The following is a 112,852-nucleotide window of genomic DNA, read 5'->3' on the forward strand; positions in this document are numbered from 1 at the left end:
GACAAGAAGAGTGAGGCTCAGGGCATTCAATCCTCTGCACCCAGTCCCTGACTCCTGCCACTTTGCAGCCCTGTTTCTGTGTGCATGCCAGCCAACTCACTCTGCCCCAGGTGCTGTCCCCAGGGTCAGCTGTGCCACGTGTGCAGTTGAATGCAAGGCATAGAGGGGACATCAACACTCATGGACATGCTTTTATCTCTTCTCTCCATGTCAGTTGTTAGATCCTGCGATCTACTTTTGAGAGAATTCATATATAACAACCAGTCTCTTGAATGTGGTTTTGCCAAACCTGTTTTGCATTTCACCGAGACAGCTTTGTAGAATCTTACTGTAATGCCGTTTTATTGGATAGCTGCTCCTGGGGTGCTGTCCATGGTATCACAACACCTTGCTGGACAACCTGCAAAAGTTCTGCTGTTCAGAATGGCTGTGTGAGGCATCCAGAGCAACTTGCACCTCTTAATTTGGAACTCACAAAAAAGAAAAGAAAAGAAAATGTCTACTATCCTGGCGGAAAGCTGTTCCTGTAACAAAACATCTGAGGCTGGATATTGTGTAATGAAAAAGAGCTTTATTCAGCTCACAGTTTTGGAGCCTAGGAGCCCAAGATTGGGCAACCCCACTGGTGTGGGCTCTGGTGAGGGCCTGCTGGCTGCATCACAGCCTGGCAGATACCAGCATAATGGGAGCACATACAAAGAGAAACCACGTGGTGATACAGGAATCCAGGGAAGGAAGCCAGGCTTGCTCCTTTATAACTCACTCTGTGAGAGTGGCATCAATTTCTCCCAAGAGCAGTGCCCCCAGTGAGCAAATCCCCTTGACTAAGCACCACCTGTTGCAGGTGCCACCACCTCCACACCACTACACTGGGGACCCCGCTTCCAGCACATGACGCTTTAGAGAACACACTTAGACCAGATCTAAACCTCAGCACCACATTTACCTTGACTTTTCTCTTCCAATGTCCAAGGCCTTGAGCAGGGTAGCCGGGGCCAGGGAAGCTCAGAAAGGAGAGTTTGAGTGATACTCTGGCCCTTTGTAGCAATAGTTTATGGTTGACATTGTGTTGCAGTGGATTAAGCTGCTGCTTGGGACACTGGAGTCCCATATTAGAGTGTGGGTTTGAGTCCCAGCAACTCCATTTCTGATCCAACTCCCTGCTGATGTGCCTGGGAAGGCACTGGATGATGGCCTAAGAAGTTGGGCTCCTGCCACCCATAGGAGAGACCCAGATGCAGTTATGAGCCCTGATCATTGCGGCCATTTGGGGAGTAAATCAGCAGGTGAAAGATTCTCTCTCCCCTCACCCTTTCTCTGTCACTCTGCCTTTCTAACACACACACCTTTTAAAAAGAAGAAGAGGGGCCGGCACTGTGGCGTAGCAGGTAAAGTCGCCGCCTATAGTGCCAGCATCCCATATGGGTGTTGGTTTGAGTCCCGGTTGCTTCTCTTCCTATCCAGCTCTCTGCTATGTCCTGGGAAAGCAGTAGGGCATGGCCCAAGTCCTTGGGTCCTTGCACCTGTGTGGGAGACCTGGAAGAAGCTACTGGTTCCTGGCTTCAGATTGGTGCAGCTCCAGCCATTGCAGCCACTTAGGGAGTGAACCAGTGGATGGAAGACCGCTCTCTCTCTCTCTCTCTCTCTCTCTCTCTCTTTCTGCCTCTCCTTCTCTCTCTGTGTAACTCTTTCAAGTAAATAAATAAATCTTAAAAAGAAGAAGCAGCAGAAGAAATACTTTAACATCTGTGTCCTGCTGAAGCCACCGTTGAGATCCACTCAGCCTCCCTTGCCTCCATAAGGTGCAGGCCCAGCCATGCCTATGACTGACAGCAAGAAATGGTCCCCATAGACTAGACAGTGGCGTAGGAGCGTGGGATCCAGGGGCTTGAGAGCACCTGTGAGCGGAGGGCAGTAATGAGAGGAGGAGGCATAGCTGCTAACACAGAGGCCAGGAAGGAATTCTCACCAAAGGGACCTGACCAAGAAAACAGCCCAGGGCTCCAACACTGCCAAACCTAACAGCAAATACCCACCAGGAAAGAAAGGGAGATTTCCGGGTTACAGCTGCTCCGGATCCTCCTGTATTCCCTCTGCCTCCGAATGCTCAGGAAATAAACTGAAATAGGCAGATGAAGGGGGGAAATCACACACTCTCTTGTTGTGCACAGCGGGGTGAGTCCCCAGTAGCTCGGGGAGACACAGAAGTTCTGCACCCCTTTAATCGGGGAGGAAAACTGGGGTGTAGGTAGGTGAGGGGTTAGCAAGCAAGGGGGAATGAATGGACCCAAGGAGCAGAGCAGGGTCTGTGGCAAGGCTCTTGTGGTCTGCAGGTGTAGTGTTTGGTTTTCAGTCTTCCTTTGTTAATGAGATGCCAGCAAGGTTGAAGACAAGCGTCTTTCTCTTCGGTGGCTTTTGTCTTTACTCACAAGAGGGGACCTCAGAGGCAAGCCTCCTCCAGCATCTGCTGACCCCCATATGCTTTTCATTAAAGTAATCAGCACCCAGGCACCGGTTTGGAGGGGACAGTCCTGGGCCCCTTCAGACTCCAGCCCCTTGGTGTGGCTCTGCAGGTCTGGGCCGGCTCCCTGGGCTGCCCACGGCTGCAGGGGGCCTGGCTCCCAGCCTGCAGCTCCCAGCAGTTTCCTTTCTGGCCCCCTCCCTCCTTCCTCACCTGTCCTGCTTTTCCATGCTGTCCCCTTCTCAGGAAGTCCTCCTCATGATCCCGCCTCGGAGTTGCGGGTGCACAGGAGTCGGATGGCCAGGTACACGATTGTTTCTGTGTGTTCTGGCCAGCACCTGCTTCCCAAGAGATCCCTGTGAACAGAGGCCACCCTGCTTATTCAGCAAACAATTCAGTTACTCGATCAATAACCACAGCTTGATAATGAGGCCGTTAATTCTCATAGGTCCTAAAAAGAAAAAAAATTCTCATCAGGAATGAGGGCCAAAACAGGAAAAAAAAAAATGCCTTGTTGGCTTAGTCAGCTTTCTGGCTCCTAACCACATCTGATTGGATTTTTCAAAGGACTTGGCTAATTGAGATGACTTCTGACCTGTCGCACACCCAGAAGGGGGATTGTTTTCCTTTTGGGGAAGTGAAGTGCCATTGTTGCTTTCTTGGGTTTCAGTTACTTTCTCTAACCTATCTGATACAAGTAGATTAATTTTTGCAAACAATAAAGGTTACCCAGCATGCTTATTGTATATTCAATGTGCTTAGTTGATCTAAAGAGATTTTTAGCACACCCCTGGAGATTATTTCTGATAACCCCAAGTCAGAAACATGGGAATGGGGAGAAGGGCAGGTAGTAGTTCTTGGTTTGGAAAGTCCTGTGACCTAACCTACAGAAAGGGTCAAGACCTAAGCTGCACTTCCCCCATGTCCTTTCCAGCTGTGACAAATAACCTCAGGACATTTGTGGTCTGAGCTTTGTCATGAAGTTGACACTGCCTAAGAGACTTCTCCGACATTACAGAGACACAGGAAAGTCTCTCCTCCATCCTCCCCTGCAACCTCGGAGATCCCACTGCACCCCCAGGTTAACCTGTCCCCCAAATCACTCCTGTGTCACGGTTATGGTTTGCCTGGCCATTACAACAGTTAGCTCTCCTCCTGTCTAGTCCCTGACATGGGTCACAAGGAGAAACCCTCGAAAGCCTGGGTGAGTCACCCTGGCCCCTGGGACCCTGCAGTGCAGCAGGTGCAGACTGTCCATCCAACACTGTCCCTTTGTGAGAGGCGTGCACCTGCGTCTCCTGGCCACGCCCAGTAGCCCTTCACTCAAAGTGTTCCTGGTGCCTCCGCTATAAACTCTTAGCATGAATTACTCTCAGTGACAATCTGGTGGATTTTTTTTTTTTGTAGACATTGTGATATTTTTAAGTTCTGCATTTTCTGAAAGAGCAGGACATTTACTCGTAAAGCTTTCTGTGAAGGTTCCCAGGCTGCAGTGTTCCATTGTGCCTTTTTTTTTTTTAAAAAAGCATGACTTTTTTAAAAAAAGATTTATTTATTTATTTATTTGAAAGGCAGAAGCAGAGAAAGTGAGAGAGAGAGAGAGAGAGAGAGAGAGAGAGAGAGATGAGAAAGAGAGAAAGTCTTCTATCTGCTGGTTCCCTCCCCAAATGGCTGCCATGACTGGAGCTATGCAGATCTGAAGCCAGGAGCTAGGAGCTTCTTCCAGGTCTCCCACATGGGTGCAGGGGCTCAAGCATTTAGGCCATCTTCTACTGCTTTCCCAGGCCACCACTAGGGGGCTGGATTGGACGTGGATCAGCCAAGACTCAAACCAGCATCTATATGGGAGATAGGCTCTGCAGAAGGGAAGCCTAATCTACCTGTGCCACAGCCCCAGCCCCATGGAATGCGTGGGACTCAAGGACTTGGGCCATCTTCTACTGCTTTCCCAGGACATAGCAGAGAGCTGGATCAGAAGTGCAGCAGCCAGGACTCAAACCAGTGCCCATATGGGATGCCGGCACTGCAGGCGGCGGCTTTACCCACTACGCCACAGTGCCGGCCCCCCATTGTGTCTTCAAACACTAGTCTCAGCATGGCTGCGGAGGGATTTCGTGACCCTCATGAACATTTCGAGTGGCTGATTTTAAGTAAAGGAGATGACCCTCGATAATGTGGTTGGCCTCATCCAAACAGGCGAAGGCCTTAAGAGCAAAAACTGAGGACTCCCAAGTTGCGACAATAGCCTGCTGGAGCCAGGGCCTCCTCTGCTCCAGGAGTTTCCCAGGTGGCAGGAGGAAGCCACAGTGCCTAGGGAGGCAAGCCCTACAGAGCTCGGCAGCTCCAGCCACCCTTGCTCTGCTTTGAGCCTGGGGAGCAGGCACCTGCCTTACAGACTGTGCTGCAGTTCTATATGCTGTCTAGACCCTGCTTCTGCCAGGCTTCCGCGTGGCCGGTTCCCTCACCTCCGGGCTGTTCCTGTCTCACCGTCTTGGCTGAGCCTATTGTAGGTACCACTGGACTCCATCCCGTCCTCCTCACACTCATGCCTCCAAGGCCTGTACTAGCAGGAGTTTCCACTGTCCCTACGATGTTTGCCACCTTCTGCTATGCTGTCAGTCTCACTTACTTATGGTACTATTGCCAGTTTTCTGTCTTCTCCCTTGAGGACATAAACTTTGGTCACTACTGTTTCTCGGTAGCTGGACAATTCCTGCCATGGGCACACAGTGGGTCCACATTAATATTTGCTGAGTAAATAAATGAAAGTTGATTAAAGTAAAGCCCTTGGGGTGGCCCCTGGGGCACTGGAGAATTTGCAAGACCAGTCATGCTACTCAGGGCCATTCCTGTAGCTGGGGCCTGATGGGTGACTTGGCTATGCAAGTCCAGGAGCAGGAAGGGAAAGAACAGGCCGGAGAGGGAGTCTAAGGAGGCGGAGCTAGTGTTGTTGGAGTGCAAAGGGCAGCCCCCTGGACAGGAAGGCTTTTCCGTCAAGAATACTTGCTTTTGAGGCCGGCGCTGTGGCATAGCAGGTAAAGCGGCTGTCTGCAGTGAAAGCATCCCCTATGGGTGCCGGTTCATGTCCTGGCTGCTCCACTTTCTATCCAGCTCCCTGCTAATGCACCTGGAAAGCAGAGGAGATGGCCCAAATGCGTGGTTTTCTGCGCCCACGTGGGAAACACGGAAGAAGCCTCTGGTTTCAGCCTGGCTCAGCCCTGGCCGTTGTGGCCATTTGGGGAGTGAACCGGTCAGCCGATGGAAGATCAATCTCTCTCTCTCTGCCTCTGCTTCTGCCTCTCTGTAACTCTGCTTTTCCAACAAATAAATAAGCCATTAAAAAAATACCTGCTCCTGATTTTGAGTTTGGCCAAGTAAACCTCTGACCCCGTGAGGCCTCCCAGGTACCACAAAGGTGCCTTGACCTCTGTAACCTTCTGGCCACAAGACAGACGAGTCCCTGACATGTCTTGATTGACACAGTGTCTCCGTGGGTATGGACCCTGCATGCTCACCCCACTCAGGAGCACCACAAGGCCTGCCTACCCGGGCTGTGGGCCACTGGCCCCAGGGTGCCAGGGGATGTGAACACATCGTCGCGGCAGCCACCTAGCCTCACCCTAACATCCTGTGACAGCCCACCCACTGGGTCCCTCCAGTGCTTCCCACGCACTCAGGGAAGCAACCACAAAGCCACCACCCGCCCCCATGCCTGTGTGGGAGCCTAGCCATGCCCCAGTCTCCCGAGTTCAGAGCGCCCTCTATCTTCAGGCCGTGCGTGCTGGTGGGCAGCTGCAAGCAGCTGTTGGTCACGTGTGCTGCACTGAGGCCTCCCTCACCCCTGAGCTGGGCAGCCCAAGCCAGACGCTATTGTGACCTTTGCCCTGTGTCCCAAAGGTAGCAAGGAAGAAAAGGAAGGTAGCATTCTAACTCCTGAAAACAAAGTAACCACCAACGGCCAATACCAGCTAGGAGATGTGTAGCTGTTCTGTGCCTGCTACAGAATAGCTAGTTACTGAGTAATTATGTGTCTGAGTTTTAGCTACAGAAGAAAATGTAGGCCTTAATCTTTGGCAGGTTTTATCTGCTGCAATACAGAGGCATAGCATTCAAGCAGAGCTGGATGCGGACTTATGCAGACAATGTGGGGCATACAGGGTAGGGCAGAAAACACTGAGCAAATATCAAGGGCAAAAATCGGAAACCTGCTCATTTCCAGTGACTTCTCAGTGGTGCTGGGATGATGGGCGATGCACTGTCCATTCCTCGTGTGAAAGGATCTCTGTTTTATTCCCATGGGACATATTTTTTTCCTTATGAACAGGGATTCACGTTGCATAAGCAATTGTGGTCTTTCTGAACTAGCCCTGCTTGGAGGGAGTCACTCTTCACTGCTTTATACAAATGTAAGTATAGGCCAGTGCCATAGCTCACTTGGCTAATCCTCCGCCTGCGGCACTGGCACCCCAGGTTCTAGTCCCAGTTGGGGCACCGGTTCTGTCCCGGTTGCTCCTCTTCCAGTCCAGCTCTCTATTGTGGCCCGGGGGTGTGGTGGAGGATGGCTCAGGTGCTTGGGCCCTGCACCTGAATGGGAGACCAGGAGGAAGCACCTGGCTCCTAGCAGCCATTTTGGGGGTGAACCAATGGAAGGAAGACTTTTCTCTCTGTCTCTCTCTCTCTCTCTCTCACTAACTTTGCCTGTCAAAAAAAAAAAATCTAAGTATAGATTCCTTCTCTTTAGAAAACTTAAACAAAACCCTGCATTCATTATCTGCTTCTGCAAAAATGTTCTCTCTCTCTTTCTCCTCAGTTGTGCTTTTTAAAATTAATATATTTTTGTTTTCATTTTAGGCTTATAGAAAACTGACCAGAAAGTAGAAATCCCATGTGTCTCCCTTTCCCAACATGGCTTCTCCTATTAGCGACAGTTTGCAATAGTGTTGTGCATTGTTGCAATGATCATGTTAATTAATAATGTAATAACAAAAATAAAGAGTAAACAGGATTTAAATATAACAGTTAGATTACAATTTAAATACTCAGGATGGACCCTGGGCCTAGTGGCTGACATGCTGGTAAACGCGTCCCATCCGTGTCCCACATAAGAAAACCTGGGTCCCAGTCCCAGCTCTGGCTCCTGACTCCAGCCTCCCCCCAGTGCACTCGCAGGGGACAGGCAGCAGGTGATGGTGCCAGTGGTTCTGTCCAGTCACCTAAGAGGGAGCCCTGGGTTGAGTTCCCTGATCCTGGCCTTGGGCTTGGTCCACTCTTGGCTGTGCAGGCATTTTAGGAGTGAGCTGTCAGATGGAAGCTCTGTATCTCTGCCTCCCCAGTTTAAAAAAATTAAAATGATAATGGAAAAGAAGTAAAAGCAATCATGTCACATAATGGATAACAACACATTGCTATTAACTGCAGTGCTTGGTTTACATTTGGGCTCAGGCTTGGTGGTGCACACCCTGTGTCCTGCATCCCAGTGCCACACAGGTGAGTTTCACGGCCCGACATTCTCTATGCTCCACCTGGGACCTGTGTACCCCTCTCCCCACCCAAGCCTCTGGCAGTCACTGATCTTTTTGTTGCGTTTGCATTTGTGTCTTTTCTACAACATCGCCCTCCTGTAGTTGGGATCAAAGAGTTGTGTAGCCTCTTCCTTGGCTTCTTTCACTTAGCAATATGCATTCTTGTCTTTTTGTGACTTGTTTTCTATTTTTTTTTTTTAAAAAAAAGCTCTCAATATTTAATTATATGTAGGTAGCACAGTTATTGATCCATTTACTGGTTGAAATGTATCATCATTGTTTCCTTTTTTTTTTTTTTAAAGATTTACTTATTTTACTTGAAATTCACAGTTACACAGAGAAAAAAGGAGAGGCAGAGAGAGAGAGAGAGAGAGGTCTTCCATCTGCCGGTTCACTCCCTAATTGGCTGCAATGGCCAGAGCTGCACTGACCCAGAGCCAGGAGCCAGGAGCTTCTTCTGGGTCTCCCACGCAAGTGCAGGGGCCCAAGGACTTGGACCATCTTCTGCTGCTTTCCCACGTCACTGTAGAGAGCTGAATTTTAAGTGGAGCAGCCAGGACTTGAACCGGCACCCATATGGGATGCCGGCACTGCAAGTGGCAGCTTTACCTGTTACGACACAGCGCCAGCCCCCACTTGGTTTTGGATCCCCTGCCACCACCGGTCTAATGGAGAAATTCTTTATTCAAAACAAAGGAAAATTCTTATGGGAGAAATACATGTCTGAACTGATGGAGCCACTGCTCTCTTAACACATCTTTCAGATGCGAAGGGAAATGATGCTAATGCCAGGCGTTCCCACAATCAGTGCTGAGAATGACAGAGGATAATTGATGCCCCCCAGAGGACCCGAGTAGGGAACAGGTTTTTCCCAGCCACGCGGAGCCTGAGTACTGATTCAACTGCCTTGAAGTGGGAGGAGGAACCAGCCCCGGCTGTGACATACTTTGCAAAAGCCAGACACTAATTAATTTGAGGTATTTCTCCAATCCTGCCTCCCACAAGTGTATTTCAGACAGATCAGCTGGATTTTAAGAAAGAAAGGAAATCATTATCTCATTGAGAAAGTCAGCTTGTGTTTAATTCCATCAAACCATGGACGTTAAATTTAGTATCTGTGCTTGCTTCAGCAAATTCTTCCTGAGCCAGTATTTCGGAGGATGCGAGAATTACACGTATCCTAAGGTACACCATGTCAGTTACAGCGAGAGGATAAGAGCGGTGGCTCCTCCTGCCCTCGAGGGGTTTACAGCCACCTGAGAAATGCAGGCCCAAATAGAGAAATGCAGGCTCAGTACACAGACCACAGCAGGGCTGGCCAACAGCTGCAAATCACCCTGCAACAGCATGTTGGCTGTCAGGGTGCTTCGCTGTCCGGCTTGACTGTGCCCCGAGCTTTCTCAATGTCTGGCTTGGCACTGACAATTAGAATCTTCTCTGCAATGTGCTTCGTCACAGGGGACTGCCCCCTAGTGGAGCGTGTGCCCCAGGGCCTGTGGCTGTCAGTCTGAGACCTGACCCGGAGCCTGCAACCATCAGTGAGTGGAATAGCAGGTCCCTATGTCCCTCCCACTCTCAGCTCCAGGGATTTTCTCTGGAAAGCAGCAGGAAACCACGACCTGCACACCTCTCAATTCTCATTTCAGCCTTCTCAGGAACCCAGGCCAGACACATCCCCAAATCATCCAAGCTCATGTCGCTCACCCATGACCTTTGTTTCTCTTCTTCCTGATTCAGGTCATGGTCCCATCAGCATCATTCTAAAAAGCAAGACAGGGAGCTGGTGCTGTGGCATAGCGGGTAAAGCCACCGCCTGCAGTGCTGGCATCCCATACAGATGCCAGTTTGAGTCCCGGCTGCTCCACTTCTGATCCAGCTCTCTGCTGTGGCCTGGGAAAGCAGTAGAAGATGGCCCAAGTCCTTGGGCCCCTGCACCCACGTGGGAGACCTGGAAGAAGCTCCTGGCTCCTGGCTTCAGATCGGTGCAGCTCTGGCCGTTGTGGCCAACTGGGGGGTGGACCAGTGGATAGTAAACCTCTCTCTCTCTCTCTCTCTCTCTCTCTCTCTGTGCCTTTCAGATAAATAATTAAATCTTTTTAAAAAGTATTCATTAAAAAAAAAAAAGTAAACCCAGGAAAGTTCTCTGCTTTCAGCGGTGTCTGAACTGATTCGCAGGTGATGGCGCTAACTAGATTCCTGCACTCTGTGGAGAATGTTCCAGAAGCCCTAGCTCACGTACTTTCCCCCAGAGGTCAGGTTTCCACCTGAAGCAGCCAGGCTCAGGCTCCAGCACATGCTCGCACCGGGGCTGGGGTGCGAGCAGAGAGGCGACAAGGCCGTCTCGTGAGGGACACGGTCTGCTTCTCAGCCAGGCTCGCCTGATGTCCCTATCCAAGGGCATTTGGCTGTTCTGAGATGTTGGCCTTCCCTGGTCAGTTGTGGCTTCCACACAGAGCAGCCCACCATGGGGCTGCCCGCACGAGCTGTGGGTGTCTCACAACACTCGGAGCTGTCACAGTCTCAGAGGTCAGCTACCTATGCATGACTTACCTGGTCCCCTGCCGACCGTCCTGCCAGGCTTCAACCAAGGGTTGGCTGGGCTGTGGTCTCCTCAGGGGTTAACTAGGGTTGGGGAGGGGCTGCTTCTCACTCATGTCATCACTGGCAGCATTCAGCTCCTGTGGTTGCAGCAGTGGAGGCTTCGGCTCCTTGCTGGGCACCTGTGGGAGCCCAGCCTCCGTTCCCTGCCCCGTGAGAAGGAAGCTGGCAGCACGGGGCATGGCCTTATAGGACGGGCGTTACAATTGGGCCTGCATCCTGCCGCTTGGAGGCGCTCACCCGAGACCGCAGCACCAGGAGGCAGGGGCTGCTCCAACAGCACATCTTACAAAGATGTCAGGCATTCACTGGCACATGAGGACCTCAAAAAGTCATGTCGTGGTGAATGGAATTAAAAGATATGTTTATCCTCGTGTACAACTTTTTTTAAAAAATCCACCTAGATTTTTCATAATATGAATTTTCATGAACTTTCTGAAGACCCCTCATATGTTGAAAAATGTCACTGTAAGGACACAAGATAAGGGGCTGGTGCTATGGTGTAGTAGGCTAAGCCTCCACCTGTGGGGCCCATTCGTGTCCCACCTGCTTCCCTTCCAACACAGCTCTCTGCTATGGGCTGGGAAAGCAGTGGAGGACTGCCCAAGTGTTCGGGCCTCTGCACCTGCATGGCAGATCCAGGAGAAGCCCCTGGCTTCAGGTTGGCCAGCTCTGGCTGTTGTGGCCATTTGGGGAGTGAACCAGCAGATGGAAGATCTTTTTTTCTGTCTCTCCCTCTCTCTGTGTGTAACTCTACCTCTAAAATAAATAAATAATTTACAATGACAATTTTAAAAAAAAGGGCAAAAGATAAGGAGGCAAAGTTGCTCATGGGTTTACAAAGGAATCAGCGAGCTAAGATCAGAGGACAGCTGAGTTCCTTTCTCATATGTGGGTGAATTACAAAATGCATGGTGCAGTCGAGTGCACTGGGCTGGTGCATCTGACAGCAGGAAGGAATGGACCAATAATGCATGAACTGTTGAAGTTATTTTTTGACATTTGCTACGTAAATGCAATGTGCTAGCATCTTACTCATTTACTGCTCATACTGCCCCAAGTGGTCATTAGTTTGCTTTGGTGGCGCAGGTATTGAAATGGTGCAGCCAGGGTCCAGGCCAGCATTTTTAACCTCTCTGCATATCCTGTCGCTCTAAGTTGGGGGCAATGGCTGAGGGTGGGAGAACCCTTCCCCCTAATTAATTAGTTCTGCCTCCTGAAACTCAGTGCAGCTGGGCGGTTGGGGCAGGAGGGGAGAATGGGCAGTGATCTGGTGGCAGGAGCAGGTGTGCCGGGCTGCAAGAGAGAAGCAGCGTGAAGAGGGGTGAGCAGCACCAGGGCTGGACAGGCAGCATGGCAGGTGCTGGCCCACATGGAGGAGACGGCGGGGTGGGAGGCGGTCTCCGCTCTCCAGGGGGCAGAGGCACGGGGCATCGGAGTGCTCGGCCACAGGCAGCAGAGGCCGCTGGAGTGAGAGCTCAAGCTGGATGGGGGAGGGGCCCGCAGTGCCGCTTCTGGTGATACCAAAGGCGCTGAGAGGTGTGGCTTCTGGGGCCTGGCTCCTGGGGTGGGCAGGGGGCTTCAAGACTGCTCCCTGCAGGCGCCGCGGCTCACTAGGCTAATCCTCCACCTTGCGGCGCCAGCACACTGGGTTCTAGTCCCGGTCGGGGCACCGGATTCTGTCCTGGTTGCCCCTCTTCCAGGCCAGCTCTCTGCTGTGGCCAGGGAGTGCAGTGGAGGATGGCCCAAGTGCTTGGGCCCTGCACCCCATGGGAGACCAGGAGAAGCACCTGGCTCCTGCCCCTGCCATCGCATCAGCGCGGTGCGCTGGCCGCGGCGGCCATTGGAGGGTGAACCAGAGGCAAAGGAAGACCTTTCTCTCTCTCTCACTGTCCACTCTGCCTGTCAAAAAAAAAAAAAAAAAAAAAAGACTGAAAGACTGCTCCCCAAACGTCTCTGGAAAAAGCAAGGTGTACACTCGTCTCTCCTGAATCCTATCTGATGTTTTCTTCCCCCAACCCCTGTAGCTGTTCTAAGATTTATTTATTTATTTATTTATTTATATTTCTAATCTATGAAATCTGACTGCTTTCAGAATCTAAACTTTGTAAAGCGTCGGTTCAAGTGAGGATTTTAGAGCTGGGTGTCCATTCTCTGTCTCTGACGGCGACCACGCAATCTCAGGGCACAGGTGACCAGTGCTCACCGGGGCTGGGCTTCATGCACCAAAGTGCCCCCCACCACCCGCAGGCCAGCCCAGTGGGGGTCTGCCTGCTGGAGACAGGTTCTCCAGGTGTGGAAAGCCAGTGGACCCCAGCTGCTGAGCTGCAATGAACAGGGAGACCTACCCCACAGCGCAGGGGTTCTAGAGACCGGATCGGGGCATCCTGGTCCAGCCTGCAGGACCTTGGAATCCAGGGCAGCATCCCAGCCTGGACCCAGGAGATGGAAGTTGCCGGAGGAGCTGGGGAGGGCAGGCAGCCTGATGGAGCCCATGCTTGCTGCAGTGGGCCAGAGGTCAGCAAGCAGACGCAGCACCTCACCCCTCCCTCCCCAGGGGCTTGGTTGGGAGAGAGGGACCGAATGCATGGGTTCCATATTTGAGGCAAGGGGGATGAGGCTCCGTCACATCAGGGGCCTGAGCAGGAGACTTCAGCTGTCTCAGTTCCCAGGGAGACGCAGGAGCCCCACATGCTTGCCTCGATTGTCACCCCCGGCAGGGACGTTCTCATCACTCCTGACGGTGCCAGCCCTGAGCACCGCTGGCTGAACACAGAGGGCCGGGACCCTGACCTCGCTGGATTTTAGCTTTGTCCTGGACAGTCACTAGCTGTGGCCTTCCTCTAGGTGGCAGGAGAGAGCTGACACTGCTCTTGGTCCTGCGTGTGCCTGTATCTCTGACCGACAGCCCTGGCTTGGGTGAGGAGTGGGTGAAAGGCAGATCCCCAAGTCCCTGCCCGGGAGGGCCAGCCACCCTCGCGTCAGGGTGCCAGAGGCTCTGGCACTGGCTCCCAGCAGGCCGATGAGTCTCAAACAGGCAAAGTAACTGGTAAAACACTCTCCACCTGCTAAGCCAGCCCCTCTCTCTCCTGCACCCAGCATCACAGGAACCCGGGCCAGTGGGGAGAAGGCAGATGCAAGGGTGGGGCACCAGAGGCTCCACCCCCTCCCTCTCAACTCGGGCTCTGAGTGGGGGAGGGGGAAGCAGGCTGAGGAGCCATGGGAGGGCTTTGCTTCTGTCCTGGCCTGGGCAAGCGGCCCCCGCAGAGAGACTGTCCAAGCATGGGGAGCCCCATGGTGATGGAGTTAGGTGGTGGGGCCTTGGGAGGTGGTGGGATCAAGAGGGTGAAGTCTCAGAGGGGGCTAGGGTCCTTATCAAAGAGACCTGGGACAGACCCCTCGCCTTCCACCAAGTGAGGACACAGCAAGAAGACCCTCCGTGGACACTGGATCTGGGGCCTCCATCTTGGCCTTCCCTGTCTCCAAATGGGGAGAAATCTGCTTCTGTTTTCTATAAGCGACTGAGTTTACGGTGCTTTGTCAGCAGCCTGAGCTGGGACAGGGTTCTTTCTCACCAGGGCACAGAAGGCTGGGGCACCAGGGTGACTGGTACAGGTAGGAGCTACAGGTTTAGAGTCCTGATTCCCCTGCACCCCTGGACTCCAGGTGGTACTGTGGTGCTCCTCTCAGAGCTGAGTCAGCACTTTGACACTGAGGTCAAAGAACAGGTGGAGAAGTGGATTGGGAACCCCTGAGGGGACGTCCCCACCTTGGGCCACCTGTGCACTAAGGGGCTGGGCTTGCCAGACTGTTATGGCGGAAGCCCCCAGGCCTGTGTCTGGGTGCTGTCCCCGTCATTCCAGCATCTTTTCAGGATCCAGACCCCCATTAGGGCTGTCACGCCTCACTTTTTACCTTGGGTTTCATTTGCAGAAGCAGCAACCTGTGTTTTTCATTGTTCTTTTGTCTTTAGCAAATTTAGTTTTTTTGAATTAATTTTTGTATTTGAGCACAGAGAGAGAGGAGAGACAGAGAAAAAGGTCTTCCATCCTCCACTGTCACTCCCCAAATGGCTGCAATGGCTGGAACTGAGCCAGTCCAAAGCCAGGAGCCTCCTCCAGGTCTCCCTTGTGAGTACAGGAGCCCAAGCGCTTGCGCCATCTTCCACTGCTTTCCCAGGCCATCAGCAGAGAGCCGGATTGGAAGAGGTGCAGCTGGGACAAGACCTGGCATGCATATGTGATGCCGGTGACGCAGGCTGAGGCTTAGCCTACTACCCCACAACGCCAGCGCCGCAAATGTGTTTTGAGCTTTGACCGTGTCCCAGGTTCCTGACAGGGTCTTAGTGAGGGCTGCCATGGATGGCTGGATGTGGTGCTGCCCTCTGGTAGCCATGGCCTAGGGCAGGGCTGGCCAGGAGGGAAGCGATGGGAGCCACGAGGCCCCCTTACCTTGCTGGAGAAGGCACCTGTTGTGGGAAAATGCCATTACAAGACAGGTTTATTTTGGTGCAAAAGCTTTTGAAATCCATGCATTTTTTTTACAAGACGCATTTCCATGAACTTCCCGAAGCCCCGCTGTGTGCACGTACAGCTCACTCCTCCGCACGCTGCCCAGCACTGCTCTGTGCGTGCCGTCCCGCAGTCTGTCACACACCAGTCGATGTCCAGTCTTCCTGAAGCCAGTTTCCTTTCTCAAGGTCCCCTTTGTTCCTGGAGTGAGGATTTCTCCAGGGCCATTGATTTTTCTTCCAGTGATTTTGGTTCGTGTTCTTAGAAAAGGGCCAGAAAAGCTGAGTGGGGGGGCTGTGAGGTGAGGGTGGGGCCATCTGGCCCTGCAGACTTCCCTGAACCATGAGGCAGAGGTAACGAGCCATGAAGGGCTCAATCGCTAAAGACCAAACATAGACGTTTTTTTCCCTGCGATGCCAACACTAGTGCTTGGCTCCTCTCCAGGTAATTACTGCTGGTTTTAGCAAAGACCCTAGCCTCAGGCAGGCTTGCTTTTCCCTAGCAAGGGGTCTAGAGCTACTCCCTGGGCTTCATGTGCTCTCATGGGGAGTGGGAAGGCAGGGGACATGGCCATTTGCAATGTGTGCCCACGTCCTCATTGGGTGCCTGCTTCACTTCTGCCCTTTGTCGGCCCTGGGGTCTGGATCTTCCGCGCCAGTAGGGTGCCATGCTCGCATCCCCTGGTGACCCCTCTCTTTCCCACCCTCGCTCACCCTCAGGTCTCTTACGGCGATTTTGACTTTTGAGCTTGGGGCGGGGAAGGGTGGAGGAAGAGTGAAGGTTCAGTTCTTCCAATCTGCCTGGGAGCTTGCACGGGCACTTCCAACATCTAGCAAAGTGACTCCAATGAGCTTGGTTTTGCAAATTAGTATAGAAAAATGCAAAAGAAGCAGCTCACAAACAATAAAAACAGAAAACATCCTAAGAGAAAGAACATTTCTGAGTAGTGATTAATAAAATAAAAATGCAAGCTAACTTATTAAACGGCAAAGTCCATTTATAATGCTGTTAAAGATAACATCTGATTATTGTTTATACTCTTGCCAATTATTCTGTTGGACTTTTTACTTATTTATTTAGTAGAGTTATTAAGCCTTGGCTATAATGTGTGTTAAAAATACATTGTTGCAGCAAGTTCGGCTGCTGCCTGGGACATTGGCATTCTATATGAGCACCTGTTCCAGTCTCAGAGGCTCCACTTCCGATCCAGCTCCCTGCTAATGTGCCTAGGAAAGCAGTGGGAGATGGCCCGAGTGCTTGGGCACCTGCTACCCATATGGGAGATGCAGATGGAGTTTCTGTCTCCAGTTCTGGCCACTGCAATGACGTACATGAGTGAACCAGTGGAAGGAAGATCTCTCTCTCTCTCTCCCTATAACTCTGCCTTTCAAGCACATTTTAAGAAAAAGTTGTATCTGTTCCCTTCTTCCACTCTGCCCAAATAACTAACACTAATGATGTTTACAAGCTTAAATAAGGAGATGGGCAAGGAAAAATCCAATGGCTTCATCAACCAAAAAATGCAGTGTGACAATATTCTTAATAAACTAGTTCAAGTAATTCAACAAGGAGATTCTTTTGCGTTGGTAACAGGTACAGGTAACAAGGAAAGTTGTGCAAAGGCACAGCATCTAAAGCATAAATCAAAACCTGTTAGAAATATCCAGGCAGGAAAATCAGACACGGGAGAAAAATGATTGCAGAGGACCACAACAATGTGTGAATTAAGAGAGAACAGACGGGATGGAGTTTCAAAAGTGCTTTTGTTGTTGTTAAAAATGTTAGCATTCTTTAGATTACAAAAGAAATCTCAGAATCTACAAAGGAGAAATTTCACAAAATAATCTCCAGTATATCCACAAATGGGAAAAGGAGTAATTACAATAGTAAACCCCCAAATGGATGAAAAGGAAAAACCATCATTCTAAACAAAAATTATTTACCTAAAAATCCCTGGATTGAAGGAAACCTTGGACGTACAACTCCAGGGGACTTGACTGTGAGGACGTACTTGTTATTCAAGTGAAGGGAACAGTGTTCTTTATAATACACTCATGACCTCTGACCCTGAAAATGACAGCACTCCTTCCCAGCCCAGAAGAGACAGAGACATCTGCCAAGGTTAGAGCAGGCACGCTAACCAAGACAGAGGTGGAAATCCAACTACCAGGAAGTATCTAAGAAATCACAACAGATGTCAGTGTGTGATGAAAAAGAAAAATAAACTTCGGGAACATCTTAATGGAGAAAATAACTCACGGTCCTGGAACGTGCAAGTCGACATGCTGTTACAGTTTCCTATCTCCTCTACACCTCTTTTACGTCCCCTTTTCCCATTTCTGACCTGTACAGAGTAAACCTGAAAATCTCAGAAGACATAAATGATAATTTTTAAAAAGCAAAGATTCCAATGGTTAAAGTAGGAAGCAGACCAAGAACCAGGTAAGGATATAAAAGGATGCTCAAAACAGCAATCTCAAACAAAGGCATTCCTGTTAATTACACGAGAATTCTGGTCTTCATGTCTATCATCCAATACTGCTCCCTAAGTTCTTGCACATTTAAGGAGGCAGCAACAAAAGTAACAGCTGCAAACGCGGCACAATACACACTTAAGATGTTTGGAAATGGGGCCAGCGCTGTGGTGTAGTAGGTAAAGCTGCCACTTGCAGTGCCAGAATCCCACATGGGCACGGGTTCAAGTCCCGGCTGCTCCACTGTCAATCCAGCTCTCTGCTATGACCTGGGAAAGTAGTGGAAGATGGCCCAAGTCCTTGGGCCCCTGCACCCACGTGGGAGACCTGGAAGAAGCTCCTAGCTCCTGGCTTCGGATTGGTGCAGCTCTGGTCATTGTGGCCATAGGGGGAGTGAACCAGTGGATGGAAGACCTCTCTCTCTCTGCCTCTCTTTCTCTCTCTGTGTAACTCTTTCAAATAAAATAAATAAATCTTTAAAAAAAAGATATTTGGAAATGATGATGGCAAGGCTAGACATTCTAAGAATAAGAACATAAAAATGCTGGAATTCGTTAACACTAGCTTTGCAGCATGGCCGGGTGTGACAAACACATGAGTATCACCAGCTTTGGTTTATCCTCATTAATTACTGTGTTAGCGGGACAAATCCGTGTCCTCAAGAAACGAGACATCAAACTTCTAACAACCACGGTCATGAAAATGCATGAGAATGGCGTGGAGGGCGTTGGGCAGCTGTGCCCAGAGCTGTGTGAGATCACCTGTCGCTACACCAGGAGGCAGGCGGGGCCGGGGCTGAAGCCATTGCAAGTACCTGCGCCTGAGAGGGAGACGGGCAAAAGGGCTGGTTCTTCTGCAACCTTTTGAGCCTCTTAGAAGCCACAGTGAACCCAACTTCATCTGCTGCAGCTTACAGGAGCGGCACTGGGACTGAGACGCAACAGGATTTCCCCCTGTGAATCGCACACTCGCTGTGATCCTGGCTCTTATTTTATGGTGATGACACATATGTGCTAGGAGCTGGAAGCTGGGCACCCAGCCTCGAGTCAATCCCGAGTTTTGCACCTGAGTCATTAGGACGGAGTTAGAAGTGCCAGAGCTGCTGTGGTCTCCCGTATCTTCTTCCAGCCAGGCTCACTCTCCACAGCAGGGCCCAGCCTTTTGAGCTGTCCTGGGGAGATCCAACAGGTTTGTGGTTTTGGGGTTGCCAGCAATTACTTGGTCAGCACAAGGGCCAGAGTTCACGTAATAAAATCCCTCTGCAAGAACGCCATGTTCGGTTAAAGCCAAGCAGCTGCCTCGGGGCGTTCCCTGGGGGGATTCGGCAGCCCTGAGACTCTGGAAGGCACTGGGCCAGGGCCTGCAGCTCCTGTGGGCAATTCAGGGGAGGGAGGCCGACAGGTACCGGCGCAGCAGCGGGCTGTGGCCCAGACGGCAGGTGCATAGCTGCGGGTGTGTCGTGGGCTTCCTCATCTGGCCACAGTGGTGGGTCACCGCGTGAACCCCAAGTCCCTGTCTCTCGTTCAGCTCCCGCCCTGCCGAGGGACAGGCCCTGGGGACACCATCAAGACCAGTTTAGTGGATTTTCACAGGATCCCAGACGCCTGGCAGACGCCTGGCCTCCCTCCAGCTCCCGCTGTGGCGTTCCTTATCTGAGTGGTAAATTTTATCTCTGCCCTTCATCTCTGCAGACTCTCCATTGCACTTGAAGGAAAAGACTGTTCCAAGATTCGATTTTGCAATCTCGAGGAAGACGTGAAAAACAAGTTTCTCAGAAAAATCCCAGTTCTAGCCAAGCTGAAGAAACAGAACCCATGATGGTTGAGGACGCCGATGGCTGGGGTGGGGACCTGAACCCCAGCTTCGCACGCACACCAGAGGCCCGAGTCCTCCACCAGGGACACAGAAGCTGGCTCCCTAGAGGCTGCCATGCCACCTGTCCCGTCCTGCCCATCGAGGCTGTCTGATGAGCTGGGCTGGTCCAAGTGCCAGATGCCTTGGCTGGGCCCCGGCAGGCCCTCCTCTACCTCCATGCCCCACTCTCTGCCCACACACAGCACCTGCAGCAAACACTGCCAGGAGGCACCTGGCTCTCCCAGGCCTCCTGTGAGGACCACAGGAAAGATCAGCAGGTCCGACGGCACCTCTGTGAGGGAGGGGCACCCCTGCAGTGGACCCTGAGTGGAAAGGGAGAGCGCCACCCAGAAGCCACAGAGAGCACATCCTGGCCCTGCACCTTCCCGGCTCAGCACAGCCCACACGGCTGAGTCCCAAATCAGGGGACCGTCAGCGGCGCTTACCCAGAGCGCCCCGTTCCTGACCTGGCGCGCACCGTGACCCTGGTACTGCCGCGTGGTTAGTGCATAACCAGTCAGCCTACAGGTCAACACAACAACACAAAACAATCTCCTTAGACTCTATCTTGAGGACAAGGAAGAAGCGGGGCAACGACAGAGCAGTCATTCAGCCTCAGTCTGCAGAGGAAGCGCTCAGAGGCTTCCAGCTGAGAGGCTTCCAGCGTCAGCAACGCACTTAGAACAAGAAGGGGATCAGAATTTTTCTGAACTTCGGGTAGTCTTCAAACTTCTCGAGGTACCACCTAAAAACAGAACAGCAAGTATTTAAAAAGGAACACATTAGACCACTCAGACGTTTACCCGATGCTAATACAATGGATATTAGTTTTTTTTTAAAAAGTTTATTATTTATTTATTTATTTGAGGCCGGCGCCGTGGCTCAATAGGCTAATCCTCCGCCTGCGGCGCCAGCACACCGGGTTCTAGTCCCGGTCCAGGCGCCGGATTCTGTCCCGGTTGTCCCTCTTCCAGGCCAGCTCTCTGCTGTGGCCAGGGAGTGCAGTGGAGGATGGCCCGAGTCCTTGGGCCCTGCACCCCATGGGAGACCAGGAGAAGCACCTGGCTCCTGGCTTCGGATCAGCGCGGTGCTGATTGGAGGGTGAACCAATGGCAAAAGGAAGACCTTTTGCTCTGTCTCTCTCTCTCTCTCACTGTCCACTCTGCTGTCAAAAATAAAAATAAAAAAATAAAAAAAATAAAAAGTATTTATTGATTTGAAAGGCAGTTAGAGAGCAAGAGAGACGGAAAGGGAGAGGGAGAGAGAAAGAGATCTTCTGTCCTCCGACTTACTCCCTGGAGGAAGCCATGAGCCTGCTATCCCTTCCTGCTCTCCCACATGGATGCAGGGCACAAGCACTTGGGCCATCCGCTGCTGCTTGCCCAGGCCTGTCAGCCGGGAGCCGGACTGGAAGTGGAGCAGCCAGGACTGGGACTGGTGCCCATATGGGAGGCTGGTGTCGTAGGCGGTGGCTTAACCCGCTGTGCCACAATGCTGACCCGCAGACTTCTTGTTATAAAAGAATAAAAGGGTGTTTACTAGCAGAGAAAAAAGCTGTGGCATTTTCAATACAGAGTTTCATTTGGTCTTCACCACGAATGATGACATAATCACAAAGTGCGATTCAGAAGAGGGGACTCCCGGGTAAGTCCCTCTGTTGGGAAGGAACAGTACTGACCCATGACGAAACCTCTGATGTCTCTACCTGGGAGTGCCGATCCCACCCGCCAAGGGGAAGGGTGCAGTGATGGGTGGGGTGGGGAGAGACTCCCAGATGCCATGCGTGACCCTGATGGCTGCCTGCTGTCCCCAGAACCACCAGGCGAACTTGGTGCTGGGGGCTCTGGGACAGCTCTAACGGAGGATCCAGTACCATCTGGGAAATGCGATCTGCCTTTGGCCACAGCTCAGCCCTGCACTTAGCAGATGGACTTTTCCATTGCTGGGTCTGAGCTGACATGCTGCTGCCTTCCATGGAACGGTGACTGGCCCCTCCCCACGTGACGGCCTGCGTCATGTCCAGAGTGTGCCGGGGCCAGGTTCACTGAGTCAAGCACTCCAACGGCATGACTCCAGCCTGGGGCCCCCAGGTCCTCCAACCAGTCTCCCTCAGGATACGGCTGACGCCACGAGTGACTGACCAGAGGCACTTCCTGAGTCACGCTGTGTGTGTCTGTGTCCGCCGCGCGGCCAGGGGGAGAGTGAGGCAGCGTCTCACAAGCACATCTCGAGTGTCCCTGGGGTCTGACCGTGACCCCTCACTCCCAGTGTCTTCAGGACACCAAATGGGTTCTTTAAAGTGACTCCTCCCACACCGTGTCCTGCCCCCTTGGCCCTGGGGCGGGCCGCTGGCTGCCCTTGGACTTGGCCCCTCTGGCCTCAGCTTCTTCATCTGTTGGATTAGACAGACGCCGTCTGAATTCATTTCAACTCTGATGTCCTTTGAGTACTTATGAGCTGGCTCACAGGTGCTTCCAGGGAGCTGAAGGAAGTGCAGGAGCCACTCTGGGAATGGTGTCATTTCAGGGGGTGCCCAGGGCCCCCAGCCCACCTGGGACCCCAAGTTCAGAGCCAGGGCCTGAGCCACCACCCAGCTGGAGGCACCCATGTGCATGAGACCTGTGAGTGGGGCCCGACTCCGGCTTTGGGGCTCCCTCTAACAGCTGGTGCCCGGTTACAGCCTCAGCTTTCATCCGTGTTGGGCAGTGCAGACCCCTGAGTCCACTACTTGGTATTCAACTTGACCATGGACTCAGCAGGATAAATTCAGAGGCCACAAACGCGGCAGAGAAAACCATGCTGACATGGGTCTGAGGACTGCCCAGGGCAGGGATTCGTCTGGTTTCCTCCTGGTTAGCTCAAGGTCAGCAGGACCGGGGATTCAGCAACTTCACAGGACATTTGAGAAAGCAAACCTGAAAGCTGTTAGGAAGAAGTTGCAGGACAGGGGACAAGTGCGCCAGGACTTACTGGTGATGCTGCTCCGCTCTGGTGAGCAGGACACAGAACGTGAACATGGCAAAGGCGCTGCCTTGCAGGGACCAGCTGGCCAGGGCGAAGCCGCACCACTCCGTGATTTCTCCAAAGTAGTTGGCGGCGGTCACGAACTCAAACAGGCCTCCTAGACAAGACACAGGCAAAGCAGTGACGGCTCCTGATGGATGCTAATCAATCCTTGCTCAGAGAAGTTCATGGGGAAGGGAAATTAAAGGGTAAGCTTTTTATTTTGGTGCAAAAGATTTTGAAATCTGTGTGCGGTTTTTTCACAGTTTGCATTTCCCATGAACTCTTTGCCAGCAAAAACTCAGCTATGGAAAGACATGACCTTGATAGAGAGCTGATCAATGAGATTCACCCGACAGCACGAGCTTTGCTGCTTTTCATCATAGCCCCTGGCCGTCAGCCATGTGAGCACAGCAGTCTCTGTTTACACAGATACCGTACGGATCTCTAGTTCCGCTGGAAGACGTTGGCTTCCACCTCACAGTCAATGGACTGTGCTGACAATAGCTATGCCAGCACAGAGAATAACACTCAACAAGGACAAGCTTAATGAAACAGACCCACGTGGACCCTGCCAACAAGTGAAGTCAACGTTTGTTTTCGAGCACAGCTTTACTGGTTCACTCACCGAATTTTCCCAAATACATGGAGGCTGCGTATGCACCAGGCTCTGCACAGCCTTCCCACCAGCTAGAACCATGGACTCCAGGAAGGCACACAGGGTGCTTGAGGGGCAGAGCAGGGCAAGGGTCTGTCCATGGCCAGCAGTCCCTGGGGGCAGGAGGGCTCCAGGAGGAGGAGGAGCCACAGCAAAGGCCCCAAGGCCAGAGGGCAATGGCCAGCACCCTGCAAGCCCCAGGGGAAGAGGGGGTCAGGAGACCCCTGAGGTCTATCTGCATCTGTGGCCTTGTGGGTAGTGACTGGGGCTGCTCAGGGTGTCAGGGGGCTCTGGGTTCTAACTCTGCTGTCTGCTGGGAGGAGAATCATCTGTGGGTTGCAAGGGTAGAACGTTTGGAGAAGAAAGGGTTGCGCCGTAAGACTTGAAGCCAGTTTCCATCAGAACCTGGCATGGCGTAGAGACCACAGGCACTGGAGGCACTGGGGCTGCACGGGAGACGGCACCCACCTCCCGTGCAGGTACTTGGGTCTCCCTAGCTGGTGTTCATCTGTAAGCCGCTCCCTTTGTCTTGGACCAGTTGCCGTGACTGTCAAGCGCTGGAAAGGAATCTGAAGGTCATCGCCCCGGGCTGCAGAGGGCACAGCTGTGTGTAGGCGACCGGTGGAGTGACAAGCCCTTTGGAGATCAGAGCACGTAGACAGAGGAAGAGCTGTCACTCAGCGCAGGAGTGGCAGCCACATGCCCTGAGCCATCGTTTACGGGCTGGGGCGGGACTCTTGGCTTCCACCTTCCTCATCTGTCCTTGTCCCCCTGCCGCCTCCTGGGCTCCGGCATAAAACGGCGCCGCCGCAGATCTGAGGAACCTCCCTGGCCAGCGCTCCTGCTGCCGGCCTTTTCAAAAGGTGGACCTGAGTCTTGGTTCACCTCACACAGGCTTCCTGGAATTGGCTGTTCAGACACGTGCTCTGTCCCAGTGCTCGGGGCTTCTTCCCGCGGTTTCACAACCGTTCGAGGGCACCGCTTCCCTGCCTTTTATGGCTCTCATGAAAAATGAAAATATCAACTTCATTTCTTAACTGTTCCGTTTCTGTCTGCTCTGTCCTGGCAGCGAGTTTCTGCGTGTGTGCGTTTTATTTTGCCAATCAGAAAGAATGCATTTTAGAGGGGAGTTTGCCCTATGTTTTAGGGGTTCCCTGTTCCTCTCCACTCAGTCTCCAGGGTCAGGTCCTGCTGTCTGTGTTTCTGCCCGGCCTGTCCTCAGAGCTGCCGTGGATGTCCATCAGCCGGACATGGCCTGGGAGGCCAGTGGAGCTGGGCCTGTCCTGGCTGCGCCGTGAGGCCCCTGCCCGCAACCTCTAAGAAACCAGGCTTGGAGACTGTGAGTTTGACCCTGTGATTGCTTTGTTTCTGTTTTAAAATTCACCCTGGAGTTTGGATTGCAATCCTCCGCTTTGTGGAACGCGTCCCTGCCGGCCCAGGTTTGCTTCTTCTGTGGCTTGCACAGGTGTGGTGGCTATGCCTTTTGTTACTGAGGTTTGAATGTGCTGCAGGAGAAGAGGGCATCACGGGACTGGAGCTGGGACTCAGCAGGTTAAGCTGCCGCTTGCAGCACTGGCGACCCATCTTAGTGCTTCTTCCAGTCCCAGCGGCTCCTCTTCCAATCCAGCTCCCTGCTATTGCACCTAGGAAAGCAGCAGAAGATGGCCCAATCCTTGGGCCCCTGCCATCCATGTGGGAGACCCAGGAGAAGCTCCTGGCTTTGGCCTGGACCAGCCCTGGCCATTGCAGTCATTTGGGGAGGGAACCAATGGATGGAAAAATCTCTCTGTCTCTCCCTCTCTCTGTGACTCTGCCTTTCAAATACATAAATGAATCTTATTAAGGGGGAGGGGGCAGTGCCAGCCACTGGCAGCAGATGGAGGCAAAGGCCAGCGACACTGAGGCTGCACCCCCATGGCTGTGCCCCAGGAGGCAGGTTCCTCCAGCCAGGGCAGGACCCCCCTCCCCCCCCCGTCCCGGGGACACCCTCTCTTTTGGAAGGGGAGTTTCTCAAATCTGCCACCTTATGGCTCCTGACATTTTCTGCATCTCTTTACTCCGCCTCCCAGGACTTGAGCACTGCCCAGTCTCAGGCTGGCTTATGGCAGCCCCTCCTCCAGGCAGGGTCTCTCCTGGAAAGAGTTCAGCTCCCTAGGGTGTGGAGTAGGGAATGGGGCAGCCTCCGGCCAGCCCCCTCTGGCCCCTCCCAAGGAAGGGGCTCCTTTTGAGACCACAAGAGGGTGCAGTCTGCTCACAAGCCCACCGCCAAAGTGGGCTCCTCCTGCAACCCACCCTGGCAGGGGCTGAGGGTGCTGGCAGCACCCACAGCAGCTCCTCTTCCCTGCCCGGGCTGTCACACCACTGCGACTTCCAGATGTTGGTTCGGCTGACGATCCAGCATCTCAGGGCCGCGGTTTCCGTCGCTAGAGATTGGCAGAGTTTTTTGGTCCATTTGTTTTTGTTGTTATTCTTGTCTGGTTTCCAGGAACATCAGTGGAAGCAGGCCAAATGAAGCGGTGCCAGGCAGTTTGTCCAGGAAGGTGTTAGTTTTCCCTCATGTGTTGGTTTTTCTTTTTCTGTTTTTAGAAGTGCGATTGGCTTCTATTTTAACACCTGCCTGGTCCTCTCGTATTGCACTTTCACAACCCCTTGAAAGACACTGCAAGTGCTCACTTCATATCGTGCTCCTGTTGGCGCTGAGCTCGGAGCTCTCTCCAGCTTGCTCGCGGTCCTGACTCCTCGCGGACCCTGCCCCTTTGGAGCACGCCCCTTTCTAACTCTGCGCGGCAGGCTTCCTTGGGTCCTCAGAGGCTCCCGTGGAAGGCAGGCCCCACTGCGGACTGGGTTTCCCCTGTGCCTCCACCCTCAGACCATCTGGAACCTCACTCATGGCTTGAGGCTTTGCACACCATCTGGGCATGAGAGTGGCTGCTGGCTCTCAATTCTCATAAGGTGCTCCTGGATTCCAGCAGTCACTTAGGTTTTCTCTCCTGAAAATTACTACTTCTCTCTACGGGACACTGATGCTCTTACAAAGATTCTTTGGAGGCTGGCACTGTGGTGCGGTAGGCTAAGCCACGGCTTCAACACCGATATCCTGTATGGGTGCTGGTTTGAGTCCTGCCTGCTCCACTTCTGATCCAGCTCCCTGCGTAACGTGCCTGGGAAATCAGCGGAAGATGGCCCAAGTTCCTGGGGCTCTGTACCCACGTGGGAGTCCGATGGAGTTCTGGGCTCCTGGCTTCGGGGAGTGAACCCGCAGATGGAAGGTCTCTCACTCTCTCTCTCTCTCTCTCTCTGTCTCTCCCTCTCTGTAACCCTGCCTTTTGCATAAAAATAAATAACTCTCTAAAAAGAGATTATTTAAAAATTTAAATAAGCATTTGTTTAAATGGAGGCAAAGGCCAGCGACACTGAGGCTGCACCCCCACGGCTGTGCCCCAGGAGGCAGGTTCCTCCAGCCAGGGCAGGCCCACCCTGCCCCGGGGACACCCTCTCTTTTGGAAGGGGAGTTTCTCAAATCTGCCACCTTATGGCTCCTGACATTTTCTGCATCTCTTTACTCTGCCTCCCAGGACTTGAGCACTGCCCAGTCTCAGGCTGGCTCATTCAATTAATAATTTAAATGAAATTATTTAAAAAATTAAATAAGCAGTGAGTGACATGCTGAATTGCTTTCAACAAGCTATCTGTCCTATTTTGTATTGCTACAGACAAAAACCACAAATTCTTCCTCATCCCCTCTTCAAATCTGGGTGTTGCCTTTTGCTTCACCACATGCCATTCCACAGGGCCAGTGTGGAAGGTTCTTTTGTTATTCTAATAAGGCAATGGTAGTGACGCTCAGCGTATAAACACCATGTTGCTACTTATCAGAACTGGAGACGAGAGGGGCACCGGCACCTCCCCTTTGGTACCTACCCCTGGGTATCTTGTATCCCATCTCCCCTGGTCGCCGGAGGATGAGAGGGGCACCACACCTCCCCTTTGGTACCTACCCCTGGGTATCTTGTATCCCATCTCCCCTGGTCACCGGAGGACGAGAGGGGCACCACACCTCCCCTTTGGTACCTACCCCTGGGTATCTTGTATCCCGTCTCCCCTGGTCGCCGGAGGACGAGAGGGGCACCACACCTCCCCTTTGGTACCTACCCCTGGGTATCTTGTATCCCATCTCCTCTGGTCGCCGGAGGACGAGAGGGGCACCACACCTCCCCTTTGGTACCTACCCCTGGGTATCTTGTATCCCATCTCCCCTGGTCGCCGGAGGATGAGAGGGGCACCGCACCTCCCTTTTGGTACCTACCCCTGGGTATCTTGTATCCCGTCTCCCCTGGTCGCCGGAGATTCCTCAGGATGTGGTCTGAATGGATGTTTATCAGCAGCCCCAGGAACCACAGGGCAAAGCCTGTCAACAAAGAGTGCAGGGTTACCACAGTGAATGAGCCATACGAGGTCAGCATACGAACCGGCTCTGCGGCACAGCGCAGTACCCGCCACTGTGGGGGAGGCGGCACAGGGCGCTTTTCCAAGAGTCCTACTTCATCATCTACTCATTCAAAATCCTAGGGCCCGAGGATGCAGGGGTGGCCCAGGCTCCCAGCTGAGGTGTCAGCAGCATCAGGGAGGGAGACGAACGGATCCTGCTCTTCCGTCATGGCAGCTCGGTGAGCAAGGCCACCGTCTCCACACTGCGGACGGCGGGAGACTGGCACCTGCCCCATCCGTAACAGCAGAGTGGCGTCCTTTGCTTGTAGGCAGGTCTGGTCCTCGGCTCTCCCCACAACCTGCTTTGAACAATGTCATGCACATTCATGGCTGCCCACTGGTCAGCACCTGCGGTCAGCGCTGCCTCCTCAGCTCCCGATGCCGGGGCACGGCTCTTCCCGGAGCCCTGGGGCTGCCCAGCGTCTCCTCTCCTGTTCTCACAAGCCGTCAGGGGCACCATCATTTAGGGGAGACTTCTCAGCCTCCCTTCAGCTAATTCTAGCAAGGACAGGTAAAATGCCTACCTGGCGTTTGATGACAGCACTAATGCTGATAAAAGAGGTTAACTTGATTGTTCTATCAAAACAAATGTGAAAGGCAGATTGGCGCTTCCATCCAGTACAAAAGAAATGGACACTTGGGGTGACACCGAGTAATTCTTCACAGATGTGTCCATGGACAGCTCCTGGTGCTGCCACTGGGGTGGCTTTCCCTCTTAAGCAGGTTGTACCATACTTTGAAATAGATTTTATAAGTCAGATCCACAAATGTATAATGGATTTGCTACCTTCTTTTGGATTTCAATATGTTGTCCCAAGGTGATTCAGCTCCTAATACAAGGTTCTAGAAAGAATTATGTGGTCTAAATTCTGTGTGTGCTTTGTTTCTCTTTCAGAAGGCAAGCTCCCTTTATCACGTGTAATGGAAGAAAAATAGCACTTGTGCTAAGCTGAACACTTAATTCCACGTGTAAAGTCCTTGCCTAAAATATGTGAAAGTTTTCAGAATCAAAATGGAATCAAGACCTACAAGACAGACAGAGAGAGGACAAAGGCTGGAGGTTGTGACGGACAGGCACCCATGATGGTTGCCTGGCAATAAGAACCATCACACAAGACCTCACTGTACCTCCAGCCTTGCACAGAAGCCACTGCAACCTCACACACATGGACACTTGGCCAAAGACGCTGTCCAACAACTGTATCCCGCATTGCCACCCTTGCTGTCAGTGTGGGGAGCTAAGCATGGTTGTTTCTGGAACACCCCACGCAGTCCTTCTCCTTCTACCTTTGAAAAGTCCTGGGTTGCACCCTCTTGGAACACGCCCACAGTTCCAGTCACTGCCAGGTCCCCAGCAAACTTCCTGCTCTTTGCAGAGTCTCTTTCTGCTGGTTATTTAGGTTGGCAAATCTCTTCGACTCTCTACTTTCACTGTGAGGGAAACTATTCTGTTGTAGTTTTCCTATTACTTAGCTTGACATGGAAACTATCATAGGTGATATCCAGAGTGCACACAATTTCCTGTTTCCTCACAAAAACAAACTCTGTGATGTGAACACAACACAAAACAGGCAAGCTAGTTTGTTTCCCAAGTGGCACGCTTTTCCCCTTTGAAGTCCTGCTCAGCGCAGTGCAGTCCAGAGGTCTGTACAGAACTTTCTGGCCCACCTCACAGGCAATCCAGGTGATACATCTGTCAGCCCAGCTGCTTCAGACGACGTTGAAAACGCAGAGATGAAAGACTCCCTTGTTGACGCTGTTCATCAAAAGCACCCAAACAACTCATCCCAGAGATGCGTCCTCTGGGAGTCTCAGCTGATTTAAAACCTGCATCTTGGGGCCAGCATTGTTGGCACAGGGGGTCAAGGGGCTGCTTGTGACATCAGCATCCCATGGCCAGCACCAGTTGAGGGCCAGCCAGCTCTGCTTCTGATCCAGCTCCCTGTTAATGCACCCGAGAAAGCAGTGGGTGATGGCCCACCTGCTTGGGCCCCTGCCACCCATGTGGGAGGCCAGGATGGAGTTCCAGGCCCCTGCCTTTGGCCTGGCCCAGCTCTGGCTGCTGCAGTAAGCTGGGAAATGAAACCAGTGCATGGAAGATCTCTCTTTGTCTCTCTGTTGTTCTGCCTTTCTTTTTTTTAATATTTATTTATTTATTTGAAAGTCAGATTTACACAGAGAGAGGAGAGGCAGAGAGAGAGAGAGAGAAGTTGTCCATCCACTGGTTCACTCCCCAACTGGCTGCAATGGCCAGAGCTGCGCTGATCCGAAGCCAGGAGCCAGGAGCTTCCTCCAGGTCTCCCACACAGAGGCAGTGGCCCAAGCACTTGGGCCATCTTCTACTGCTTCCCAGGCCATAGCAGAGATCTGGATCGGAAGTGGAGCAGCCGGGTCTCGAACCGGCACCCATATGGGATGCTGGCACTTCAGGCCATGGCTTTAACCTTCTGTGCCACAGAGCCAGCCCCCTTATACCTTTCAAATAAAATAAACACTTTTTTTCTTTTTAAAAGCCTGGATATCCTAATTTTTTTATTTGACAGGTAGAGTTATAGACAGTGAGAGAGAAAGGCAGAGAGAAAGGTCTTCCTTACGTTGGTTCACTCCCCAAATGACCATTATGGCCGGTGCTGTGCTGATCCGAAGCCAGGAGCAAGGTGCTTCTTTCTGGTCTCCCATGCGGGTGCAGGGCCCAAGCACTTGGGCCATCCTCCACTGCCCTCCTGGGCCACAGCAGAGAGCTGGACTGGAAGAGGAGCAACCGGGACTGGAATCCAGTACCCATATGGGATGCCGGTGCCACAGGCAGAGGATTAACCAAGTGAGCCACAGTGCCGGCTGTGGATATCCTAATTTAAAACAAAACCAAACCAGAAATCTCCCTACTTCTTCTTTGCTGCCCACTTTCGGGGGATCTGTTGGGGGGAAAGGTTGAAATCGCTGATCTGCCATTTACTAGACTTGCACGTGGGGCCAACGTCTGACCTCCTGCCCTGCCATGTGTCACCTGTGGGCAGCACTGGGAGGAACCCAAACACCTGGCACTTGTCTTCTTCTGACAGCCAGGAAGCAGGCAGGGCCCGAAGGTATCTGGGACAGCACGCAGTCAAAACCACGTGGTCCAGCGCTGTGCGGAACTTCCGCAGCGAGCAAGGGATCCTGGGATGCTCTGTCATCCAACCTTCCCTTCACGGAGCCGGACGCAGTTCTCATGGCTGCCATGCCCGGTGCTGCGGGGGCAGAGGCGCTGCTCTTGGAGCAGAATTGTAACTCAGAGGCAGCAGTGTTTAGAAAAGTGAGTTTCTTCATCAAAGAGGGTTAGTTTGCTTATTATTATATTATCATTTAGAATTATTTATACTAAAAATGTGTATTTATCATTATATTACTTCCAGTATGATAAATTCATATGCTGGGAGCAAAAGCAAAATGACACGGATGGTCACTTTATGTATCTTGAAGCCGGCACTGCAGGGCAGTGTGAGACCATGGGTGATCGACGCCAGGCCCCTGCCGACCACATCTGAATGGGATGCCCTTTCTAAAGGCCCAAAATGTATACAGGAGTCCTTCTTATATGAAAGATCCCTGGAGCGTGTATTTTTAATGCTCATGCAAACAGTGTCGATGTGAATGTTCTGTTTTCATTTTTGCTCTGGACTTGTAAGGTTGTCATTACAACTAGAACATGTGCATCAGTTCATATTAATTGCTACATATAAGAAAAAAAAAAATCAAAGGCTTCACAAACCCAAAAGTTTGTTCAAGTCAGGATAATCGCAGGGGTTGGCGCTGTGGTGTACCAGATTAAATCTCCCTCTGCGGTGCTGGCATCACATAAGAGCACCAGTTCAAGTCCAGGCTGCTCCACTTCCAGTCCAGCTCCCTGCTAATGGCCTGGGAAAGCAGTGGAAGATGGCTCAAGTCCTTGGACCCCTGCACCCACATGGAGACCTGGAAGCAGCTCCTGGCTCCTGGCTTCAGATCAGCCCAGCCCTAGCAGTTGTGGCCATTTGGGGAGTGAACCAGTGGATAGAAAACCTCTCTCTCTGTCTCTCTCTCTTGCTCCCTGTGACTCTGTTTCTCAAATAAATAAATCTTAAAGAAACAAAGTCCACTTGTATTATAGGAAAATAACCCAGAGTGACTCTCACCTAACAGAAGAGGCTCAGAAGTTACCTTGGAGCAGGTGTTCTGGCACAGCAGGTTAAGCCACCGCTTGCAACACTGGCATCCCACGTGGGCTCCAGTTTGAGTCCCGGCTGCTCCACTTCCAACCCAGCTCCCTGTTCATGAGCCTGAAAGACGGCAGAAGATGCCAGGGTCCCTGCCGCCCACGTGGGAGACCCTGATGGAATTCCAGGCTCCTGTTGGCTTGACCCAGTCCTGCATGTTGTGGCCATGTGTGGGGAATGAATCAGTGGATAGAAGAGTTCTTTCTCTGTGTCTCTGCCTTTCTCTCTGTAACTCTATAATTTTCCAGTGAATATATAAAGCTTTAAAAGAGACAAATTTTGCTAACTAGAAACTACTGGGCCATAAAAATGAAAGTGCTGGCTTGAATGAGGTGGACCTCCTGGCCGTGGACACTCACCTGAGAGGAACCGAGGGTCTGTCAGCCAGTCGTCGGGATAGACTGCATACTGGCTCAGGTACCTGCTCTGCAAGTAGCCGTTGTAGGCACAGAACAGGAACGCCATTGCACACGCATACACCGGTGTTGGCTTCCCTCCTCGGATCAGAAACGGGAAGATCAGGGTCCTTAGGAAACAAACAGAAGCAGACTTCAACGAAACAGAGAACAGGATTTCTGCAGGTCTGTTTTAAATGTCTTGGGTTGATTTTTTAAAATCTCTCTTCTTTGTTGCACATGTCACTCTTGCGCTGACTTACTGTATCTATGCCAACCACAGAATTTTTAGATAAAATATTAACTGTGTTTCAATAATGTAGGCCACAGTGAGCCAACTCTTGATTCTAATCACCCAGAATGTGAAACAGATACAGTGAGTCAAAGAGAGCCCATGGCTTCGCGAGGCTTCCCAAACTTCCACTATCCTGAACCATTAACCCATTCTAGTGGAGCAAGAGCAGGGGCTTGTGCATATCACCATCGCCATTGGCCTGTTCTGGTCCTGCCGCCCTCACTTCAAAACTCATAAAGAAAAGAAGGTGGAAAATGCCACTGCACTTGGGTTTTCTCTGTAACACCAGAGTATGCAGTGTGAAAAGAGAGGACATCACTATGCACGTACAAGTCTGCAGAGAACACAAGGAACTAGTGTGTTTGACACTAGCCGTGAGTTTGACAGCCTGAGGAAGTATACCCGGTCCTTGAAAGATGTGGATGACCAACGGTGACCCAAGAAGCAACAGACAGATGACTCACACTGTATCAATGACAGGATCTGAACTTGGACTTGGGAAATTCTAGAACAGGAACATCTAGCCTGGGGCTGAGGGGATTAAGCAGAGAGGATCGAAGGAGCTCCCAGGGGACATCAACATGTACGTCAACCGTGAGGCTGTGCTTGGCCTTACAGGACCTACAGAGGGCAAAGCCAGGGCCAGGGAGGGAGCTGCGTGAAGAGAGGCAGGGGAATTGTTTCAGAGGAACGTGGCTGGTCTATTTCTTGATTTTGGTGAGATTACATGACAGCGCGCCATCACCAAAACTCCTCAAACCACAGACTGAAAATACATGACCTTTGATATTTATAAATTATACCTTAACGCAGCAGCAAAATGTTAAAAGCTCGCTCTTTGTTACCATTCTGGACATCTACTCCAGGGTCCAATCATCATTAGTCATTGATTATTAACAGCAATCTATCAGCACAAAAACAGAAGAAATGTTGGCCATGCATCCTCCAGGCACTGTCTCCCTGCAGGGCTCACTCAGCACCCTGGGAGACGTTCCCAGGGGTCCACAGCAGGCCAGGATCCCAAAGAAGACTTCACTCAGGTGTAGGACAAGGTGCTTATGGGAAACAAAGCATCATCCGTTTAGACCCCTCAGTAGGGAGGCAGTTGTATTGGCCTGATTTTTGTTGCTACAACAGAACACCTGATGCAGGCCAACTGCATAAAGCAAAGGGATTGATGTCGCGCAGAGCCATGGAGGCTGGCTCCCAGGGGCAGCCTCTGCTGCGGGCCTCATGGCGGATGGCGTGTGCCCATGGGAGGAAAAGGTTGCATCTCGAACTAGGAAGCTGGAGAGACTCAGGGTTGGGGTCAGGTTTACAACTCACGTGGGTGAGAGTTCAGAGGCTCACAAGAGCTGTCCTCAGCCCCACATGGGGAAGCTCCCTATGGCCCCAAGGATCACCTACCAGGCCCCACTTCTTTTTTTAAAACAGGTTTAGTTGCTTTTCAAAAAGATAAAATCACAGAGAAGGGGAGAGAGATCTTCCATCAGCTCGTTCACTCCCCAGATGGCTGTAATGGCCAGGTCTGAGCCAGCCTGAAGCCAGGAGCATGGAACTCCATCCAGGTCTCCCACAGGATGGCAGGGGCCCAAGCCATTGGGCCATCCTCTGTGGCTTTCCCAGGCACATTGGCAGGAAGCTGGATTGGAAGCAGAGTTGCCAGAAGTTGAACCAGGACCAGCACTCCCAAGCCTCACTGTGCCAAAACCCAGTCCCAGGCCCCACCTCTTCAAAGTCCCACCATCCCAACACCACCCAGCTCCAACACAGCAACCTTGAGGCAAATACTCAAGCCATATCTGCGCCACAGCTGCTGTCAGCTGCCTGCAGGCTCTGATGGTGCCAAGAGGCTGATGGACGAGAACAGGGAACCCCAGCCGTCCCCTCTGTGACTCAGCGGGGAAGGGGCTGGTGGGGGCGGCTGCCATTTGGGAGGCAGGCTCACTGCAACCCCCGCCCCGCCCCCGCCAGCACTTTCCAGGCACTGGAAAGACCGGGTTCTGACAGGGATGTGTGTGTCTGGGGCCAGGGTGAGCAGCCACGGCCGTCAGCGAGTGCCCTGCCCCAGGTCTCCCCAGAAAGTTCCGACTTCTACCAAGAAGATAAAAGTCCCTGGTGGAAGGCAAAGTGGCTTTCCCACGGTCCCTGAGTGCACACAGAAGCACAGGGCTAAGCAGCCCACTGGCAAAGGAACTTGAAAGAAAGCTACCCTCTGAGTCCTGGCCCTTCCCAGGAGGCAAAATGCAGGCCTGAACAGAGTATTAGAACCTGAGTCTGAAGAAATTCAGGAAAAAGAGCAGGGAGTCCGAGTTGTGGGGCAGCAGGGCCTGGGGCTGCTTTAGAAAGATACCTGGTGAGACGGAGCTCAGGGGTCCCTCAGAATGGTTATGGGGGCATCTAGGGCCCCCCGAGGATACCAAAGCCCATGTGGGCCACATCCCTTCTACGTGGCGTGGAGAAGGCACACACACTCTCCTGTTCACTTTACATCTTCCTAAGGGGCCTTACAATGCCTAGCCCAGTGCAAACACCATGCTTGCGGCTGTCATTCTGTACTGTTGGGGAACAATGAGGAGGAAAGCCATCTGCACAGTTTTTAAAAAAGATTTATTTATTTATTTGAAAGTCAGAGTTACACAGAGAAAGGAGAGGCAGAGAGAGAGAGGGAGAGAGAGAGAGAGAGATCTTCCATCCGATGGTTCACTCCCCAATTAGCCCTAACAGCCGGAGCTGCAACGATCTGAAGCCAGGAGCTTCCTCTGGGTCTCCCAGGTGGGTGCAGGGCCCAAGCACTTGGGCCATCTTCTACTGCTTTCCCAGGCCATAGCAGAGAGCTGGATCAGAAGAGGAGCAGCCGGGACTAGGACTGGTGCCCACATGGGATGCCGGCGCTTCAGGCCAGAGCGTTAACCCGCTGCGCCACAGCACCGGCCCCTGTACCAGCAGTTTTAAGAGAAACATTTATGATCTACAGTTGGCTGAACCCAGACATGGAGGCCACAGATATGTAGGTGGCCCGTGCTCAGTTCCCAGAGATTTGGGCCCTTGAGCTGAACAAAAGCCACTCTAAACTCAGTGCAGAAAGGCAGGGTTCCAAAGGGAAAACCTGGGAAGCCTGCAGAGAGTAAATGGAACAGCCCGAGAAAGACCCGAGGCTGGGCACCCTGACTTAAAAAGGAGGGAGGGATGGAGCAGCATGGGACTTCACGGGTGGCAGGAGTGGGGACACGGCACACGCAGCAACCTTCCCTCTGGGCAAGAGAATCCTGGGCAGAAAGCTTTTGGTCGACTTCTCCCAATCTGGTTCCGAGTTCGGGGCTGAATTCTGACCGTGTTGATGCCAGTGAGAGCGGTGGGAGTCTAGGCAGGCAGTCCTCAGCCTCAGGCCAAATCCAGTCTACCAGGGGCTGAGCCACCACTAGCTCCGGGGCTTCTGGTCAGGAGCCAGCGTGACATCCTGACTTGCCTTGCGGCACAGCACCTGCTCGGCTCAGTAGAGTTTTACTGCATTATTTGACTTGGACACAAGACTGAAACTTCTCCAGACAAGTGGTGTGGCCTTGAAGCGCTGGGCAGCAGCTTTGGTGGCAGACTTGATGACACAGCCTAATGAATTCAACTGAAAATGCCAAGACAACAGCTCACGGGTGCAAAGCCTATCCTGTGTCGTGCCAAGGACAACTAGCCATGTCGGCCATGCCAAGGTGCTTTGTGGACTTTCCACACTATTAAAATTAAAACAGGACAGGTGACCCGCAGTTCCACGTGGAGCTGCAGTGGGTCCAATTTCTCAGGTCAAACAGCAGGTACATCAGCGTCTGCCGAGCCTGGGGCCCCGTATTTAAAACCCATTTACCTCTCCTCTTCCATGGGAAGGTTCCGATCAGCGGTGTGAGAACACAGAACATGGCAGCTACCCTGGGGGGGTTCAGAACACCCTGGTCGACTGACACCAACATCTGCATTTTCTTTTCCGTTTTTTTTTTTTTTTTAACAGCTGACACGTGTCAAACTTCATTGAAGGCCAAGTTCTGTTCTAAACATTTATGCTATTGAATTTTTAAAAAATTTATTTGAGAGGCAGAGAGGGAGAGATGGAGGGAGAGGGAGAAGGGGAGGGAGCTTCTTCCAGGTTTCCTATGTGGGTACAGGGGCCCAACCATTTGGGCCATCTTCTGTTGCTTTCCCAGGCACATTAGCAGGGAGCTGGATGGGAAGTGGAGCAGCTGGGACTCGAACTGGCACCCATATGGGATGCCGGCACTGCAGGCAGCGGCTTTACCCGCTACACCACAGTGCCAGCCCCAACATCTGCATTTTCACAGATAAAACCCACGAAGCCCCATTACACACCAGCTGTGAACAACTACACACACCTGGATGATGAGAGCGTGCCCTTTGAACTCTAGCAGGTGAAACATTATTCCCCCCAAACTAAAAAAGAGCCCCACTTTTCTCACTGCCCAGGCCCCAGGAGCCCGTGGTGCAGCTCCCTGAGGGGCGTCTATGTGTGCTTCCTGGGCAGAATTTTCTTTTCTCACTGCCCAGGCCCCAGGAGCCCGTGGTGCAGCTCCCTGAGGGGTGTCTGTGTGTACTTCCCGGGCAGAATTCTCCTCTGAGCAATGACGCAACATGCTCCCCGCTGAGCCCTCTCTCTGGTTCACGTTAGCTGCACGTGGACTTTCTGGAAAGACCAGAGTTGGGGACCGGGGGCACGGATGAGGATGGCTCTCTGGCCGCCGCAATGTTCAGAGCTTTTGGCTGAGCCGTGAGGTCAGGGTCCGGCTCCGGGAGTGCCTGGGAGACGCCGACCCCGACTCCCGCAGCTTCTCAGCCTGAGCTTGATGACCGTGGCGCTCGAGCTGAGCACGGCTTCTCCCGGTTGAGTGCCAGCCGAGAGAGACCTGAACGTGTGCTTTTTCTCACTGAGTATCTGTGCAGTCTCTTGGCCCACAAAGCTTCAAACGCGCACTACCTGGTCCTTCCCAGAGAAGCCTGCCGACCGCAGGGCTAGCTGTGAGCTGGCACTACCTGTGTGTTCCACAAACACCGCTCTGCCTTCCTTGGCGAAGGCGTTTGCTCGGGCACCAGCACCCTCGCTGCAGACAGCTCCGCCGCCCAGGCCGGGCCCTGTGGGTGAGGAGACATACACAGGGAAGCCGACATCTGCTCGGGCACCAAGGACCCCAGAGGGCAGCTGCCCCCTCTGTGGTCTCATGTGAATGTCAGAAAAGTGGCAAGGACTGAAAACAGCCTCAGCAGGATCCACGCAGGTCTCTGTCACCCTCTGACCCCTGTCCTGGGAGGTGGCAGTGATGGCCCCGATGTCCACAGGCCTGGCCATGGGATCACCGGGAAGCAAGGTGAGGGGGTGCTGCCCAGGCCCCCAGCCTCCCTTGCACACCCCTCCCCCCCTCCCTTGAGGGCGCCAACATGGACCACCTGGACACGCACCAGCTGGACATGGACCGACCGCTGGGCTCTGGGGACACACCTGCCAAGGCCTTCAGCTGCTGGCATTTTGGGGTTGTCTTTCTCCTTTAGGTCCATTCCCTTCAGCTTCACCTCTTTTCCTTTCCTGTAAGTACATGTAACTGTGGCCAGCAAAGCTTGTCCTTGACCAAGGCCAATCTGGAACTGGGATGGGAGTCTTGGCTGCAGCTCTTCCCTGGGCTTCGTCCAGGTTCTCGGGGGACAACAGCACACGAGAAGCTGCACTTGGCCCAGGCAGTTGATTGGGGCCAACAGAGTCCTCCTGGGGCCTGGTGGCGAGCCTCAGATGTGCCAAGGACACTGACCACCCGTGGGCCGACACAGGCCAGTGGCCTGGCGCCCAGGCTGCACGGGGCCAGGCACAGGCGACCCGGCGAGTTTCCACCTGCGTCTCATGCACTCCCAGCAGCCCTCCCTGCAGGCGGGTGGGGCCCGGCCGCCCAGGGCCGCGCAGGGCCAGGCACAGGCGACCCGGCGAGTTTCCACCTGCGTCTCATGCACTCCCAGCAGCCCTCCCTGCAGGCGGGTGGGGCCCAGCCGCCCAGGGCCGCGCAGGGCCAGGCACAGGCGACCCGGCGAGTTTCCACCTGCGTCTCATGCACTCCCAGCAGCCCTCCCTGCAGGCGGGTGGGGCCCGGCCGCCCTCCTCACTCCAGGTCGGGAAAGGCAGGTTCCGAGCCAGAAGCTGGAACTCCTGACAGGAAGCACCTGCCCCAGAAGGCCCATCTCAGCTCCTTGAACCAGAGCAGGCTGGCTGAGTGGGACGGAGAACTTAAATATTGGTGCTGAAGAGCTACACTTGCTGATTGGAAAGACTCAAGGAGGGGCTGGCGCTGTGGCACAGTGGGTAAAGCCGCTGCCTGCAGGACTAGGGCATTCCATATGAGCACTGGTTCAAGTCCTGGCTGCTCTACCTCTGACCCAGCTCTCTGCTGTGGCCTGGGAAAGCAGAAGAAGATGGCCCGAGTGCTTGGGCCCCTGCACCCATGTGGGAGACCTGGAAAAAGCGCCTGACTCCTGGCTTCGGATGGACCCAGCTCTCAGCATTGCAGCTATTTGGGGGAGTGAACCAGCAGATGGAAGATCTCTCTCTCTCTCTCTCTGCCTCTGTCTCTCTAAATCTGCCTTCCAAATAAATAAATCAATCTTAAAAAAAGAAAAGACTCAAGGAGAACAAGGCAAAATTTGTCACTAACCACACACACACACACACACACACACACACATACCAGTGGAGAAGATGCTGAGAAGAGCCTGAGAATCACACAAGTGCCCAGGATGAGGACGGGGTGACAGAGCCTGCCTGTGTGCCTGCTGCCATCCACCGTGGGGCTGTGGGCATGGACAGCGCAGGCCAGGGAAGCAGAGGATTTCTCAGGCCCCGGCAGGCAGGGCCTCCGTGCTTCTGGACTGCTGGACCTAGCAGGACGAGCCTCTGCTGAATGCCGTGGGTGGGGAAGGAACTGCCCCTGCCCACCTGCCGGGTGCCATCTGCTGAGCGTGGGAAGGGCTGGAGGGGAAGTACTCGTTGCCAAGGGTCAAGATGCGACCAACTCTGCCTCAGACATCCCTGGAGAGACACTCAGGGTTTGGCCATCTCAGAAGCCAGTTCGTGTTCAGCGCTGCCTGAGTCGCAAGTTGGTGTCTGCTCAAACTCTGCACCATGTTCACGTGTCCACATTTGTCTTTCAATACCCTCGGCTCTGTGCTGTGCTTCAGCGTCGTGCAGGCCTCGTGGCAAGAGAGGCTGGGCCAGGCCGCGCCCAGGAGGTCACTGCTAGGACTGTGCGGCACAGTCGGTGTCAGAAGCAGATGGGGTGCTTTGAGGCACTCCAACCAGCGACAAGGCCAGCGGGGGAATCCCACGGGACATGGGCGTGACTGCGCCCAAACCTCAGGGCAGCTGTGAGGAGGAGGAGTCCTCAGGGCCAGGGGCACTCAGGGGCCCAGCTAACCCTGAGGGTGATCACCCAGGGCAGGCAGCCCCTCACGCTGGGGCACGCTGGGGCTCTTTCCTAAGTGTCCAGAGGCAGAGGAAATCATCCCCAGCCTACGGCTCTCACTGCTAGAGTGGGAAGGGAGCCGGGGCTCAGGAAACGCTGGGCAGATATGGGGGCTGCAGGGAAAGGAGCGTGAGGTCACACAGCAGCGTGGGAGCCCTGTGCCACAGGGACTCCAGCCTGGCACGCAGACCTGAGCTGCTGCCGGTGACAGCGGGAGACCACGGCTGTGGCCGGCAGAGCGGGTGTAAGGGTGGCAGCATGAGCCAAGGCGGGAGCTGAGCCTGGTGCAGACAGGATGGGGGAACAGAGGGTGGCAAGGGCACAAAAGCCAAGTCACCACAGACTCAGGCCTGGACCCCCAGGCGACGGGACAGCATCAAGTGCACGGAGATGTGGGAGGCCCGGCCGTGGCAGCAGGAGCCCGCCTGTCACAGGCAGCTGGGTACACATGGGACACTGCTCCCTGTACAGCAGACTTAGGACAGACACTGCTGCCCTCGAGAACTCCAGCCCCCTGAGATCGGGGGGAGGAAGCCTCAATGCACATGGGATGCAGCCACCCCAAATGGCCAAAGCTGCTGGCCAAGGATGGAGGACATTGCTGGAAATGTCCTATGCCTGCTCTGTGGGGGACGAGCCAGGCCGGGCGGCTTGTCCATCCTGCCTCACAGCTGTCTCCGTCTCCCTCGCAGGCCAGGCTCTCGTGTCAAAAGACCCTGCAGATTCTCCACTACGTTCTTCCTCCTCAACTGCCCAAGGGAAAGTCTTGCCCCCACATCCCCAGTACAGGGCCAGGCCGGCCACCCATCCTTGCAAAGCTGCCTGGACCACGCAGAAAATGCCACATATTCCCCTTCCTTATCCAAAAGGAGCTGACTCTCCCATCAGCATGGCCCCGAATGGTCAGTCACGCCTCCGTCCCATCCCACGGACTGCAGAAAGCCCTGGACAAAAGCCTCCCACTCCCCAGGCAGGTCCTGCCCACTCCTGCGCCGTCTCCCAGTTCAGCCAGCGCTCTGGGTACAGCTGCTGAGGTCTGTGAGCTGCTGGCTCCCTCACGGCTCCTCACTCCCTGGGTTGGGCAGGGCCGGCCGTGCCCTGCACCAGAACATGTGTAGGCGGCAAAAGCCGATCACCTGAGCAGAATGCCAAATGCTGTTTCCTGTAGGACTCTCTCCCAAGTGCTAACCAACTCAGGTCAAATAGCTGTTAATGAATTAGCTGCTTGGGTAGAACAGAAAATGTTTACCATTTGAAAAATGTAAATGTCCCCAAATCACAATGGTAATATACACAGAAACCCTGGAAGGGGCGGTGGCAACCGGGGTGGGGGGGCAGCAGTCATGGCTCACGTGACTGGGCTCCTACCACCCACCTGTGAGACCTGGGTTGGCCCCTGGCCACTGCAGGCATTTGAGGAGTGCAGCAGGGAGAGGGAGCGTGCACCCACATTCTGCTCTCTCTCTAAAGTTATCTGCCTTTAAAACAATGTGCAGCAGGGAGTACAATGCAGTGTTCTTTCCTTTCTGTCTGTCAAGCACAGCAACTTCACTTCTAAGGTTTTTTTCTTTGACAAGAAACATCACTCAAAACGATGATTATGCTGGTCTAATAGCTCGGTTTCCGTATGCAATCTGTGTGGTAAAAAATAAACACATGAAGTGAATGCGCAGGAGATGTTTAAAGTGAACTTTGGGTGTAATTTGACATGGTGCAGTGATGTGAGTGCTAAACGTAAATTCAAGTACCCTTGACTTCTTAAAGTCTGTAGAAGAGACTACACACACGCAGACACACATGCACACACACACGCGCGCAAACACACACGCACACACGTGCACACATGCGCACGGACACATGCACAGATACATGCACACACGCACACATGCACACACACACGCACACACAGACACACAGACACGCACACACATGCACACACATACACACCTGAGTCTGCAGGCAAATGCCTGCTTTTCCATACTGAAAAAACCGCTGGATGAGGAAACACATCTTTCTGGACATAAACACATCTTTCCTGGCAAAGCAGAAAAGGAAAGCACAGCACACACGCTGCGAGTTTGCAGCTCTGCTAGCTGTTTTCCACTTTCATTGCCTACCTGTATCCTGGCCTGGATCCTGATTTCTGCTAGTTTTCTCCAACCTGGCTGCGACTCTTTGCCCAAGGACAGGACTCATTCCAACAGCCCTGTGAGCTGAAGCTGGACAACCCCAGGCAAGCCTTGTCCACACGGTAAGCTGGCCAAACCGCACCACACAATCGCAGGGACATTCGATCTGCCAAGCACCGTGTAGGGTTCGACCTTCCCCTGCAGCGCACAGCTTCTTGTTGTCCCAACAAGACTCCGAATCACCAGGCTCTTAATCCACTAACCGCTCCTTGTTTACCAATCCTTTCTCATGGGACAGGACATTACGATTTCACAGGTTGATAGACACTGACCATGAATTGACTGTGACTTGTCAGGACCGGATCCGGGACACCTTTGGGCAGCATCCTCCATGCAACTTTGTGCAGATGACCCTAGTGGAGCTTTCTTGCCACACTCATGATTCAGCCCAGCCCTGGGATATTAAATAGTAAAGCTGCTCTCGATTACTCACTGGCTGAATAAGGAAACGTGCAGGTGCTAATTCTGCATGCTGGACCCTGATAAACCCATCTGGGGACAGGAGACTCCACTGCACAACACGAGGCCGGACTCAGTGGTCCCCACAGGCTCTTCACTTCTCCAGCCGGTTATCGCGATGCCCAGAGCTACGACACAAGCTGCATTTGTTTTGCTTGTGTTGGTTTTGTTTCACACTACGTCCTTCCTGAACGTCTGCACCCCTTGCCTGTCAAGTTTCTGCAGAAGTAACACAGGCCCAGCACCTTCAGATGATGGCCAAGGCTTATGAAACAGAGAACTGAATGATGGACTCCGGGAGACAGGCAGTCCCGGCCCAGCTCTCCCTGTGGCTACAGCCTGGCACTGACTCCTCACTGTCAATCACCTCCCCCGTGCCCCACAGGGTCAGACCAGTCCAGCAACCCGCACAGCTCCATCCTGGCACTGGGAGACCACCAGCGATGCTGTCAAAGATCTTGATCAAAATGTGCAAGCTGGCAGAATCAAGACAGAATCACTTTCGGCAAATCCTATCCACCCTCTAAACAAACAAGTAAATGAGAGGCTGTGCAGGCGGGGATCTCACATGTGTGGTTGGTAACAAAGAACCATTTTTGAAAGACTGGTGGTACCTCAACCTTGCACCACAGCCACCGTGACCTCACCCAAAAAATACTTCTGCAAGGACACCCGCCTGGCAACCAAGTGTTGGGCCGATGCCACCCTTGTGATGGCGCCCTTACAATCAAAGATTATAGTTACAAAATGTCTTATGTAATCTCCTCTTGCCCTTTGAAAACCTCGCCTTGCCAACCCCCTTGAGCATGAACCTGGTTTTACGACGGTGGGGCTTCCCACTGCAATCCTCTGCTGTTGCCAAATAATCCCAGGAGAATCTCTGTGATTTAGCTTGCCTTGTCCAGCAGCCTGACTCCAAAGCTTGCTTCTAGCCATCAGAGAAGCGCACACAGGGTCTGGGGAACTCTAGACAGGAGACTACAACTGACACTCAAGTTACAGTCATGCCCGACCCCCTTACAAAAACACAAGTGGCCTGACAGTCAAGACTGGGTACACAGTACTCCCCAAGTCTTTGTTGAAAGTTGCCTCCACCCCTGCTTTAAGTATCTTCGTCCAAACAGCCTGGGGATGGGGCAGGTGCGGTGGCACAGCTGCCTGCGACACCAGCATCGCATGTGGGCCCTGGTTTGAGTCCTGGATGCCCCACTTGTGATCCAGTGCCCTGCTAGCGCACCTGGGAAAGCAACGGATGACGGCCCAAGGACATGGGCCTCTGCCGCCCACGTGGGAGATCTGGTGAAACCGCTGGCTTCACTTGGCACAGCCGTTGTGGCCGACTGGGGGAGTGCACCAGTGGATGGAAGATCTCTCTCCTTCTCTCTGCAACTCTGCCTTTCAAGTAAGCAAATCTTTGAGAGATAGAGAGGAAACCAGAGGGAGGACTCGATCCTCATTGGGTCTGGCTTCACATACTGGTACCCAGGTTCCAGTACTGGGCCCCCTCCAGGCGCCAACACGGGTTCAGGGCGCTAAGAGCCTGTGTTTCCTCACTGGAATGTGAGGCACCAAGCGAAGGCAGCGGCCTCTGAACTGTACACGCACAGAATTCTTCGGCTCTCTGGGTCACCAGGGTTCATGGCCAGTGAGCTCAGCTTCCTCTGATGCACACACATTAGCTGAGCGGCTTTTCTGTGTATCAAGTGAACCATCTCAACGCTGACTTTAAATTTTGCGTCAACCATTCATTCGCCTTGGCTGTGCAAAAGCCAACAGGACTGAAGATTTCCGGGGCGGATGCTTAAAAGAAATCTTCGCAGAAAGTCAGCGATGCAGAAGTCACTTTCAGGCCTCTGTGTTCAGGGTCCTCGCCTGGGAGGCCGCCCCCCACCCCCAGGGCCTTGGGGGCTCCTGGGAGCAACCGAGCGATGCCTAGGGGCTCAGGTCCCCATGTGCAGCCAGGCCCTGCCCTGCCCCCTGCCCAGGGAACCCAAGGAGGACACAGCAGAAAAGCCAAGCCCCCGGGGGAAGGGGGGGGCTCCCCTTCTGCTAAGTTACTTCAACAAGTTACGGTGTCTGGTTATCACAAGAAGCAAAAGGAAACCACCGACCTAAAGTACCAGCAACTCCCTACACACAGCAGCCGAGATGAAGAGCTAAAACTGGAGCAGAAAAGTTTGGAAGCTCCTGGCTCCTGGCTCCGGCTCGGCACAGCCCTTGTGGCCATTCGGGAGTGAGCCGGTGGATGGAAGATCTCTCTTTCTTTCTCTGTCTCTCTCTCTCTCTCCATCTCTGTAACTCTGCCTTTCAAGTAAACAAACACGGCTGGGCTCACTGGAGGCCACGGTCAGGAGATGCAGTCCTGATACCGAGGAACAAACCCCAGGCTCCCTGTGCCAGGAACAAGGTCTCGAGCCCAGGTCCACCACCCGCAGGACCCCTCCGGGCTGCCCCGTCCAGATTGACCCTACTCGCTTCCGTTAACTCAGCGAGGGGAGCCGGGGCGCGGGGCTGGGCGACTCCTACTGGTGTCTACACAAACCCGCTAGGGGCCCCCGGGCCCGGCCCTACCGTTGCATGTAGTGGACCAGGAACATGGCCAGCAGGATGCGGCTGGGCCAGTGGTGCAGGCGCTCCGCGGCCGCGCGGCCGCACTCGTACAGCGGCCAGGCCAGCGAGGGCAGCTCCTGCACGACCCAGGCGACCCGCGCCGACACCCGCAGGCCGGGCCACTGCGGCGCATAGCGACCGTAGGGCGAGCCCAACAGCTTGAGCAGCACGAAGCACAGCGGGCCCAGGAAGCACTCCAGGTAGGCGAGCGCGTCCAGCACGCGCGGCTCCGCCTGCTCCATGGCCGGGGGACGGCGAGGCGCTCCATGCCCGGCCGGCCGCGGAAGGTCACATATAGGGAGGCGGCCAAGGGGCGGGAAACCCGATTGCCCCGGGAACGCGCGGCCGCCTACAACCCCGCGGCCAGAGCCATGCGGGTCACCTGCGCGGGGTGGGGCCGCCGGCTAGCCCCGCCCACCTGGCCGAGGCCCCGCCCCCGCCCGGGCGGCCGCTCTGCGCACGCGCCGGGGTCGGGCGGTCCGCGGAGCTGCCTGAGCCCGCGTGCCCGACCCCGACCCAGCGGCCGGGGACGCCCTCGGAGCTGCTCTCCCCGGGGCGGCCCGCGGCTGTATGCCGCCCGTGGTTTTCCCAGAGGACGGACGTGGCGCTTCGGCTTCGTTCTCGACAGCCCCTGCGGCTCCCGGAAGGGGCCAGGCCCCCAGGCGCGGGGGCCTCGGCGGCGGCCGGAATTCGCGGTGGCAGCGGTGGCGGGCCGCTTTCTGCGCGCGGCGTGCGCGGCCGCGTGGGCCATGGGGCGGCGGGCGCGGGGCCGGCGGCTCGCGCAGCCGTCGCGGGCCGAGGCCGGGGCGGACGGCGCCGAGGGCGGCGGGCCGCGCGGCGATGCGGTAGGCGCCGGGCTGGCGGGCGGGCGGGCGCGGGGCCTGCGGGGCCGGCCTGGGAGCCGGGGGTCTGACGCCCCTGCCCCTCCTCAGGGCTGGGAAGGCGGCTACCCCGAGATCGTCAAGGAGAACAAGCTGTTCGAGCACTACTACCAGGAGCTCCGCATCGTGCCCGAGGGCGAGTGGGAGCAGTTCATGGGCGCGCTCAGGCAGCCGCTGCCCGCCACGCTGAGGATCACCGGCTACAAGAGGTGCGGGGGTCCGCCCCGGGGAGTGGGGTCCGCCCCGGGGAGTGGGGTCCGCGGTGGCTCCTGGGCGGCCGGGGGCCGGGGGCCGGGGGCCGGGGGCCGGGCGGCCCGAGCCGCGGGGTAACGTGTCGCGTCTCCGCTCCTCCGCCCCGCGCGTTTGCAGGGGGAGTCGCGAGCGCGGGTGGTGTTGGGCGGGAGGGAAGGCGGTGTGGCCCGCAGCGTGTCACCGTCCAGCGACCCAGCCGGGGCGGGGGCCAGGGGGTCCCTGCAGGCTTGCAGCGTAGCGAGAAGGCGACGACCCAGGCTGGCTCCTCGGCGGGCAGAGCCGGGTTTCGGGTTGGAGGACTCGGGTCGAGAGACGGCGCCGCGCGCGTGTTGACTTGCTCGTTTCGCCAGCCACGCGAAAGAGATCCTGCATTGCCTGAAGAACAAGTATTTCAAGGAGCTGGAGGCGCTGGAGGTGGACGGCCAGAAGGTGGAAGTTCCGCAGCCCCTGAGCTGGTAGGCGGGGGCTGGGTGTGGGGGCTCTGGTCGTGGTGTGGCCGGCAGGGGCAGGATGGGCGCTTCAGATACTCTGTTTCTCTGTTTTAACCCAGGGCTTGTCCTGACGCGTGGTTTGTAGCTCCCTGTACCCGAGTCACCGAGTTTAGTTAATTTTTTCCGTCCATCTAGTCTCTTGTCTAAGTTACAGTTTCATCTATCTGCAGGCCTTGTTTTCTCACATCAGAACTGTGTGTAGGGGGAGAGTCCGTTCTGTCTGGTGGTCAGCGTGCTAGCAATGACACCACGTCCAGCTGGCTCCAGCTACCTGCTAACGCACACCCCGGGCGGCCGGGTGACCGCTCAGGGGCTGGGTTCCTGCCACCTATGCGGGAGACCTGGTCTGAGTTTCCAAGCCCACAGCCATGGCCCTGGCCCTGCCCAGCCACGGTCCTTGAGGGCATTTGGGGAAGCTCTTTCTCTCTCCATGTCCATCTCTCAAAACCAGAAACCTGTCCCCCAGAAAAGGACAGCCCTGCGCTGGCAGTGTCACCGCAGCCGCCTACTGTGTGTCCAGCACAGACTGCACGGCCGCCAGTCTCCCTGCTGTCTGCAGTAGCCAAGCTTGGCGCTCCCGGTGCTGTCGCGGCCCGTGGCTCACGTGGCCAGGCGAGACAGGCCCCGCAGGTTGTGAACTTGAAGAAGGAGTGAGTCGGTCACTTCCCGCCCACGGCAGTGACCCTTCCTCTGTGTCCAGCTCACTCTGGTGGGACGGGCTCAAGTGCACGCTGGAGGCGCCAGCTCGCTGGTGTAGGTCCTTCATTGAGCAGGAACTCTTGTTGCGTGGTTCCCAGAAGAGAAAGGCAGTTGTAAATAGTTGCTGTCAAAGCATGCATTGAGTAAGTTGTGGGGCCCTTTCAAGGTTTCAGATAGTCACGTGCCTGGTGTTACCTTTTTCACACACCTTCATGGGTGGTAAACCACTGGGTAGATTCTCCGGCTTTTCTGTTGCTGGCCATGCGATTTTTCAGTGCCTTTGAGTGCATGGCTAAACACTAAAATCAACCTTCAGTCCAGGCCAAAAGCACATGTCGTAGATGCATTTGTGGGATATAAGAAGAAATCTTCAGTTTTATGGGATAAAAAAGTTAAGTGGTGGTGCTTTAATTACACTTTGCAGTCAGATTTTAAACGCTTGAAGGACACAGCACAGGGAGATGACTCGGGGCTGGGCTGCTGTGGGGTGACCCATAGCAGTTTCACGGTGGGGAGGCCAGTGGGGAAGGGAAGCATTTTTTAGCTGCTGTGGTCATTTCAGTTTTTTAAAAAGAATTATCTAAGAGGCAGGGAACAAGAGCTCCATATCCTGGTTCACTCCCCAAGTGCCTGTGATGGCCGGGGCTGGCCGGGGCTGGCCTGGGCTGGCCTGGGCTGCATGGAGTTGAAACCAGGACCCAGGGACACAGTCCAGGCCTGCCACATAGGTGTCGTAAATTCAGTCATTGAGCCATCGCTGCTGCCTCCCAGGGTCTGCACCAGCAGGGAGCTGCAGTCAGAGCCAGAGCTGGGACTAGGGCCCTGCTACTCTGGAGCTGGGCATGGTCACTGCTAGGGCAGCCGCCCTGCCTGTGGATGGCCTTCCTGAGATGCAGTGGGCTTTGTGGGACTGAGTTTTTGTCCTCCGTGGTAGCCAGGTGGTAGGTGTACCTGCTCTCCAGTGCCTCAGAGATCTGATTGACAGCACTGACGCTGTGCGCTGTTGGAATCAGAGTGCTGTTCAGATGTCTCCATTTCTAGTGTGTTTTGTATGTAATCGCTGCTTCACACAATCACCTGAAAACAGTTGTTCCTGAAACCTTGTGGCGATGGGGTGTGGACCCAGGAGGACATCTCAGCCTGCATCTCCAGGGGACAGGCTTGCTCTCCAGGCATCATCATGGCTGTTTCCTTTCTCCCTCCCTCCCTCCCTCCCTCCCTCCCTCCCTATTTATTTATTTGAGAGGCAGAGAGCGAGAGAGAGGTCTTCCATCTGCTGGTCCACTCCCCAAATGGCCACAGCAGTCAGAGCTGGACTGATTAGGAGCCAGAAGTTTCTTCCGGGTCTCCCATGCGGGTGCAGGGGCCCAAGGACTTGGGGCATCTTCCACTGCTTTCCCAGGCCATAGCAGGGAGCTGGGTCGGATGTGGAGCAGACGGGACTCGGACCGGTGCCCTTAGGGGAGCTGGCAGTGCGAGTGGCGGCTTTCCCTGCTACGCCACAGTGCCTGCCCCATGGCTGTTTTCTTTTGCAGGAGCCAGCAAGCTAGGCAAAAACGCTAGTGTAAATAAGACTTCTATTTTTTTATTGTTCTTTGCAAACTAAGTTAACTTTTTCTTGAAAGAGTTACAAAGAGAGAGAGTTTCCACCTGCTGGTTCATTCTCCTGGATGACCACAATGGCTAGCACTGGGCTCCGCCGAAACCAAAGACAAGGAGTTTCGTCCAGGTCTTCCACTGGGGCCATCCCTGCTGGGTTCCCAGGTGCGTTAGCAGGGAGCTGGATCAGAAGTGAAGCAGCCGGGACTCAAACCGGCACCTGCGTGGGATGCCTGCACTGCAGATAGTGGCTTTACCCACTGTGCCATAGAACCAGCCCCGGATCTGCACTTTTTTTCATAATTTTTTCCTCTGTCCTGTCTTTTTTCCGATGACTTCCACACCAATCGACTTAACATCGTGAGGAGCAGAAAGGGCTTTGCTCTCTCCTCAGCCCTGGCATGTTCTGTCGTGATTTTATAGGAACGTTGCGCCTGTGTGTCCTGGGAGACCCCGGGGCTCTAATCTCAGTAGAACTGTGCTCTTTATGTCCGGGGACACCGTTCAGTGTTTATAACTGTGCCCGAGAGGATTGTGGCTATGAGCATTAGAGCGAAACCAGCTGTTTGATTTGACGCTTGACGCGTATGAGCGACTCGTGTCCACAGAGCGCTCGGTCTCTGTGAGTCTCTGTGACCCATGGAGGTTTTGCTTTCTTTTCGGGCAGGTACCCTGAAGAACTTGCCTGGCATACAAATTTAAGTCGGAAAATCCTGAGAAAGTCCCCACAGTTGGAAAGATTTCATCAGTTTCTCGTCAGCGAAACTGAATCTGTAAGTAGATGTTTTAGACTTGCAGCTCTTTTAAGCATTAAGTGTAGAGATTTATCATAGTTACTGTTCTGATCGTGTGTCACCTCGAATGACAGGCAGGGAAGGCACACCAAGACTAAGTGTGTGTGCACTGTTACTTTGTGACTGTATCTGCTACGTGACCCTCACGCAGGTATCAGTCGGAGTTGTTTGATTTGTATTTCCTCTTCCCCGTGGATTTGGGTGTCCGGAGTTGAGGTGAGGGTGTGTGACGGGCAGGAGACTGCTGCTTGGTCGTCTGCACATGCTGGATGTCTGTGGTGTGTAGTGTGTTTAAGGCCATTATTTTTAACTTTTATTTAATGAATATAAATTTCCGAAGTACAGTTTATGGATTACAATAGCTTCCCCCCATAACTTCCCTCCCACCCGCAACCCTCCCCTCTCCCAGTCCCTCTCCCCTTCCTTTCACATCAAGATTCATTTTCAATTATCCTTATATACAGAAGATCAATTTAGCATATATTATAAAGCCATGTTAACAGAGTACATGGGTTTTGTGTTTGTTTTCTGGGTTTTTTTTCTCTCTCTCTTTTTTTTTTTTTTTTTTTTTTTTTAGTAAAAATACATTTTATTAACAGTGAGACTTTGAAGTCCACCTGTATCCTGTCTTTGTTTCTCTGCATGTGCTCTACCTTTGTAGAAACACAGCACTCGGGGCCCTCGCGTCCTTGTAAGGTGACATCCGCCTCCCGCCCCTGAGTGCAGTCCGGGCACACTCGGGGCCCTCACGTCCTTGTAAGGTGACATCCACCTCCTGCCCCTGACTGTGGTCGGGGCGCACTCGGGGCCCTCGCGTCCTTGTAAGGTGACATCCGCCTCCTGCCCCTGAGAGCGGTCGGGGCGCACTCGGGGCCCTCGCGTGCTTGTAAGGTGACATCCACCTCCCGCCCCTGAGTGCGGTCCGGGCGCTGCCCTTCCCTCTGTGCCCGACTGTCCCCATCCAGAGAGCTCAGCCTCTGCGCAGTCCGTGATCAAGTGAGTGCCGGCGGTGGAGGGCCGTGAGCTTTGCAGGCCCCTCCATTCTCCAGCCTTTTCTGGCGGAGTGTCTGCTTGGTGTCCACTCTAGTGTCCCCAGGTGGTGCGGGCTTTTTCTTCTCTGAACCCGGAGAAGCAGGTGCCTCCGTGTTCCTGCCTGGCACCTCACCTGCGTGGCAGGCAGCCTCCACCTTGCTTGGTTCTGCTCTGTACCTACTCACGGCTGCTTTCTGTGCACATGGGCAGCCTGCTGCCCTGGGCCTGTGCGTGCCTGGCTTTTCCTCCCTGGGCATAACCAGAAGGAAGAGCCAGGTGCTGCCATATATACCCTGTGTGTACTGGGGCTGCGTAGGGAGGTTTCTCTGGCTCAGCCTTTGATCCGGATGGAAACTCAAGGTCAAGTGTGGATCAGTGCAGTTTGAGTGCAGTGGTGAGCTTTGCACTGTGAACAGTCTAGGGTTTGGGAGAAATTGTGTGATTCACAGTGAGTTAAGTTTGAAAGGCCAGGTTTGGGCACCTTGGCATAGGAGATGGGAGGAAGGGTAGGTAGATGTGTGGGAACCCGTCCAGGAGTGCGTGTGCCGGGAGCTCTTGAGATGAATAGTGATACCTGCCCAGTGATTCGAAGCCGGCAGCCACAGAATGTCTGTTACTCAGGTGACTGTCGGCTGGGCTGCGGTAGCCAAGGGCCTCCCACCCCACCCTGGGCAGTGCTTTAGGTGACAGCCTGGAGGGGAGCAGGCGGGCTTCGTGGTCACACTCCAGTCTGAAAGCCTGACTCTGCTTGCCTGGCGAGTGCCTCAAGATGAGACAGCCAGCAGAGGGAGGCCGGCCGGAAGCCCGCGGGGTCAGAGTTAGCAGGTCTCTCTGGGCGGTGTGAGCTCAGGTTCTGAGGATGTGTGAGGGGAAGATGTGTGGTGGCTGCCTGGTTGGCTGCTCAGGTTCACGGGAGCTGCCGCTGTGTGACGTCAGGCTTCTAGGGCGCAGCGGCCGCGTCAGGAGAACCCTGTCTCTGAAGAGATGTGCGTCGGGACCGGCGCCCTGGCCCCTGGGAGGTGAGCGGGTGGTGATGTAGTTCTGGGTATTGGTTGTCAGGAGAAAGAAGGGTCAGTGGCTCGTGTCTATGTCTTCGGAAGGCAGGATGAGGAAGAAGTGGACATGGCTCTTTGAAAATTGCAGGATAAGGCCGGCGCCGCGGCTCACTAGGCTAATCCTCTGCCTTGCGGCGCCGGCACACCGGGTTCTAGTCCCAGTCGGGGTGCCGGATTCTGTCCCGGTTGCTCCTCTTCCAGGCCAGCTGTCTGCTGTGGCCTGGGAGTGCAGTGGAAGATGGCCCAGGTGCTTGGGCCCTGCACCCCATGGGAGACCAGGAAAAGCACCTGGATCCTGTCACCGGATCAGCGTGGTGCACTGGCTGCAGCGCACCGACCGTGGCGGCCATTGGAGGGTGAACCAATGGCAAAAGGAAGACCTTTCTCTCTGTCTCTCTCTCACTGTCCACTTTGCCTGTCAAAAAAAAAAAAAAAAAAGAAAGAAAGAAAATTGCAGGATAAAGAAATAGAAATGAGAATTTTAGTCAAGAGGGCAAAGGTGCCAGGCTTTGGAACTCAGAGGGCACGGCTGCCGTCAGAGGTGCTCAGAGGTGCTTGGCAGCGTCTGGCCGTCTGACTGGCAAGGGGGGCTGAGTGCCGACCCCTTTCCCAGGAGCTCGGGGCCGCACTGGGACTTCCGGTGGCTGGCGGTGAGTTCTGGTGGTGGTCATCCCCAGGGAGCCTGCAGCAGCAACGTTGACCCGGCAGCGTGGGAATCTTGGCTGCTCTGTAGGTGGGCCTCCGCTGCTCTGTGTAGGATTCTGTGCGCTTTCTACGCTGCCTGCCGTCCTCACGGTTGCTGCTGGTTTCTGTCCGCAGGGAAATATCAGTCGCCAGGAAGCGGTGAGCATGATCCCCCCGCTGCTGCTGAGCGTCCAGCCCCATCACAAGGTAGCGTGTGGCGCGGCGTCCGCGCTCGCCAGCCAGCCCGTGGCGTGGCTCAGGCCCTTTGTCTTAAGTTATTAACATGTCGTTCCTTCTTCCCCCTCTGGATAGGGACCTAGACATAGTTTACGTTCTTTTCTGCACTTTGGCCATTTTACTCCTCGGAATTCAGGTAGATATTTTCTTCCCCTTTAAAACTGGCTCGTGCTGTGTGTACTGCACTGATTGTGTCTGTGACCCTGACTGGCTACATGAGGCTGGAGACCGCAGGGAGTGGGGTCACAGCATGACTGAGCTTTCCTGGAACCCATCCTTCTCCCCCACCACCCCGGAAAGGGGTGCTGTCCCTGTGCACTTACCCACTCGTGTGGCCCTGGAAGGGGGTGCTATCCCTGTGTACTTAGCCCACTCGTGTGGCCCTGGAAGGGGGTGCTGTCCCTGTGCACTTACCCACTCGTGTGGCCCTGGACGGGGGTGCTGTCCCTGTGTACTTAGCCCACTCGTGTGGCCCTGGACGGGGGTGCTGTCCCTGTGCACTTACCCACTCGTGTGGCCCTGGACGGGGGTGCTGTCCCTGTGTACTTAGCCCACTCGTGTGGCCCTGGACGGGGGTGCTGTCCCTGTGCACTTACCCACTCGTGTGGCCCTGGAAGGGGGTGCTGTCCCTGTGCACTTACCCACTCGTGTGGCCCTGGAAGGGGGTGCTGTCCCTGTGCACTTACCCACTCGTGTGGCCCTGGACGGGGGTGCTGTCCCTGTGCACTTACCCCACTCGTGTGGCCCTGGACGGGGGTGCTGTCCCTGTGCACTTACCCCACTCGTGTGGCCCTGGACGGGGGTGCTGTCCCTGTGCACTTACCCCACTTGTGTGGCCCTGGAAGGGGGTGCTGTCCCTGTGCACTTAGCCCACTCGTGTGGCCCTGGAAGGGGGTGCTCTCACTGCGTTTTCCCAGGTACGTAGAATGTCCCGGGATTGCAGGCTCAGTAAGTGGCTAGACTACAACCTGAGTGCAGGTAGCTGTGTCCCTGAGCCGTCCTCATGAGAATTCTTGCTCACTTGTCTCTGACATACTATGTTGCAAGCCCTGTGGAGGCCATACCTCTACTGTTGTGTGATTTGCAGGATGCCCAATACAGGATCCCTATAAGGAAATGTGGTATAGGTTCATTTTGTAAGGAATGTATTTAGGCCTTGGCATCAAAATTAGAACACTAGAATGCTTGCAGAAAGAATTCTTCTAGATTAAATGTAGACTATTTGTTCATAAACCATCGCGCATTGTCTTGCTCTGCTGATAGATCTTAGACATGTGTGCAGCACCTGGATCAAAGACCACGCAGCTCATTGAGATGCTCCATGCCGACATGAACGTCCCATTTCCAGGTATTCCTTGGACTTGTCTGGAGGGGGTGCTCCTTTGATGGGTTGTGTCCAGGAGGAGGCCTTGAAGTTCCTGTGTGCTGAGAGAATAGTCGTTTCTGGAAACGGCCATCAGTAACTCTGAAACCCACACGTCTGTGCTTCAAGGGACACTGTGTTTGCTGGCGGCACCGTGCCCTGGCAGACTTAGGCAGAGTAGCTGGGTTTCACAGTTTGAGTTTTCGCTGGTGCTGTCCTCCGTTCTTGTTTCTAATTACTGACTGCTGTACGGGAGGGGTGGGGGAATGCAGCTGTGGCAGCCGCTGTTGGGTTCTTAGCTCGAATGCCACGGCCTACTGGACAGTTGAAGTGACACGCGCTACATCGTGCGTGAGATGGGGCGTCTGCCCAAGCTGGAGGGGTGCAAGGTGTCCGGAAGACGACACTTGTTTCTGCAGTATCACCTCGGCTCCTGTACACAGACTGCTTTAAGAAGTGAAGGTCTGACCATGCGTGGTTCCTAGTGTCAAGTCAGCCTGTACCGTACTTTCTTGCGGGGAGCCACTGCTCTGTTCTGTGTTACAGCGGGCCAGCTTGTGAGCTGTGTGTTCTGAGTCTCTCCTTATGCCCAAGTACTGTCCCAAGGTGATGTTGCTCAGAAGCCTCCTTTTATTCCCGTTTTTAATTTCTCTGAGTTAATAGTAAGGAGCCCGAGTGGTCAGCAGGAGAGGTTCTTGTTTGAGTGATGTTACTGCTTGGAAGAATGATGTCAGTCGTAAATGTTTCCGGGTCTGAGAGGAGCCAGGAGCAGAGACGACACCAGGTGAACCTCCCAGCAGTGATTCTTGGCCTGGAGGACCCAGCTGAGTGTCCCAGGGCGCTCCCGGTGCAGGTGCTCTGGCAGCACCGTGGGAGTCTGCTTCACAGTGTAGGGTGCCCTGCACGTGGCAGGGTTGTGAATACTGGTCAGGTGATTTTCTTGTTTTCTACACCTTTCTCTTGCTCCTTATCCTTCCTTGTCATTATCACTCGTCATAGAAGAGACACTTGGCACCGTAATTGGTACCAAGTGAATGATTGTTAAACAAATGAGCATTGCGGTTTTGAAGTTGCCATGTCTAGAAAATACCCGCTGAGCTGCCGGCTCCTCTGCGTGCCAGGCGCTGTTTCTAGACGGTCTTGAGTTGGGTCTCAAGTTTGGTGGCTGCTGCTTCTCCCTCTGACCTAGACACGAGGCTGTCAGGAGATGACTGCGCGTCGGGCGTGTTTGCTCTGACCCCGCCATCTCGTGTTCCCAGAGGGCTTTGTTATCGCGAATGATGTGGACAACAAGCGCTGCTACCTGCTCGTGCACCAGGCCAAGAGGCTGAGCAGCCCCTGCATCATGGTGGTCAACCACGACGCGTCCAGCATACCCCGGCTGCAGATGGACGTGGACGGCAGGAAGGAGATTCTCTTCTACGACCGTATTCTCTGTGACGTCCCCTGCAGGTACTTGCATTATTTTATTGTATTATTTTTTATTTATTTATTTTTTACAGGCAGAGTTAGTGAGAGAGAGAGAGACAGAGAGAAAAGTCTTCCTTCTGTTGGTTCACCCCCCAAATGGCCGCTACAGCCGGTGCGCTGTGCCAATAAGAAGCCAGGAGCCAGGTGCTTCCTCCTGGTCTGCCATGCGGGTGCAGGGCCCAAGCACTTGGGCCATCCTTCACTGCCTTCCCGGGCCACAGCAGAGAGCTGGACTGGAAGAGGAGCAACTGGGACAGAATCTGGTGCCCTGACCAGGACTAGAACCTGGTGTGCCGGTGCCGCAGGCAGAGGATTAGCCTAGTGAGCCGCGGCACCGGCCAGGTACTTGCATTATTAAGGGGCCATAAAGCCCAGAGTCCACAGAGGAAGTCAGATCCAGTGCAGACTAAACCGAAGCTGCACGCGTAATTTGGCCCCGGGTGTGGAGGAGGAGACACTGCGAGCCTAAGCCACGGGGCAGATGCTGGCCTCTGGATGGATAGAAAACAGCTGCAGAAGTGGTGGTTTTTATAACATTTTCTTAAAATATACAAAGAAAATATCTGAAGGCAATAGAAACTCTAGGCTTACTATTTCAGGATATTATTGCTAGAATGATGTTGTAGTTGTAGTATTTCTGTTCTCTCATTGAGTGTTTATAAAAACATTCCCTGGCATGCCTGGAAACTGAATTTTTCCATAAAGAACAAACACAGCTGAAGGCGTGTGTTCATTTCCCAAAGGCAGGGCATGGATGATGACTCCCAGGGTTAATCCCTTCTGAACAACGCCTGTTTGTTGAGACCAGAGTCTCAAAACCGCCTCCAACTTTTTACCACTAAACATGGTGTTTCAGTAAGATCCTGCACTATGAAAGAATCTTGTTCAGACAGGTGGCAGACTTACTGCGCTCGACAGAGCTCATTTGCAGAAGTGCAGCCGCTACTTGGATTGATCCTATACTTTCTGTATCACTGTCTATTTTTTTCTTTCCTTTTCTCTGAAGGCAGCAGGTAGCACTGAATATGAGTGAATGTTAAAATACCTGGAAACTCTTTAAAGTAAAATAGGTCATGGTCTAAATTCCTGTCTTTCTAGGTTGCAGTTTTCTATTTTTCCCTTGGGTCCCATGGTTTCCAATCTCTGTGCTTTTGATCAGAAATATGATTTATTTCTTATATTCTGAAAAGGAAGTGGTCCTGTGAGCGGTAAGTTGGCAAGCTGAGTGGATTCTTGAAGTTACAGTCAGGTTTCCACCATACAAGACAGCAGGATACAGCAGGGATGGCGTTGAAATGTAGAAATTATATATAAAATATATATATATATATATATATGAAATGTAGATATATATATATCTATATCTATATATCTATATCTATATCTATATATATATATATATGAAATATATATATATATGAAATGTAGAAATTATATATAAAATAACATTTTCCTCCTGTGACCCTTCACCTCAGTCATGTGTGACCAGACCATCAGGGGAGGCCCAGCCTCACAGAACCAGCAGTGGTTACCCCTGGAAAACTGGTGGATAAGATTGGGCATGAATGGGAGGTTAACAACTCAAGTCTTTATTGTAAGATTTACACGGAAGCAATTTCCATTAATGAAAAGGGTTTCTATTAAATAAAAGTAGAATGTCAGAAACATTTAACTGTGATTATCAGAATAGTCTGGTAGACAGTTAAATTGGTGTGGTTGAATTCACTGTGGAAAAGCCTTTGTGAATATAGATTTACCATTATATAAATCTGATTTAAATGCCATTTTTGATTATCTAGGCTTCTTTCTGTTCAAGGTTCTGTGTCTTGTGTCAGAAAGTGAGTATTTGTCCCAAATGGAAGCAAATGAGTAGCTCCTTCAGTGTTCAGTGGAGTTTACTTTTCAAACCTACTTTTCCTTTTTGAAGTGAAAATGCAAATATCATTAAGATGTATAATGGCATCCTTAAAACAGAACTAGGTAGTTGAGTTTTAGTTTGTGAGTTTAGAGTGTTTTCTAACTATTTATAATGTGTTTGTAATTTAGTTTGAATATGATGTGTTTGTTAAACTTTAATATGTACGTACAGCGCTCTAAGTTCTTTGACTTTCTTCCCAGCGGAGATGGCACCATGAGAAAAAACATTGACGTTTGGAAAAAGTGGACCACCTTAAACAGCCTGCAGCTGCACGGGTGAGTGCCACTGTAGGTAGTCACACTGGCAAAGGGATGTTAAATGGTGTCTTTAGTGACAGTTCATGCCATCTTCATGAATGTTTGCTTATCGTTCAGAAGGTATTGTTTTAAGATTTATGTATTTATTTATTTTTTATTTTTTGACAGGCAGAGTGGACAGTGAGAGAGAGACAGAGAGAAAGGTCTTTCTTTGCGGTTGGTTCACCCTCCAATGGCCGCCGCGGCCGGCACACCGCGCTGATCCGATGGCAGGAGCCAGGTACTTATCCTGGTCTCCAGTGGGGTGCAGGGCCCAAGCACTTGGGCCATCCTCCACTGCACTCCCTGGCCACAGCAGAGAGCTGGCCTGGAAGAGGGGCAACCAGGACAGAATCCGGTGCCCCGACCGGGACTAGAACCTGGTGTGCCGGCGCCGCAAGGCGGAGGATTAGCCTAGTGAGTCGCGGCGCCGGCCAAGATTTATGTATTTATTTACTTGAAAGGCTGTTAGAGAGAATTCTTCCATCCTTCAGTTCCCTCCCCGAAGGCTATAAGGGCTGGGGCTGAGCCAAGCCGAAACCTGGAGCTGGAACTCCATCCTAGTCTCCACGTGGCAGGGCCGGGTCTTGGCCATCCTACTTGCTTTCGCAGGCACATTAGCAGAGAGCTGGGTGAGAAGTGACACAGCGGGATGTAAACTGCTCAGAGGGGCGCTGGCGTTGCAGGCAGCCGCTTAGCCCACTGTGCCCCAATGCTCACCCCTATTTTTTAAAGCCTTTCAATAGTAGTGGCCAAAAATGACATGTGTTTCAGATATGTTTATTAAAAATGTCTTTCATAAAAATTTCCTGTAACATTTCAAACATGTATTATTCCATGAAATGATCCTTAATCTCAATGTCTTGCTAATCTTTTTCTTCTCCATTTTGTGTTCTTAGTGTTATTTTGAGCTCTTACAAATGTTATTAGGTTGGTTCTTTGTATGATTGGGAAAGTGCTCGTTAAAGAAGTGAAAGGAGAATCTTGGTGCAGTGGTACCTTCCGTTAGTGTTTGGTGTACTGCAGTGCTGGCCTGTCTGTAAGGCTTTTCAGATACCTGTTTCAGACGTGCTGTTCTCTCATTTAACATAAAGCCTATGCAATCCTAAATGTGCAGCTGAGGGTTATCTAAAGTGTACCACCGAATATTCACCAACGCCAGCGAAGTCCCTGTTACTATCGTTTTTGTGAAACAGAGGCCAGGGTAGGATGAGAATATATGAAAGAATACAAATTTTTCATAGAAAAATCGCCTTTCAGGTATGGAGGATGTTTAATAGTAAAATTCATCTGAATATTGAATGTAGTCCTCAATCAGCTTTGTGACGTGTTGGGAAAGGTTAACAGAACAATGAAAACATTTACAGAAATAGATGATTTTATCTAAAAGTTTACCCTAAATTAACTTAGAACCTTTTGTAAGTGTCATAAGAACTTGTGGTCGATGGGACATAAGAATAGATGCTGACTGAGCTTTGCATGTGATCTGTGCGTGCGTTTGGGCGCACGGTGACCGTGTCATCCCTTAGCTTACAGCTGCGGATCGCAACGCGAGGCGCTGAGCAGCTGGCGGAAGGTGGGAGGATGGTGTATTCCACGTGTTCACTGAACCCCATCGAGGATGAAGCCGTCATCGCGTCACTGTTGGAAAAAAGTGAAGGTAAGCGGATTCGCCGAGGCTTGGAATAAGCGCGTGCTTCTCAGGAATGCTGATGTCCTGTTTGGGGTGTACTCCTGCAGGCCACTTCCTGGGCTTCGCTTGTGTGCTGAACCTATAAGCTTAACCCCTCAAATGAGATGTCCCAGTGAAAAACTTGTTCATGTAATGAATTTGTTGTATCTTGTCCACTAGAATTCGAGGTTTGCAAACGAGGGGAGCTTGGCTCCGCTGTGTCTCTCTGAGTTTGGAAGCTCATGTGAGACTTGCAGTGGTTTAAGCTGTAGGTGTAGTAGAAGGCACGTGGTGGAGTGTACCGACTTCACTGTCTCCAGTGCTGGGCGTGTCGCAGGGTGGGCTTCCGTCACCGCCACGTGTCTCCAGGCCTCTCCGAGCTGAGAGCCGGAGCTCTGCCCCCGTAACCACGAGCTCCGTCTTCCCTGCCCTGGCAGCCACCGTTCTGGCTCTGTCACTGACCGTCCAGGCTGGTGCTCGTGTCACCGCCACGGCTGCCTGCATCCGCCGTGTTGGCGGCAACATACACAGTGCTTGCGGTTCCACCTCGTGTCCACCGGGTTCCACCTTCCGGTTGAGACGTTGCCTCTCGTGCGTCTTTGCAGCCCACGATTGTCCCTGCTCAGACTGAAAGACCTGGAGCCCACTGCTCTGTGGTGGATAAGTAGACACAGTGTCACACCTGGTGTACCGCATGTAGAATGGGAATAAGCAAGAGCAGTCCGGGCGACCGTGGAGTGAGGAGAGCTGCAGTCGGATCAGGCAGTACTGATGTGGCACTGATGGACGTGCCCTTCTCCTGCCTGAACCTCCAGCCGGTTTTCGTCTGTTTAGGAATCTCAGCCCGGCCCGTTTTGTAGTTAGGTTCTTACTGCTGGCTTTTGAATGGGCACATGAGAATTTTACAGATGTCTCTGAGTGTCTAGGCTACAGCACAGCTGGCCGTGTCCCTTTCCAGGTGTTTGTGAGATGGGCAGGGTTTTGAGAGCCCAGGAACTCTACCCTTCATTCCCCCTTTCCCTGGGGGTCTGCAGCCTGGGGCACAGTGGCACCTTGATTACTAGTAGGGGTGACAGTGCGCCTCCAGACACGGATCGGGCTCACCTGCCCACCAGCGGTCACAGAGGTCCGGGTCTGTGGCGTGCGGAAGGTCTGTGTTCTCAGGGCAAACCCTACTGCGAGACTGGGAGAAGGAGCAAAGCAGAGAGAGGAGAGTGGGCCCCAGAGCCCAGGGGTTGCCCAGGGATTAGGAGTGGGGAAGTCCTGGTAGGGGTCAGCCTCTGCAGAGGGCCCCGCAGGGCCAGCTGGTGTTGTGTTTGAGGACATGGTTATTAGGAAGAACGTGTGGACTCTTAGTGAAGTTAGCTGTGTGGATTTCTACCGTGTTTCCTTCCACTCTTGGTGTGTGCTGAAGAGTTGATGGTGTGCATCTAAGTTTCCTGTGGTGCTTTTCTCCTTCTCGCCTGGCAGCCCAGTGTGGCGCAGGTTCTCTTGGCAGATGTCAGTGATCAGCTGCCTGTGTTACCCCGTGGAGTAGCAGGTGGGTTTCCAGGGTGTACCTGTCTCTGCGCGTGGGTGTTTCAGACTGCGTTGTAGGTGCTTCGTCTCAGTCGTGTCAGAGACGTGCACAGGAATGCCTCAGTCCGTAGTGAGCACACCTGCCCTGATCCTGTCGCCACGGTTGCTGCAATGCTGACTGGAAAGCGTTGTCCCCACCAGAGAGTGCTCAGCGCGTAGCTGGAGCAGGGACAGCTGGTAGACCGGCCACGGACAGGAGTCACCCCTGAGGCCAGTTCTGCTGATTCAGAAGGCCCCTGGGACAGCGTCGGAGTGAGGACACCAGTCTCCATGTACCCTAATGACTTCGCGTTGGGTTTCTGAGGAAGGATGTTCAGAAATAATAAAGTCAATGAGATACTCGTGAAAGGTTGCCTCTGTCTCATGTCCGCCTTGGGACTCCTTGGCTTTGTTTTATAATTGTGCCGTTTTTTTGCTTATAGCTTTTTCATGGAGCTTTGTCGGATTGTCCTTTCGCAGGAGGCTGTCAGATTTCTATTCATGAGCTGGGGTGGGAGTCGACTTCGGTTTCCTGTAATGATTCCACCTTAGAGCTTCTTGTAGTGTCATTTGTTGTAGACATGTTAAGTTAGAGTACACGTAAAGTTAGTGTGTTTACGTAACGATTGTCCCGTTTTTAAAATTGAAGCTGATTTATTTTATTTGCATGGTAGAGTGATCTCCCATTTGTTGGTTCACTCCAAATGCCTGTACCAACCAGGACAGGGCCAGGCCAAAGCTAGGAGCCTGGACCTCAATCCAGATCTCAAAGTGGGTGCAGGTCCTAGAGCCATCGCGTGCTCCCTTCCAGGGCGCATGTTGGCAAGAAGCTGGATTGAAGTGGCGTGGCCATGTACTCCACTGTGGGATGTTGGTGGCCAAGTGGCAGCTTAGCCATCCCTCTGTCACATTTTCGGTGTTATTTTTGGTTCTCGGGTGTTGGTTGGACATGAAGTTGTGATGACCCAGATCAGCTACCTGGAGTGTGTCCAGGCGCGGTGAGTCCTGGCTGCACGTGTGTCCGTGTCGCCTGCTCGGCAGAGTTGGTCCTGGACTGTGGTGGACTTCTGCTTAGCAGCTTTACTGAGCAATAGTTGATGTGGTGTAACCTTCACTCCCTGTAAGTGGATCTGGTTCAGCGATTCTCAGTACACTGACCAGGTCAAAGCCCCTCACCACAGTCCAGCCTCAGGCCATTTCCACCCTCCCAGGATGGCCCCTGGTGCTCACTCGCACCTCCTCCCATTCCTGCGCCGCTCTGCTCGTGTTGACGGGTCGCCCCGGGCACGTGTGTGTGGTCCTGTCATGTGACCCTTCCTGTCTGGGTTTCTGCCGTACAGGTGCTCTGGAACTGGCCGATGTGTCTGCTGAGCTGCCAGGACTAAAGTGGATGCCCGGACTAACGCAGTGGAAGGTACGCTTTCTGCGGGAGTGGAATTCAGAGAGCAGGGCAGCTCAGTGGGCCTAGAGCCCGAGAGGGACGTCTGGTTACACAGTGGAGACGTTGGCAGTTAGATTGAATGACAGGTATGATTAAACAGCTGTCTTCCCCGGCGACGGGAGAGTTCTGTCTGCATTTATCCCAGAGTAATAGCTCGATTGTTCTTGTGTCCCTAAGTACGCTTTGCTCTTTTTCTTTTCTTCTCTCTCTCTCTCTCTTTTTTTTTTTTTTTTTTTTTGTTGTTGCTTTTCTTTCTTTGTTTCAAGCTTCATTTCCCACAGGAAACAATTCCCGTTACACTTTTCTAGGCCACAAAAAGTCTGAGACTTGTATTTTACAAAGGAATAGAAGCCGGTACTCGTTGTCCTGGTTTCTAGAATGAAAGTAGTTCATTTGTTTCCAGTAGATTGGTGTGACTTGAAGATGATCTGTAAAGACCATTTCATTTTTATCTCTGCACACAGCCTCCTGTCCTGGAGACACTGGGAGTCGCCGTCGCCCTGCCTGAGGGTGTGGCGCCACTCCCCGTGTCCCCATGTTAGGGCAGTGGGCTGGCAAGGTGCCCTCTCGTTGGCAGGTCATGACGAGAGATGGACAGTGGTTTGCGGACTGGGATGAGGTTCCCCACAGCAGACATACCCAGATCCGCCCCACCATGTTCCCGCCCAAGGACCCAGAGAAGCTGCAGGCCATGCACTTGGAGCGGTGGTGAGCCTGTGGGCCCTCTGGGGGTGGGCAGGGTGGGCTCCTCCAGCCGACTCACGTTGTTGGGATGAGTGAGAGGCAGCGATAACGTTGCCACAGCCCCACCTGTGTGAACTTGCAAGCAAACAAGATGTTCCCGGGAAGTCTGACTGTCGTCGGGTTTCTGGGAGAGAGTGGATTAGAGTGAAGGGTAACTCTGGATACCTGGAATGACCTCATGGCCGTTCCCTGAGTGAGGGCTGCGTGTTCACAATAAGACGAGACTTTCCTCCACGTCCTCTCTCTAGTGTTAGTCTTGATGCTAAACGAATGCGTTTTGCATTGGATAAAGAGTGTAATTATGTGTCTTTTAGCCTTAGAATATTACCGCATCATCAGAATACTGGAGGGTTCTTCGTGGCAGTGTTAGTGAAGAAATCTTCAATGCCGTGGAATAAACGTCAGCCAAAGGTAAGGTTTTTTACCCCAGGATAATATACTAAGCCATCTTTTTTAAGACAAAAAAGGGGGGCCGGTGTCGTGGCATAGCAGATAAAACGCCACCTGTGATGGCAGCATGCCATATGGCTGTTCCAGCTCCCTGCTATGGCCTGGGAAAGCAACAAAGGACGGCCCAAGTGCTGGGGCTCCTGCCACCCACGTGGGAGACCTGGAAGAAGCTGGCTCCTGGCTTCAGCCTGGCCTGGCCCTGGGCCATTGCAGCCATCTGGGGAGTGAACCAGTAGATGGAAGACTTCTCTCTGTCTCTGTTTCTCTGTCTGTAATTCTGCCTTTCAAATAAATAAATCTTTCTCTAAAAAAAAGAACAGGAGTTCAGTGAAAAACGAGGCTGTTTTGGGGGAAGACTTCGGGGTGGAGAGAGCTGAGCCTGGGCAGAGGGGAATTCATTTCCAGGTGAACTTTCCCAGAGTGGTAGCCGTGAGTCTCCCAGGGGTTGAATAGGCCAGAGAGGCAGCCTGGGGCGGGGGTGTTCGTCTGCAGCTCGCATCCAGGTATTTGATGAGAATGAAGAGCTAGGAAGGCCCTGTGCTGTAGCAGGCCCCGTGGGCGGTGCGGTTCAGCTGACTGCAGGTCCCAGGCGCTGCCGTGCCCCTGCCCGTTTGCACTGGCCAGGGCTGGCGCACAGCTAAGGCCTCCCTGTTCCTGCCAGTCCAGCGGCCTGCTGCTTCCTTCCTCTGGCAGGCCGTGAAGCCCCGGGTCACAGGGGCCGTCCTCGACCTGGGGATGTGCCCTGGCAGTGTTGCGCTAGCGCGGGAGCCCGTGCCTGAGTGAAGAGTGTGGCCTGGAATCATTTGCTTCTTTAAGGTCTATGCTTGAACAGTAGGACACGTCGTGCTTAGCCCTCGGAGAAACAGGGAGGGAAGGGCGCCTCAGAACGGAGCAGTTCCTCACTGCACACCTGGTCTGGGCAAAACCCTGCACTCGGGACGCAGCTGTCATGGCTTTCCTATCAGGTTAGAAGGGGTTCCTGGCGCCGGTGTTGTGGTGCAGTGTGCTAAGCCACTGTGGACACTGGTTTGAGTCTGGCTGTTCCACTCTGATCCAGCTCCTGGCCGACAGGCTGGAGAAGCAACGGCAGATGGCTCAGGTATTTGGGCCCCTTCCACCCATGTGGGAGACCCAGTGGCACTCCTGGCTCCCAGCTTTGGCCTGTCCTGGCCGCGGCTGTTGGGGCCATTTGGGGAGTGAACCAGTGGGTGCATCTCTGTCTCTCTGCAACTCTGCTTTTCCAATAAGTAGATAAATCTTTAAAACACAAAGAAAAGGAAGGGTTGGCCGCATAAGTCCCATGTGCTGCCTCACTGTGATTCACCCTACACTCCCGTTCAGTGGCGTCGTAGGAAGAGCAGCCGTGTGTGTCACGTTCTGTAGCGGCCACGTGTTCAGGATAAGGAGGCACTGACTTCCCTGCTGTTGCAGCAACGGCGTGCTTCAGCCTCCAGGAGGGGGCAGAGCTGCCCTGTAATGCGTGTATTTCCGTCGAGATGCACTTGGGGCCACGTTCCCGCCTTGGTGAAGGGCTTCCCTTTTCCCGGTGTGCCTCTGACGTGCCGTCTTGCTCTCTAGAACAGCATGGTGTCATTTGCTCATGCACATGTTGACACTGGCTCCCGTTTCTGTTACTGTGTCGGTTGCTTCTCCACTTGAGCAGTGCGTCTGGGTTGTCTGCCCCGCAGGGTGTGTGGTCCCAGAGACAGGCGGTCTTAACGACCTGGTTGACGTGGTGAGGCAGAGGTAGATGATTGGGGTGGGACAGAGTGCCGTGGAGGCCAGGCTGTTGGAGACGAGCTCCGAGAAGGGAAGCCTGCGCACATCGCTGGCCTCATCCAGGGCTTAGCTTCTGTGTCGTTGCTTCCTCTACATTGAAGTGCACTCGCGAGCGAGCGTGGACTTGCCTCTGCGGGAGTGTCCTCACCGTAACCTTATTTCATGGGGGCCGTGAGGTACTACTGCTGCTCTTGTGACTTGTTAGAATACGTATTTTTTAAAGGTTTCAGTGTAAGTAAAATGTGTTTTTATTCCCAAAGCCCAGCTTAAATCATATTGTTGCCTGATCTAGCAGGTCGCCCCTCACCAGGTGGGCTCTGTCCCTCCTCATCCCGGAGCCGTGGAGCAGAGCTCACGCCCATCCACCTCCGTTATTTTTGCACTGCCGTTTGACCCCGACTCACCTTTTAGGGGCCATGTTCGACTTACTCTTTGTGTGCTTCCCTGTGCCTCTCTCAGAGCAGGTGCATGTCAGCATTTTTAAGCAAAGACAGGTAGGGGCTCTGCTGAGAACCCGGCTGTGGGAGTCAGGGAACATCAGCTTTGACCTCACAGAAACTGCCCGTGAGTGCTGATAATAGTAGTTAGGGCTACCGTGATGCATTTCGGAGTTCTGTGGCCCGTCTCTGTGAAGCTGTAGAAAATAGAGCTGATCTTGTGAACTTGGTATTTTAAGTCTTCTCATAGCAGCGTGAAACAAGCTACTCTTTGTGTCTGAAGGACCCGTTCCCCCCACAGGTGCAGGGTAGGTCTGCGGAGACCAGAGACCCCACGCAGTCCAGCCCTGCAGAGCCTGCAGAAGAGAGACCTGGAGACAGCCCCGACCTGGACGGTCAGTCAGCCTCTGGGACTGAGGATCCGGAAGCCATCCAGGCAGCTGAGAACTCGCGGGACGGCGGGAATAGGAAGGATGGCGTGTGCGGGTAGGGAAAGGTTATTTATGTCTTGGTCCTGATGCCCTCTGTCTTCACAGCCCCCTTGGGCCAAAGGGGGTCCCGAGTGGAGCTGTGGATACAGGATACAGCACACGTGTTAGCCCGCGTGCAGCCAGGGTGCTGTGCTCCATGTTCGGTGGGGGCGGGAGGTCCCTGGGCCAGCGCCCTGTTTGAGGCCGCAGTACACGGACCAGAGTGAGAGGGGCTGGGGAGGGAGAGGTGCTTGCACTGAGCGTTACTGCCCACTCCGGCCTCACTTGTCTCTCTCTCTTCTCAGCCCCCCTCCGTCAAAGAGAATGAAGTTATTTGGGTTTAAAGAAGACCCCTTTGTGTTTATTCCTGAAGACGACCCGTTATTCCCACCTATTGAGTAAGGACTGACCCAGCTTTTAATTCTTGGTTTGAATGGGTTGATGGAAGCAGTTGGGTGCACAGCACTGCACTTTGTGTGCAGTCTGGGCAGCCCGTTCTTACTCAGCTTTTCCGTTTGGGGTGAACTAGTCAAAGGAAAAGGTAATGCTGGCAGAGGTGAGGAACCCAGACCGTGACCCCAGCTGTAGTTGGTTGATGAGGTCCCTGGCGGTCCAGGTCAGTGGCTGAGGCTGTCTAGGTTGGCTCCTGTTAGGAGGTGAGGAGCTGTAGGTCTGGGGAGGGCGTGGGGGGCACGCTAGTGAAGAAGAGCTAGGCAGCACGGAGAGGGAAGGTGTTTGGGGGGATGGGCTCGGTCCTTCTCCCTGGTGCTGTGTGTGTTTGCCAGAGGTCGCTCCTGTTGTCCTCGGGGAAGCTGGAAAGTAGCGTAGGTTTTCTCATCGCCAGGTCACCGTCATCCGAGCAGCAGTTAGGGAAAGGAGCTGCGCTTGTTCCGGCAGGCCCCTGAGCTAGTTGTGCCCCAGGTCAGCGCTGCCTGGGAGCTGGAGGTGAGGGCAGAGTGCCTGTAGGGAGACAGCACCACGGTGCAGGAGTGGAGTCCTGTCGGGGGGAGTAAGGTGCTGAGAAGGTGTAACAGGTCTCGGCCTGAGCGCGCGCGCATGACGCTGTTTTTCCAGGAAGTTCTACGCTCTGGACCCTTCATTCCCCAAGAAGAACCTGCTGACGCGGACCACAGAAGGGAAGAAGAGGCAGCTCTACATGGTCTCCAAGGAGCTGCGCAACGTGCTGCTGAACAACAGCGAGCGCATGAAGGTGCGGCCCGTGGGTGCCTGGGCGGGCACGGCGCTGGGCGCAGGTCCCGGTGCGGTCGGCTCAGGTCCTGCCAGGACCGGGTGGATGGTGGGGGTCCTGTGTCTCACACACACCTGATGGATGGATGGTGGGTGTCCTGTGTCTCACACACACCTGATGGATGGATGGTGGGTGTCCTGTGTCTCACACACACCTGATGGATGGTGCCCTGTCTGTGTCACACACACACACACACACACACACACACACACACACACACACGCCAGGAGAGCGTGCAGCATGAGGAGGCTGGGCTACTCGGTGCCCCGTGCATCCCTGTGCTTAGCCCCAGCACATGTTCTGGACCTGGACCACTCCTGTTCCCTTCTCCATTTGCCTCTCTGCTGTCCAGGCACATTACCCAGTTTGCCTGTCTGGTCGTGGGGCACACCCTGAGGCTCACCCTGTCTGGTCGTGGGGCAGCCCTGAGCTTCACCCTGTCTGGTCATAGGGCATACCCTGAGGCTCACCCTGTCTGGTCATAGGGCACACCCTGAGCTTCACCCTGTCTGTTTATACACCCTGAGGCTCACCCTGTCTGTTTATACACCCTGAGGCTCACCCTGTCTGGTCGTGGGGCAGCCCTGAGGCTCACCCTGTCTGTTTATACACCCTGAGGCTCACCCTGTCTGGTCGTGGGGCAGCCCTAAGGCTCACCCTGCCTGGTCGTGGGGCAGCCCTGAGCTTCACCCTGTCTGGTCATAGGGCACACCCTGAGGCTCACCCTGCCTGGTCATGGGGCACACCCTGAGGCTCACCCTGTCTGTTTATACACCCTGAGGCTCACCCTGTCTGGTCGTGGGGCAGCCCTGAGGCTCACCCTGCCTGGTCGTGGGGCAGCCCTGAGCTTCACCAGGTCAGAGGCACGTTTGGGACAACAGTGATGTTGCGGGTCCTGTCCACTGCTGTGGGTATCTGCTGGGCTGGCGCTGTGGGACACGCGGCAGCTCCCTGCCCTTGATGGCCAGCATGTGTGCTGTTAGCTCCTCCTGTGGCGCTTCAGCAGAGGCCCTCGCTCCCAGGGGCCGGGCAGGCGGCTCTTCCGGCTGCTCCCACTTTCCCTCCCCTCCCTGTGGTAGCTCCGTGCTCAGGCTCCCCCCCCCCCCCCCGGGTTTGTTTACTGATTTCTGTATGCACCTGTGTGTGTTCTGCGTCCGTTTCCACCTGCAGGTCATTAACACGGGGATAAAAGTCTGGTGTCGGAATAACAGCGGTGAAGACTTTGATTGTGCCTTCCGGCTGGCACAGGAGGTGATTCTGGGAAGAAACTGGACTAGCATTCGCCACCAATAAGTGTGACGCTTCCTAGCCAGCCAGTGGGGTCTGAGGGAGGGAGGGAGGGAGGGTGGGGCTGACGCCCGTAGCTGATTGGCTCTCGAAACTCACTCAGTTCCTGGAGGGCAGTGTTGTCCCCCCATGCTCCTGAGGGGGGCAGGTGCTGGGGCTGTGTGAGGGCCCAGCACCTACGCAGACAGCCCTGGGACTGTTGTCACTTAAGGGTGGCGTGTTGACCTGTCTTTATCCCCACAGGGAATATATACACTGTACCCATTTATTAATTCAAGGATTATTAATGTATCCATGGAAGATGTTAAGATACTGTTGACCCAGGAAAATCCATTTTTGAGAAAGCTCAGCAGTGAGACCTACAATCAGGCCAAGGACCTGGGTAAGCTGCGAGGAGCCGGGACGCGTGCCCTGCTGAGACTGACGTGAGATCAGAGCGCCTGCCTCTGCAGGTTCTCGGTGGCGAGCGTCTGCGGGCGGCCCTGCGTGTGCAGGCTCTGCTGGCGGGGCTGGGGGTGCTGGGGCGACTGCTACCACTACCCAGCGGGCGTGTACATCCTGCGGTCATAGTGTGCGGCAGGCTGTGCTGAGGTTACGTGCAACAGTGCCCCTTTAGAAGGGACTCGGGCTTCTGCGGATTTTGGTATCTGTGAAGTGAGACGGGGCCCAGTCCTGAAACCAGTCACTGTGGCTTGCGTTTTACCATGTCGGAGTCTTACCTTGGAGTGCCCAGTAAGTGTTGGAGGGGTGCTAGAGGTGCCTGCTCCCCAGGTCATGGTGGGGTGCCTGGTGCTCTGTGTGGCCTTTGGGGCCGTCCTTGTCTTGGGTCCTCCTGGAGGTGCTGAGCTGAGACCAGCCCTGGTGAGGCCAGCCGCCCCGTGTTGATGCTGACTGCCAGCAGGTGCCCAGGGGAGCGCCAGGTAGAGCAGGTCTCTGGTGCCCGGGCTGGTTGCTGCAGGGTGTGCAGGATGGCGCGTCTCATCTTAGCCAGACGTGTCAACGCGGAGTCTGCTCCTGCCAGCAGGCAGTGAGCGTGAGTGCATGACTTCCACTTGAGACCGCCCTGATGGCACTTCCCTAAGCATAGAAATAACCTGGCCAAGCTGTCCCACGTCGTCTTCCTGACTGACGTGTCCCGTCGCTGAGACGCACACAGCTGTTCTTGCAGTTCCTCGCGTGTTCCTGTGCTGCAGGTGGCTGGCCTGCGGGGAGGGGCTGCGGCCCCGGCCCCTCCGTGTGTCCCAAAGGCTCGGGGAGCCTGTGTGCTTGTCTTGTGTACGCTCTCAGCCTCACTTTGCAGTAGTTGCACTGTGGTTTTGGGCAGTTTTTATGTGTTGTACTATTTCTGGGAGTTGGCTCTGTAACCTACCTAGTTCTGAATTTTGGGAGGTAACTGGTAGCGAGTCCCCAGCCTCCCTCCTGAGAGTGACCTCTAAGTGGCTTCCCTGGGTCACCCCGTGCCATTGACCTCAGTCTGTCCACAGTATCCGACTGTGTGGGGGACGTGGCTTCTGTGTCGCGATCCTTGAGACCTGGAGGGGGTTACCCATGGTTCGCCTTGCTCAAACTAATGCAGCCCCGGTGTTAGTTGCACAGACACGCCCACCGCCTGGAGAGCTTGACCAAACGTGTGTTGTTTGTCTTGCAGCAAAGGGGAGCGTCGTGCTGAAGTACGAGCCGGACCCTGCGTAAGTACCTGCCCTGCCTGCGGCCTTGGCGCTCCCAGAGGCCTTCCATGAGCGAGCGTGGTGTCCGTGCCTGCTCCTGTGCTGTGGAGTGCGGCACCTGGACACGTGGGCCAGGCTGCAGGTGGGGCACAGTCATCACTCACCGGAAGCTCTGTTCACTTGCAGGAAGCCAGAGGCCCTGCAGTGCCCCATCGTGTTATGCGGATGGCGGGGAAAGACCTCTATTCGGACTTTCGTGCCCAAGAATGAGCGGCTTCATTATCTCCGGATGATGGGGCTGGAGGTGCTGGGAGAAAAGAAGAAAGAAGGGGTCGCGCGGACGGACGAGAGCGCAGCCGGCGCCCAGCAGCCGGAGGACGAGGCGAGTGAGGAGCAGAGGACGGGAGAGGTGGACAGCCCAGCAGCCTGCGACCCGGCAGGGCCCGAGCCACCCCGGTGAGGCGACCCAAGGTGGACGCCCATGTGACCTGGCGTCCACCCTGGCCTCTGTTGTCCCAGCTCCGGGAGCGCCTCTGACCAGAAGGACCTGGTTGGGAACCCGGAAGCTGCTGGGCTGAGGGCGCCGCGGGAGGAGGTGTCCCGCTTCCGGGCTCACAGGAGAGGGCTCTTCCGGCGTCTTAGAAGTGGCTCCCGGGACAAAGCTGTGCCTGCTGTTTCCATGTCGGGGTTTCTGTCACCTCCCAGCTCCTCCGCCAGGGAGGAAGACTTCCCTGGGCAGGGATGTCCGTCCCTCTGCTACCCCCGTACTGCTCTTGCGGTCCAGAGTCGTTAAGTTATTTATAGAGTCGATAGCTCAGCTCGGGGCGAGTTCTCGGACCCGTGTGAGCGTCCATGCTTGCGCTGAGCCGCTCGCTCTGGCTCCGCAGGCGGAGGGGTTCCGGCAGGCCTCCGTGACTACTGTGCCTTCTCAGAGCAGGAGCTGTCGGAAGCGCCGACGCTGGGAGAGGGGGTTTGGGGGGTGCTTCGCAGTTTTTATTTTTAAATGGGGTTTGGGATCCTAAGAGTGTTTAAATAAAGAGTTATTACTGATGCTGTGTGTGTGCACACGTCTCTCTTGGTTCTGCTCTCGGAAGAATGAGAACAAGCTTAGTTCTGGTGCAAGGGAAGTGTTGGCGTTGCAGCCTGGTCTCTGCATGGTGAGAGTGCACCCTGCCGGCTGCTCTGCCCCCGGGGAGCGCTGGGCTCCGGGCCCTGCGGGGCCAGCCTGTCCGTGAGCCGGGCCAGCACAGAAGGGGGCGTGGCCCGCTGTCTCAGCGCCCTCTCTGTAAACACCACCCCCCTTCTGAAGTCAGTCCCCACACCGTGTCCACCTGCGAGCTTTTCCAGGCTGTGGTCGCTGCACACCCAGGACGGACCACCGAGCAGCTGAGTGTCAGCTCTGTCCGTCTCGGGTTTTCATTGGCGTGTTCACACGCCCAGCGCGCTGCGCCTGCCTGGGGTCTCCCAAGGCTGTTCAGAAGCTCCTGCTTCACCCGCTGGAGTCTCGGTCAGCATCAGACGGCACAGGTACAGGGGCACCACGGGGCCGGCAGGCGCGCTCTTGGGGCTGCCAGTCTCTGCCCTGTCCCTGTGCCGGTGGTCTCGAGTTCCCCGAGGGTCTGCAGAACCAGATGGCTCTGAGGGGTGCAGGCGGGTCCTGCTGCCTGTCCTTGAGTTTGCTGTCGCTGGTGTGGCGTGGGTGGCGGCGCAGCGAGGCTTGCTGCCAGCCCTTCCCTCACATGGCTGAGCGGTCACGGGGGCGGGCCCTGCCCCTGCCCCTGCCCCTGCCCCTGCCCCTGCCCTCAGTGTTCCTCACCAGGCCTCGTGCCACTGCCTTGAGCACCTGCTTCCCCGGGGAGGGCTGCAGAGCGTGGCTTTGCCCGCTCCTTCCTTCCACACAGCCCCTGGGCCAGTGGGGCTCTGCCCTCTCCCGTTCATTCACTTCCGTTGCTGAGTCAGCACACTGCCGCTGGGAACGGCTCGGCGGCCCCTCGCGTGCCGTGTGATTGAGCGGTGACTGGAGTTAACCGTGGCTCGGCGGCCCCTCGCGTGCCGTGTGATTGAGCGGTGACTGGAGTTAACCGTGGCTCGGCTTCAGGAAGGCGTGGAAGTGATCCACACTCAGTGGGAACTGTGCTTGGAATTGGGTTTGTGGGCCATGGTCTTGGCGGGCACAGCTCCCGTGGGTCACAGTCGAGGCACAGTGACGGACCCTGCAGTGCGTGCCCGTGCTTTTCGGGTGCAGGTACCCGTAAGTTACATGAGGACGGGCATCAGGCACGATGATTAAGGCAGCACTCGGGATGCCTTCCCACGCCAGCTCCCTGCTGACAAGCACATGTGGGAGGCGGCAGAGGGCAGCGATGGCTCTGCGGCTGACTCCAGCCCCTCATGTTGGGCACCGCGCCCTGGCTTCTGCCTGGCCCAGCCCCAGCTAGTTGCAGGCATTTGGGGAGTGAGTCAGTGGATGCACGATCTCTCTCTTTCCAATAAATAAAATCAGCAAAGCCAATCACCGGAGGTTATTCAGTACTTAGCCAGGCGGGCTTGGTTAGATGGTTCTAACTATACACTAGTGGAAGTTTGAGCACATTTAAGGCAAGCCAGTGTTCAGTGAGTGTGTGAAAAGCACTTTTTTTTTTAAGATTTATTTATTCGAGAAGTGGAGTTAGAGAGAGAGAGGTCTTCCATCTGCTGGTTCACTCCCCAAATGGCCGCAACGGCCAGGAGCTGCTTCTGAGTCTCCCTCGTGGGTGCTTGGGCCATCTGCTGCTACTTTCCCAGGCCACCAGCAAGGAGCTGGGTTGGAAGTGGAACAGCCAGGACTCAAACTGGCATCCATCTGGGATATGGCACTGCAGGCGGCGGCCTAACCTGTGCCTCAGTGCCAACCCCAAGGAATGCACTTTTTACTTAGTGATAGGTTCACCTTACGAAGCATCTATAAATTTTTTTAAAAGATTTATTTATCTGAAAGTCAGAGTTGTTAGAAGGAGAGGCAGGCAGAAAGAGGTCTTCCATCTGCTGGTTCACTCCCCAACTTGGTGCAACGGCTGGAGCTGTACTGATCCAAAGCCAGGAGCCAGGCGCTTCTGGGTCTCCCACATGGGTACAGGGGCCCAAGGACTTGGGCCATCTTCCACTGCTTTCTCAGGCCATAGCAGAGAGCTGGATTGGAAGTGGAGCAGCCGGGACTCGAACCAGCACCCATATGGGATGCTGACACTGCAGGCAGTGGCTTTACCCACTACACCACAGTGCCAGTCCCAATATAAACTGTTAAAAACCATCCCACACCAGAAACTCTTCTCAACATTGGGCTTGATTGTTCTCCCCTGTTCTGTGTACCCTCTCAGACTGGAAACCCCACACCATGACCAGGCTCCTGGCTTTGGCCAGGGCAGTTGCAGCCGTTTGAGGGGTGACCCAGCAGATGGAAGTTCTCTCTCTGCCTTTCAGATAAAGAAATCATAAAATAAAAAACACCAGAACGGAGGAAGCAAGGATAGAAAAGCAAACCCTTTGTGATGTGTTCATGAAATTAATCCAATAATTGTATATTTATACATTTATGTGTGAATAATTTATATATTATAAATTATACATGAATCTATAAATAATTAAGGCATAAGGACTGTGGAGATGTTAAAAACAAATATTTAATAAAGTTCAAGACTAATTTTTTAATCTGAAAATATTAGAGTGAACTTCATTTAACGTAAGAGTACCTAGAAGTCTCATATCCAGCATCATACGTGATGGTAACATAGTACAACCAGGAGCCAGTGAGCAGCATCTCGTTCAGTTCCTGTCAATCCTGGTGGTCAGTGCAGTGAGGGCCCAGGAAGAAGTGGGCTGCAAGGGAGGGTGCTTGGCTGTGTGTGACCCAGGAGCAGGCGCCGGCGGGGCAGAGCACTCACACAGGAAAGACGGCGTGGACAGGAGGTTGTGCAAGGGGCACCGTGGGAGGAGGCAGCTGCCGACGGCGGATGGCGCCACGCGTCCACACATCCCTGAGACGCACCGCTGGAGAGAAAGGCTGGCCGAGGATGGCTCACTGCCCTCCTGTCTCCCCGTGTGCCCGGCAGCCCTGCAGGAGGCGGCTTCAGTGAGCGCCCGGCTGGGTGACTTCTAAAACCACATCCTAGACAGCCGCACCCGGTGTGACGTGGGGAGCCCGCGCGCTCACAGGTGCATGGTGCGATCTGGGGCGCTCACAGGGAAGGCAGTCCGATTCCGCGTGGGAACCGTTGGAGGTGGGGCAGGGGGATAACGGGGAAGGGGCTTCTGCCTCAGGGGAGAGGCTGGCAGTGGCCTAATGGGAACAAGCCTCAGAGCACTTGGGTTCAGCATCGGGAGCACAGCCGTTTGCAAGTTAAAACCGGAAGCTTCTGGGAGCTGAGGCCTGCAGAATATTTGGGGCTGGCGAAGCTACGTGGGAGGCCCACCTTCCTGGGGTGAGGGTGTGGGGAGCAATCCGGACTAGACTGAGTTACTGGAATTAAGACTTATTCTATGCATCTGCTCTCCCACAATATGGCGCTGGGAGAGAAGTAAACAGCTTCCGCACAGCTGCCTCCAGTTCAACCAATAAACTGTAGGACTTGCTCCTGATTGGAGAGCAGCGTACTCGGCGTGTGGGCAGCCGAGTTGGGATTGGCGGAGGAGGACTATAAAGGAGGAGAGAGACGGCATGCACCAGGGAACATCTAAGGGGAACATCTGAGGGAACACCTGTGCAGCCCCCAAGAAAGCCGGCCGGCGGTGTGCCGCTCCCCTGCGGAAGTGGGGAATGTGGCCAGGGGGAACTGCCCTTCCACGGAGGTAGAAGGGATAGCAGCCAACCCGGGAAGAACCAGCAGCAAACCCGGGGAGGGCCGAGCAGACGAAAGAACAGCGCAGGGTCCAGTGTCGCTCCTCCACGAAGAGGGGGAGCGACAGAGGGGGCCTCACTGTGCGGGGAGGCCCAGTGTCATCCCCAGGGCACTCCGAGGTCCAGAAACAGCGCGCGGGCAGCGCGACGCAGCCGGTGCAGGTGCAGAGGCCCGGTGGCCTCGGAGCCCTGAGCAGGAACGCCGCTTTCTGCAGGGTCTCCGCGTGCTGCCCGCGGTGGCGGAGGTGGGGGTGGGTGTCACCCCACACCTGGCCCGCAAAGCCCCGCTTTGTGCCCTCAGCGTGAATCAAAGACTGGTCACCGGTGGCTCTTCCAAACTCCCGCTCCGGGAACCCCGGCGCTGCAGACGGGACGCCGGGGCCCGCTCCAGGAAGACCCTGTCCTGTACCCCCCCCCCCCTCTGCTGAGAGGACAGCAGGAGGCGCCCGGGCTCTGCGCCCGCCCTCGGGAGTGGTCCGGTGCGCCCAGGCGCCTGGGAGAGAGGTGGCTCCACTGGGGGGTTGGCTTGGTTCGTGGCGTGCCTGGTGTGCCCGGGAGTTCGGGGCAGGGAGCAGCATAGGCTGACAGGGGCCTCTTGGTCCCTTCCTACCCCCGTGAGACCCTCCGGAGCTAGCCTGGCGCCAGGCCGCGGCGTGGCCCCCGGGGCGCCCGTGTGCAGCCTGGGCTCAGGGCACGCGGCTCCATCTGCGGTCAGGGGACTCGTCCCCGCGAGGTGGTCGTGGAGGACCCCACCTTACAGGGGAGGAAAGAAAACCGCGCCCGCCCGGGGCGCCTTCCACAGGGGCCATCGGCTGCTGCAGTCCCCATGGGGGCAGCCAGGAAGCGGGGTCGGGAGCCAGCGCTGGCACCAGCAGGGATGGCGTCCAGTCCCCAAGATCTGGGTGTCGCCAGAGAAGTGTTTGGGGGCTGCGTGTCCCTGACTTTAAGCCAAGGAGTGGACCCCAGAGTGGACAGCGCGCAGGGCGGGCCTTGTCCACCAAGGACACGCACCCAGGCTGCCGGCCTGCATCCTTGTCTGCCCGTCCTCATTCAAGGGCTCGCCCTCCCCGCCCCTACTTGTTGCCAGCTCCAGTGGTTTTTTTAATAGCCACGTGGATGGTGAGTGTGGGCAAGATTTGGTTCTTTTTCTTAAGATTTATTTATTTGAAAGGCAGAGTGCAAGCAAGAGAGAGAGAGAGAGAGAGAGAGAGAGAGAGAGAGAGAGGATGCATGAGCCCAAAGCCAGGAGCCGGGAAATCCATCCAGGTCTCCCGTGCCGATGTATAGGTGTGAGCACTTGGGCCGTCCTCTGCTGCTTTCCTGGGCCATCAGCAGAGAGCTGGCTCACAAGCAGCCTGCTGGAACCTGTAGTCTGATCATGGCATGCCGGCGTCCCAGGCAGCAGCTTACCCGACCCCCCCCAGCCCACGGCGCCAGCCCAGGATCCATTTCACCGAAGGTCGGTTTCGCTCGGCAGGGAGGGGAGCTACAGGATAGTGCGGCTGCTGTGGCGAGCCTTTGAGGGAGAGGCCTATCCGGCGGCTGGAGCACCGAGGGGCCACAAGGGCATGACCTCTGGGGTCATCTTCATTCCCGGACACATGTCACCTGCAGTTTATCCGGCTAGTAGCTGGCGTCCTGGAGTGTGGGCCCCACTCAAGTCGAAAGCATTCCCTGAGCACAGGTGACCCTTGGCAGGTGCATTAAGTGATGCTTGGTGTTTCCGGGCTGGGGGCAGTAGCAGCGTCCTCCCTGTCTTCTGGGCTGCCAGCCCTGGGTGCGGCAGGAGGGGCTGGGGTGCGGTTGGGGCAGGAGGCTGGGAGAGAGGAAGGGGAGGGCGCCACCTGCTGCCTGTAACCTACTCAGCATCCGCGTGCAGGACCCTGGTTTCCCACTGCGGCGTGGGAGGTGTGACCAGCGCCAGTGCCGTGAGGATGTGTGTGGGCTGAGCGCGACTGTGCCTCACACACAGGGCACCTTTCTCCAGCCCCGGGCAAGTTTGAGGAGTGCAGCGTGGAGCTCAGGTCCCTCCTGGGGGCGCCTCCCTTTGCACGGCGTGGAGTGTGGTGAACACTTCAGCACCCCAGCTCCTGGCCCGCCCTCCTTTGGAATTCCTAGGGCAGCCACTGAGACTGGACAGGTGTGAGGTGTGGCCCAAGGGAGGAGAGCAAGGCTGGCCAGAGGGTGGAGGCCCCAGCTGCCCTGGCGCATGTGCTATGGTTGACGCACTGTGGGTGCCTGGGGACAGGGGTTTGTCCCTTACCAGCGGAGCCGGCTGACACGCAGCCGCCCAGGGACCCCACCTGGGGGCCGCCTCCCCATAGCTGCACACAGAGAGCACCTGAGCACCTCAATGTTGTCCACGGGTTGCAGGTGCTGCCGTCACCGAAGACAGCCGTGTGTGTGGGTGCGTGTGGGGTGGGCAGTCAGCCTGGGCGCTGGTGGGCCTGGTTGGGCCACCTGTCAGGCGGCTCCTGGCCTCTGCTGACATGCACAGGGCGGCCAGGCAGGGAGCCGCGGCCTTCCCTGTGGTGGCGACCTTGGGGAGCAGAGCACCTGCGGAGGCTGGGCCTTTTCCCAGGGCTAAACCGGCGGAGCTGGAGCTCAAGGAGGCTGGGGCTGTGGGGCACAAAGCAATGGTGAATGCAGTGCTGTCCACGCTGCTCGGGGGGCTGCGGCGTGGGGGCTGCCTCCATCCCCTGCAGCACGCAGGTCCCCACTGCCCACCCCCAGGGAACCACACCAGGTGTGACTGTGCAAGGGGCGTGTGGGGGAGGTAGTTCAGCCCAGCCAAGTGGGTCCTCACGACACCCGGCGTTCCCTGTGCCGGGCTCCCATCTAGAAAACTCTGACAGGTGCTGGGATCTGCTCCACCAAGGCCAGGACGCCTGTAACCCAGTCTGGTGGAACTGGCACCCGGATGTCCCGTGTGCTTCCTCAGCCTCCTTCTGGGCTGTTCTGTGTGTGCTTTTTTTTTTTTAATATTGCAGTGAGCGGGACCCCAGCAGGGATTCCCACCCCATCACCAGCTTGCCTCGTGTGCCTGGCACTGTGGCGTGTGCTCAGGATGGCCGTGCCCCCATGCACTTGCAACGTGTACCTGAAGAGTGCCCATTTGTCCTGGGCTGCTGTGCTGTGTGGACAGCGCCCAGCACCCCAGGCCTGTGCACCCTTGTGCTTGGCTTTTGTCTCTGGGCCGAGGCCTCTCTGTCCCCGATACACTGCCCCCCTCCAGAAGGTGGGTCCCCGAACTGCAGGCGCTTTTCTCCAGGGCCTGAGCAGGTGCGGCGGAGCTGAGCGCTCCCGCTGTGCATTCCTGCTCTGTAAGGGTCCGCTGGCTTTGCAGGCAGCTCTCAGGGCGCCCAGCGCTGGGGTTCGGACAGTGGTCCCCGAATCTGTTCCCCAGCAGCGCCCTGTTGAAGGGGAGGCACACGCGGGACAGGCAGCTCCAGGTGTGAGCCCACAGGTGGTGCAGCACTGGGTGGACCAGGCTCCCCGCCTGGCCTGGGGCTCCAGCGGGAAACAACAATGACGTGGTGGAAAACAGGCCATTGCCAAGGCCGCTGGTGGTTTTTTTTTTTTATATAACTTTTATTTCTTTATTTGAGGGGTAAAGGGAGACAGAGACACAGAGATAGAAAGACAAGTGCAAAGACACAGAGTGCTCCTACCTGCTGACGCACTCTCTAAATGCCCGATTGGCTGAGAGGACCAGAGCTGGGAGCCAGAAACTTTCCCGGGTCTCTCCTGTGGCTGGCAGGAACTCAGCCACCTGCTGCCTCCCGGAGTCCACATTAGCAAGAAGCTACAATCAAGAGCAAAGCTGGGGGGCTGGTGCCGTGGTGTAGTGGGTAAAGCCTCCACCTGCAGTGCCCGCATCCCATATGGGTGCTGGTTTGAGTCCCGGCTGCTCCACTTCCGATCCAGCTCTCTGCTGTGGCCTGGGAAAGCAGTGGAATATGGCTCAAGGACTTGGGCCCTGGCACCCATGTGGGAGACCCGGAAGAAGCTCCTGGCTCCTGGCTTCGGATCAGCTCAGCTCCTGCCTTTGCAGCCAACTGGGGAGTGAACCAGCGGATGGAAGACCTCTCTCTCTCTCTCTCTCTCTCTCTGCCTCTACCTCTGTAATTCTGGCTTTCAAATAAATAAATATTAAAAAAACTAAAAAAACAACAAACAAAAAAGAGCAAAGCTGGGACTCAAACCCAGGCCCTCAGATGCACGCGTGCACACTGCACCCTCATGCACACACGCTGTTCATTCATAAATTCCCAGGAGAAAAGGCGGCCAGGGAGCTTTGCTCTGAACAGCATCATGACACAACTTTCTCATCGAAGGCAAAACGCAAGACTCTGGAGTTGAGTTCTGTGTGTTCCGGTTACAGAGCTCAAAGCCCAGGCTCCTGGCAGCTCTACGGCCCGTGATGCCCTACGGTGCCTCTCCAGAGACGGTGCCCGCGCGCGGCGCAGACTGGCTGTGTCTCCAGCCCTGCTCTTGGAGCTCTCGGCGACACTCCTGGAGCGAGGGCGGGTCCACTCCCCATCGCCCTGAGCCCCAGTATGCTGGACACCCCCGCCATGAAACCATCAGAAGTTTCCTCCGTGACGGTCCTCTCCCCGGCTGTCTGTGCTGTCCGTGAGGGTCCCCTGGGTGGCCTTGAGGTCGCCGCACCCTGTGCTGGCAGGGGCGTCCTCTGTCCGGCAGGCACGGAGGACAGACAGGCTGATGAGCAGAAAGAACTGCTCGGGACGCCGGACACCCTGTGCTTGTCCCACCTCCCTTCTTTCAGTCCGGGCAAGAGCCAGAGCCAGGTGACCACAGCGGTGAGCCCAGCCTAATGGGAGCCTCAAGGGGCCCCTGTCCTGGAGAGACGGGCTGGCCCTTCCAATGGCTTGTGTCTTACCATGGTGCTCCCACGTCTTAAAAGATGGGTGGAGCGCTTCTGAAAGGACTCCATTTTATTCCGTCTGCACCCCACGGTAGGACCTTTCCATCGAGGCCCCGTAAGCCCTGGGGAGGAGCTGCAGCACGTCCCATCACCCCTGGTTGTTTTAGGGGCACTCAGCTGTGGTCCTCAGTCAGCTCCCGGGACTCCCGCCCCCTGGTGGGCATGTGGGGGATGGGCATGCAGAAGCTGGGAATGTGGTGGGGGTGGCTCTGGCTGGGATCCTTTCTGGAGTGACAGACTGGACACGGGGTGGGGGTCGGGGGGCGCCTCTCCCCCTCCCCTTCCCTCTCCCCCCTCTCCTTAGCTGCACGTTAGCAGGAAGCTGGAATTGGAAGTGGGGAGGGGAGTCAAACCCAGGCACTCTGATATGGGCTACGGGTGTTCCAAGTGCTGTCTTCATTGCTGCTCCAAATGGCTGCCCAAAAGCATGCTTTATGCGCTGCTGGGGGCAGTGTCTGTTGGCTCACCTGTTTTGAAAATCAGTCTCTTAAATTTGCGCGTTAGCAGACCCTGCAGTCTGGCGGGTGTGTTGCTTCCTGTGTGTCTAAGAAGGGCTTGCACTGGCAAGCAGGGAACTGGAAACGTCCCAAGTGCACGTGTGAGGGAGTCTTTCCATAACTATTGGACAAGGTGGAAAGAAGGGGATCACAGCTGCCCTGAGCTCACAAGACATCGCGGCGATGCCGCTGCGTGAGGCGGCAGCTCCCCACAGGCTGCGTGGGGTCTCACAGCCTCGTATGATGGCTTCTCCTTGACTGTGATAAGAACCCTCACCATATGATTCCTCTCTTAGCAACGTCGCAGTGTTCGGTAGGATGTTGACTGAAGGCAGGATGCGGGGCAGATCTGCAGAATTTAATCATCTCACATAAAGCCCCTGGCAACAGGCGCTGCAACATGAAAATGCAAACATTTTCTCTTTTTTTCAGTTCTTTGGGTAAATACCCAGTGGTGGGATTTCATCCAGCAGTTCTGTTTTTTCGTGTTTGGAGGAATCTCCGTATGGCTTCCCGCGGTTGCTGTGCTGTGTGACATTCCCACCAGCAGTGCACAAGGCTCCCGGTTTCTCCACCTCCTCGGCAACACATCTTATTTTCTGTTTCTTTCTTTTTTTTTTTAAATAATAACTACAGGGTGAGCAGCTCTCTTGGTGATTCTTATTTGCATATTCTTGATGATTAGAGATGTTGGGTATCTTTTCATATCTCTGTAGGCCATTTGTATGTCTTCTTTGGACAAATGTCTATGCAAATCCTTTCTCCACTGCTATTTGTATCTTTGCTGTCGAGTTGAAGGAATTCCTCGTATATTTTGGATATTAATACTTACAAAACACAGTGGCTTGCAAATATTTCCTGCCTTTCCCTAGGTTGTTTTTACTCTGATAACTGCTGTGTCAAAGGTTTTCAGTTCGATTTAACCCCATCTGACTATTTTTGCTTCTGTTGTTCATGCTTTTGGTATCGTATCTAAGAAATTGTGGCCAAGGCCAGCATAATAAAGATTTTTGTGTGTTTTCTATAAGAAATTCTTACAGTTTCAGATCTTATGTTTAAGTCTTTAACACATTTTGGGTTGACTTGTTTTAAAGATTCATTTATTTATTTGAAAAGCAGCATTAGAAAGAGAGAGAGAGAGAGAGAGAGAGAGAGAGAGAGAGAGAATGAGGTCTTTCATATACTGGTTTACTTCCCAAATAGCTGCAACAGCCAGGGCTGCGCCACACCGAAGTCAGGAGCCAGGAATCCCTTCTGGGTCTCCCACTTGGGTGGCAAGGACCCAAGCTCTTGGGCCGTCTTCCACTGCTTTCCCATGCACATTAGCAGGGAGCTGGATTGGAAGTGGAGCAGCCCAGACTTGAACTGGCGCCCACCTGGGACACCAGCATTGCAGGTGGCAGCTACATCTTCTGGGCCACAGCACAGGCCACTTGACTCTCTCCTGTGGAGTAAGGGAAGCGTCCACTTGCACTCTTGTAGGTGTAGACAGCAACTTCCCTAACTGCGTTTGTTGGAGAGATGGCCCTTGCCCACTGCGCGTTCGCAGCATCCTTCCCGCGGGCCAGGTGACCGAGCAGCCGCGGCTTGTCTGGGGCTCCCGGTTCTGCTCCTTGCTCTGCATGTGTGCTTTTATGCCGGCGCCATGCTGTTTCAATCACCGTGACTTTTTTTTTTTTTTTTTTTTTTGACAGAGTTGCAGACAGTGAGAGAGAGAGAGACAGAGAGAAAGATCTTCCTTCACTCCCCAAATGGCTGCTACGGCTGGCGCTGAACTGATCTGAAGCCAGGAGTCAGGTGCCTCCTCCTGGTCTGCCACGTGGGTGCAGGGCCCAAGCACTTGGGCCATCCTCCACTGCCTTCCCGGGCCACAGCAGCGAGCTGGACTGGAAGAGAAGCAACCGGGACTAGAACCTGGTGCTCCAACCGGGACTAGAATCCGGTGCCCATATGGGATGCCGGCGCCGCAGGCGGAGGAGTAACCAAGTGAGCCACGGCGCCAGCCCCTCGTGACTTTTTAACATGCTTTGAGATCAGAAGTGTGATGCCTGCAACTTCATTCTTCTTAAGACTATTCAGGACCCTTTGCTGCTCCCAGTGAAGGAGGGTTGTTTTTCTGTTTTTTTTTCTCTGAAAAGTGCCCTCGGAATTTTGAAGAGGGTTGTGCTGAGTGTGTACGTTGCTGTGGCAGTGTAGACACTAGCAATATTAGGTGTCAATCCATGAGCATGGGATAGCTTCCCGTTTATTTGTGTCGTCTTTGCTTTCTTCCGTCAGTGTTAATAGTTTTCAGTGCACTTCTCTTTCTCCTCCATATTTATTTATTTATTAGAAAACTTTTATTTAATAAATATAAATTTCGAAAGTACAACTTTTTGATTATAGCAGCCCATAACCTCCTTCCCACCCACAACCATCCTATCTCCCACTCCCTCTCCCATCCCATTCATTAAGATTCATATGAAATTATCTTTATATACAGAAGATCAACTCTATACTAAGTAAAGATTTCAACAGTTTGCACCCACACAGACATATAAAGTACTGTTTGAAGACTAGTTTTACCATTAATTCTCATAGCACAACACATTAAGGACAGAGATCCTACATGGGGAATAAGTGCACAGTGACTCCTGTTGTTGATTTAACAATTGACACTCTTGTTTATGGCATCAGTAATCTCCCGAGGCTCTAGTCATGAGTTGCCAAGGCTATGGAAGCCCTTTGAGTTCGCTGACTTCGATCTTATTCCGACAGGGTCATAGTCAAAGTGGAAGTTCTCTCCTCCCTTCAGAGAAAGGTATCTCCATCTTTGTTGGCCCCTTCTTTCCACTTCTCTTCCTTATTTGAACTGATGCTCAGATTTTATTAATTTTGTTGCCATTATAAATGGAATTGTGTTCATAATCTCCTACTGTTTGTTGTTAGTGTATAGAAATGTAAGTGATTTTTGCATGTTGATTTTGTATCCTGCGACGTCACTGAATTAATTTATCAGTTCTAACAGTTTGTGTGTATGCACAGTCTTTGGGATTCTCTACATGTAAGATCTTGACATTTGCAAAATGAGATCATTTTACTTCTTGCTTTCTGGTTTATTTCTTTTCTTTGCTTAAGTTCTCTGGCTAGAATGTAAACACACACACACGCAATGCACACATATGCACACACACATACACACGTGCATGAACACGCACATACACACACGTACACACATACACACATGCACACACATACACACATGCACACACACATACACAGCTGAACAAAACACACTTAGGCACATTTACATGCGTCATAATACTTTATTTATTTTTAAAAGATAATGAACCCAAATCCACTAGCAGTTGCCTCTGGGGAGAGAGGTTAAGTGACAGGTGAGCAGGTGCGCTCAGTGAGCTGATGCAGTGCTCTTGTTCTCCTGCTGGCTGGGGGTCAAGGGTGATCCCCGAAACCTCACAGCATGGATGATAGATGCACACAGCCAAGAGGATACCAGGGACTGGTGAGGACATCGTAACCTGAGCCAGGGGCTACGCTGACCCAGCCCTGTGCTTCTGGGCTCCATTAAGAAAGAAAGCAGGGAAGGGAGGGGGGAGGGAGGAAGGGAAGGAGGGAGGGAGAGAAGGAGGGAGGAGGGAGAAAGAGAAGGAGGGGGGAGGGAGATAGAGAGGGAGTAGGGGAGGGAGGTAAGGAGAGAAGGAGGGAGGGAGGGAGGTAGGAAGGGAGGGAGGTAGGAAGGGAGGGAAGAAGGAAGGAAAAATCTCTAAAGAAACTCTGTTGAGCTGCCATATGTCGAGAAATGAGGAGCAAGTGATGCCCTGTTTACAAATCTTGTGACCTGGCCAACATTTCAAATCCGTCTTCCAAGACTGACAGCGACTCTTGAATCAAGGGGTGTAGACATATTGTGGAAAATGTAAGGATGTTGCAATACAATGCTGTCAAAGTCTTTCAGCCAATCTCGATTGTCCCCACCCTATGCAGGTAACACCTGAACTCGAGGGTGCCATCAGCCCCTGTGCAAAGCTCCTTGGGGCTGGTTTGGTTTTCTCCTGGAAACAGGAGGGATCATCACCTTCCTGCAGGCCCAGGGTCCCTGCTCTGTGCACCCTCACCCACAATTAGGCTGCCCGTCATGGGATCCCTCTCTGGGCTGACACCTGGCCCTCTTCAAGGAGTTAGCGGGTGACTGACTGCTCCTGGCATCAGTGGTCTTTGTGGTGATCTGTGAACCCAGTTCCCATGTGTGCTTGTTAACTTGTGTTTCTCTCTGCCTTATATTCTATATGGAAGTTATTTAACGATCAATTATTAAAGCAACCCTATTCACGCTCAAATACTGGGTGCTTGAGCAAACGGATTTTTGTCATGCCAAGAAAGGACCTAGCAGAAAGCACTCAGTTAATGATCAAGCGGAAAAGACTCAGCCAGTATTTATTTTATGGGCAGCCTTTGGGGCATTCTCTGCAAACGCACACGTTAAAATTTAAGACCCTCTCAGCGATGCAGGTTCTTTCCTCCGAGGCTCGTGGTGTTGATGACTCCTAGTGGAAGATTCAGGGTGACAAAAGTCCTCTGTCTTTTTCTTAGGACAGCTCAGAAGGCTTGTGTTCAGCTGGCCAGGTGGTGAGCTGGTATCCCCCGTCAGCCGCCCTCACCAGCCCCACCTCTGTGCTAGTCATTCTGCTACCTCCCTGATCAGCACAAACCCTAGCGATGTAGAGTCAGCATATACGTGTGTTACTAGTTTGTATCATTGCCCCTCCTGGAAGCTTGGCTCTCAGCCCGGCTGTGGGCCAGAGCGCCTCCCTGTGGCCGGGGGCCGGCACGGCACTGGGTACCGCAAGTCCAAGGCTCTGGAGCAGGAAGCGCCTGGGCTGAGAGACTGGCGCCAGGGGTCGCTCAGGCTGTGGCTCCGTCGGTGCGGACACAGAAGGCCAGAGGATTTGCACAGGGGTTTGCGATGGGGACCGGCCTCCGGGTTGGCGGCAGAGGAGGAGGCGTTCCTGGTACGGTGCTTGGGGAGCGGACCCAAGTGGTGCCGCAAGCTGCTGACCGTGCAGTTGCCGCCACACCCGGGCTGGTGCCCTGGACAGAGTGCGTGCCCCCGGAGGTCCTATCCAGAGGCCCTGAACCCCAGGGTGACGGGACTTGGGGGTGGTGCATTTCACAGGTGAGGCGGGGTCCAGAGCAGGTCCCTGGTGCTGGGATTCATGTCCTCATAGAAAGAGTCCCTCTGCACCCCACACCCTCCCTCCCCAAGGAGGCAGGGAAGAGGCCCTCTGGAGGTGAGGGTCAGTGCTTTCAAAGTCACAGTCAAGAGGCGGGGCGAACGTCATGGCGGAAAATGACCACTGCATCCTTTAGTGAAAGTGACCACGTGGTCATCGGACAGGGACGGTGAGCGGAAGGGGGACACACAGCAGCCGTCAGAGGAAGCAGGGAGGAAGCAGAGCGCGCGGCAGCCGGGTCGCATCAGCGTAACGTGCGAAAAGGCGCTGGGGTGGTCTCTGCAGCAGAGGCCCCGGGAGAGGGTGGACCGTGTGACAGCAAAATCCAGGAAATCCACGTAGGGCAGTCACGTCAGAGACCGCCGCACCGGCAAGCAGCTTCCAGGGCACGCCCAGCGGGAGGAAGCAGCACTGGCAACGCGACCAGCCCAGAGCACCGCACTGTCCGCTACAAGTGTGCAGGGCAGAGGGAGGCGCTGAACGTTACAGAGAGGACATGCTGCTGTGTTACTAGCTGTCAGTCGACAGAGTCACATAAAGCAAAATGTCTGGAGCTGAAAAAGAATCTGATGAAAAATGTGATTATCCTGGCGAATTTTCCTCTTCTACCCTCAGAATCAGATCTAACTGATAGTGATGATAAGCCAGATATTCAGAATTTGAAAAATTCAATTAGTAAATTTAATGTAATTCATAAAAAGAGCCACCGGCCTGTTAAAAGGCAATGCACGCTATTTCTCCAAAGGCTAAACGAATACTTACAAACGTGGAATATTTTTCTAGAAGGAAAATTCCAATGCATTCCAATAATGAAAGTGTCGGCCATATTCTCTATTCACAAACCTAGGAAGTTGGAAATAGTGATGGACAACAAAGGTATTTGGGAATAAGAAACATTTCTTGATAGCTCTAGGGCCAGAAAAGAAAAATTAAAGGAATCTGACAAGGGCTTACTTAATAACCAGAATGTTTCAGGAACCCAAATAACTCAATAGCAAAAATCCGCTTTAGAAGTAGGCAGCTGATCTAAACAGGTGTTTCTCAAAGCAAGACATACAAACGATCCGCACCATCAGTTGTCATGGAAATGCAAATCAAAGCCCGCCAGGTGGCGCGCCCTGCAGGTGGGTTGGTTGTCATGAACAAGACAAGCGGTGTAAGTGCTGGTGAGGATGTGGAGAAAGGCACCCTTGGCACTCCTGACGGGAGTAAATTAGTACCCCCGCCGTGGAGCAGTGTCGGGGTTCTTCAAACAACTAAAATGACCTTCCGTGTGATCCACAGTCCTATGACTGGCTACATATCCGAAGGAAATGAACTTGGTCTGTTGGAGGGACGTTTGCACGCCACGCTTACTGCAGCACTGTCCATAGTAGTCGAGAAATGGAATTACTCAGGCTGATGAATTATATCCGCTGATGAATGGACAAAGAGAATGTGGTACGCACATACAGTGGAATACCACTCAGCCGTAAAAAATGAAATCTTGTTATTTGCAACAACAAGGATGGAACTGGAGGGCATTATGCTATGTGACATAAGCCAAGTGCAGAAAGAAAGTATTGCATAGTCTCAGTCGTGTATGGAGTCTAAAAAAAGAGTGATCTCATACGTCGAAAGCGTAACGGTGGCTATGGGGTGGGGGACGGAGGAGGGAAACATGGGGAAAAGCTGATTGGTGGGTACTAGGTCATAGCTGTGTAGGAGTAAGAAGTTCTGGGTTCTATTAACAGTGGGGTGACCATGGAAACTGGTAATACGTGGTAATATTACACCACAGCTGGTGCTGTGGTGTAGCTGGTAAAGCCGCCACCTGCAGTGCCCGCATCCCATATGGGCACTGGTTGAGTCCTGGCTGCTCCATTCTGATCCAGCTCTGTACTATGGCCTGGGAAAGCAGTAGAAGATGGTCCAAGTGCTTGGGCCCCTGCAGCCACGTGGGAGACCTGGAAGAAGCTCCTGGCTCCTGGCTTTGGATCAGTGCAGCTCCAGCCATTGAGGCCAATTGAGGAGTGAACCAGTGGATGGAAGACTTTTCTCTCGCTGCCTCTCCTTCTCTGTGTAACTCTGGCTTTTTTTTTTTTTTTAAGATTTTTATTTGTTTATTTGAAAGCCAGAGTTACAGAGAGAGGAGTGGCAGAGAGAGAGAGAGAGAGAGAGAGAGAGAGAGAGGTCTTCCATCCACTGGTTCACTCCCCAACTGGCCACAATGGCTGGAGTTGTGCCGATCCAAAGGCAGGAGCCAGGAGCTTCTTCTGGGTCTCCCACATGAGTGCAGGGCCCAAGGACTTGGGTCATCTTCTGCAGCTTTCCTAGGCCACAGCAGAGAGCTGGATTGGAAGAGGAGCAGCTGGAACTAGAACCGGTGCCCATATGGGATGCCGGTGCTTCAGGCCAGGGCGTTAACCACTGTGCCACAGCGCCGGCCCCCTGACTTTCAAATAAATAAATAAAATGGCATATGCTGTATACTTCTCTGTTAAGACACTGGAAGTTAGGATTTTGGTGATTGTCACATGAAAAGGGTTAAATGGGGAGATAGATATATTTACCCTGGTTGCACACTACACAAATGTACTGAAACATCACATACTAATTTACAATTATATATACAAATTATACAATTTATATTAACTAGTAACCCATGCCTGTGTAAAATTGAGTAGTAACCCATGAGTATGCACGATTTATATTAAATAGTAACCTACAACTATGTTCAGTTTTACATTAAAATTTATAAGATGATAAAAAAGAATTACAAGGAAAAAGATCACATAGGAGCCGAAAGGGAACGGTTCCTGCTAACCATCTCCAGGAAAATGTGTCATGTCCAATAGCTTCGGGATTAAAGAAGAAGGAGGAGAAAGAGATACTTAGAATTCACCTTATGAATTTTGCAGACCAGCAAAATAAAGCTTAGCAAACTAAGAGAGGGAGGGAGGAGAACAGTGAAATTGATGAAGAGCACGAAGGAACAAGGATGCTGAGAGCCGGCCGCGAGTGCGGTAGGGCAGGCGAGGCTGGAGGAGGAAGAAGAGGCGCCGGCACTCGTGTGGAGGGGAGAGAAATCCCTGGGTGGGAGTGAGGCCGGAGCGCAAAGCAGCAAAACGAACAGAAAACGTGAGAACGGCGACCACGCTGATCGCCCAGAAGACGTGGGGCTGCGAGCAGGGCCGCTTGGCATCTCAGCTGGGTTCCGTAAAACCCCGAAGGCTGCTCATTTCCCCTGGGTGTCTGGGCCATGCTAAGGGCGGGTATTTCCCCAGTTTATTATGTGATCTCAATACCAGTGCTTTCCTACGTCTGTTACTGTCTGTGTAACCCACCGACTTCAGCAAGAGTGGCTAAGGCCCAGAGAGCGACCCCAAACTGTAACTCATTGTGTCAGAGAAAAGCCACGAGGTGGACTGACACGCATGCCTAAGGCCGTTTATCTGCGACCCTGTGAAGAACTTTAGGCTGAACAGGGACAGGAGAAAAACAGATCACCTGCCATGAACACTCAGTGGCCATTTGGCTTTGTTATTCTAAATAGCAAAATGCCTCCAGTATTTTAATTAAAACCAGGAATTAGCGATTCCTGCTTTTGCCATTTTTATTTAACATACTCTGCAGGCGCTAAAAATACAGTAATAAAATAAAATAAAACAATTGCTATAGTCATTGGAAAAATGTGCTAGAACTCTCTCAGCTTTCTGAAGATACTGTATATTTAGAAAACCCAAGAGTCTAATAGAATTAATATGAGATTTTGTATACAAGGTTGGAGTGCAATTATCACGAATGTTTCTGTGTTCAAGCAAATTTCTAGAAATGGAAACAACAAACATGAGAGTGAAGAAGATGATGAACTTACAAAATCTTGCTAAAAGACATCGTGTTGGTCCATTTTCCACGGCTGTAATAAAATACCAGCGGAGGCTGCTTGGTAAAGAAAAGAACCTAATTTTGGCCCACAGTTCAGTCTCAGGTCGAGGATCTGCACTGGTGATGGTCTTCCAGTGGTGACGAGGGCAGTGACAAGGTGCGGCAGGAGCATGCGTGGTGTGTGTGGGTGTGCCTGTGTTCTCTGGTCTCTCCCTCTTCTGTGACCACCAGCGTTCAATCGAGGAGCTCCGATCAATGTAATCCCTTTAGTGCTGACCACCGCGTTCACCGCTGGAGGGCAGCCCAGCCGTACCCAGCAGAGCGGGTGCCAGATAAGCATCAGTGGGGAGGCGCGCTGGTTTGGATGGTCAGTGGGGAGGCGCGCTGGTTTGGATGGTCAGTGGGGAGGCGCGCTGGTTTGGATGGGATGGCTTACCATCTCAAGTAGCATCTCCAAAGCTATATTACACATGGAGCTCAGTTGCAATTCGTATTCCAGCAGCGTTTCCATGGAGTTGATGGATCTCGCAATTTTCGGGAAGAACCCAACCCTGAAGAAAGCCAGGGTGCCACAGAGCCTACAGCACAGGTTCTGGATGTGTGCTGGCTCCTGCCGAAGAGCAGAGTGGCCCGGTGAGGGCCGGATTCTGGAGTGGACCCGGAGTCAGGGGAGGACCCAGAATGCCGCGCCTGCTAAGCCGAGAAGCTACAGTGCGGCAACGGCTGTCGTTTAACTGAATGGAAGAAACACGAATTATTTAATGCACACCAACACAACCGCCCCACACCGAGGGAGCCGCATCCGTGACTCACGGCCTCTCGCCTCGAGGTGGTCCCGCGGTTTTTGCATCGTGAGGATTCGTGCCGTCACGTGTGTGTGTGTGTGTGTGTGTGTGTGTGTGTGTGTGTGTGTGTGTGTGAAAGGCCCAGCGAGGCAGTGGGCGCCCAGAGGCCGCTGTGGTTTGCCTGTGGTTTTCGTCCTCTGAAACTGACGCTACAGTTTAATCCCCAGCAGAAGCCTTAAGAGGGGGAGCGCAGTCCGACTGTGGTGTTGACAGGTGAGTCAGGTGAGACATGGTCATCAGCGTGGACCCGGGGGTGCAGGCTGGTGGCTCTGCACAAAGAGGAGAGACCAGAAGACACACACACGAGCTCCCTGTTTATTGCCCTGCAGAGCCCTGGATCAGCCCAGGACTCCGCCAGCAAGAAACCCCCAGCGCGAGCAGCCCGTCGACCTTGGAGCAGACCCTGAGCCCACATAAACCTCTTTCCAGTCTGGCTGTTGTGGAGATGGACTCAGTGGGACAGGGTCATTGATAGGTGGGTGTGAGGAGCCTCAGGGCCGAGGGCTGCTGTGAGCTGCCACAGAACGGGGAACGGCCCCACAGGCACGGAGGGGCGGCCCCATCTACAGGGGCATGAGAGGGGCCGAGCGTGGAGGGGTGCAGAGGCAGCAACCCCAGGACGCACCTGCAGCAGCCAGAGCCCGGCCGCGGTGCTCGCAGGATGGAGCTGCTTCGTGGAGGGTGGTGCTGAGCTAGGGAGAAGGCGTGGGGCACGTCTCGTCCAGGTGAGCTGCAGGTGAAGGGTCGTGTGTGGGCAGAGGTCAATGGGAAAGGGACACTTGCATGACCTTGGCTGTCTTGGCTGAGCTCAGGGGAGTCGGGATTGGCAGGTTCTCGTTCTAGCCTGTGGGGTGACGGCGGCGGCAGCCCTGCTGGCGGAGGGCCGTGGCGAGGCAGCAGGCGGTGGGTACAGCAAGAAGGGGCAGCACGGGAGGGTCCTTACAGTGATCACGAGGTCAGAGGGCCTGGACGCCGTTCCTGACCGCCGGAAGGCGTCATTGGTGTGACCGAAAGCCAGTTCATGGGAAAATGAGTGCTTTTACGCTGGTGGCAGCAGTAAGCTGCACAGCCGCTTTGGAAAACCATCAGGCAGCTCCTCAAGCGATGGAATCCACAGTCACGATTCGGCTCAGCAGTTCTGCTCCCCAGGATTGGCCCAAGACAAATGAAAGCGTGTCCATGCGGAGTGGTTTGTGAATGTTCACAGCCGCATGGTGCGTGATCGCCGACAGCTAGAAGCTACTCGTGTGCTATCAGCCGGTGAACGTAAGAGCAAGACGTGTCATAACATCTGTACCGCGAAACAGGATCCAGCCCCAAATAGGAGAGAGGCACGTACGGCTGAGACACAGGCGAGACGTACAGCATGACGCTGAGTGACATTGGCTGGTCACCAAAGGCCGCATACTGGATGACACCATACAAAGTGTCCGGAACAGGGCAGTCTATAGAGGCAAAGTAGAACGTCGGTTCCCTGGGGCTGGGCAGTAGGGGTGATGGCTGAGGTTTGGGGCTTCTGTTTTGAGATGACGAAAAGCTCAAACGTTGCTTGTGGATACTAAAAGCTGTGGAATCCCACACTTTAACGGGGTGAAGCGATGTGTATGTGCTTAGATCTCGATTAAGTCATTTCAAAGGAAGCACACGGAAGTTTTTGAACAGGCAGGACCTGGGTGACAGAAGAGAGAAGAGGAAGCAGTTGGGCTGCAGGTGCAGCATCTTGGGCGTGGCCCTCCTTCTTCTCGTCCCGGCTCCCTGTCTCTACCCCAATTCCTAGCAAGCTTCGTCGGTGTCATCCTAAGAGGGCTCCCAGCAATGGGTGGGCCAGTCGGAGCTTGGTCAGCCAGGACACGCCCAGCTACGAACCTGCTGAAAAGCGGGGGTGAGACCAAGCCTTTGAAAGCCACGTGGAGAGAAGAGATTGCCCCCTGCCCGTGAGGATAGCAGCGCAAGGCCTCTGCATTTGCCCGACACGCATCCTAGCTATGGGCAGGAACAAGCGAAGGCGGCAGGTGGACTTACAAGCCCGAGAGGAATGGAGCCCCGTTCTGCTTTGTCGCCGCCTGCGTCCGACTGGGAACGGCCGCTTCCTCTCCCGCCCGTCGTCCTCAGCTCTGCAGCAGAGGTCACGGGCATCGTGGATTCCATCAGAAACTCGCTTGTGCTCAGAATGCGATAAGAGAGCTACCGCGCAGCATTTGTGTCTGTCGGGTTATTGTGCAGCGTTTGTGTCTGCCTGGTGCTTCGAAGAACGCGGAGCGCTAATAAAGCAGCCGAGCCAAGGTTACAGGTGACACGTTTCACAGGCCGGCAGCAGAGGAAAGCAAACTCACAAAACACCGGACGCTGGAGGGAGCAGGCAGGGGACCGTCCCCACCCCAAGGTCTCTCCATGCTGAGCGGTTTCCTTTCCCGCTGCAGCCATGACGAGGCCAAGGTCAGTGAGAGGCTTTCTTCGGAGACGGCAGAGCCTGCTTTCGGCGTCACCTTGACTTCTCTACCATCCTCCCTTTGACCGTGGTGGGTGGTCGTCAGCGTGCCCCCTGCACCTGCCGTGGACAGGAACACTGTGGGGCGTGGACAGCCGGGAGCCCGCGGTGCTGCTCTTGCTTTCTGTCCGTGCACACGCCCAGGAGCAGGGCTGGCTGGGCCTGGGGAGGTGCCAGCCACGTCTGTCCCTGGCCTGGCTTCCTGCCTCCTTCCAGCTCCAAGATGGAACCCAGGAGAGGGGGAGATTCTAGAAGCCCTCGTGGGAGTTTGTGCAGGGAGGTCTGGGGAAGAAAAATGAAACGCTTCCTCCGACGGATGCAGGCTGCGATCCAGTAGTAGTGGAGTAGACCCGAGCCTTGAGTCTAACAGGTGCTCAGCTGAGGCCGCTGCAGGCGCTGGGGCCACCCACACAGCAGGACTCACGTGGTTCTGGGGCTCCCGGGGACTGAATAGGTCAGGGGACAGCATAGGCAGAAAAAATTAGAAAGTACTTCTGGGGCCGGCACTATGGCGCAGAGGGTTAATGTCCTGACCTGTGGAGCCGGCATCCCATATGGGCGCCAGGTCGAGACCCGGCTGCTCCACTGTCCATCCAGCTCTCTACTGTGGCCTGGGAGGGCAGTGGAAGATGGCCCACGTCCTTGGGCCCCTGCACTCATGTGGGAGACCCAGAAGAAGCTCCTGGTTCCTGGCTTCAGATTGGCACAGCTCTGGCCGTTGCGGCCAATTGGGTAGTGAACTAGCGGATGGAAGACCTCTCTCTCTCTCTCTCTCTGCCTCTTCTCTCTCTGTGTAACTCTGACTTTCAAATAAATAAATAAGTCTTTAAAAAAATAAAAAGTACTTCTGCCAGGAGGCCAGTCTGCCTTCTCTCTCGCCCTTGCCGCCACTCTGAGAAGGCGCTGTTGTTAAAGGTTTGACGTGTGTCCTCTTTAGTCACAGCCTGAGGGTTGGCCTGGGGCCGGGTGACCACCGGTGTCCTTGCACAGCCCAGTGGCCACGCTTGCTCTCCCTGGCCGTGCTCAGCCTCTCTCCACCCCTGCCGCCCTGGCCACGCTGGCCTCTCCCTCTGTCCTTCCTCACCTGCCTGACGCCCTCCGGCATCTGCAGCCAGCCTCCAGTCAGGAATTCCACTTGGGTCTGGGGCTGTGCTCTGAGTGCAGTGGCCTGTGAGCTGCTGTCGTCCATGCCCCTTAGGTGTTCAGAACCGACCAGGAATTCCACACACATGGTTTGGAGACGGCGCTTGCTCCTGGGGCTTCCTGCATAGACAGAGCTGAGTCCTGGCTTACGTGATCGCCCCTCCCCTTTGACATGGCACTGGAATTTTTAAAAAGAGGCAGAGGCAGAGGCAGAGCGAGAGTGAGAGAGCAAGAGAGAGAGAGAGAGAGAATCTTCCATCCTCTGGTTTACTCCTCAAATGGCCACTTCGACCAGGGCTGGGCTGATCTGAAACCAGGAGCCAGGAGCTTCTTCTGGGTCTCCCACACAGGTGCAGGGGCCCAAGCACTTGGGCCGTCTTTTGCTGATTTCCCAGGCGCATTAGCAGGGAGCTGGATTGGAAGTGAAACAGCTAGGACTCAAACCGGTGCCCATATGGGATGCTGGGGCTGTAGCTGGTGGCTTTACCTGCTATACTACAGCGCCAGCCCTTGCCATTATTTTTTTAAAGATTTAAAAAAATTTTTATTTGAAAGGCAGAGTTACAGAGAGAGAGAGAGGGAGAGGGAGAGAGAGAGGGAGAGGGAGAGGGAGAGGGAGAGGGAGAGGGAGAGGGAGGGGGAGGGAGGGAGAGGGAGAGGGAGAGGGAGAGAGAGGGAGAGGGAGAGGGACAGAGGGAGAGAGGGAGAGAGAGAGAGAGAGAGAGAGATCCTCCATCTCCTGGTTCACTCCCCAAATGGCTGCTATGGCCGAGGCTGGGCCAGGAGCTCACTCTGGGTCTCCCATGTGGGTAGCAGGGCTCCAAACACGTGGGCCCATCTTCTGGTGCTTTTTCCCAGGGAGCTGGATGGGACGTGGAGCAGCCAGGACATGAACGTGTGCCTGCACGGGATGCCAGTGTCGCAGGTGCAGCTCTGCTCCCTGCACCACAGCGCTGACCCCGGGATCACTTTGCATTCGTGTTGCTGACAGTTCTGTAAAGCTGACAGCCTGCCAGGTGAGCTCCGTGCAGGTGAAGGGCTTTGGAGATTGCAAGGCGTCCCTGTGGTCCAACCCACAGCAGTTGTCCTGGGTGGGGAAGGGTCCTCTTTCCAAAGCACAGGGTGTGGCAGGGGAGGCAGGGGCAGGTCAGGACATGCACACACGGAGAAGCTTCTGGAAACAACGCCTGGAGCAGGATCACAGCTGTGGCGGCAGGTGCTGGTGTTGCGCCACACCCCTCTTCTCTGCCTGGAGTAGTTTTAGAAAATCTGCAATCAACAGCGCAGCTCCCTTTGGCTTTGGAAGACATGTCCTGTCCTCGCGTGGCTGGCCTGGTGCTGCCGTGACGGTGCACCCCACGCTGGGGGCTGGAAGCCACAGGACATTGCTCCATGGACCAGAGGTCAGGACTCAGGTGTGGGTGTGACTCTGCTCCATCCGAGCCTCCTGGGTCAAGTTGTCTTTGCCTCTTCTTGCCTTCGGGGGGTGGCCCACGGTCCGCGGCACTGCTGCATGCCCAGGTGCTCATGTGGGCGTCTTCCTCTGTGTCTCTCCTCTTCTTTCTGGACAGCAGTGGGGTTAGGAGAGGGGCCGCCCCCTCCAGGATGATGTCATCCTAACTCGTGGCATCTGCAACAGCCTCATTTCCAAATAAGGCGACTCCGGGACTCCTGGGGTTCGGAGCTCAGCCTACCCTGTGGTCTTCTTCTGCCCCACAGACAGGGGCTGCACCAGCTGAGGGTGGCCTGGCCACTCCCACAGCAGAAGCTGTGGAGTCCCCCGTGGACGGGACTGTGGATGCCGTCCAGGGGCTCTGCAGGGAAGAACTGAAGTTTCCTGGTGACCCGTAACTGTGGGAGTGTGCTCGGCTAATAAGGTAAGCGTGCAGCCTGGAGCTTAGGGCTAGAGCCAGCTGAGCCTCTTCCTGCCTTTGACTCCATTCCTACACAGGGGACAGGCGTTCTGATGAGGAAGTGGGAACCCAAGCATAGACCTCAGCCCCCCTCACACCTACCTCGCTGGTGCTGTTCCTCTGGCTGTAATGTCCTCTGTGCCCCGTGTAACCCCCTCCAGCCCCAGCCCCTCAGGGGCCCTACAATGCCAATGAGGACTCATCTGTGTCCCTTGAGCAGCCCCCAGGCCCCTCCCCTTTAGTGCCACCTCCCCCCAAGTCTTCTTTCCCACCTGATGGTCCTCCCCCAACCTCCCCCAGGCCCTAACCCGATGGCTCAAGCCCTTCTCAGAGAGAGGGGGGCTCCAGGCTTCCCACCTCTCCTGGGAGATTTTCCCCCAAAAGCTTCCGTCTCCTCACTGGGTTCTCCAGGCCCAGGTCAGCCCGATCCTCAGCAGGACTGGAGGAGCCGGGTGCAAGGTGTGAGCAGGCCGACAGCCAGCAGCGGGATGACACGCCTGCCGGGAAGTTCTGCCTGCTGGCTTCGTCCTCCGCTCCGCTGGGGAAGAGGAAGGGGCCAGGGTTGGAGAGGTTTTGAGAGGGCAGGAGGCGAGCCTGAGTGTGAGTGCGTGTGAGTGCACAAGTGTGTGAGTGTGAGTGTGAGCGCACAAGTGCGTGTGAGTGCACAAGTGTGTGTGTGAGTGCACAAGTGTGTGTGTGAGTCCACAAGTGTGTGTGTGAGAGTGCACAAGTGTGTGTGAGTGTTAGTGCACAAGGGTGTGTGTTAGTGCACAAGTGTGTGTGAGTGTGTGTGAGTGCACAAATGTGTGTGTGAGTGCACAAGGGTGTGTGTGTGAGTGCACATGTGTGTGAGTGTGTGAGTGCACAAGGGTGTGTGTGAGTGCACAAGGGTGTGTGTGTGAGTGTGCGTGAGTGCACAAGGGTGTGTGAGTGTACAAGCGTGTGTGAGTGTGAGTGAGTGCACAAGTGTGTGTGTGAGTGTGTGTGAGTGCACAAGTGTGTGTGAGTCTGTGAGTGCACAATGTGTGAGTGTGTGAGCGCACAGGGTGTGTGTGAGAGTGTGCTGCTCATTGGAGGACACAGCACTCGGCCTGTATTGGCCTTGAGTTAGGTGACTGGAAGTGAAGCTCAGCTTTGCTTTAAGGATGGGGTGACCCGCCATGGGCGAGATCATGGTGGGCGGAACGACAGACGGGTAGGTGGATGGCTGTGTGAGTCGGTGGACAGATGAATGGATGGACACAGGCGGATGGACAGGTGAATGGACAGGTGGGTGGACAGAGGTGGGTGGGTGCATGCTCATTTGCATGAGTGAGTGGGTGAGGTGTTGACGGCTCAGAGAACCTGGCCTGGCAGGAGGTGTCTGGGAGGAGTCACTGGGCAGCCGTCCCTGTCCCCTGTGCTCCACAGAGGTGCGCTCAACACCTGGATCCGGATGCATAGAAACTAACACCCAACACAGAGCGAGAGGCGTCTGTTCCTTTCATAAAATGATTGGCTGCTGCGACTGAGCTATTGTTTTTAAGTTTTGTCTGATTTCTTGGGGCTGGTGCTGGGTCAGAGTGGGTAAAGCCGCCTGCAGTGCCGGGATCCCATATGCGTGCTGGTTCAAGTCCCGGCCGCTCCACTTCCGATCCAGCTCCCTGCTAATGCGCCTGGGAAAGCAGCCAAGGATACTCCAGGGCCCCTGCACTACATGGGAGACCCAGAAGAAGCGCTTGGCTTTGAATTGGCCCAGATCCAGCCGTTGTGGCCATTTGGGGAGCGAACAAATCAGTGGATAGAAGATTTCTTTTCTCTCTCTCTCTGCCTTTCAAATAAATAACTCTTTTTTTTCCCACAGGCAGAGTGGACAGTGAGAGAGAGAGACAGAGAGAAAGGTCTTCCTTTATCCGTTGGTTCACCCTCCAATGGCCCCCGCGGCTGGCGCACCGCGCTGATCCGATGGCAGGAGCCAGGTGCTTCTCCTGGTCTCCCATGGGATGCAGGGCCCAAGCACCTGGGCCATCCTCCACTGCACTCCCTGGCCACAACAGAGAGCTGGCCTGGAAGAGGGGCAACCGGGACAGAATCCGGCGCCCCGACCGGGACTAGAACCCGGTGTGCCGGCGCCGCAAGGTGGAGGATTAGCCTAGTGAGCTGCGGCGCCGGCCTCAAATAAATAACTCTTAAAACCGAGGATTTTGTCTGATTTCTCAAAATCCAGTCCACGTTCTCTGGTACAATAGGTCAGACTGCACCAGGTGCAGACAGCTCCTTCTCCCCTCAGGTGTCAGGAGGCAGGTGGCTCATTTGCACTCTGCATTTGTTTAGTGCTTCCTTTCCTTAAGGGACCCTTCCCTTTTCTCACCAGACTCCATATTGTTAGCAGCTTTATTTAGATGCACTTTAATCCCCACAGCATTCATTCATCATAAGTGTGCAATTCGACAACTGCAGTGACTGGCCTTGGGCACCCATCTGCACAACCCAGGTTCCGAACTTTCCCTCCCTCCCCCACCGGGCTTCTGCGGATGTCGTTTTACTGCGAGTTTTACTGACCAGGAAGCCGAGGGGAGAAGACTCTCAGCTCTGCCCTGCCGGGTCCTGGGCAGCGTCCGGGGCCTGGCTTTGCAGGGTGGACTCTGCTCATGCTGCGGCTTTGTGGTGTGTGAAGCATCGCCTGCACTGGCTCCTTGCAGTCCACGTGTAGCGGGTGGGCCGCTTGCACAGAGGGGAGGGGCGGCTCAGGGGAGGAGGGGACCTGCTGCTGGTGCGTGCTGAACAGGGGGCTTGGACATGAGGCGTCCCTGGCTCTCATGGGAGGCCACAGCAGGGTGTGTGCCCCTCAGCCTGGAGACCTCACGTCCCCACCTGGACCCCAACCTAGAATTCCAACTGGGCACCCACAATTCGGAGTGCTCCCTCCTGTGGCACGCTGTAGTTTCTCACAGTGAGGCCTTCCCCATCGTGACCTCGGGGTGCCAGGCCCTCCTCGCCACCCCTGCTCACTCTGCCGGAAGCCGGAGCCACTACAGGGCAGGGAGACAGGACTGTGGGCACACCTGTGTGTTTAGTGCTTTGTTGGCAGGCTGGGGGTGGGGGTGGGGGTGTGAGGGCTGTGACAGCCGAGGACATCCCTGGGTGCCTGCTGTAACCCCAAGGTGGCCTTGACCCCCCACACTCTGCCTTCCCCTTGGCTGTAACCAGAGCTGTGTTTCTCTCCCATCTCTGGACTGAACCTGCCAGATGGCATTGCCAAAGCAGTGTGAAGCCTGGTGCCTCCTCGGAAGAGGTGTCAGCTGGAGCCTGGGGTGACTGACAGGGGCTGGCTGTGCCCAGCAGGTGCGGCTGCAGGAGGCTGGGAGGGGTGGGGCCTTTCCTGAGAGGGTCACTAACAAGGCCCAGGTATCCTGCAGACAGCGCCGTGTGCCTTCCTGTGTACTTCATATGCCTTGCTACATGCCATTCACATACACCCACATGCATCTGTAGACACCAGTCTCCATAGACAAACACATCTCCCTACACTATACACACATCTAGCTGTATGTGCATTCATATCACACACGTATGCTATATATATCTTCACACACAGAAATCTATGTGCACATCCACACACACCTGTTTCTACCATACCCACACATGAGTGTATCCATATATACACGTATCTCTATATGGACACATCTATCTAGACACATGTATATATATTACACACCCATATATACATATATATGCACACATATCAATGTACACACATCTGATATTCACATATGTACACACAAATATCTCTATATATACACACGTCTCTGCCTACACACATATATCACTAGTAAATACTCATATATATCAGTAATATATTTTCTTCCAGAAGTTTGTGGGGAGATGGAATTAAAAGCTACAATAAGTTTCCATGAACTCTTAGTAGACTCATCATATATAACATTGAGATGGAATTCATCATCATAAAATGAGCTGCCTTTTGAATTAATTAATTAGAGAAGCAGAGAGACAGAGACAAAGAGACCGAGAGCTGGACAGCAGGCTCCTGCCTGCTGGTCCCTCCTCCAGGGCTCGCTGTGGCTGGGGCTGGGCTGGGAGCTGGAAGGGCGAACCAGGTGTCCCATGAGGGTGGCAGGGGTCCGTCGCCTGAGCCATCCCGTGCTGCCTCCAGGGAAGCTGGAGCCGGAAGCTGGAGGTGGGGAGTGCGCCCAGGCCCTCCGGGGTGGGGTGTGGTGTCTTTTCCGGGGTTGCAACCTTTAGGTCAAATACCTAGCCCCAAAGCAGCCATTTTCAAGGGACCGATTCAGTGGCGCCTGCACATTCGTAATATTGTGTAGACATTGCCTCTATCTAGTTCAAAAGTATTTCCTCATCCCGAGAGGGGACCCCATGCCTTCTGACCCCGCGCTTCCCCCAGCCCGGGCTCCACGTGCGTTCTGTCTCTTGGGCTTCCAGCCTATGGCCACGTCTCGGGAACAGAATCTCGCCGGGGTCTTCTTGCAGCAGGTGAAATGTTTTCAAGGCCCGCTCAGAGCGGCCAAGTGACGTCCCTTGCATGGATGTGTCACGACGGCCAACCGTTCACCTGTCGGGAACCCTTGGGTTGCTCCCCATGACTGGCCGCTGTGGCTGGGGCCCTGTGAGCCAGCAGGTGGCCTGACCAGGGGGCACGTGAGCTGCTGGCATCATGTCGGTAGGGATGCTGGTAAACCCCCCACCAGGCTCAGGACAGCTCCACAGCCGAGAATTCCCCAGGCCCGAGTGTCAGCAGTGCTGTGGCTGGGAAGCGGCTGTCTCCACACACACTGTGCTTGGATCCCAAATCCCCTTGGTCAAAAGGGTTGCTTGTAGGGACGCGCACCTCCCAGAGTCCTCGATGTTTCCCCTGGCTGACTCCGCTTGACGACGTGTCCACATCCCAGCATCCCGCCCGCTTCCGGGCACCGCCCCAAGCTCTGTCGCTGCTCATCTGGACCCCGGAGGTGCTCACACTTGAGCCCTGCCTGTGTTTTCCCTTTGCACCTGCCCTCAATGTGTATGGGACCACCCGGTGACGGGACGCATTCTGTGGGACCCTGTGCTGTCCCACGTGGCCAAAGGGCCTGCCTTGGGAGTGGGCACGGCATGTTCTAGAACACTCCATGCCATGGGTGTTCCCAGGCCAGGCTCTTGGCTCTGTTGCTCTCTGGCTTTGAAGCTGCCCCATCACACTCCTCAGCAGTGCTCTGCTTTTGGGGCCGGTGCTGTGGCGTAGTGGATAAAGCTACTGCCTGCAGTGCTGGCATCCCATATGGGCGCCGGTTCGAGTCCTGGCTGCTCTGCTTCCAATCCAGCTCCCTACTATGGCCTGGGAAAGCAGCAGAAGATGGCCCAAGTTCTTGGGCCCCTGCATCCACGTGGGAGACCTGGAAGAAGCTCCTGGCTCCTGGCTCCTGGCTTCGGATTGGCGCAGCTCCGGCCATTGTGGCCAACTGGGGAATGAACCATTGGATGGAAGACTTCTCTCTCTTTCTCTCCCTCTCTCTCTCTCTCCCTCTCTCTCCCTCTCCCTCTCCCTCCCTCTCCCTCTCCCTCCATCCCTCTCCCTCTCCCTCTCCCTCCCTCTCTCCTCCTCTCCTCTCTCTGTGTAACTCTGATTTTCAAATAAATTAATAAATCTTTTTTTTTTTAAGAGCTCTGCTCTCGCTGCTGGTGCCTGCCACCCTGCCCACACCCGCTCCCATGCCTGCCCGTTATTTTTCACAGCACTTGCGGCCACTCGCTCCTGAGCCACGTCGGGTACAACTTCTGTATGCCCGAGTCCGTGTGCCAGTGTGCTCGGCCCTCTCTGCCTCCCTCCCAGGGAGCTCCAGGGGCAGGAGCTTCTAGAATGGACTCTGCCCCGTAAATACCTGCTGAGTGAACACAGATTTATATTCCGTGAGTGAGCTCAGGCTCCGTGCAACGTGACACTCCGGAGAGTGCGGCCATCTGGAACATGGCGTCAGCCTCAGCCAGGGAGCAGGCCGGAGGTCGCGCGTCCACTGCTCGTGCTCACTTACGCGTGCGTGTATTTTTAATGTAGAGAAGCCCTTCAGCTCTGACTCAGGGCCTGTTTCTGTCTTTGGGTGAATTTCCCACAGATGTTGCAAGCTGTTTCTCGGGCTGCCACAGGACATTGGCACAGAGCCGAGTTGGGGGATTCAGATCGAAGGCTGCAAGGGCTGAGGGCCCCGACTCACCCTGTGCAGGCCAAGAGCTTGGAAGGCCATTGCCACACATGTGTCGGGGTGTCCTGTGCACCAGCCCAGTGCCAGGACAGCCCACATCCCCAAGGTCTACACTGATCTCCATGAGGTCAGAATTCTCTGTTCCAAAGTGTGGCCATTGTGCACCTGTGCTGGAAAGAGTTCATCAAAGATGGCTAAAACCCTTGAAGTTTAGTCTAAGCCTTAAGTCTTTTCTGGCCTGGAAAACCACCCCAATGGGTAACGTATCCTGCCATGAGGCCGGAGAACACGGGGTCACTCACAGTGAGCTCCTGGCCTTCCCACAGAGGCATCATAGCTGGCTCTGGCCAATATTCCTGCTACTGGAGGCGTCCAAGGCCTGGGCTCCCTGAATTCTTGGGGGCAGGTGGGCCAGGGAAGTCCCAGAAAAACCTGGAGTGCCCTGGGTCACCCACAACCAGAGGTGGGGCAGGAACTGTGGCTTCCAAGGGTGTTTGGGAAGGTGGTGTTTCAGCAATAAGAGGGGTAGTGAGAAAGCCACACAGGTGGGTGGGTGAGGCCGATGGCACAATCAGAAGCCCTTGGTCGGAGCTGAGGAAACGAGATCTGGGGGACCCCATGGGAGCCCCCCACAGAAGTCAGGACAGGGGTCTTGCAAGGGAGGCAGGAGGCAGAGCCGGAGGGCCCTGGGCCCTGCTCACACGGCCCACTGGCCTCAGCAGGTGCAGACTTGTGCCGCAGCATTACTCCTTCGTGAATCCCTGGTCCTTCATCCCTCGTCTTCATGTCTGTTGATGTAACTGTGGTTTCTCTCTGATAGGAAGTTTCCCAACCCTGGGGCCCTGTGTCAGATTCACTGGCGGCCACGAGACAGCTCACAGACGTGTGTGATTTTTGCTCAACCCAGCTTCAGAAACCATGTGATTGGTTGTCCACTTGGGCATGGCTGGAGACGGGCTCACCTCTCTGCACCTTGCTTGGTGCCAGTGATAGAAGAGGGGTTGAGCATGGACTCTCTCTTGTCTAAGGAGTTAGACACATGGCTAACTTTATTTTAAGATTTATTTATTTGAAAGTCAGGGTTACACAGAGAGAGGGAGAAACAGAGAGAGAGAGAGGGGAGAGAGAGAGGGAGAGAGAGAGAGAAAGGGGAGAGAGAGAGGGAGGGAGGAAGAGAAAGGGAGAGGCGGGGAGAGAGAGAGAGAGAGAGAGAGAGAGAGAGAATCTTCCATCTGCTGGTTCACTCCAAATGCCTGCAACAACCAGGACTGGGTCGGGCTGAGAGCAGGAGCCTGGGACTCCATCATGTGGGCAGCAGGGACCCAAGTTCTTGGGCCATCGTCTCCTGCCTTCCAGGCACAGTAGCAGGAAGCAGGGTTGGAAGCGTGGAGTAGCTGGGACTTAAGCTAAGTCTGGTTGGATGCAGGTATCCCCAGCAGAGCCTTAATCCTCTGCTACACCTCCCTCTCGGGGTGATATTTTTCGATAATTCAATTCGCAATTTGTTTGGAATCCAAAAAGATAGAACAAGGAGTAAAGGGTGGGCTTTGTCCTAGTACATATTAAGACATTCGGTAGAGGCATAGTCAGCAAAAAATATGATTCTTTTTAAAGATTTATTTATTTCTTTATTTGAGAGGTAGAGTTACAGAGAGAGAGAGAGAGAGAGCAAGGTCTTCCATCCACTGGTTCACTCCCCTAATGGCCGTAATGACTGTAATTGAGTCGATCTGAAGCCTGGAGCCAGGAGCTTCTTGGGGTCTTCCCACACAGGTGCAGGGGCCCAAGGACTTGGGTCATCTTCCACTGCTCTCCCAGGCCACAGCAGAGAGCTGGATCGGAAGAGGAGCAACCGGGACACAAACTGGCACTCGAATGCTGGTGCCGTAAGAGGAGACTTAGCTTACTACAACACAGCCCCCGCCCCATACGATATTTTCAAAGGAAACTAAAAGGATTAATAAAACAGAAGATGGAAGTGGCACCTCCTCAGAGTAATAAAAGATATTGTAAATGGATATCTTTGCAATAGAGAGGTGGAGAACGATTCGTTAAATTGTGTCCCCAAATACTGGGACAGAAAAAATTGCCGCTGAACGTAGCGCCGCTGTGATAAAAGAGTTCTGTTCCATGCTGCTTGGGAGAAGAGCGCCGCGTCTAAACGAGAAGAGAGGAAAGCGAGCCGACCTCCCGAGGAAACACTGACGTTCACAGGAAAGACAAAAACCCCAAACGACAACGACCCGCGTGTACAAGGCGGCAATTTGCCGCGGAAACTTCAAAGGCTTACAGACTAGAGCTGCGGAGACTCATCAGGCACTAAAGAATCGCAGACGGAACAACACCTTCGCTTCACACCCAGGAAACTCCCACTTTACCCGCATTAGCATTAGCGCGGCAAGTGTGGTAATGGCCCCGGTGCCTGGTGCCCGGAGGCGGCCACGGGCTGGAGCATCCGCTCCGCAGGGGGAGAGCCTGGCTGTCCCCTGCGGTCCGCCTTCCTCGCCAGCTGTGGGCCGGTGACGGAGTCAGCTCCTGGCCCCGGGGGATCCCGCCTTTATCTCAAGAGCCGGCAGCTTCCATGCCTTCAGCTGGGTTGGGAAGGCACCTGCTCTCCTGTGGCCCCATTCTCTGGCTGGAAGCAGGTTCCTTAGGGGCGGGGTGACCCAGGCTGGGCTCTCAGGACACCCCCAGGAGTGCCACGTGGGCCACAGGCCTCAGGTACATCACCATCATTCCTGTGGCCACATACGAATAGTAGGGACAAACTGGGAGGGTTTAGTAAAAGGTTCTATTTTGTCTAGGGTATCTAAAATGTGATTTCAACATGTGTTTGATATGAATGTAGGAAAGAAATATTCAGCACTGTTCTTTTCCCACTCGGCTTTGAAATCTGGTGAGAACTGTACCCTCACACCACCTGTTAGCCCACACTCTGCAGAGGGATGGTCACCCACCACAGTGACCCTGGCTGCCCACGCTGCTGCCGTGAGCTTGAACACACCAGCAGGTGCTCTCCTTCTGTTAGGTGGGAAGTTGGAAATCAGCCTATGTGTGTGTGCCAGGGGCCGAGGAAGACAGGCACCTGCAGAAGCCCCCCTGGGAAGCCCCCCAGGATCGTACACTTCAAGGTCCTGCCCAGACCCGGATAACTACAGGTGGGCGCAGCCCTTCCCCCAAGGAAAGCCCCCAGGAGAATCCTCTCTGCTCAGCACCACGTGGGCTCCCTGGCCTGCTAGCATGGAGCAGTCAAACCTTCCCGGCCTCCTCCCAGGCCGGCGCCCTCGGGGAGGCTCCTGTGCCCGGTGCGGTGGGCCCCACAGTCTGACAGCACTGAGTAGTGAAACCTCGGGAGGAGTTTTTCCTAATTCACACTCAGCAAACCCTTCGTCCTGGAGGAGGAGGGGGATGGGAAGGGGAAAAGGCAGGAAGAACTGGGCCCCTCTTCCTCGGAAGTCTGAATACAGACTGCGCTCAGCTCTCACTCTCCGCTGAGCCGCCCGCCTGGCCTGCAGGTGCATTCTCGCTGTTTAACCACGCATCCTTGCCTGAGCAACCAGGCCCTCTCTCTAGGATTCTGCCCCATCCGTCCTGATGAAGGCCCTCTTGCTTGGGGTCAGGGGCCAGAGCCGGGAACTGAACCGGGGTCCTTGGATAGAAGATGTGCGCGTTTCACCACTAGCCCAAACACCTGCCCCCACGAAATGGATGTAAAGAAAATGAAGCGACGGCTCAGTCTTACTTTCCTGAGTCTGTTAGACCAAACGTGTACCCATAACCACCTGCGTGCTCCCTCTGGCCAGCACTGTCACCAGGAGCCTTGATCACTTCCACCCCAGCGGGCAACCCAACGGGACTGACGCCAGGCTCTCCCCTTGTCCGTGCTCTCTGCAGGGACCCCTGGCCCAGTGTGGTCGGCAGCACCAGCTCCAGCCACGCCAAGCGGCGAGGGGTGAGGGCAGCACCTCTGCCCCTGTCCTGCCAGCCAGGTGAGCGCCACACCTGTGCTGTGTAAGAGCCGCCTTGCAGGAGGAGGAGGAGGAGGAGGAGGAGGAGTAGGAGGAGGAGGAGGAGGAGTAGGAGGAGGAGGAGGAGGAGTTTTGTCCCCTTCCTCCCCCGGCACTTCCGTCTCAGCCACTTGCTGCTCTCAGGAGTCTCGCTCACTGGACGTAGAGATGTAGAGCAGCGTGCGGGAGTCGTCTGATGGAGCGGTGTCAGAACTCCCAAGGGGCGAGGCAGGGCGCAGCGGGGAAAGCGTTTCCTCGCCCTCCCAGCTTCTGGGCCACCTGCAGGCCGGGCTTCCGGCTCCTTCCTCACGTCCCTTGCCCCTCGGCCTCCGTCCTCACGTCTTCTCTGACATCCGCTGTCTTAGGAGGACCCAGCGATAACCCTGGACCATCCCAGTGGCTCAGGACGGTCCCCATCTTGAGTCCTCTAAGTTAGTCACATCTGCAAAGGCCCTTTTGCCTGTGAGCGGACACTTTTTTTTTTTTTATAGGCAGAGTGGACAGTGAGAGAGAGAGAGACAGAGAGAAAGGTCTTCCTTTTGCCGTTGGTTCACCCTCCAATGGCCGCTGGGGCCGGCGCGCTGCGGCTGGCGCCTGTGCTGATCCCGAGGCAGGAGCCAGGTGCTTCTCCTGGTCTCCCACGGGGTGCAGGGCCCAAGCACTTGGGCCATCCTCCACTGCACTCCCGGGCCACAGCAGAGAGCTGGCCTGGAAGAGGGGCAACCGGGACAGCATCCGGCGCCCCGACCGGGACTAGTACCTGGTGTGCCGGTGCCGCAAGGCGGAGGATTAGCCTATTGAGCCATGGCGCTGGCTGAGCGGACACTTTTGCAGGCTCTGGGGACTGGGACGCCCAGTTGGAGGGGCTGTGATTCTGTCAGCACCCCAGGGCGAGCCCGTTTCCCTGACGCCCCGCCCCCAGCCCTGGTCTCCGCCTGGGGGTGGGTCACCTGGCACACAGCTTGCTCTGGCTGCGACCCTCACTGCACTCGGTCTGGAGCACTCCCAGGAGGACACTCCTGGGAGGACACTGCTGGTAGGTTCGTCCTGACCACAGAGCATCCACTCCTTGGTCAGCTAAAGGGCCTTGTGTAAGACCCCGGCAGCAGTGGGGCAGATGACGCACCCCAAAGCCCTGAGTCACTGGGATGCGACTCTAACCAGGCGAACCCACCCACACTGCCAAGGGCACCCACGGTCTGCGGCCATGGCCATGAAGAAGCTCGGAGAGCAATCCCAGCAGGTGGCAGGGCCTCCTGTCTCGGAGGTCTCCTGCCCACAGCGGGCCAGCTTGGGGCCTGGTCCAGGCGGCCGCCCGCCTCGCCCTCTGCCCTGCCCGCCGTGGCCAGAGTGTCTGGGACGTTCTGCACGGCTCCTCGGTGCCCCCAGGCCCTCCGAGCCGCCTGCTGAGGTTTCATTTCCAGCCCTGTTTTCCGTCTGCTTCTTTCACCTTTTTCCCTTTTTAAGTAAAAAATTACAGGAAATATATGGGTTGTTTTTTTCTCCTGAAATGGAAAAAAAAGAACATGCACAAATAGAACAACTGTTAGGAAGCACGAGTGGGCAATTTGGGCCGTTCTGTGCGAATTCTGTCGTTTTCTGGCCCACGCAGCCGCTTCCTGCCTGGCTGCCTTTCTTCCCAGGGGCCCTGCTGGGCCCTGGTGCGAGGCAGTTCCAGGCCAGCCGACTCCAGGCCGCGTGCTAGTCTTTCATCGATGGCCCCTGGGGGCAGACCAGGGCTCAGGACGATGGGGGACAGCCAGAGAGCTTTTGAAAGGAAGAATGAGAGAGAAAGTCAATTACAGGGTGGGCCCCAGAGCGGGGCTTGCTGGTGTGGCTGCCAGGGCTCTCAGCGTGGGGCTGCGGATGAGGCACCAGCAGAGCTGTGCGGCCCCTGAGCCTCGGCACCCCGAGGCGGCGCCCACCTCCACTGCCCCCTGCCCCCCGGCTTGGGCTCCCGACAGCATTCCCCGACAGGATGGTGGGAAGCAGGCCGGGCCTGGGAGAGACTCCGATTTGACAGGCAGCTGGATGATGTCACACACTGCTCAGCATCTCGCTTAGTCCTGGTCTGGACGAGCTTTGAGAAGAAAGCGAGCTCCCAGAGCCCAGACGCTGCACCGTGCGGAGGTGGCACCTGGCTCTCGGGTGCGTGCCTCTTGGCCCTGTCGCCCTCCCCCTCTGATGACCACGAGATTCTGTTTCACCCTTCACCAGGTCTGCTGTGCACACGACGGACGGGCAGGGCTGTGCACGGGGCTGAACTCCAGAGGGTGGGTGGCAATGATGGCGGCCGTGATTCGGGTAGGTGAGGGCTGGCTGGTGGCGGGTAGTGGAGACAGACCCAGAGGAGCAGTGGGCGGGGCAGGTCTTCCTTTCCTGGGCCCTGCCTGGTGGGCTGTGGGCACCCTGGGGGCGGTCCCTGCCGGGCGTTGGAGGTGACTTGCAGGGCGCCTGTTCCGCTTCCCGGGAAATGGGACCTGGATGATCTTTTTCCATTCTCCTTCTCCTGGAGCTCTGTTTGTCCCCACAGGGCCCATCTGCAGCCCGGGGAGGGAGAGCAGAGATGACTCAGGCCTGGGCGCATCCACAGGGCCGGGCTGCAGCCTCAGGTCAGCTGGGGACTCCGCACACATTTAACTGCGGGTCTCAGGGCTTAGGGCACAGCTGATAGAGGGCACAGGGCCCCTGGGCAGTGTGAGGTTCCCTCCCTTGGTGGGGATGTGGTGGGCTGCCCAGGAGCTGCCCAGGGTGGATCCTTAGGCCACATAGCCTCCCATCACTCATGCGTGCTCGCTCTTCCCGGACAAAATCTCCGAGGCCAGGATCTCTGAGACCCAGAGGGCGCACTGCTGCTGCTGGAATCTGCCCAGCTGCAGGCCATCTGTTCTGGCAGCTCCAGGATACAGCACAATGCCCAGGACACAAGAGTAACCGCACCAGCAGCCGGGCGAGAACAGACCCACCATCCTCTCCTGGAAGCTTCTCTCTCTCACTCTTAAAGATTCATTCACTCATTGGAAAAGCAGAGTGATAGAGACAGAGGGAGGTCTTCTGTCCACGGTTCACTCTCTAAACGCCCTCAATAGCTAGGGCTGGGCCAGGTTGAAGCTGGGGGCCTGAGGCTCGATCCAGATCTTCCACAGGAGTCGTGGGGACCCAAGTACTCTAGCAGGAAGCTGGATCAGGATGGAGGCAGGATGGGGTCCAGGCACGGTGATGTGGGAGGCAGGCATCCCAAGCAGTGGCTTAACCCGCTGCACCACAACACCTCTCCCTGGACCCCTCTCTTGATCTCTGAGGTCAACATCTCAGGCGGGGCGCAGACCAGGGGGATAATGGGAGTTTCTCCTGGTATCAGGTTCCTGTGAGGCAAATCACAAATCCAGTGGCTGAGAATGACAGGCTAGGGCTGGCTAAGATGCCACTAAGGTGCCCGTGTCCCATGGGGTTGATTCCCAGCTCTGGCTCCTGCCTCCAGCTTCCTGCCAATGCTGACCCTGGGAGGCAGTGGTGTCAGCTCGAGAGACTGAGTCCCTGCCAACCACACAGGAGACCTGGGTTGAGTTCCTGGCTCCTGGCTCCAGCCCAGCCCAGGCCATTGCGGGCATTCCAGGAGTGAACTTGAACCCAAGCTTTGTGTCAGTCAGTCTCCACCTCTCAAGTATGTAATAAAAAAGGGAAATCACATGAAAACCCCACCTCACACTCTGCATGGGCACAGGGCTTCATGGAATCTTCTGCCCGGGGTCTCACAAGCTGGCAAAGTGCCGACTGGGCTGTGTTCGTTTCTGGAGTGTGGGGTCTTTGAGCGCAAGAGCTGCTGGTAGCTGCGGGACCCAGGTCCTGTTTGAATACTGGTTTTACCATTAATTCGCATAGTACAACACACTAAGGACAGAGATCCTACATGGGGAGTAAGTGCACAGTGACTCCTGTTGTTGTCATAACAAATTGACACTCTTGTTTATGATGTCAGTAATCACCCTAGGCTCTTGTCATGAGCTGCCAAGGCTATGGAAGCCTCTTGAGTTCACCAACTCCAATCTTATTTAGAAAAGGCCATAATCAGTGAAAGGCCAGATAAAAGGAGGACCTTTGTCTCTGTTTCTCTCTCTCACTGTCCATTCTGCCTGTCAAAAAAAAAAAAAAAAAAAAAAGAGAGAGAGAGAGAGAAAAGAAAAGGCCATAATCAAAGTGGCAGTTCTCTCCTCCCTTCAGAGAAAGGTACCTCCTTCTTTGATGGCCTGTTCTTCCCACTGAGATCTCACACACAGAGATCTTTCATTTAGGTCATTTTTTTCCCCACAGTGTCTTGGCTTTCCATGCCTGAAATTCTCTCATGGGCTTTTTAGCCAGATCAGAATGCCTTAAGGGCTGATTCTGAGGCCAGAGTGCTGTTTAGGGCATTTGCCATTCTATGAGTCTGCTGTGTATCCTGCTTCCCATGTTGGGTCATTCGCTCCTTTTTAATTCTATCAATTATTATTAGTGGACACTAGTCTTGTTTTTGTGATCCCTTTGACACTTGTAGAGAAGAAAGTGTCATTGTTCAAAAGGCTTTGGTACTTAGATTTCCAGAGCTTCAAAGAATGAAGCTTAGGGGCTAGTGCTACGGCATAGCGGGTAAAGTCACCACCTGCAGTGCCGGTATCCCATATGGGTGCTGGTTCGAGTCCCAGCTGCTCCACTTCTGATCCCAGCTCTCTGCTATGCTCTGGGAAAGCAGCAGAAGACGGCCCAAGTGCTTGGGCCCCTGCCTCTTCCACGTGGGAGACCCAGAAGAAGCTCCTGGATCCTGGCTTTAGATCAGTGCAGCTGTGGCAGTTGCGGCCATCTGGGGAGTGAACCAGCGATGGAAGACCTCTCTCTCTGCCTCTCCATCTCTCTCTGGGTAACTCTGACTTTCACATGCATAAATAAATTTTTTAAAAAAGAGTGAAGCTCAGAAAGTCGGCTTTGGATCGTGCAGCCGCTTGCATGCCCACATGGAGAGGCTCTGTGGAATTTGTTCTTATGACTCTGCTCATGGGGGGGGGGCCGTGTGGACCCCTCCCTCTCTCAGCTGCAGACACCCTTGCTCCCTCAAGTGCAGACTCTAACCGCGACATCGTCTCTTCCACATGGCCTCCGGCTCCGTCCCTGCTTCTCACGGCTCCTCTCCGGGACATCGGTCACCGGACTGCGCACCCAGCTTAGATCCGGAGAGGTCTGATCCTGAGATTCTCACTGAATTATATCCACAAGGGCTGCAGGACTCAGGACATATCTTTTTCGGGGTCAGTACTCAACACAGTAATACATGTAAACGTAAAATTATAAATGTCATTTACGTATAATTGTATGTATTAGGTATAATTATGCATTGTATATACATAACATTATCAACTATATAATTCTCCCTTCATGTTCCAGCACGGTGCCTCATTCGCAGGTGTGCCATACGCATGCGTGTGTGTGAGTGTGGTTTATGTCTTGAAGGCAGACTGGCCGGAAGACACAAGAGTCCCACTTCTGGTTCCAGCTTTACAATAGATTGTACGAGGTCGTGGACGCTGAGCTTAACTTTCTGTGCCTGAAAGTGACTGAGTGAGGTCTGTGGTTTATGCGTCCTTGTCACGAACACTTGGGCAGTTACAAGTCAGGGCGATAGGCGAGTTTTAAAACCCAGTGGGCTTTAAGACAGGAAAAGGCAGAACAGGCTCTGAGCCGAGGGCTCCACCCGGGGTGGAGGGGACAGAACCAGATTAAATGACCGTCATTCCCGGTGAAGGGCGAGGTCCCTCCCAGTTCATTTATTAAGTGAATAATTGGCAGGAAGATAGACTGATTTCTGATGCTAACCTTCTAGTACTCTAGTACTTCTAGTACTCTAGTACTAACCTTCTAGAGTACACGTTAACAAGCTCCAAGACATCCCTCGTGAAAAGCAGCTTCTGTCCCCACTACTGGGATACAGAAGAGCTGACCCTTGGGTGCCCTGTGAGGTCCAGAACTTTAGGGACAAAAGTCTGGGACACAGAGTCCCAGGGGTGAGGACGGAGGCTTCCAGGAGACTGTGGATCTCAGAC

The 112,852-nt window shown here is 54.6% G+C and overlaps 2 protein-coding genes across 4 annotated transcripts; one reads left to right on the top strand and one right to left on the bottom strand.

Annotated features, from left to right (window-relative positions):
- Positions 1–16,836: 16,836 nt before the first annotated feature.
- On the bottom strand, positions 16,837–45,683 carry SRD5A1 (steroid 5 alpha-reductase 1). The gene is made up of 5 exons (XM_070056856.1): positions 45,213–45,683; positions 32,164–32,330; positions 27,388–27,489; positions 22,391–22,541; positions 16,837–20,165 (listed from the first exon to the last, which is right to left on the bottom strand). Exons 1-5 carry the CDS (start codon positions 45,491–45,493, stop codon positions 20,099–20,101), a joined length of 768 nt encoding a protein of 255 aa, XP_069912957.1. The 5' UTR covers positions 45,494–45,683; the 3' UTR covers positions 16,837–20,098.
- Positions 45,684–45,933: 250 nt separating this feature from the next.
- On the top strand, positions 45,934–71,826 carry NSUN2 (NOP2/Sun RNA methyltransferase 2). 3 transcript variants are annotated; one of them, XM_070056855.1, is made up of 19 exons: positions 45,934–46,096; positions 46,184–46,341; positions 46,735–46,839; positions 49,841–49,946; positions 52,874–52,945; positions 54,239–54,323; positions 55,598–55,790; positions 57,927–58,001; positions 59,552–59,682; positions 62,592–62,665; positions 63,270–63,400; positions 63,751–63,847; positions 66,404–66,588; positions 66,878–66,970; positions 67,647–67,782; positions 68,992–69,072; positions 69,352–69,490; positions 70,757–70,796; positions 70,962–71,826. In XM_070056855.1, exons 1-19 carry the CDS (start codon positions 46,001–46,003, stop codon positions 71,233–71,235), a joined length of 2,271 nt encoding a protein of 756 aa, XP_069912956.1. In that variant the 5' UTR covers positions 45,934–46,000; the 3' UTR covers positions 71,236–71,826. The 3 variants fall into 3 exon arrangements, with proteins under 3 accessions (XP_069912956.1, XP_069912954.1, XP_069912955.1); XM_070056853.1 differs by having other exon boundaries at positions 45,935–46,096; positions 52,874–52,897; XM_070056854.1 differs by lacking the exon at positions 52,874–52,945 and having other exon boundaries at positions 45,935–46,096.
- Positions 71,827–112,852: the final 41,026 nt, after the last annotated feature.

Source organism: Oryctolagus cuniculus, chromosome 14, assembly GCF_964237555.1.
Source record: "Oryctolagus cuniculus chromosome 14, mOryCun1.1, whole genome shotgun sequence".
Taxonomy (NCBI): domain Eukaryota; kingdom Metazoa; phylum Chordata; class Mammalia; order Lagomorpha; family Leporidae; genus Oryctolagus; species Oryctolagus cuniculus.

What these genes read in the sequence shown, in the direction of transcription:
- SRD5A1 (XM_070056856.1), bottom strand. Translation starts at nt 45,493, where the DNA reads ATGGAGCAGGCGGAGCCGCGCGTGCTGGACGCGCTCGCCTACCTGGAG. An exon ending in CTGGTCCACTACATGCAACG is followed by an intron (nt 32,331 to 45,212) that starts GTAGGGCCGGGC and finishes TTGTTTCCTAAG; the next exon opens with GACCCTGATCTTCCCGTTTC. An exon ending in GGGATACAAGATACCCAGGG is followed by an intron (nt 22,542 to 27,387) that starts GTAGGTACCAAA and finishes TGTCTTGTCTAG; the next exon opens with GAGGCCTGTTTGAGTTCGTG.
- NSUN2 (XM_070056855.1), top strand. Translation starts at nt 46,001, where the DNA reads ATGGGGCGGCGGGCGCGGGGCCGGCGGCTCGCGCAGCCGTCGCGGGCC. An exon ending in AGGATCACCGGCTACAAGAG is followed by an intron (nt 46,342 to 46,734) that starts GTGCGGGGGTCC and finishes TCGTTTCGCCAG; the next exon opens with CCACGCGAAAGAGATCCTGC. An exon ending in CCTTCCGGCTGGCACAGGAG is followed by an intron (nt 69,073 to 69,351) that starts GTGATTCTGGGA and finishes TTATCCCCACAG; the next exon opens with GGAATATATACACTGTACCC.